The sequence below is a fragment of the Delphinus delphis genome, chromosome 10 (assembly GCF_949987515.2).
Source record: "Delphinus delphis chromosome 10, mDelDel1.2, whole genome shotgun sequence".
NCBI lineage: Eukaryota > Metazoa > Chordata > Mammalia > Artiodactyla > Delphinidae > Delphinus > Delphinus delphis.
The window spans coordinates 100,984,250-101,127,095 of NC_082692.2; the positions used below are offsets into that span (position 1 = coordinate 100,984,250).

The following is a 142,846-nucleotide window of genomic DNA, read 5'->3' on the forward strand; positions in this document are numbered from 1 at the left end:
GTCGTGGCTGGGTCCGGCTCGGCTCTCTTCGGCCCCCCTCGGGTTGTGTCCTGCACAGCCGCTTCCACCCGCAGCCTCGCCCCCTTCTCCAGTCACCTGAGAAGACCCCCGGCACCTTCCCACCAGTCACCGACCCGGCCGCTCTGGGGGAGCCTGTCGCACACGACCCGCAGGGTTCCCCCGGGTTTCCATCGTTTCCATCGCTGAGGCCGCGCGGGCTGAGGGGTGGCCCTGGGTTCTGGACCATCGCGGACTCGACCCACATGGCAACTGGATGACCCTGGGGCCTCTGAATCTCCGTCTCTCCTTATGCAAACTGAAGCTGCTGATAACCCCCGCTCTCCTGGGGCTCGTGGCGGGGCTCGTGGCGGGGCTTGTGGCAGAGCTGGGGAGCAGTGAATGCGTGTTGCGTGCTGTCGGTGCGCCAGGCCGAGGGTGGACGCAGGGGAGAGCCTGGGACAAGAGAGCGAGAGGCCTGGCCCTGAATGCGGAGAGGCGCACGGACACCTGGCCCTCTCTGCCTGTCCATAGCTGTGTGGCTTCGAGCACGTTGCTCAGACGCACTGAGCCCAGTTTCTTCTCAGTAAAGGCCTAACTCCTGGGCAAGTAAAAACTATCTGTGCGCGCCCTGCCTCCAGCCCCAGACATGCAGAATGAGGCTGCACAGGTGTCAATCCCATTCGTCATCCTTCAGAAGGTTGGGTTGAGGGAAGGACAGCCTCTTACAATGACTTCATTGTGACTGAGGTTCACCCACAAACCTTTAATAGCCTGGAACTCAATATTGGGGAGACAGGGCCACAGTTGGGTACTTGAATTGCAAGCTGCAGAAGCTGACCTTAGGAATTTACATGAAAACAATTGTTGAACGGATAGTCAAGAGATAAGGAATTAAGGGAGGCCTGAAGACAAGAGTCAACAAGGCAGCAGCTGGGCTGCCCCAGGTGGTCTCAGTACCCAAAACCTCTGAACAGTCACCCCTGGACACTGGGCTGCCATTGCTCAGACTATGTGTCCAGAGAGAGGATCTGATTAATGTGGTGTCAGGAAATTCTTCACACTGGAGTAGCTTTTGAAGGATAATAGAAATTTGCCAAAGGGAGAGGGAAGGCCTTCCAGGTAGGAGAAGCAGGTCCAGGGCATGTCCATGAGAGGGCAGGGATCTTGGGGCCATCGCAGAATTCTGCTTGCCACACTACGCCAGATGCTTTCCTGGCCCTCTTGTTCAGTGCTCACAAAACCCCACAAAAATAGATGCTATTAATTTTGGGGAAAATGATTTTATTTTCTCTATAAAATTGCTAAATGCTTTCAAGCTTTACAGGAAAATACTGCAAAAATGGGGGGTGGAGAATCACTGTGAATATTAGTGCCCCAAATATCCAGTATTAATATTAGCAGCATCATTCCAGATATCTTTCTAGGCATGTATATGACAGGAGGCAAGGAGGAGAGAAGAAAGGAGGAAGGTTGTGTGGAAGGAAGGGAGGGAGGGTAAAAGGAAGCAAGGAAAAGAAAGAATTCTATAAAGTGGGATCACACTCTATTTGCTAAATTTTAAAATACATGGAGCTTATTTATACTTGAATTTAACAAAATAAAAAAATTTAAATGAACTAAAAGCAGTTGCTAATTTTACTTATTGTTACCATGACATGTTATTTCCTACAAGACTCCCCCAAGATTATGAAGAACATTAAGAGGTTGGGGGTCATTTATTTTCTTAAATTACATGTTTCACTCTTGACTCGATTTTTCCCTACTGTGGAGGATGAGAAAAGTAAGTCCCTCACACTCTCTTCCGTGCCCACGCCCAACATTCTGCCGTCGGGCTATTGTTTTCATAATGCCAAGGTCTTCAATATCTACATTTACTCTGCCACCTCCCTTCCCTGGGATGTTTAGTCCTAGTTCTGGGTTTATTTGGAAGCATTACTCACCTCTATCCCTGTTACCTTGGCTTTTCCCTCTCTGAGTTCCGTGTTTAGATTTATCTCTTGGTGGCCATAGCCTCAGTTGACAAATGTGAACATCGCGATTTGTTCAAAGACACTTTGCCCATGCAGATCAGTGCAGGAGTCAATCCAGTGCAGGATTCAAGAGTCTGAGCTAGATTTTCCTGACTCCAGAGACTGCTCAGGAGATGGGAGCTTTTGGTATGAGGTTGGCCTCTGGGGAATGAGACAGTCACTCTCTCTTCCTGAACCTTCTGGGAGGCCGGAGGAGTCTGGACAGGACACAGGGCTAACTCTGCCCAAGAGGTCAGATTTGAGGCAGGGCAGGTTTCCTAACCCAGCCCCAGGGGTCTGAGGAGGGAATTAGTGACACCGGCTGCTGATCTTCTCGTCCTATATTTATCTGGAGGCTGAGGACTGTGGACAGAAAGTAGGACAATGAGGAAGTTCAAAGCATCTGTTTTCCTTCTACTAGAAACAAAAATTCCCAACCAGGGGTCTAAACAATGACAAGTTTCTTTCACTTGGGGGGGGGGGTGAAATAAAGCCCAGAGGCGGGCAGTCTGGGCTGCTGTGGCAGCTCGGCCATGTCCCCAGATCCTCCTTGTTTCTCATTCTGGCCTCCTTCTCAAGATGGTGGCCAGAGGTCGGGGAGGAAGGGGGAACCCCAGGGACTAGGAGCCCCAAGACTTGCACCTGAGTCTCATTGGCCAGAGCAGAGGCCTGCAGAGGATGCTGGGAAATGTACGTTTTTAGGTCAAAAGACAGAAGCTTTATCTTCATGGTAACTGATATTTCATCATCACTTTTTAATATACAGTGACGACAACAGCAGCATTTATTCACTCACAGATGTTTGTTTGAAGTACCAGCCGTGGGTCAGGCACAGAGCCAGCTGTTGGGTATATAGTGGTGACTAGACAAGGGTCTGTCCTCACACGGGTCACTTGGGGGCTATGTGCCGAGCACCTGATAGTGATTCCTCCCTTTAATTCTCCCAACAGCACTGGGAAGTAAGCACTATTTTCCCCATCTTATGGACAAGTAAACGGAGTCTCTGAGAAGCTAACGATCTATTCAAGGCTTATATAAGAGAGTCAGAATTCAAACCCATGTTGGTTTACTTTAAAACTTCGACTCTTTACAATTTTTCCACTCCTTGCTGTGCCCAGTGCCTGGGACCTGCCCCTCAGAAATGCTGACTTAATTGGTTGGAGGGGTAGAGCCTGGGCATCTGTGTACTTGTATTACCTTATTTAGCCCTCACAGCAACTGGAGATGGTATTTTTCTCTCTGTTTAAAATTGGGGAAACTAAGATCCAGAGAGGTAGACTCACTTGCCCAAAGTCACACAGCAAGTTCACAGTGGAACTGGGATGTGTGTCCACATCTCTTTACCTTCTCCAAAGAGCTGTCCTTTGCTCCAGAAGAAGATCGCTTCCATAAAGTTGGGGGGTACACTGGCCAACCCCTCTGCCCCAGCCAGCCCAGAAACCTCCCTGGGAATGTGTGTGCCCGAGGGGCAGGGCACCACGTGGCAGCCGGGTGATAAAGGGCCGGGCCAGGCCAGGATGTGCAGCGGAAGCCCAGCCCGCTGAAGGCAGAGGTGTGGTTGGGCCCAGGTCGGGGCAGGACGTGGGGATGCACTTTTTCCCCAGCACAACAAGCTGTGGGTTTCCTCCTCCCCAGCTGAGCCCTGCCTGATATGTCAGGCCCAGAACGGGTCCCTAGCGAGGGACTGGAGGGCTGGCAGGCGGGCAGGGGCCCAGGGCCAGTCCCCGGAGGAAGTCACGTGGTGGGGGTCACAGGCCTGACCCAGGAACGGTGGAGGGAGGGAGATATTTCAGGCCTGAGAGGAAGGGCCCAGCCCACGAGATGAATCACCAGGGACAGATTATCCTGAGGAAGACCTTGGGGGTGGAATTGTGATAAGCACCCTCCTCCCAAGGTGACCAGAGCCCACGTCAGTGATCAGTGAGGCCACGTGTGGCTCGAGCACTCAGCTGTGTCTAAGAATAGTTCCAGGTGCTTTCCAGAAGAGGCTTTTTGGTGACCTTACGTCATGAGGATGAACACCTCCACGTTCGAGATGAGGGAAAAAAAAAAAACAGAGACTTGGGGATAAGTCACTCGTTCAAGGTCACACGGGCAGAGGTGGGATCTGAAGTGGGAGTCTGCCTATCTGTTGCCGCCAGCTCCTCCCAAAGCAGGGAGCTCCTGCCCTCCTGTTCCCGCCGCTCCCAGCCTGGATGTGAAGTCTCACAAATAAAACCACAGGCTCTCGACTCCTCATGGCAAACCAGGCCTCGAGTCTTATGCTTGCTTCTAGAAGAGGCACTAGACTTGTCCAAACCCCTTGATGTCCAAATGGGAAGGGTGGAGTCCAGAGGGGGCAAAGGGGATTTTGATGCCACTGAACTCCAAACTCCCCATTCCCCCACCCACACTATAGTTAGTGTAAAATGGCTCGTAATGACTCTAAGCCCAAAGTTCAGTGGAAAATCCCATGTGGTGGCTCATCTACGAGCTCATAAACCATGACGGTCCTTGGAAACCAACAGGGACAGTGTTTCTCGAATCTGAGAAAGCTGTCTGTGTGCTCCTCCCCTGCACCAAATGGTGGTTTGACCAATTTTTATTACAGGCATACCTCGTTTTATTATGCTTTGCAGATATTGTTTTTGTTTTGATTTTACAAATTGAAGGTCTGTGGCAACCATGCGTTGAGCAAATCTGTCAGTGCCAATTTTCCAACAACATTTGCTCACTTTGTGTCTCTGTGCTACATTTTGGTAATTCTCGAAATATTTCAACTTTATTATTATATTTGTTAAGGTAATCTGCGGTGCGTGATCATCGGTGTTATGGTTGCAAAAAGATCATGACTCACTGAAGTGTCGGTTAATGGTTAGCATTTTTCAGCAGTAAAGTATTTTTAAATTAAGGTGTGTACTTTTTTTAGACCTAATGCTATTGCACACTTAACAGACTATAGTATAGTGTAAACGTAGCTTTTATATGCGCTGGGAAACAAAAAATTTCTTGTGACTCGCTTTACTGTGATATTTGCGTTACTGTCTGGATTTTCAGTGGTCTGGAACCAAACCCACAGTAACTCAGAAGTCTACCTGTATTCCATTGTTTAATATACACTATCATAAAACTAAGTACAGGCTCTTCTAAAATCAGCAAGTTCCAGATTAAATATAGACAACTACAATCAACACAGAGACAAACTCAAGCAGGGAACTCAGCGGAGGGTGGCCCTCAGTCAGAAAGCTGTCATCCCGATAGTCCAAGGTACGTGGATGTTAGATTCCCATTGAATTGAAACGACAATTTAAAAATTCTCACTCTTGGAGCCTTGAGCCTGTCTCTGGAAAACTAAGGGTCTGCAGAAGTCCCTTTTGGGGAGATGCAGACTTAGGGCAGCCACGCCTGGCCCCATGTCTGAGCTGGAGAAATCAAGGCCCAGAGAAGGTGGGGACCCACTCTTCCCTTCTCTGATCCCTCTGACCCCCATCAGCTGCTTTCCCGTTGGTTTGACGAAGAACTGTGAACCTGCCGCTGCTGTCCTCGAATGCCAGGGCCTCACCTGAAGTAAAGTAAGCTGCGCTCCCTGCGAGAGGTCTGCGCACAGTGGCCACCACTCAGCAGGGATGGCACTGAGGGAGGATGGGCGCTGCGTTAGGACTGGGCGCAGCAGGGTTCCCCGAAGGCCTAGCTCCCCCGACGTGGCCGGCATCTGGGGAGCTGGTTATAACCAGAGAGGTGACAACCTCCTTTAGGAAGTCCAGGAGGGGGACCTGGGCATCTTTTTATTTTTGTAACTAATTTATCCTGATGCCACGGAAGCTTGAGAAATACTGACTTAGATGACCTTTAAGATTCCTGAAGGTCCTTAGGGCTGGATTCCAATATACATGTTACCACCAAAATCCTCATCACCTTCTTCACCCGCACTGTTATCACCATCATCATCATCAAGTAGCTATCATATGTCTCATGCATGGTATATAACAGACACTCTGCTAAATGCTTCACACATACGACAGCATGGAATTCATCAGGTAGCCTTATTATAATCATCCCAGTTTACGGAGGAGGAAGCCGAGGCTGAGGGAGGTTAATCACTTTGCTAAGGTCACACAGCAAGTGGCTGAGCCAGGACTCAAGGCTGGACCTGCTGCCCCAACGCCCTCAGCAGCGTTTCACATCTGACCCTGCCTCAAGCTGGCCGTGTGTCTTCGGAGCCTCCTGTAGCGGCTTCAGTATTCAGTCTCCTCAAGTATGGAATGGACAGTCTCTTGCATCCTTTGTGCTCCACGATCTCTGTCCCAAATCTGCAAACAGGCCTTTTGGGTTTTCTGCCTAGGTGGGCAGTCAACAGGACTTTGGCAGCAGGAGTGAGGCGCTGCTTTTCCAGGCCTGATGCCCACGTTCCAACTCCTCCTGGTCAGGATGCTTCTGCCCTACCGTCCTGGCCCCCTGTGTTCAGCACTGAATCACTCACCGGAGAGTGGGAGGGCTGGGATGTGGATGAAAACAGCGTGGAGGCCCCCATTCCTGGTAGGGGTGGGGAGATGGGGAGGGGGAGACAGAAAGGGAATTGACAGTTAGCTATTAAGCACTGACTGTGTGCCAGGCACCCAGCTAGGTGCTGGGCAAGGGACTTAGCCACTCAGCAGCTCAGTTTTCTCTTCTGGAAAATGAGGGTGTTATAAGGAGTAAATGAGACCCTCTCAATTACTAATTTTCCAGTGATCCTCCACTGAGGTCTGACCACGTGCCAGCCATCGTTCTGGGAAATGCAGCAGTGAAGTGACAAATATGCCTACCTCACAGGGCCAGTAGTGCAGGGGAAAACAGACACAAATAAGTCAACAGATAAACATACCATGTAAAGTTGGGGGTGGTGACAATGAATGCTAGGAAGAGAAACAAAGCCAGGATAAGAGGTGTCTAGAAAGTGCCGTGAGGGGCAGGATGGATGCTTGGGGACTAGCTGGATGGAGTGACCACTGATAAACTATCTGGGAGAAGAGTGCTTCCAGGGGGCAAAGACACAGAAAGGGTCCACTGGGAGGGCCTGGCACATAGCGGAGGCTCAGTAAACCGTGCTGGCCTAGCTCTGAGGGAGGGGCGGCTCCTTTTTGTACCAGATGGCCCATCTCTGTTGCTGCCGCTCCCAGCCCTGGGAGTGTGGCCTGCAGGCCCCCTTCTCGTCCCATGTGCTCCCGTCCTGGGAGAGAGGACCTGGGGGGGAATCCACAGCCCTGAGACAGGAGAAGAGGGAGGAAGAGCTTCCATGGGAGGGGCTGCACCACACCCACCGGTCTGACCCACAGCGGGGGCTCCCCCAGCAGAGACTGCTGTGTCAGTCCCAAGGGGGCCAGGTGCCGGGCAGCCACAAACTAATGGAGGCTCGCTTGCTTGGAAAACCCACATGGGACTGTCACTGCCCTCCCTGCTCACGTACAGGTGACATGGATGAGGAAGAAACAAAAGAGGCCCAGAATGGAAGGCAGGGCCCCTGCAGCAGCGAGCGTTGTGAAGGAGCCGGACGGGCAAAGGGATAGAAGGAGGCTGGTGAGGAGGCCACTTGAGGTTGAGTGGCCTGGGCAGGTGGCTCTGAGGAGGTGACATGTAGCGACTCCCTTGAAGCCATGCAGAACAAAGGAGTGACAAAGGAGAATGTCACTCTCTTGGCTCCCACACGAGAGCTCTGCCCCACACCCCACAGCCCTGTGCTCCTTCACGCTGGAAAGGCCCGCACTTTCACGACAGGCTGCCCCAGGCAGCAGGTCGCTGGGGGCGTGGCTCTCAGGAATCTCCATGCACTTCCCCCTGCTCCCAGCTGCTCCAAATACTGCAGCCATGCAAGCCTCCCCTCTGATTTGGGTTGCTGACCTTTTCCTATAAGCCCAAATGAAGGCAGAGACTGCCTTAAACATGATGTCCTTTCCTGATCGGTGGTGTCACCAAGAGGTGGCTGTGGCCTCCCCATTAATTGAATGTCCCAAATGCATCCACGGCCCTCACCGTGCTCCAGGCAGCCTTCTAAGCACTTTACCTTAGCTTCTCAAACCTCACAACCACCCTCGGGAGGTAGAATCTGTTACCCACAGTTTACAGACGAGGCAAGGAGACATGTAAGGAGCTCTCCCAAGGTCACAGAGATAAACGTGGACCCAGCTTACAGCCCACACTTAGAGCAGTGTCTGGCAAGCAGCCGACCCAGTGTGTTAATACCTGCTAATGCCAGTCTTGGGATCCAAGCAGCCACTCTGTGCGTCCAGCAGGGGGCACCAAAGCCCCCAGCCCCAAGCCCCGCCCCAGGCCCGCTAGGGGTGGCTGAAAGGGAAAGCCGCTGAAGAGGGGATCTTTGAACGCCAGGGAGCTGAGTGTGGCCCCTTCTCAGTCCTTGCCTCCCCTGCAGGTTCTGACCCTGCAAGCTCCTTGCTCCTCCCCTGCTTCTCTCAGGGGCTCCCAACCGGTTCCTGAAGCTCCGGCTCCCAGCTTGCTCTTTACACCACGCTCAGCCCCTGTGGCTCCCGCACAGCACTCCATCCCCGCCTCAGCTTGACGACTGCCCACTTCTAGCTGTGGAGACCCCGGGCACCCTCCGTCCTGCGTGCCCGGCACACACGTCCCCCTGTCCCTTCTGTGACCCACAGACACACCCAACTCGGCACCTCCAAAACCAAGTTCATGGGCCTCAGACCAGCTTCTCCTGGGTTGTCCTCATCAGCCACACTGGTCCTGTCCTGGGGCTTCCTCACCCTGTCTACCCTGCCTTCACACCACCTCCGGTCCACCCACTTCTCTCCTTGACTCTTGTCCAGGCTGGGCCTTTTCTCCTTGGATAACTAAGACCTTCTGCCTCTCTTCTGCCCCCTTCTACTGGTCCCATAACAGTTACCATGAGCCTTCCGAAACACAAATCAGATGCCATCACCCGCCTGCGACCCTTTCTGAGAAGGCCCAAACTTATGAATACGCTCTGAATGTATCCCCAGACCCTCTCTTGGGCCTCATCTCTGCAACCCGCCCCCACTCCGTTCCTCCATTCTCCAGGCCTGCTTCCCCTGGCTCCAAAAACTCTACCTGGTTCACACCAACACATTTCTTCCGGATCCCAGTTTAGGTATACCTCCTCCAGGAAGCCTTCCCTGATGCCCCATGCTGGATTTGGAGCCCCCTTCTCTGTGTTCCCACAGTTCTCTGTGTGTCCCCCATCTTGAGGCCCGATACCGTTTCTATTGCAATGGCCTAAGTCTCTCTTCTCCAGGAGGTGGGCAGCGTAATTGAGGGGCTAAGAGCAGACGCTAAAGCTGGAAACTCTCTAGGTTCAAATCCCAGGTGTGCCATGTACTGGCTATGGGAGTTTGGGAGTATATTCAATCCCTCCATGATTCATTTTTCCCATACTGTAAAATGATGATAATTCTGACAATCATTGTATTAGCTAGAAGACTAACACCTATCTCATAGTATTGTTAGAGGACTAAATGAGTTCATACACTGACGCTCTTAATGACAGCAGCTGGCACGTAGCACGTGCTACCTATGTGACTGATCATTAAATTGGTCCTCAAACTAGTTGCTTCTGGAGGGCGGACTCTGAATTTATTTGATCCACTGTTATGTCTCCAGCACCTGCTCCAACGTCCTGGTTCTGAACATCCCCTAACATTTGTGACATGAGCGCATCTTTGGTCTAAGAATGACAGCGCATGTAGAAAAGAAAGAGAACATGTCAGTGATGTTCTGGAGGCAGACTGCTCAGGGCTGGGAGAAAGACAGGAGGAAGAAGATGGCCAGGAAAGACCTGTGACTTTGCTCCAAATCCTGGGTGGCTCCGTCCCCGCCCCAGTCACTCACTGCCACCTCTCTCCACGCAGGCACCCCAGCCAGCATGGGGGACATTGCGGCTTCCTCGCTTCTCTCTCTCTCCCTCTGCCCCTCCCCACTGACTCCTTCCAAGTCCCATCAGAGCTGCTCATGTGCCAGCCTCCTCCCTCCTGTCTGCACCCCATGTCCACCCTAGTTGTTCCAGTTACAATTGCTATGCAACAAGGGACCCCAAGACACAGTGGCATAAAATAACCATTGCATTATACTCGCAGGTTATGGGGCTTGGAGCTTGGTCAGGGCACACTGGGATGACCACAGAAGCCACTGTCCACAGTGCCTCGGCCGAGAAGATGGGAAGACACGATGGCTGGTGGCCGGGCTCTTCTAGAGGCTCCTTCACCCACACGTCTGGCGCCTGGGCTGGGGTAATTCCAAGGCGAACCTCAACGGGGACGGTGGACTGGAACGCCCCCCAGGGCCTCTGCATGTGCCTGGGCTTCCTCCCAACATGGCAGCCTGCAGATTCTTCCCCTGGTGGCTCAGGGCTGCACAGCAGTGTTCCAGGCAACAAGACAGAAGGCGCGTTGTGGTGTCACTCTGTCATCTTACCGGTCACCTTACCAAGCCCTCACCGGCCCCCCCAGACTCAAGCAGGGAGACACGGAGGACCCGCCTCTCACTGAGAGGCCACACAAAGTGAAGCCACCCATGTCTGGAACCTGCATCACAGGGTGGCCTCCTCTCTGCTGTGTCCCACTTTGCCCAGCCCTCTCCATGCCCCCGTGGACTCTCCACAGGGCAACCTTTCAACACACAAGTCACATGAGTCCCCCTTTCTTTGATCCCTCCAACGTCTTCCCGCCAAACTCTGTGCTGAAAGCTGAGCTCCGCACGTGCCCACACAACTCTGTGGGATCCGCATGCCCCCATCTCCTCCCTGGGGCCCGCTGCCCTTCCTTCTCTTTCTGGAGCAGCCCCTGGCCCTCCTGGGGCCCCGCCCACCTCTGAGCCTTTGCACTGCCTCCTTCGTGCGCTGCCGGGCCCTTGGCTCCCGTGTCCTTTAGGCCACCTCCTCACATCTAAAACCAACCCTCCAGCCCAGTAGTGCCTCTCCCATCACTCTGCTTTATTGTCTGCAGTTGCCCCTGTGATGTCTCAAATGATACATTTGTTTACTTCTGGTCTGCCTCTTCCACCAGCTCCGAGAGCAGGACGTTGTCTTTGTTCCTCACAGTATCCACGGTGCCCACCCTGGTGCCTGGCACAGAGATCTGTGGAATGGGAATGAAGGCAAGAATAGTGGTTTTCAGGGAACGTGTATGATTTTTTTTTTTTTTTCCGGCTGTGCCATGCGGTTGTAGGATCTTAGTTCCCCAGACTGTGGGATTTTAGTTCCCGCAACCAGGGGTCGAACCCGAGCCTCCAGCAGTGGAAGCGCGGAGTCTTAATCACTGGACCGTCAGGGAAGTCCCCACGTGTGTGTAATTTAGAAAAGCAATCCAGAAGTAATAGCCCTGGGGAGGGGGCTGTCAACTAGAGTCAGGCACGCCTTGTTTCCAATCTGGCGCTGCCATTCACCAGCTGGTGACTGTGGGAAAACACCTTTGCGCCCCTGAGCCTCGATTTCTTCAGCTGAAACTTGAGTCCAACCGCCCCCTAGCTCACTGGACTAAGGTGTCTGTCACAGGAAAGGATCAAGACCTCTGGTCAGCCTGGACGCTGTCCCCGGGAGCGAGGCGGAGCTGCACCGCCCGTCGCGCCCGCCAGGTGTCGCCGCGAGAGCGCGCTGAGCAGCCGGCTGCGACCGAAGCCTTACGGCTACTCGGGCGCCCCAAGTCTGGGTTGCGTGCGGGGCATCCAGGCCTCAGCCCGACTCCGACTTCCCTCTAGGAGCGGGACTCCAGAGGAGGCTGTCTCACCTGGGCACCCACCTGCCTCCCCGCCTCGAATAGACGGGGGCGGGGAGGAATGCTCTGAGCCAGTCTTCCCCGCTCCGCCAGTAGCCCTGCGTAAGGGGGAGCCCTCCCCTGAAGCTGGGCTGGAAGCCAAGGGGAGGGAGGAACCTGGGTGCGCCCTAACACCCCACAGCTCCGAGCGCTCGGCCGGGCCGCGGGGACGGGGAGGCAGGCCAGGGCGAGAGGGTTCTCGGCTGAGCCCCGATTCCCGCCAACCCGAGGGCAGTCCCTGCGCGTCCGCTCGCCCCGCAATTTACGAGTTAGCGTCGGGTGGAGCCCCTCCGGACTCCCACTGCCCCGGACCCAGCTCGGCGCCCCGGAGCCGGGAGGGGGCGCCGCGGGAGCGCGTGGGGCAAGCGCGAGCGCGCTTGGAGCAGGCGGCCCTGTCCCGCGGGCGCGGGGGCGCGGGGCGGGCGCTCCGGGGAGGCGGGTGGGGGAGGGGCGGGGGAGGGACGGGAGAAAGGAGGGAGGGAGGGGCGGGGGCGGGCGGCTGCAGCGCCCCCGCACTCTCCGCGCCTCGCACACTTGCACCGGCCGCTCGCGCGCAGCCCGGCGTCGCCCCGTGCCGCGCTCGCTCCTCCCTCGCTCCTCCCGCTCCGTGGCTCCCGCGCTCCCGGCGAGGCTCAGGCGCCGAGCGCGCGGACGGGCGCACGACAGACGGCCCCGGGAAGCCTCGGCCCGCGCCTCCCGGGCGGGCTATGTTGATTGCCCCGCCAGGGCCGGCCCGCGGGATCAGCACAGCCCGGCCCGCGGCCCCGGCGGCCAGCGGGGACTATGAACCGGAAAGCGCGGCGCTGCCTGGGCCACCTCTTTCTCAGCCTGGGCATGGTCTACCTCCGGATCGGGTAAGGGCCGCTCGCACCTCCTGCACGCGCGTCCCGGCAAAGTTGGCGTGGCTTGGGGAGGGGTTGCGCCGCCCGCGAGCCGCCGCCGGCCGCCAACTTCCTTGGCTCCTCAGAGACGCCGGGTGGGCGCGGTGCGGGAGCGGTGGGCGCACAAAGGCCCCCCTCGGGCGGGAGCCCCAGGGGCGCGCACAGCTCCAGAGACACGGGCAGGGGGACCAGCCGTCCTGAGAACGCCTGAGGCTGGAAGACCCCCAACCCAAGGACAGCCAGTAGGGACGCTCCAGCTTGGGGGACTCTGAAGAGTGTTAGCCGCTGCAAAGGTCAGCGTCTCCCAAGGACCCTTCAGACCAGGGCATGGGAACAGCAGGTCCAGCGGGAACACCCAGCCAGGACCACAGCCGCTCGCAGGGAGCTCAGCCCCCAGAGCCCGAAAGGAGCTCTGTACACAGAGGCGAGGGCACAGCCGCTCCTAGTACAGGGCAGTCCCCGGGCGGCAGGCGGGGCCGGTCCGTGAATAGGGAACAGGTACCCGGAGGGAGGGACGTTCGCTGGCAAAAACACAAACCGCTCCTCAGAGCCTTGGCACCACCCGGTTTCCAAGGACCCTCAGACTCCCGGAGCCCCATCCCAGGCGAAGGGGACAGCGCCAACCACCCTAACAGACGCACACAAAGGTAGAACTAGAGATGGCCCGAGACACCCAGGGAGACAAGCTCGCAGAGCCAGCGCCAGAGAGAGGCGGGACACTCCGCCCCCTAAAACTGGGCACCCAAGGCGGCCGGCTCGCTCGCGGAGCAGCCCTCCCTGCCTCACGCCAGCCTTTCTAGGAGGTGGGGCCGGGGCGGCGCGCTGGCTGGAAGGTGGGAGGGGGCGGCTCGGGACGCGTCTTGGAGCTGCATTTGCGCGGCCAGTCACCCTTTGTACTTCGGGGATAATGCGCGTGAAGCACAGGAGGTGGGGGCGGGGGCTTTAGGGATGGGTAGAGGTTCTAACGCTCAAGGGCCACCTTGGCAGGTTTCACGCAACCTGCTCCCCCAGCTCCGCTCGGGGAGAGGTCGGACTGCAGGGGCTGCGGCGATGGTGTGTGTGTGTGGTGCATCCTTTGTGTTTTGTCACTACCACTCCCCCGTTTCACCACCCCGAGGCTCTGGCGTGGGGATTTCTCAAGTTGACCGGCCGTGGCGGCCAGCAGGTGCGCACAGAGCGGACCAAGCGGCTGCCAGCCCTGACCGCGGGTCGAGAGGCGGCTGCGAGGCTCGCGCGCTGCCTGCCTGCCGGTGTGTTTTAAGTGTTATTGATTCGCCCGCATCTGGGTGGCTTTCTTTTTTTTCCCCTGCTTTAATCTTCATCTTGGCCCGCGCCCCGCCGTCCCGCGCGCATCCAGCATCCAGGAAGCCGGTGGGGCTGATTGGCGCTGGCCGCGTGCGGCTTTATCTCCTTTTTAATTAGAAACGGGGCGGAGGGACTCGGGAGGGGAGAGAGAAAGGGAAAACAACAGAAAATAACTCCCCTGGCCGCCCCGCCCGCCCGACCTCCCGCCGGCGGCGCCGAGACCTCATAGTCCCCGCAGGGGCCCAGCTGCCCGGAGGGAGGGCGCCGGCCTTCCGCCCCGCTGCCGCCCTTTGGGGTGGGGAGAGGGCCAGGTCGGGAGGAGTTGCAGGGTGGTTTGGGGCCAGGCCCTGCTGCTGCTCTCTGTACCTCGGGTTATCCATCTGTAAAATGGGCATGGGAGGCCTTTCGGTTCCGCGGATGGATGGCAGGGCACCTGTGGTATTCTTATTTTACTTGGATAGTTCAAGTGACTCAAGCACTAGCCTTTTTCTAACAATCAGATGCAATAATAATAACTACCACAGCAGCTCATTTATTGAGTACTCACTGTGTGCCTGACACGTTCAGAGCACTTCCCATGTTTTGACACATTTAATTTTTCAGCAGCCCTATGAGGTGAGGTCCAGTTAATATCCTCATTTTAGCAATGGGAAAACTGAAGTACGGAGAGGGGATGTAACTTGCCCAAGGTCACACAGCTACTAGGTGAAGGAAGCTTAGATGGCGCCCTAGACCTGAGCTCTTGGCTGCGAGGCTATGGTGCCTGTGCACCAATATATAGTTTCACTCTCTGCCGGTGTAGGGATTTCCTGGTGGTCAACTAGGTGTCGACAGGTTCCTCCTGACTTGTGGCCAGAACATCTCCACTTGACCTCCTCTTTCTGTGCTGCGTCTTCCTGAAACATTTAAAATATCCTAGCTCTGTGTTAGACTCTCTTTGAGTGGCTGAGACGAATGACCGAGAGCTCTTGCTAGGGTCCTGTTTTAGATCCATCACCTGCTAGCCTCCAGGCCTCAACCTCGGTGAGCCTCGGTTCTCAGCTGCAAAGTGGATATGTGAAATGGAGATGGTGATTCCTGCCCTATAGGGCTGTTTAGAAAGGCCGACTGGTCTAGAGTTAGTGGTAGCACCTGCCATACTGCATTTGCATATAATAGGGGTGCTGCAGAAGGTCCCGGATACATTCAAGGCATAACCAGGGGCACCTGCTGTGTAATAGGCAGTGACATTTTTGAAGCTCCACAATCCATTTAGCAAGCCCAGCAGACAGCCTCCCTGTCCTCGAGGAGCTGCTGGTCTAATGAGAAAGACAGGTGATAAAACAGCAAGCACACAGGTTAAAAACAAACACATACATTAAAACATTTCAGAAGACCATGAGTAATCAAGAGTACTAAGTAAACAAAACAGAGACTGTGATGGAAAGTTAGGAGGGATGGGGTGCAGAGGCAGGTTCCCTTAGGTGGGATGGTCAGGGAGGGGACCCTTGAGGTCACTTGGATGATGGCAAGAAGCCAACCGTGTGAAGGTCAGGGGGTGAGAGAGCTTCCAGGGAGAGGGACCTGCCCGAGGCAGGAAGAGGGCTGGTGTGTGGCAGGAGCGGCAGTTATGTGCTTCGAGAGGAGTGGGGTCACCTCAGCTCTTGTGGTGCTGGTCAGGGGACCCTCGCCTTGAGAAATCCCAATTCCAGAACAACTTCCCACAGCTGAGCCTGGACTGGAAAGACGAGGCGCTTAGCCCAGCGGCTGACCATGGCCCATGTAAATGGGAGCTCATTATTATAACCAGAGTGAGGTCTTCTCTTTCAAAGGGTGCTTGATGACCTTTGAAGGATTATACAAAAGGAAGCTCCAGACAAGTGGGCCATCTTTGTGTAAAGGGAGGGCTAGCTGCATTGTCAGGGCTACCACTGGAGCCTCTTTGGGGTTATCTTGATATTAGGAAATGGGCCCACCCTCAGGCCAGATACCCACGAGCCACACTGACGCCTCTCTTTCCCTTGTACCCTTCCCCAGCCCTCCCATCGGCTCCACCTCATCCATCAGCGAGCTGGGTCGCCTCCATCTGCGGCCACCCAGGCCACGCCGCCTCTGGCCTGCCCACTCTCCCTGCTGTTCTGGAGCCCTGCAGTCCTCTCCCCGCTGGGGCTGGAGGCATGGGATCCTGTCAGTAACCTGCTTCCAGCCCTTCAGTGTTTCTTGATGTCCCGAGATAGATCAGCCCTGAGCCGTCTCCTCTCCCCAGACCCCCCCCCCCCCCACCGAGCCCTGGTTCTGCATTGGGTTCTGTGGGTTCTTTCTGTTCCTTGGCGATCCCAAGCTTGTTCCCTTCCCAGGACTTTGCATCTTCTGTTCCCTCTGCCCAGAATACTCTTCCCCAGACCTTCCCATGGCTGGTTCCTGACCATTCAGGTCTCTGCTGCACTGTTACCTCCTCAGGGAGGCCCTCCTTGACCACTCATGCTAAAGCAGCCCCTCTCCCTTCCCTCTCAGACCCACCACTACTTGTTATCACAGTATCTTCATTTATTTTCTTTGTAGTGCATGTCACTGAATGTTGTGTTGTGTTCATTTGAGACATTTGCATGGTCTCCCTCCATAGCCCCTCGAAGTTAGGGCCTTGCCTGCCTCCCAGCATGGTGCCTGGGAGCCTGGTGCCCTGATAGGTGCCTAGTACGTACCTGTGAATGAGTTGGGAAGACAGGAACCTTGCTGCGATAGTCATAAGCGTCCTCTAGGCCAGTTATACCTGGAGTGGGATACACATATTCCATTGGCGTGCAGGAAGGAAATACTACAACTTTTATTCACAGTTGCTTTTTAAAGACTTTTAAAAAATAAAACATATACATACATACATTATGTTGTCCATATATAACATGTCTGAACAGTTTTTGTTCTTTAATCAACATCTGTGCACCCATCCCCCTTTCAGAGGCAAACGCTACGTGAAACTTGGTGGTTACCTTTGCAGTTTTACCGCACACAGATGACCCCTAAACAGTGCAGTTCCATTTTGCATGATTTTAAACTTCATCTCGATTGAATTCTCCCATAGATGCAAAGGCAACTGGCTTAGTTCATTTGACAGTATGTTTGTGACACGCATCATCTTTCTTTGTGTCTAAGAGAGAAATTAAGCCTCACTAATATTGAATATACACGTGGTACAAGTACCGATGGGAATTATAAATGAGTGAGCATGGGTTGGGGGTGCAGTATCAAAAAAGTTGAGAGACCCGTGCTGGGAGCAGTAGCAGGGGGAGGGCAGGGCTGGACGCCTAGGGAGGGCCTGTAGGTGTGCCCCCCACCTTGCTGGCCTAACGCTCCATCTCTCTGTGTCCCCTGCTCCAGTGGCTTCTCCTCGGTGGTAGCTCTGGGCGCGAGCATCATCTGTAACAAGATCCCAGGCCTGGCTCCCAGACAGCGGGCGATCTGCCAGAGCCGGCCCGACGCCATCATCGTCATAGGAGAAGGCTCGCAAATGGGCCTGGACGAGTGTCAGTTTCAGTTCCGCAATGGCCGCTGGAACTGCTCGGCGCTGGGGGAGCGCACCGTCTTCGGAAAGGAGCTCAAAGTGGGTATGTGCTCACCCAGACACCCCAAGCGGGGTCTTATAAACTGTGGGGAGACCAAATTGCCTCGGGAGTGCTCTGGGACCCCCTTCTCTGCTGCAGGCCGGAACGCCCTAGCTAAGGGATCCTGCAGGTGCCACAACTTGAATTTAGGTCTGCTGAGGAGGGTCAGCTCTCCGATTGGAATCCACCACCAGCCGTTCCCAGTAGAGTTGCACACCAGCAGCCAGTGGCCTAAATGCTAACTGGCTGATACAGCACTGATACTGTTTTTTAAATTGAAGCCCAAATTTAGAAACTATCTGTTTCGCCTAAAAATATGGACTTCTGGCTTCTTTTGAAAAATTGGCAGATCTACGGATAGCTTACACCTGTGTCCACTTAGTTACTAATGGGCTGCAGCTGAGAACACAGCGCCCTTTAGGTGGAACCTGGGCAGCCCATTCACTGCCACAGTCCCCACCCTTCTGCATTGCCTTGCCTGGCCACTGTGGGCATTTGAATTTCCAACCCCTGTTTTATGGGAATGTGTAAAAGCCTGGTGGAAAGGGCACGGGAACAATGTTGGTTGCCAGGAGGCCCCGGTCGATGTGGGGAAGGCCATGTTGTATGTCTTCTCGCTTGTATGCGTCTGGACTGGGGGGCCGGAAAGCCTGCAGCCTCACTGCTGAATCGAGCAGTGAACTTCCCTGAAAGTCGGGTCAGCCTCAGGTCCCTCGGCTGCAGTGGTTCACCCAGCCTGCTCGACTGCTCACAGGGCACCCCTGGGTTCTCTGTCTCCTTCAGCCCCGACATCAGCAAATCCAGTTCATGTTGAAAAGATCCACCCCAAGTCTGGCCATTGCTCCACGCCCTCCCTCGCTCCCCCTCGGGTCACACAGGTGGCACCTCCCAGCCTCCGGCCATCCTGCAGACCCTCCTGCGGGCAGGGTTGTCCTTTGTAAGTGGAAATCAGATCCTGTCATTTCCCTGCTTAACCTCCTTGGGAGGCTCCCCTTGGCCTCAGAATGAAATCCCAACTTCTCACTGGTCCGCCGCTGCCCTCTGTCCTCATCCGCTCCCATCTTCCTGTCCCCCTTGCCCACCCAGCCTCATGCTGTTTCCCGAGCACACGGCACTGTTTGGGTCCTGCCTGGGGGCCTCGGCTCCACGCATTCCTTCTGCCTGGTATCATCTCCCACCATCCTGTGCACCTTCCCTTGTGGTTGCTATGGTTTTCCTGCCTTCTCCTGCTCACACCCATGCCCCCTGTTTCTGGGACCCAGGCCTGGGCTCTGGCGTTATTTTGAGCGGTGTCTTTGTTGACATATGAGATGTTACATATGGGGAAACTGAGGATCAGGGGGACTTGCCCAAGGTCAGCAAAAAGTGAGTGGCAGGGTCTCCTAGGACTGGGCTGATCCCAGTGTCACTCGCAGTCCTGGAGTAGCTAGCCTGTTGGTGGCATTGTGATAATGCCTGCCAGGGTGCAACAGGAGGGCTCCAGTGCAGGGAGTCCTGGGATGAAGGAGTCCCTGCTGTCCAGAAGCCCCCAGCTGCCCAGAGTTGTAGGATTGAGGGATCCGTTGCAGGCTGAGGCGGGGGAATACCGCCAGTATGCACCACCAGTTTATTTATTTATTTATTAAAAATTTTTTAAAATTTTAATTAATTAATTTATTTTTGGCTGCATTGGGTCTTTGTTGCTGTGCGTGGTCTTTTTCTAGTTGCGGCGAGTGGGGGCTACTTGTCGTTTCAGTGCGTGGGCTTCTCGTCGTGGCTTCTCTTGTTGCAGAGCATGGGCTCTAGGCACGTGGGCTTCAGTAGTTGTGGCTCGTGGGCTCAGTAGTTGTGGCTCGCAGGCTCTAGAGTGCAGGCTCAGTAGTTGTGGCACTCGGGCTTAGCTGCTCCACGGCATGTGGGATCTTCCCAGACCAGGGCTCGAACCCGTGTCCCCTGCATTGGCAGGCAGATTCTTAACCGCTGCGCCCACAGGGAAGCCCCCACCAGTTTATAATACCAGTATACACTGAGCAGGAGCAGAGGCCTGGGGCAAGGAGCATTCTTTGAGAGGAGGACTTGGGTAGGATGGCCTCAGGGGATTTAAGCAAACAGAGGCGCCAAGAAAACCCCTGGGATTGCGATGCTGGACAGCAGGCCTGCGGGACCTGGAGGGGAGTGGGAGCCAGAGCCTGGAGGTGTGTGGGGTCACGGCTCGCAGTTTCTATTTCTAGGTGGTAGGAGATAACGGGGAACTTTGAGCAGGGGCATGACTGCCAAAGTAAGGTTGCACTATATGAAATTGCCACAAGTCAGTGGTTTCAGGCCCACAAAAATAACAACATTATGTGATTCAGTCCAATGGGAATTCTGGAAGAGTCATTAAAGAGTGGGTACAGAATTCATTCATTCACTCACTCATGCGTTCACCAAAAATTTCTCTGTGGCTGGAGGCTGCCCTTTCAGCCTCTGTGGTCAGGGAAGGCCTCTGGATTTGTGAGGGAGGTGTCTGGGGGAAGGCAAAGGGGACGGCAGGTGCAAAGGCCCTGAGGCAGGAATGTGCTTGGTGGTTTGACAAACAGCACGGAGGCTGGCGTGGCTGGAGTACAGAGACTCGGAGGTCAGAGAAGGAGCCAGTAGGCAGACATCGTGGCACCTGTCAGGCCAAGTCCAGGGTTTGGATTTTCCTCTGGTGAGTGGAGGGGCAAGTGTGGGAGTGAGGAGTCTGGTCCAGTCTTCCAGGCAGGAGGTGGCAAAGTGGTAGCAGTGGAGACCCGTTTTGGCCGTGAGCTGCCAGGATAGAGCGAGACTGACAATCTGGAGGCTGGTTAGGAAGGAGTTACCCTGGTCTGGCTTTCTCAGGTGGTGGCAGTGGGAACAGAGGAAGGGGAGGTCAAGAGGAGACCCCTGCGAGTCTGAGGAGTCACTTCCCCTCCGAGCCTTGGCTTCTGCGTGTGTAAACAGGCGACCTGCTCCAGGACAGCAAGAAGCAAAGCTCAGATTTACGCTTTCCAGGCTCTTCAACACTGCTCTGCCCTCATGGGATTGCCTCTTTCTGGGATGACCAGCCAGCTGGGGCTGCCTTGTAGGGGTGAGGGATCAGGATTGTAGTCTTTGGGCACTCTGGCCATCAAGTCCACACTCTGGACACAGAACACATCACTGGCCTTTGCAGAGACTTCCCAGAAGCTCCACCCCACACTTCTGCCTACTTCCCATTGGCCAGGACCTAGTCACATGACACACCTAGCTGCAAGGGAAGCTGGGAAATGTAGTCTTTTTTTTTCTTTTAATTCTGAGCGGCTGTGAGATAAGCTAAGGGTCTGTGACGGAGCAGGAAGGAGGAGATTGACATTGGTGGGGGGCAGCAGCCCTTCACGGGTTCTGCATCCCATGCTGAGACCCAAAGGCTCACCGTTCTCCACCTCCTCACGCCCAGTCCAGTCCCCACTCTGCCTATGTTTCTGTCTCCCCTCCTGAGTGTTCTGGATTTTACTGCTTAGATCTGAGGAGAGGGCCCCAGGGCAGGACCAGGCAAGGCCCTCGGGGATGCTGGAAACCGAAACCCAATTCAAGCTGCCTCAGGCGGGAAGGGGAATTGTGCATCCTCGGGAACTGAAGGTCGGGGTGCCGACTTGGGGAGCCCTGGGATGTGAGCTGGCATCAGCTTCCTGTGGGGCAGAAAGGTGTCTGTCGGGGGGGGGTCAACCTCCAGGCTCAGGTCCTGCAGGAAAGAGCCTGACCTTTCTGTGGCAGCGCCTGCAAGAGCCCTGGAGCTCACTCTGATTGGATCTGGGGCCTGACTTCTGGGCGTGTGTCCATCCCAAACCATCACAGGGACCACTGACAATAGGGCTGTTGTTGTCCAGGCCTGGGAGCCACACCTGCACCATCTCCCAGGGAGGGGGACTGTTTGTGGGGCTTTCAGGCAGCTCGGGCGGCCGGAATGAGGACCGACCGCAGGCGGGGCGACTTCCACACACAGTCCTGGGGGCTGAAGTCCAAGATCAAGGTGCTGGCAGGGTTGGCTTCTTCTGAGGCCCCTACACTTGGTGTGTAGAGGGTCGCCTTCTTCCTGTGTCTTCATTTGGTCTTTCCTCTGTGCACGTGCCCTGATGTCTCTGTGTGTCCTAATCTCCTCTTCTACCGACACCAGTCAGGTTGGAAGAGGGCTCACCTGAATGGCCTCATTTTAACTTAATCACCTCTTGAAAGGTCATACCTCCAGATACAGACACATTCTGAGGTACTGAGGGTTAGGGCTGGGCATATGAATTCTGCAGGGGGGGACACAATTCAGCCCATAACAAGCAGTCTGAGAGCAGCCTGGTCTGCACTTTAGGGAAAAGCATATGGGCTGTGGTGTGTGCTCGGAGGTGAGATTGCCAGGTGGAAAGAGCAGATTGGACCAATGGAGATGGCCTTGGTCTGGGTCTTGAAGGGTGGGAAGAATTTCACGGGTCAGTGAATGGGATCCCAGGCAGAGGGAACATCAGGACAAAGACGACGTGTGATTGCTAAGGGGATGGCGAGCGGGGGTCTGCAGCCTCAGGTGAGGTGACAGGCCAGCTCTCAAGGGTCTTAAATGCCAGGGCTTATGTGACCCCACGACAAGTTTATCAACTGCTAACCAGGCTCAGTGTGGCCCTTGGGGACCCAAAAAGGTGTTCACCCCACTCCAGGTTTTTCATTTTCATAAATAAAACAATGAACTCCCCCTTGAATCCACCACCAGCATGACAATTAGAATAAGGACCGGTAGCTTGCACCCCTGTGAACGTCCCTTAGGCAACTCCTGCTCCCGCCTCCCAAGTCACACTTTCTCTATCCTGAATCTTGATGTCTAATTTATGCTACTGATATATTCCCCAGAAGTACATTATTTAGTTTGAGTTGTGTTTAATTTTACAGAGAAAAGGCATCACGCTATAGGCAGTCTTTTGGAATTTACTTCTTTCCCCTCAGTATTAACAAAGCTTATCTGTGTTGTTCTTCTTAGCTGTTGTTGATTCATTTCAGCTGTGGTGAATAGCCCCCATCTGTGCACCCATGCCTTGGTTGAGGGGCGTCTGGGTTGTCTCTGAGCACCTGCTGTCACAGTGCCACCGCGGGCCTCCCTGTGCGCGTCTCCCGGGGCCCACGTGTGCGCTTCTCTGGGGTGTATGCTGAGGAATGGAATTGCTGGTCACAGGGTATGAGGATGGGCCTGATTTCTGCAGTGACCGTGCCACGTGCCACTCCCCCAGCCGGCAGTGTTGACCTTCGGCCTCGCTCACACATGGGATCGCCCAGACGTCTTCATTTTTGCCTGGGGGATGGGTGTAAAATGCTTCGTCACTGTCCTCTTGATTTACATTTCCCTGAGAAGTCGTGTGGTTGAAATCCCTTCCTATGTTTACTGGCCGTGCAGGTTGACTCTTCTGTGAGTTGCCTATTCGTGCTCGTTGCCTGTTTTTCCATCCGGTTGTGTGTGCTCGTGTCACAGGTAGAAGAGTGAGGGCTGCATCAGGCAGGACCCCAGGGAGGGTGGGTCCCATGGGGCTTCACACCCCTGTCTTTCATCTTTTCGTGGAGGATCGGTGGGTGAGGGCCAGGAGCAGAGGCAGCCCTTCCTCTGGGTCCATCACCTCATGGGTCCTCTCCATCCCTGAAAGGACGCATGTCCACCTACATCTCAGCTCAGAGCCACGTGGAGGCTGACCAAGTCACGTGGGTGTTCTGTGGCAAGACTGAGTTGGCCGGCGAGTTCCCTGCTGCTGGAGGGGTTCTTGTTTGTGTGGTTCTGCCACACATGAGATTCTTGAGGCCGCCGTGTGTTGGACAACCTCGTTTTGTTGGTGGGCTTGAGGCAGCCACACGAGCACTGACATCCGAGTCACGCAGCCCACCTTGTCAGGTGGCAGCAGTATTCACAGGACGTAAGACCCTAGCGCCTGGTGGGTTAGGGCCCCAAGGGGATGTCCCTTCACCCTTCCAGGAGGCCCACGTGCCTGTCTCCTACGAAGAGGAACCCAAGGACCTGGGGATGCCCCGGATTTTATTCCTGGTACAGCAGGACAGGGAGATGTGGAGTAGAAAGGGGAGAAGCTCTTGGTCCCACTTCTAACCTGAGCTCATCATTTTGATTCTACAAAGTGTATCCGCCAGTCTGTCCACTTCTCACCACCTCCCCCATCATCTCCTTGTTCAAATCTCCATCTTCAGAGAGCTGTCACCCAACTCCATCAGCCCCCTAATGTACCCCCCCAACCACCTGGCACCCAGCAAAGAGTCTCCCCACGGTCGCTGTGACCACGGTGTCTCCCTGTGTGAAACCCTTCCTCTCGATCTGAGAATAAAATGCCAGCAGGTCCCCTGGTGCTTTGCTGACCTCCGTGACCTGCATCCCGAGCCCCTCTCCACCCCAGCTCTGCCACCCTCTCCCACCCTCTCACGTGACTACGTCCTTCCCACCTCAGGGCCTTTGGCCCAGCTGGTCTCTCTGCCTGGGTGCTCTCCCATCCTTCCACCCTCAGCTCACACGGCAGCCCCTCACCAGGACCACCTGTGTAGTGCAGACCATCCATTCTCCAGCTACCCCTCACCTTCCATGTTTTTCTCCTCATCACTTACTACTCCAGGGCACATCCTCTATTTATTTGCTCATTTGTGCCGCCCAGAATTATAGTTCAGCCCTGCAGTTACCTGCCGCTTCTCTTCCCAGCTTCCCCATTGCCTGGCTGTGGACCAGGACCAAATGGCAATGATAACATACCCATCTTGCAGGTGTGGGCAGCTGAGATTACTTACACCCCACGAGGCACCCAGGACGTGCTCCATAAATCACAGCTATGTTATTCTTGAGTCTCTCCAGCCGGAAGGGCTCAGTGGATGTGGTGCACCCCCAGGTACTGGTGCAGACCCCCGCGCCAGCTCCTTCTGGAGCAGAGGTCAGAGCAGAAGGGCCACAGGGAGAAACTGCTGAGCGATGGTGGGTAACCTGCATACCCCAGCATTATGTAGGCCCCCACCCAGACGCCGCCTTCTCCAGGAGGCCTCCTTTGACCATCTGGCCGAGACAGCCTCCCCTGTAGGTCATGCTGTGCTGTTGTCTTTATAGACTTACCACTTCCAGAAGTGACTTTGCATACTTTTGCAAGGCTGTGTGTGTCTGCCATCGGTCCCTGGCTGTGGGGAAGTCCATGGAGCCCGGGCCTGTCAGTCGTCTTCTCTCTGTGACCCCCAGCACCTGGCCCATGGCCTGGCACACAGTAGATGCTCAGGAAACACATGGAGAGATGCTCGCCCTCCTGGCAGGCCAGCTCCTCTCTACCCTACAGGCCCAGTTGCTCTGAGCCCTCCAGGGTCTTGTTAGTCTTGTGGCCCCAGGTCTGGGTGCACCACACACATGGGAAGCGCTCTGTTCTCTTTGTTGAGTGAATGCTTTCCATTTCTGACCCAAAATACAAGACTGATCGTTCATTCCTGCATGTGAGCATTTTGATCCATGTGAGGCCAGCGTTCTGTTAGCTCTCCTCCCACATTTGCGTTGGCTTCAAATGGGATCAAATGTTGGGTAGGTCAAGGCCTAGGGGAGATCTCCCCTCCATGGCGTGACTCAAGAGGACCTGTTCCCCAGTCTGTTCAGCGGACTGGTTTCTATCCCTCTCCACCCGCACCCGCTGCTCTGGGGTAAAAAGGAGGGCTCCCTGGATGATAAATTTGGGAACTCAGCATGCCATACTCCCTGCTTGAGAGAGAGATCCAGTGTATTAAAGGCTCTGAAAAGTCCTGCAGACAAGAGAGCAGCTTGAGGAGGCTTCCCTGGAGGTCCACACTCCTCTGACCTCAGACTCACTGGCCATCTGGTGGAGGTGCTCTTCCAAGGCACCCACGCCAGGAAACACTGCTCTGGAGACCCTCACAGATTGGCCATGCTCGTACTGTGGCTTTTGGACTAACCAGGAATCCACCCAAAGTATATTTACCCACCACCAAGTCCGACCTCCTTCCGCAAGGGCACAGCGGAGGCTTGTTCCAGTATCTGATATGGACGTGGACGATGAGATCTATACGAGTCAGCGTCACTCTGCAAAGTCCCTGAAATCAGCCACAAAATTCAGAATACGTAGTTTTCTATACAAGTAGGAAGACATTCACGTGTGTGTATAACGTATATACAGTAATGCACCCCATCCAAGGTATTCATACGCTATTTTTTTAGTTCAATTTTTTTTTTTTTTTTAAGATTCCACATATACATGAGATCGTACAGTATTTGTCTTTCTGTGTCTGGCTTATCTCACTTAGCATAATGCCCTCAAGTTCCATCCATGTTGTCACAAATGACAGGATTTCCTTCTTTTCTATGGGTGAATAATATTCCATTGTGTGTCTATACATATATATACACATATGCGCGCGTGTGTGTGCGTGTGTGTGTGTGTGTGTGCGTGTGTGTGTATCACATCTTCTTTCTCCATTCATCTGTCGATGGGCTCAGGTTGTTTCCATGTCCTGGCTATTGTGAATAGTGCTGTGGTGAACACGAGGATGCAAATATATTTTTGAGTTAGCATTTTCATTTTCTTTGGCTAAATACCCAGAAGTAGACTTGCTGTATGCTAATTCTATTTTTAATTTTTTGAGGACTCTCCATATTCTTTTTCCATAAAGGCTGCACCGACTTACATTCCCACACGTACAGTATGTTAAATTTACTTTTCCCCGGGTGCATTTGGTTGAATTCATGTAAGTTAAGTGCTCATGGGACACCCCCCCTGCCACCCACAGTATGTCCACCCATTCATTCACTCATTCGTTGGTCCCACAGATGTTTACTAGAATCTTCAGCGTGGTAAGTGGCTGATGAATCGGCCACAGGGTCTGCTCTCGGGGCGCTCACCGTCTGTTGGGGACAGACAGCAGAGTCGGGGCTGGTAGAAGAGCAGAGGGCACGGGTGGCACTGGACTGGAGCGTGGAAGGCTGCCTACAGGGTCACCTAAAATGGGCCGCCACAGCCCAGGAGAGGAAGGGTGTGGTGGGGATGGGCAGCCGCAGCAGGCTTGCAGGTGTGACCCAGCCAGAGCCGGGTCTCTAGAGTGATCTGGGCACTGGCTCCAGGCTGGGGGGCAGGGAGGGCAGAAAGAGGCTGGAGAGAGTAGTGGAGACAAATCCATCCCACAGGGTTTGCCTGGGAGGGGAGCTGTCCGAAGAATCTCTCTCCCTTGTCTCTGGGGAGAGACAGGATGTGGGAAGATGATCAAATTCTTAGCACATATAGAAATTTGCTATGAGTCTAGCATTATTATCAACAAAGAAATGGTGATTTCCTGATGTGTGCTCCTGGGGACGGCTGCATTCTTTTTCACATACTCACGACCTCCTGTTTGGTACTCCCCTGTGGAATTTTTCCAGGGAAGGGCACAGATGACCTAGGATTCAGGCCCTAGGGGCCACCCTCTTCTGTCTACCAACCGGGGAACTTGGATGCATTTCTGGGCTTCTGCTCCTGTCCCGTTTCACCGCTTCTCCTCCCGAGTGGTCGCTTCAGCAGCTCGCCCCTCTCCCTCGGGTGACCGGCTGGGCCCAGGATCCCAGGTCTGAGAATCCGTATGCCTCGCACAGTGGCTCCGTCTTTTTGTCTGTCTCGGGCAGGGTGGGTGGATGGAGCACATGTCTGGTGAGCTGATGACTGCTTGGAGGGATGATTTGAAGACCTTTCCGGTGAGAGACACAGAAGTGAGGGGCAGGCCAGCTCCACTTTCTCTCTGCCATTTCTTAACAATACGCCATCTTGCCGGAGCAAAAGACCTATTCTTTCCCTATTCTTGCTTAGAACGCAGCTAACAAAGGACTTTTTGTCTCGCGTGCATTTTTTTTTTCTTGCAAGCCTCAGTTCATCCTGGGTTTTAGCTCTCCTGACACCATTCTTTGAGATGAGTCTTTTGTTAGAACCTTCTCTTGCCAGCTTTCTTATGGTTGACACACACTCCCACGCCTTTACATGCACAGTCATTCATTCATTCAACTGTCGAGGCTTCGCAGATGAATAATCCGGGTCCTCACAGCCTTGTGGGGAGAGACTGATCTTTCAATTTAACACAGAGTAAGGATGGCAAAGGTGCTGAGCCGAAAGCCGAGGAGGGGATGTCAGGAAGGCCCTCGGACAGGGGACCCTGAGCAGTGTCTTGATGGAGACAGTTAACCAGTGCCACGCCTAGTAAGAGCTGCTGCGTACTGATCCCTTCCAGGTGTGGTCTTGGCTTGTTTCACCTTCCTAATAACTTTAGGAGGCAGGTGCTTTATTATTCCCATTTACAAAGGAGGAAACCGAGGCCTTGAGAGGTCAGTCAACTCCCCCCTGATCCTTCCCCCCGGGAAGTGGAGCCAGGCTGCCAACCTGGCTTGATTGGCCCCCCAGGGCCCTGCTCTGAAACCACTGAGCCACATGGCCTTTCACCAAGCCCGTGGGAGAGGAAGGGCATTTACCGACTGAGGGAGCAGCGTGTGGAAAGGCTTGGAGGCAGGACGGCTTGGAGGAAGGAAGGAATGCCCTGAGCATTTGTTTTGTAAAAATTTTTTTATTAAATCAGAAAAAGAAAGATACAGTTTACATGATATCAGTCAATCATGGCTACTTTGACTTACATTTTAATACACTCATGGTCCTATTTACTCCTCTGTACAAGTATTAAAAAAAACTCAGGTATTTGAATAATCTTCTGTACGTTGGTTGTTGACCCTTGGCGGGTGGCAGCAGTGCGGTCTGGCCTTCCTTGCTGGGAAGAGACGCTTGGATAGAACGGAGGTGGGAGAGAAGGGCGGGGGCTGGGAGACCAGAGTCCGTCTCTGTGGGCCTGTTACGTCAGCCAGGCCCCGCCCAGACACGTGCCCCCTGCAGCCCCCGTTCTTCTGTCTCTTCATCCAGAGGGCCCCTAGTTCCTCTGCTCGAAGACAGCCAGATGTGGCGTTCTGAGCCCAGAAGGGCTGTGAGTGTCATGCCATGGGGCTGGCAAAGGCAACCTTTTTCCGTCTGTGTATTTTCCAAATCATCATATATTTCAGCTGGTGTCACTGCAGATTGCTCACCCTCTGACCCATTGGCTTTAAATAGCAAAATAGAAAAAAATACAATGCACTTTGTGGTTTCCAGTAAGATACTGTAAATACACCCAGATAATATTCCGGGGCAAACCATTTGCAGTGGCTGCACAGGGCGGTGGAATGGAATCTTTCAGGCAGGCTTGGACATCAGTTTATTTCCTCTGTACCCGCCGGGGTCGTTATGGAGCTGGAATGTGGGGAGGGCGTCAGCCGGGCTCCCCGGGTTCATCTCCGTGATAACAACGGTCTTTACTAAGCACCTTCTGGGGAACGGGGCCTCTCTGTACACAGAGGTTTCGTTTCGTCTTCAGGGCAGCTTGGCCGTGTCCTCCTGGTGGATCCCATTTCACAGGTGGGGAAGCTGAGGCCGGGAAGCCAGCATCCTTGCTCAGGGTCACCCTGCCCTGAGTAAGGAGCAGGGCGGAGGGACTAATAGGCTCCATCTTACCCAAGTTCTGAGCTGAGGCTGCCTGAGCTTCTGCGTGGAAAGTTACCTGGAGATGCAGGTGGATTGAGAGTGAAAGAAGCTGTGGTGGAGGTGAGGGCAGGACTCCACGCTGGGAGCCAGGAGACCCTGGTCCTAATCCCCCAGGTCTCGCTGCTGAGTCATTGATGAGCCTGGGCACGTTTCCCGGCCTCTGTGAACCTCTCTTATTCCAGGATGAACCCACGGGCCTTATGTCTGTGGCTCTGGGAGACTTTTCTCTGGTTCCGGGCACAGAGGGCCCTGTGCTGGGGCAGGATGGTAGGGCTTGCAGGACCTGCCTCTGCCCCAACAGCCTCACTTCCTCCCACCCCCGTGGGCTTACCTGCTCCCACCACTGCCCAGGCCGGGTCGGGGCCACCGCAGGGTCTGCCCATCAGCCGGGAGCCCCTTCTCCCCTCAGACAGCCTCATGGCTGGCTCCTCCCGGCTCAAAAGTCCCCACCCCAGGTGGTCCCTGCTCCCGTCATCTCCCTGTCCTGCGTCTGCAGAGTCCTCCGCTGCCGCTGAGTGAGTGATGTGTCTTGCTTTCTGCCCCCTCAGAAGCCAAGGCCATGTCTGAATCCCTCCTCTCAGTTTCCCCAGCCCCCAGCACAGTGCCTGGCACATAGTAGGTGCTCAAGCAATATCTGTTGAGTGAAGGAACAGGGCACGTGGCTCGGTCAGGGGGTCCGAGGAGAGGCAAGGTGTGACGGAGGTTCTTCCTCTGCTCGTGCACAGGAGGGAGAGGTAGGTGGTCAAGGCAGGAGGGGGCTAGGTCTGTTCTTGGAGGGGCAATGGTCAGTGATGGGCAGTAAGCCAAGCCCAGTGTCCTCTGCTTACTGGCCCCATGTGGAAGAGTCGGGCAAGAGCCTGGGCCAGGAGTCAGTAGGACTGGGGTGGGTGTCGTAACCTTAAGGCAGGAGACAGGGTCAGACTCTGGAACCAGGCTGACCAGGGTTGAATCCTGGTCAGAGTACACGCCTCTCTGGGCCTCAGTTTCCACATCTGTAAAATGGAGATAAAAATGCTCCACACCTCATAGTGTCGCCAGAGTGAAGCGAATTGATCTGTATTGAGTGCTTAGGAAAGAGACTGGCAAATAGTAAGCATTTTATGACTTTGCTGTTCTTCTTATGAACCGTGTGCCATTGGGACCATCACCTCATTCTGTTTCTGCAGCAATAAGACACACCTTAGAACTGCCCGTGCAGACAGCCAGTAAGAGACAAATAGACAGCTTCGGGAAATTGCCCAACTGGAGGGGCTTCCCCAGGCTGAGGGTGGGGTTGTCCCGGGAGCTCTGAGCGTGGTCAGGGTCGGGGGTGTCCTCCGCAGTGGTTGGAGGCCTGTGACCCCTAGGTTTGCATCCTGGCTCTGCCTCTGTAAGTCACCTCCTCGAGCCTCAGTTGCCCACAGATACAGTAAGGAACTGCTGCTTACCTGGGATGGGCGAAGGAGGCATGGACGGATGGAGGTTAAGATGGCCTCTCACGCAAGGAATCTGCGATGGTAAGATTCTGGGATGCTCGTCTACCTTCTTTCTGCCATCAAACCCTGTTCTCAGGAGGCCGTCCTATTTGAATGCGTCCTATAAATTTATTGATGTTTTAACTGGTAACAGTTGAATGGCAGAAATAAAGGCATTTTGATCAGGGTTGCTGCCTTAAGGCAAAGGAATCTCTCTCGACCGTGGGCTTTGCCACGCAGCGAGGAGCTGGAAGGGTGGTTGGAGCAGGGGCTGAGGGAGGACACTGCCAGCTTGGGCCTGGAATCCCAATTCTGGCTGGTTTCTGGGTTGGCGGCCTCAGTGAATCAGTTTACTTCTCAGAGCCCCGGTTTCCTCATCGGTAACACTGTGGAGAATGGTGGCCACCGAACGGGGCTGTTGGGCAACACCCCCAAGGGTGGGTCTGGCAGGTGCTTAACAAAGCTTACTTTCCTTCTACCTCTCCCTGCACTGAAAAGCCCCGAAACCCCAGGCCTTGGGCAGACTCTGTCCTGACGCCCTGGGGGAGGTCATGCCGAACGGGTGGAGCCCATCGCTGCTCTGCACCTGCCTGGTCAGAGCCTCTCTGAACCTCAGTCAGCTGGTTTCCCTATAAATAGGTGACCAGAACACTTTCCCAAAGCGCCTAGCACGGAGCCTGGCCAGTAATAAGCACTAAATGAAACTCACCTGGTTTTTGGCCACTGCTTGGAGCGTTCATTCATTCATTCATTTATCTATCCATCTATTCATCTAACAGATATGTACTGAGCACCTCCTACATGTCAGGCCCTGGGGACACGAAGGGCACATGACAAAGCACTGCCTTCAAGGACATTATGCTGTAGGGGCAGCAGGAGTGGTGGCTGTGGTGTGAGAAACAGACGACAAACAAATAAGTCTAAAATGGCAGGAGGGCCGTGGAGAAAACTGAAGCGGGGGAGTTTCTCTCTGTACCTCTCAGGGGGCCTGTAATTCCATCCATTGTAATTATTATAATACTCACTACCGTTTATTCATGCACTGGTCCCAGGGCTCACAGATACCTGGGACCCCCACCCGCTGGGTGCCAGCTGGGTGAGATTCACAGATACGGAAATGGAGGATCAGAGAGGCCCAGTGACTTGCCCAGGGTCACCCAGCTTCTGGCGGGGTGGGGTTGGCAGTGAGGTCTGCTCATTCATTCATCCGTCACACACTATCGTGGGGACTGCAAACAGCGGGAGACAGACAGACACGGGCCCTGCTCCCTCGGGACCCCCCAAGTCTGGCTGGGCAGCCGGAGTCTGGGTCAGCCCCACACACTGGCCTCTGTGTGAGGCTATCGTGTCCTTCAGTGCATCCTGGAGCTCAACGAGGCAAAACGGACTTGGTGGTAATCGTGATCACAGCAGCAGCGGCCAGTGTTTATGGAACACGTACCCCATGCCGGGCGCTGTCCACTCACCAGCCCCTGATGCTGCTAAGCCCATTTCATGGAGGAAGCAACAGAGGCTTAGACAGGTTGACAGGCCTGACATTAGTTACACGGCCAGCCCACTGCCCAGGGCAGCTTTCCTGGTGGTCAGTGAGGAGGGGGAAGTATGGGGACTGGGCAGTCCTAGTCTAACACTGGTGGGCAAGGCCCAGGTCAAGGTCAATGGCAGGGGTCAGCAGTGACCCTTTAGCATCTGGAAGCGTTGGACTGCAACAGCCAGTACCTGGGTCCCGGGGAGCTCAGAAGCTAAGAATAACGGTCCCTCTGTTTCTCGGGGGCCGTGGGTGCGGAGGTGAGGGCCAGCTTGGTGGGGAGGGAAGGCCATGGCCCAGGATGGACTTCACTCTGGTCTAGGAGTGCACCTTGAACTCAAGGGAGTTGTGTGTGTGCCGGGTGCAGCCGCCCTTCTCCCACCCACCTTGGGATGTGCTGGGGGATCCTGGGCAGGAGCAGAAGCCATCTGCATTGCATGCGCTGCTCAGAGGGCTCAGAGATACCTGGGACCTCCGCCTGCTGCATGGTAGAACCTCACACACTTGTCCCCACCCCCACCCCCAGGGAAGAGCCTGGGGGAAGGGCAAGTCTCAGGTGGCGGGCCAGGCTCCGACCCTTCCTCAATTTGCTGCTCTGTTCTGAGTCTGATAAAGGGGATACAGTTTCCCTTTAGCTGCCGGAGGCTGCCAGTGGGGCCGCTGCGCTTTGCAGTCATTTGCTCCCCGGAGAAAGTTCTTGGTCTGAACAGGGTGTCCAGAGGCCACGACTGCAGCTCAGCGCTGCTGCCCACCAGTTGGGTGGCCTGGGTGAACCAGACTTTTCTCCTGGCCTCAGTTTCTTCAACAAATGAAAACTCCTACTCCATACCTCTCAGCCTTCTTATAAGGGACCGTTATTACCATCGTCAATAGCAATCGTAATAAATCTAATATTTGGGGTCACTGTCTCATGCCAGGCCCTTTGCTAAATGCTTTACCTTTGTTAATTCTTTCTAGTTCTCTCGACCTCCCTAATTAAAGTGAGTGGTTGTCATCCTATTTTGTAGAGGAGGAACTGGAGCACAGAGCAGTTAGGTGACTCACCCAAGGTCACACAGCCAGAAAGTGGTGGAACAGAGATTTCCTCCCCCATCTTATTCTCTGTATACTCTGCACCTGATGATTCTTTCTCTGATGTCTGTGAGGGTCTAATCTCGCTGTCGCCTGGTTCCTCCAGTGTATCCTTTTCTCGTGGGTTTGATTCTCAGTAGTGTGAGCTGGTGCCTGGAGACGGAGGCTCAGGCAGAGGAGGAACTGGTCCAAGTCACGGTCAGTCAGTGGCAGAGCTGGGATTGAATCTGGGCGTATGGGCTCCAGCACCCCCGTATTAACAGGGCCGCCGTGGAATGTCAGGGCCAGGCGTCGGCACAGTGAAGCCGTCGGTCCAGCAGGTGGACAGGCCTACGTGTCTGCAGGGTGCGGATGCGGTGGCCAGGGGTCGGCGTGCAGGTTACTGGCATCCTAGCAGCCTGGGTGAGGGGCTGCGAAGTGAAGGAGGGACGGGTGAGAAGGTCCACCTGAGTCGGGGTGACGGTGTCCTGAGAGACTTCTCCATCCCTGGGGCCTCTTCCTCTAGGGTGCTTCCCTGACCCGCACCCACCCTGGCTCTGAGAGCGAACGCGCTGAGTGCCTACACTAGGCACGGGGTCTGGGTTCATCTCCATCCCAGCAGGAGGTGCCGCTCTGGGACCCAGGGAGGCCGGGAGGTTGGGTGGCAGGGCGTATCTGCACCAGGCCTAAGTGACCGCCCCCCACTCTTGCACCCCAGCTACTCAGGACCCTTCCACCCCACTTAACAGCTCAGCACCGCCCTGCAGGGCCCTTGTAAATTCTTAACATGTGGCTCCCAGCCCCCCAGCAGGGCCATCTCCACCTCCACGTAGCTGGGAAGCCCTGCGGGGAAGTGACACCTCAGCAGCTCCCCAGGCCCCCATTGACCCTTTGCTATCCTGTCCCTCCTGCCTGCCTACGAGCAGTCCCTCTCCCCTCCCGCAGCCCTTGTCCCCTGTGTCAGTCGGAGTCCCGAGGATGCAGGTCCCAGCCTTCTCTGGAGATGCTCACAGTCGAGTGAGGGGGCCACGGGGGTCCAGACCTCTAGACACAGCAGCGATAGCAAGGCCACGAGCACAGGAGCTGCTGTGTCAGGCAGGTGCCACGAGCCAGGCAGGGCGCTGAGAGCTTCACATGGACAAACTCTACTCTCTTATCATCCCCATGAGAAAGGGACTATTGCTGTGTCCCCACTTTCCAGCGACGAGACTGAGACACAGGGAGGGGGTGGTGGCGGCTGAAGGTGGCAGAGCTACAGACCGATGTCCTGGGGTTTCAGCCTAGGCCTCTGGCTCCAGAGCCTGGGTGCACTGTGGCGGTCAGAGTGCTGCGTTACAGTTTGCCACCAGGTGCCACGAGTGCTGTGCGTGTGTGCAGCGGGCATGGCCACATCAGCCTGGGGGGAGTGGGTGGCCATCCACAGAGGAATCCCTCTTCTGGTCTCCAGCCTCTCTCCTCCGCTGCCCCGTCGGCTCCCCAAGGGCGTTCAGTGACTGGGGATTCAACGGGGATGTGCGTGATGGGGGTACCTGGGACGGAGCTTTCTCGGAGTGAGGAACGGGCGCTCAGTCAGTCTCTGTGGTGCCCCGACAGTGAGCTCAGCCTCCCTTCCCATCCCAGGACGCCCTGGACCTGAGCCCAGCCTTTCCACTCTTGTCCCCGCAGGGAGCCGGGAGGCCGCCTTCACCTACGCCATCATCGCAGCCGGCGTGGCCCACGCCATCACTGCTGCCTGCACCCAGGGCAACCTGAGCGACTGCGGCTGCGACAAGGAGAAGCAAGGCCAGTACCACCGGGACGAGGGCTGGAAGTGGGGTGGCTGCTCTGCCGACATCCGCTACGGCATCGGCTTCGCCAAGGTCTTTGTGGATGCCCGGGAGATCAAGCAGAATGCCCGGACTCTCATGAACTTACACAATAACGAGGCAGGCCGAAAGGTAGGCAGCTAGGGAGGGGAGCCGGGCGGCTCTTGCAGAGATGCTGCAAAATGGCTTATTCATAACAACTGGTGTTGGGTGTCTGGCGATGGGCCACAGGGCTCTGCCCGTAGCCTCATTCTGCTTGCATCTGTTGTCGATTTGCTGCTGGTCAGGATTTCTGTGTGGCATGACACTTGTCAGTTACTGACAAGGTTGAATAATCGAATCTCTGTTTAAACATTGGATGTAACTCAGCAAGATGGAAAGAGGGACGGATGTGAACTGTCATCCTCGGGCCCACAAAATCAGCTGTACAAAACTCTGATTGTGGGGAGGAGTTGAGGTGAGTGCAGTAGGAGTCATTGCTGTAGGGCAGATGCCAGGGTTGGTGACGTATCCTTGGTCACCTTAACCAAGATCTGGAGCTCAAAATAATGGAGGTGACCATTCCCTCTTCACCGCCTCCTCAGATCCTCCTAGATTCTGGGCTCAGCTTGGAAGAGAGTCCAGGCTGTGCCAGGATGTTTCTAATGGAGGTGGCTGGCTTACAAAGGGGATGGGCACCCTATCCCGTGAGGCAAGGGAGCAGACAGGTTTGCCGGCAGAGTACAGTGAGGGCCTATGGGGTGGGGCTGTCACAGGAGGGTGGATCCTGCCTGTGTGAAGACCCGCAGGCCCCGGAGGTACTGGGCAAGGAGGGGTTCTGATGGGCCAGGCCAGACAGGGAGGGAGGGCTCCATGCCGCCGGGGTGGAGGACGGACCACTGCAGTGACAGGGTGTGTGTGGGCACCACTGGGGGGGCCAGGCAGGAGCAGCGGTGAAGAGAATGGGGGAAACCGTGCCCAGGGCTGTAGAGACCAAGGAACACAGGCCCCATCCGTGGGGCCCCCAGCTTGGCTCCAGCCCGTGGAGGCTGTGCGGGAATGCCGGCCCAGGGTGGCCTCATCCTCTGGTTTTAGACCCAGATTTTCATGCACAAGCACTTATTTTTTTAGGCGTTGGCATTTAAAATTGGTCGTCACCAGTGACTCTTAAAAAATGTAGAAAAAGGAAAAAAGAAAGAGGATTGCTATAGGAGCTCAAACACACACATGCTGGCTAAGGGTGGGCCTCGAGCTGCCCATTTGGGTGCCAGCTGACCTGGTTTGGCTAGAACATGTCCGTGGGCCAGCAGTCCTCTCGCTCAGTCCTGTGCATGAAACAGGACAAGCTGAGCTCCCTGTGCTTCTCACAGCGTCCCTGTGAACGGTGGCCTCATTATCCCATTTTGCAGGTGAAGAGATGGAGGAACAGGGGGATTGTCACGTGCTAATCGGGAGCAAAGCCAGGATGTGAAGCCTGGCGTCTGGTTCTCGGGTTGGTGTCCTTTGCACAGTGCGGGCTGGCGGTGGGCTGCCTGGGTTCAGATCCGAGCTCTGTTGCTCGCTTCTTCCTGGGAAGGAAGCAGAGATGGCAGGAGTGTCCTCGCGGGGAGAAGGCAGGAGAGCCCTTCCCCAGGGCTGGCACACAGCTGGTCCTCAGCACGGGGTGGGTGTGACCCCAGACCGAGGGAGGGAGCTGTCTGGTAAGTGGTGTTGGGGGGTGGCTTGCCCACCCGTGTACAGACGAATGGGAGGCACCAGGAGCCCTTCCTCCTGCCTTGGGATTCCCTCCCTCCCTCCCTCCCTCCTCTGCAGTCTCCGGGCACATCTGGTGTGTCAGAGCCTCCCAGGCGGCCACGGTGAGTCACGCAGCAGGCTGCTCACCTGGTCTGTCCTAGGATGATGGCCGGGGTAGATTGCAAGGCCCTGCCGGCCCTGCCCTGTGCTGGAAGCTCCTGCTCAGGGCGGCACATTCCTCCAGGGTTCTCAGCTCTTCATCCCTCCCGATTTCTACGGTCAGATCACTTCCTAGGGCTGAGGTCATAGGTCATGGGGTCCCTCCTGGCCTTGAAGCTCTCATCCCTGGGAGTGGACAGGAGAGGGACAAGTGGCTTCCGTCTCCCCCTGTTTCCTCCTGTGTGGCTACCTGGTCCAGCCACAGTGAGAATGAGGGGAGAGAGCGCTCAGCTGGGGGAAGGAAGGTCCCACGCACATCAGGCGGAAGAGGGTTTCTTTTTTGGATTTCCTTCCCATTTAGGTCACCTCAGAGCACTGAGTAGAGTTCCCTGTGCTATACAGCAGGTTCTCATTAGTTATCTGTTTTATACATAGTAGTGTATATATGTCAATCCTAATCTCCCAGTTCATCCCACCCCCCTTCCCCCCTTGGAGTCCATACATTTGTTCTCTACATCTGTGTGTCTATTTCCACTTTGTGAATAAGTTCATCTGTACCATTTTTCTAGATTCCGCGTATAAGCGATATTATATGATATTTGTTTTTCTCTTTCTGACTTACTTCACTCTGTATGACAGTCTCTAGGTCCATCCACGTCTCTGCAGATGACCCAATTTCATTCCTTTTTATGGCTGAGTAATATTCCATTGTATATATGTACCACATCTTCTTTATCCATTCGTCTCTTGATGGACATTTAGGTTGCTTCCATGTCCTGGCTATTGTAAATAGTGCTGCAGTGAACATTGGGGTGCATGTGTCTTTTTGAATTATGGTTTTCTCCGGGTATATGCCCAAGAGTGGCCTTGCTGGGTCATATGGTAGTTCTATTTATTTATTTTATTTTATTTTATTTTTGGCTGTGTTGGGTCTTCGTTGCTGCGCGCGGGCTTTCTCTAGTTGCGGTGACCAGGGGCTACTCTTTGTTGCAGTGCACGGGCTTCTCACTGTGGTGGCTTCTCTTGTTGTGGAACATGGGCTCTAGCTATCTGGGCTTCAGTAGCTGTGGCCCTCAGGCTCAGTAGCTGTGGCTGGTGGGCTCTAAAGCGCAGGCTCAGTAGTTGTGGTGCATGGGCTTCGTTGCTCCGTGGCATGTGGGCTCTTCCTGGACCAGGGCTTGAACCCGTGTCCCCTGCATTGGCAGGCGGATCCTCAACAGCTGCACCACCAAGGAAGCCCTGGTAGTTCTTTTTTTTTTTTTTTTTTTTAAGGACCTTCCATACTGTTCTCCATAGTCGCTGTACCGATTTACATTCCCACCAACAGTAGGAGGGTTCCCTTCTCTCCACATGGGAGAGGGTTTCCTGAGCCACCAGCGCCAGCAGGCTTGAGGCTGTGCTTGCTGTTCAGGGCAGCTCTGGGGTGATGCAGATGATGGGACCATCATATGTTGTAAGGTCAACCTCAGGGGCCTTTTTGGAGTAGGTGGACCCCACCTACTCCAAGGTTTGGCTTGGCAGAGAAGAGAGGTAGGGGCAACCCAGGTAGTGGCCAAAGGCCCAGAGGAGGGGCTTGGGGCCAGTCCAGGGGCCCAGACTGGCTGGTCTGTGAGCCCCTGAAGGGGTGGCTGCAGCCAGAGGGCTGCAAGGTCACCTTCCAGGCCAGGGAGTGAGAGCCGTGAGTTTTCCCCTCAGGGCTGCCCTGTCCTTACGGCTTGAGTTCCAGCTCCGATATCCCCTCTTCAGAGAGACTTCCTTCTCAACCCCTTCCTAGCCTTTCCCCTCCCCAGATCATAAGCTTGTTAAGGACAGAGACCTCATGCATCACATTCACAGCTGCACCCCAGGGCCTGGTGTATAGAGGCGCTCTATGTACGTGCGGAGTGAATGGTTGAGTCCCCTACGGTCACTGGGGAGCCACTGATGGTTCTGGAGCAGCGGGTCAGAAGTCTCAGAGACTGACTCCAGGGCAGCAGAGCGAGGCCTTGGGCGGTGTCAGGAACGGGGTGTGGGCATCCTTGGTGGGGTGCGCAGGTTGGGCCTCACTTGACACTTCTGAGCAGGAATGGTTTTCCCAGCTCAGGGTGCCCCCTGCACTCCCACCATCCCCTGCTGCCTAGCTCCACTCTGGTTCAGGAGGACGCTTGAGGGTCACCTCCTGGAAGGGCAGTTCAGCCAGGCACTATATGTTTTCCAGAGCCAAGAGGTAGAATTTGGGACTCCCCAGTGGACACAGGAAAGGCCTGATTAACCACCAGTCCAGCCCCTTTGTGGTTTGGGGGTGCAAACAGAGGCCCAGAAAGGATCCCGACTGGCCCTCAGCTATGCAAGGCAGTGGCCACACCCCTTGGCCAGGGCACGGCAGGAAGGTGGTCTCCCAGCCTAGCCCCTCGCTTCCAGACGTGGGGCACCCCCAGGGCCCAGACACAGATCCGAGCGGCCAGGAGCAGGGCAGCCGCCTAGCCTGGGGAAGGTAAGGCTCAGTGTGTATCATCTCTGGGTTCCATCCCTTCTGGGGGCCTCAGTTTCCTCATCTGTCAAATGGCACTATGATCCTTGGTCTGTTCTGGATCCCAGGTGCTAGTCAGGGCCAGGCGAGGGCACACACTGGAGACCCCCAGGATCCTGCGGCCTGCCATTTATTCAAAGGCACGGGACCCCATTCCAGAAACTCTGCCCACAACAGGCTTCCGTGGGCCCCATGCACAGTGGAGCTGGAACCGGCAGGAGAGGGGCCAGCCCGCAGCCGCCCCTGGCTGAGCGTCTCGGGAAGGATCACAGATGTGTTTATCACCGGCTCCCTCCTCCTGCTGTGAGAAGACAAGACTCAACCTGACCACAGGCTCTGGGGCTTGTTGGCAGCTGGTGCGAGAGAAAAGGGGGAGGGGGAGGTGGGGAAGGGGTGCGTGTCCCAGAGCCGAGGTGGTGGCCTGCTGAGTGAGCCGAGGTGGTGGCCCGCTGAGTGAGCGGAGATTCAGGGCTTGTCCTCCGGGCGGCCCTTGGGGTGGCAGGGTGCCCCCGACTCAGCTGGCAGATCAAGAGGAATAATGCCGCGGGGGGGCACCTGCCCTCACAGGTCTCCGGTTTGGGTCCGGCCCAGGCAGAGCCAGGGTTTCACCTGCAGATGTGGCCGCAGGGCTGGGGGTGTCTGTGCCCTGCCTCCCCCCGGCACTGTCTTGTGCAGTTGTGTGGTCTGCAGGGTTGAATCAGAGGGGTCACAGTAGAAGACAGGAATGGGGGAAGCCAACAGGTCCTTTGGGGACGTGATTTTTGAATCAGAGTCTATCTCTATTGGAATTTTAGGGCCATGGTATTTTGGCATTGAAATCACAGACGGTTCAGGTTGGGACTGTAGAATGTTAGGTTTACACCCTCACATGGGGGGCTTGGAATCAGGATCTTTGGTTGGGAGGGAGAGAGGCGTCAGAAGCGGTGGGTTGAAATCTTTTTGTTTTTTTTTTTAAGTATAGGTACATTTTAATGAAGTCATTTTTTTTTAGATTAACTTGAGTTAACCTAAATTTTAAATTTGCAATTTAAGAAACAAACAAAAAATGATTCACAAGAAATTTGCACTGGAGTAACTTTGAATTGTATTTCTTATTAACGGTTGAAGGTATAGCTCATAGTTGGTGGTAGTGCGAAGGAGCCAATAAGAAAACTTTAAATTGCTGTTTGAAATCTTTGTTTTTTTAAAAAATTGTATTTATTTTTGGCTGCATTGGGTCTTGGTTGCTGCGTGCGGGCTTTCTCTAGTTGCTGTGAGCGGGGGCTACTCTTCGTTGCGGTGCGTGGGCTTCTCATTGTGGTGGCTTCTCTTGTTGTGGAGCACAGGCTCTAGATGCGTGGGCTTCAGTAATTGCAGTACGCGGGCTCAGTAGTTGTGGCTCGTGGGCTCTAGAGTGCAGGCTCAGTAGTTGTGGCGCACGGGCTTAGTTGCTCCGTGGCATGTGGGATCTTCCTGGACCAGGGCTTGAACCTGTGTCCCCTGCATTGGTGGGAGGATTCCTAACCACTGCGCCACCAGGGAAGCCCCGGGTTGAAATCTTTGGATGGTGGAATCTTTGTGGCTTTGAATCGTTTCTTTCCCACCTTTGGGGCAGTGAGGATATGAACTCACCGTGCTTCTTGCCCTCAAGGTGCTCTGTCTGGTGACAGAGGCATTTAAGAGGAGCAAAAATGATGATTCAGGGCTAAACACCGCAGGAGAAATGCAACACAGAAGGTGCGTAAGAGCTCATAGGAGGGTACGGTTTCTTCTCGGAGGAGTCTGGACACTTTTGGGGCAAGAAGAAGGGACCCTTTAGTAGGGCTTTGAAGGATAAGTAGGAGTCCACCAGGTGGACAAGGCAGGTGGGGGGGAGGGCAGTTCAGGGAGAAGTAACGGCATCTATAAAAGCATGAAGTCCTGAAAAGGCATGATTAGGTGGGGGCGGACTGCGTGCATCTGGGGAGAGGGGATGATGGGTGATGAGACTGCAGAGGTGGTTGGGGTCAAGTGCAGGGCCTTGCCTGCCAGGGTGGCAGCTGGTGCCCCACCCAGCAGGGACCACGGGTAGGCAGGAGGGATAGCTGTTTTGGAGCAGAAGAGGCAGGACCCGCCTTGGGTTGCACTTGGGGTGGATAGGTGGGCGCTCTACCTCACTGGGGTCAGGCACTGGGGCGTGTGGAGTCTGGACTTGAGGGGAGATGATTATTAGGGTGCTTTTGGGCATGTGAGTGGGAGAGCCTGTGGGCATCACATGGAGATGCCCAGGGGCCACTGGTGCCTGGAGAGAGGTCTTGGTTGGAGCCACTTCCTGGCAGCCACCAACGCGAGGCAGTTGCCACAGCCCTGGCATTTGGCAGGATTGGCCAGCAGGAAGATTCTAGTGGGAAAGCCCAGAGCCGGCCACAGCCCTGAGGAAATGGGCACTGGGGCAGGAGGGCTATGGGACACAGAAGAGCAGACAGGGAGGTGGGTCCTTGTAGATGCATCCCTGAGCACTGAGCTCAGAGCCCCCTTCTGCTGCATCCTGGCTCTGGAAGCTGGGCTGCGGGGCCGGGGGTCCGGGCTCTCCGCGCCTCGCTGATGCTACTGCACCGGGCCGGGGGTGCCGTCGAGGCCTTGCCGGCCACTGAGGGCAAAGTGTGCTGGGAGCTCTGGGGGCCCCAGGGAGGGAGGGGGCCTCCACAACCCCTTCCTGGGAGCGTGGTGACTGAGCCCAAGAGAGGCAGCCCTGGGGATGGGGGCCCAGCTGGGACGGGGCTGGCCCCTGCTGGAATGTGCTCCAAGGGAGGTGAGCTCAGGGGGATGGAATTCCACCCAAACGAGAGTCACCTCCCAGTCCCTGCCCAGCCTCTGCGCGCGGAGGGTGCTGGTCTTGTCCCTTCCTGCCCTGCCCTGTCTGGTCTGGGTGCTCCTGGGAGCTGGATTTCCACCCTGCCCTGGCTGCAGGCAGGCCTGTGAGTCAGGGGACACCAGGGACCTGGCCTCTGGCAGCTGGGGCGGGGCCCCGATAAGGCTTGCTCAGCTATGCTCTCCTCTGCTGTCCCGAGGGCCACTTGCATATTTGACCGGATAGAATGGTCAGTGGTGGCACGTTGAGGGCCCGAGGAGCCAGGCCCTGCCTGGCCTGAAGCCAGCTGACCAGGCCGGGCTGTGAGGAGGCCTCCGCAGGCCGCCGTGCCCTCCCTTCCTGCTCCAGCTCTGGTGCAGGTGTGGGTTCTTCCCTTCCCAGATGCAAAGGCTTCCAGCTGGAACTTGAGGGACTTGGACCAGGGGTGGCCTTGGGCAGATCCCGGCCCTCCAGGGCCTCAGTTTCTCCCATGGTGGGACCTCGTGTCTCAGAAGGGTCTTCTAGTTCTGACATGTGGGGGTAGGGAATACAGGGTTCTTAGGACCACTGGACACCAACTATGTCTCCAGCCACACGCTCCTGGAGTCCGCCAAGCTTGTTGCTGCCTCAGGGCCTTTGCACATGCTGTTTCCCCTGTCTGGAAGGCCCTTCCCTCAGTTGTTTGCATAACTAGTTCCTGCTGTTCCTTCAGGTCTCTGCTCAGACGTTGCCCTCCCGGGGAAGCCCTCTCTCACTTTCTGACTTTCCTCCCCTTTCTCCACCTCGGCTCTGTCTGTACACTGTCTTGCTTTATTTTCTCTATAACACTTAACACCATATGAAACGATTTTATTTGCACAGTTCTTTACGTCTTTATTCCCTCTGTCCTCCCACTACAATGTCAGTACCACGAGGGTAGGGGTGGCCTGAGTTTACAGCTGTATCCCCTGTGCCTAGAACAGTGCCTGGCACATAGTAAGTATTCAAGAAATATTTGTTGAGTGAATGAATGACGTGACAGGTGTCTCCTCTTACCTGGGGCAATTTCCCAGGAGTAGGGTTGCCAGATAAAAAACAGGACTCCCAGTTAAACTTGAGATAACAAATATTTTTTAGTACAAGTATGTCCCAAATATTGTGTGGAGCATACTTATAGCAAAACTTTACTCATTATTTATCTCAAATTAAAACTTAAATGGGTTTCTGGCACTTTTTTTTTTTTTTTTTTTTTTTTTGGTGATATGTGGGCCTCTCACTGTTGTGGCCTCTCCCGTGGTGGAGCACAGGCTCCGGACGCACAGGCTCAGCGGCCATGGCTCACGGGCCCAGCCGCTCTGCGGCATGTGGGATCTTCGTGGACTGGGGCACGAACCCATGTCCCCTGCATCAGCAGGCGGACTCTCAACCACTGCGCCACCAGGGAAGCCCCGGTTTCTTGCACTTTTAAATTCAAATTTTTATGTTGAGATATTGTCAACTCATGTGCAGTTGCAAGAATTCAGAAAGATCCTATGTGCCCTTGGCCCGGTTTTCCCCAACAGCTCGTAAAATTATATAGTATCCCAACCGGGTATTGATATCAGTATAGTCACGACACAGAACATTCCACTGTGAGGATTCCTGTGCTACCCTTTTGGAGCCAGATCTCCTTCCCTCCCTCCTTTATCCCCTCCTAATCCCTGGCAGCCACTAATCTGTTCTCTATTTCTACAGTTTTATCATTTCAAGATTGTTATATAGATGGAATGGTACGGTGTGTAATCTGTTGGGATTGGCTTTTTTCACTCAGCATAAGCCCCTCAAGATTCATTCAACTTGTTGCATTTATGAATAGTTTGTTCCTTTTTATTGCCGAGTGGTGTTTCACAGCATGGAACCGTTCATCTGTTAAAAGGCCGCCTGGGTTGTTTCCAGTTTGGGGCTATGACAGATAGGCTGCTGTGAACAGTTTTGGTGTGAACGCAGGGTTCCATTTCTCTGGGCTAGATGCCCAAGAGTGTAACTGCTGGATCATACGGTAGTTGTACGTTTAGCCTTGTAAGAAAGGGCTAAACTTTTCCAGAGTGGTTGTGCCGTCTTACATTACCACCAGAAATGTGCAAGGGGTCCTGTTTTGCTGCATCCCCTCCAGCGTTGACGGTCACCACTGTTTTTTGGTTTTGCCGTTCTGAGAGGTGTGTGCAACATCTCACTGTGATTTTAATGACTGTTTCCCTAACAGCTAGTGATGTGGACCGTCTTTCCACGTGCGTATTTGCCGTCTGTACGTCCTCTTCAGTGGAATGTCTGTTCGTGTCTTTTGCCCATTTTCTAATTAGATTAGGTTTTTACTGTTGAGTTTTGAGATTTCTTTGTATGTTCTGGATCCTAGTCTTCTGTCAGACACGTGGTTTGCAGTTTTTTCCTCCCAATTTATAACTTGTCTTTTCCTCCTCTTCATAGGCTCTTTTGCAGAGCAAAACTTTTTAACTTTGATAAGGTCCAATTTATCAGTTCTTCCTTTTACGGATAGTGCTTTTGTGCTAAGAGCTGTTTGCTGAGCCCTGGGTCCTGAAGATTTTGCCCTGTGTTTTTTTCTAAAAGCCTTGTAGCTTTACATTTAAGTCTTTTGTTTTTTAAAATTAATTAATTTTAAATCGACCAACTAAGGTTTGTTTCTTTTTTAAATTGAAATTTTTAGTTCGCAAATTTGATTTTTTTTTTTTTTCTTATTTTCCTTGGCCGCACCTCATAGCATGCAGAACTTTCCTCACCAGGGATCGAACCCATGCTCCCTGCAGTGGAAGTGCAGAGTCATAACCACTGGACCACCAGGGAAGCCCCTTGAAATTGATTTTTAAAATGTATTTATTTTTTATTATAGTAAAATACCCATAACATAAAACTTACCATGCCACCCATTTTTAAGTGTCTGGTTCAGTGGCCTTAAGGACATTCACACTGTTGTGCAGCCGTCACCACCATCCATCCCCAGAACTTTCTCATCTTCCCAAACTGAAACTGTCGCCATTAACCACTAACTCTCCTCCGCCCTCCTCAGGCCCTGGCAGCCACCGTCCACTTTCTGTGTCTATGAATCTGACTGCTCTAGGGGCCTCATGTGAGTAGGATCAGACAGTGTCTGTCCTTTTGTGGCTGGTTTATTTCACTGAGCAGAATGTCTTCAAGGTTCCATGATCCATTTTGAATTAACTTTTATATAAGGTGCATATATTAGGTCAGGGTTATCGTTTTGTCTGTTTATGTTCTCAGCCTGGCAACCCCTGCCCAGCCCCTGCTGCCCCGTGGAGGAGGCTGGTCTCCAGACAGTACTGAGAAAAATCGTTTCAGAACCAGACTCCCTTCCTTGGGCCCATTTAATAGATGAGAGACTGACACCACCACGGAGGCCCTGCCAAGGCCACACACAGCAAGGGGGGCGGGGCAGGATTCACACACAGCAAGGGGGGCGGGGCAGGATTCACACCCAGGGCCTGGCTCCCAGGTCCTCCTGCCCCCTCCTCCCCACATGACTGGCCGGGGCAGGTGGGGCTGGGCGGGGCTGACGTGTCCACTGGGGAATGCCCACTGGGATGACCAGGCCGGGATGTGCAGGCCTGGAGGAAAAAGTCAGACAGGTCCGGAGCGGAAGCCACTGAGGAGGGGCTGGAGGGGAACCAACTCGGGCCCGGGTGGAGGACGCCCACGAGGCCTGAGGGTTTTTTTCCAGTTTTCTCCGATGACACAGTGAGGGCAGGGCCCAGCCAGGTCCGGTGGGTGATGCTGCCATGATAGCAGTGGATGGTGCCGGGGAAGGGAGGGGATGAGATGGGAGGGGATGAGATGGGGGGGCCGGGGCGGGGTAGGAGCAGCCCTTCTCACAGAGAAGGGAAACGTCTGTGGGTCCCCAGCCTCGTGAGGCCTGGTCCTCAGCACCCCACTTTGCTCTGGGCTACTGAGACCCCCTCCCCACCCCAGTCTGGGTGGGCGTGGGCGGCCTGGGGCAGGCCCAGAGGGGGTGGCTGGACACACCAGCCTGGGAGGGGCTCGGGAACTCAGCCCGGAGAGGGCCACCTCGGGGGGCTGTCACTGTCCTGCAGTCAGTGAAGGGCTGGGGGCGGGGGCGGTGGGAGGGCGGCAGGCAGGACCAGGGCCATGGAGTAGAGGAATGTGGGAAGATGCAGGTTGCAGCTGTGATGAGAAAAATGGGATAAGCCGGAGGGCAGGTGCCTGTTTGATGGGAGAATGTAGACGATGGGGTACATACTGACTTAACCTCCACGAGTCCTGTGAGGCTGACGTTCTCCGTTGTTCTCTCCATTTTACAAATGGGAAAACGGAGGCCCAGAGAGGTAAAGAAATTTGCCCAAGGCCACACAGCTGGCAGGTGCTGCCCTACGGTCTGAATCCAAGTAGTCTGGCTCCAGACCCAGTTCTTAACCTCTGAACTGTTTCACCAGCCCTGGGGCTTCTTGGACTCAGATATGTTTATCCTCAGACCCAGTTCTCACATCCTGCCATTCCAAAATGTTGTCCTAAGATTCTCCAATCCCCTGTTTGGGGCAACTTGGAGACTCTGGGGTCCCCAGCCCCCAAAAGGCCCCAGTGTCTGGTGGTTTGGGGACTGTAGATTATTCTGGCACTGTTCGTGCTCCCCCCTCCTGGTCGCTGCGGCCCTGGGACGGTCCTTGGGCCACTGTCGTCTGCCTGAGAGAGGCCTCTTGCAGGCCAGGAGGGAGCTTGGCCACGTGGAGAAGAAGATTCTGCTCATTGCCCCTCCCCAGCAGGAGAGGGGGCCTGGACCGCCATGGGGGGCGCAGGGGCTGGGCAAGGAGGTGCCCAGGAGTGCCCACACTGTGCAGAGACCTGGCACACCTCCTGCTGTCACGGGTTTTCTGGGCTGGCTCAGCCTAGGGAAGGCAGTGGGGGACCCACATCCTGTCCCCCTGCTGGATCCTCTCATCCTTCCGGGCAGGCGTGAGAGACACCTCGCCATCTCCCAGAGCCCAGCCTGGAGCCTGGCACCCAGTGGGTGCTCTCAGCGACGTGGCGTGACGTGAGTGCGAGGCTGGCGTCCAGAAGGGGACTTAGAGGATTGGCAGGCCTGGGGGTTGGGAGTGCGTGTCCTCTGCCTTCCTGAGCACGGCTGTGCAGTGGATGGGGATGGACTGAGGATGGCTTGTCCCGGTGTGGGAGGCGGCCTCCGGAGACCATTCCCGGCTTCCCTGCTTCTCAGCTGTGTGGCCTTGGGCATGTTCACTTGCCTCTCTGTGCCACAGTTTCTCCATCTGTAAAGCAGGGACAGTGATCGCTTTGTAGAGTGTTGTGAGGGTTAAAAGATTAAATGCATTTAAAGTGCTTGCAGCTCTGCTGTCCTGTGTGGTGGCCACAGGCCACGTGGGGCTATTTAGATTAAATTAATCACAGATGAATAAGATGGAGCATTCACCCCCTCAGTCCTCACGTCCAGTGCTAGGTAGCCACGTGGCTCGTGACTTGCTGCAGGAAGGTCCGGTGGACAGACCAGCTTGGAGCGGCAGGTGCTGGGCTCGGGCTTTGGTGTCACCACTAAAGGGACCCGGAAAAGTCTCAGCAGCGCGGGGGAGCAATCCTTTCACCTCCCTGGGCCCCTGCCAGCCCAAGGCAGGGTCTCCGGTAGCGGCCATGTCACTTCTCTTGGAAGGAATCCCCACCATGGCTGTTGGCCCTTCAGAGGGGGCACATTTGAAACCGGCTGAGGTGGGAGGGGGCGGCGTGGCGAGGCCCCGGGAGGCCTCCCAGGTGAGGTGCAGCCGAGGGGGCTCGGTTACACCACGGTGAGACCAAGTCAAAAGGCGCCCACCAGGGACAATTACCGCCTTTGTCCTCTGCAGGGGGAGTGGGACTCTCGGGTGTTATCAAATCTGCCCAGACAGGGGACGGGGAGCCAAGTGGTGGAGGGTGGGCAGGGGCGGGGCGGGGGGTGAGGAGGAATTGGCACCCAGGCGCAGCGTCACTTGCCCTAATCTTGCACACTTGTGTGTCCTTTGAGGAGAAGTCCAGGTACTATTATGTCCCGAAAAAGGACCCCTTACCTGACACAGGGCCTTCTTCAAGTCTTCACCCTGCGGTGTGCCTTCCAGACACTAATCCCGTGCTCTGTCTACACGAGTGAATCCGTTTCACTGGCCCGACCACCTTGGGGGTCCTTCTGAACTCCATGTCACAGATGGGCAGCTGAGGTCCAGCCAGTGACTTGAGCAGCGTCCCAGGGCAGCCCCCGCTGCAGCAGATGAAGGGCTCACCTGATCTCAGGATCTCCCCAGAATGTCGTGTGGAGGGGGCAGGCCCAGGGCCGGCTGGGGGTGGGCAGGGTCAGGCCAGCCCTCAGCTGCTCTGCGCGCCTCTCCCAAGGCCTGATGCACCATGTGCTGCCCCACACCTAGTGCTCTCCATAAATGATCCCCCAGGGAAGGTGTGGTTAGTCCCATTTTACAGATGAGGAGAGTGGAGGTAGAGTGGGTTTACTGAGGTGCCCCAAGTAGAAAACATCGAGCCAGGATTCCCTCCCAGCCATCCTGCTTCTGTAGCCCACGCGCTGCCCGTCCTCTCTGGGTCTCTTCTTAGCCCTCAGTTGTGTGTGTGTGTCTAGTTTAGACCTGGAAGGATTGGTCGTATTTTGAAATAATGATTCTCACAACGTTTGTAAAAACACTTTATAATTTGCGAAACCTTTTCTAACACTTTTCTTTGGCCGAGCCTCACAGCTTTCCTCCAAGCAAGCGGTGTAAATGTGCCCATTTTTCAGGCGACATACCTGAGGCTCAGGCCGGGCACCGCTCAGCCTGCAGGGTGGGGGGCTCTGCGGGGCATAGAGTCCTGGGTTGGGGGGAGGCTGGGGGCTCCTAGCAGGAACGACACGGCTGAGAAAAGTGGCCAGAAAAACCCTGACTCTGCCATTTGTTTGCTGCGTGCCCTTGGGTAGTCTCCCCCAGCCTTGGTTCCCTCAGTGGCAGAAAGGCCGTGATAACCTGCACTTCTCAGAGCCATCATGCTGAGTGAATGAGATGATGCCCGGGGAGTACCGAGGCCCACACTCTCGGGTGGTGAGTGCTCAGAAGACGGTAGCTATTGGTATGAATATTGTTATTACTGTTATTAGTGGTGGTAGCAGCCGTAGTCATTTTAAAGCCACAGTTGGGTTTTAATTCCCATATTCCATTCCGTAGGATCTTTCTAGCTCTGAAGCTCCATGTTTCCCATGTACCATTCGTGTAGCCTGCTAGGAGGACTTGGGGAGGAGAGGTCTGGGAATCCATGGGGATTTGTCACTTCACTGAAAAGAGGGTTCGCTGGGGAGAACGCTGTTGCAATACCACATTGGCCCTCCTCACTTTGTGACAGGTGAGGTCCATCTGGGTCTCTCGGGGGTATCTGAGCTGCTCCCTGTGGAGAGAGCCCACCCAAGCCCGTGCCACACTCTGGGACCTGCACAGTTGTCCGCAAAGTCCAGTCTCCAGCCCAGACCTCCTTCCAAACTCAAACCTCGTGCATCCAGCTGCCCCCCCCTCCTGGACGTCTGCTGGCCCGGAACCCACCTGTTCCAAACCTCGCTGCAGGTCCTTCTCCCACAGCCATGCTCCTGCCTTCCATCCCCTGCCAGCTCAGGAAACAGCAGCCCCGTCCTCCCGGTTGTCTGGGCCCAAAACCTTGGCTTCATCCTGACTCCTTTCACACCCCACATCCAGCATGTTGGCTCTGCCTAAAACATCTGTCCAGGACCTTCCCCGTCTCACAGCCCACACCCCTGCCCCCATCATCTCCCACCTGGAGTAGCACAACAGCCTCCTAACCCGTCTCCCTGCTTCCACCTTGGCCCCGGCAGCCTCTTCAAATGTAAGTTAAATCGTCTCCTCTCCGCTCATAACCTCACAGCGGCTCCCAACTCAATCAGAGGAGAAGCCGAAGTCTTCACAAAGGCCAGCAAGGCTCTTCATGACCTGGACCCCTGGGCCCCTTTGACCTCATCTCCTATTTCCCCTTCACTCACTCTGTTCCACCTACATTGTTCCTTAAACACACCGGGTGTGTCCCTACCTCAGGGCCTTTGCACTTGCTGTTCCCCCTGCCTGGAGCGTTTGCTATCTGGACATCCACCCCCTCCCCTCCTCAAGTCTTTGCTCAAATATCACCTTCTTAAGGAGGCCTTTCCTGACCACCCTATTTGAAATTGCCCCCCATCTGCCTCACCACTTCCTGTCCGCTGTCATGTTTTCTTTTTCTACATGGCACTTATGACCACCTGACATAATATTGGTAAGTCACCAAATGATCCCAGCGTGGCTGGGGAAGAAGTGCTGTAGGAGGCTTCTATGGGAACTGTACAGGCTCGGACAGAAGCTTTCCTCTCACCTATGTCTTCAGTATTTGTTCCAGAGGGTCGGTAGTAAATAGAGATTTTATTTTTAAATTCCTATGTCCCCTTATCTTACTCCAGGCACTATTCTAAGTACTTCATATATATTAACTCATAAAATTCTGATAAGAACCTAGTGAAGTAAGTACTATTTCAAAAAAAATTTTTTTGAAGTATGGTTGATTTACAATGTTGTGGTAATTTCTGCCATACAGCAAAGTGACTCAGTTATAAATATATATATATATATATATATTCTATTTCATGTTCTTTTCTATCATGGTTTATCACAGGACATTGAATATAGTTCCCTGTGCTATACAGTAGGACCTTGTTGTTTATCCATCCTATATATAATAGCTTGTATCTGCTAATCCCAAACTCCCAATCCTTCCCTCCCCCACCCCCCCTTCTCTTGGCAACCACAAGTCTGTTTTCTATGTTTGTGAGTCTGTTTCTGTTTCGTAGATAGGTTCATTTGTGTTGTATTTTAGATTCCACATATAAGTGATATCATACGGTCTTTGTCTTTCTCCTTCTGACTTATGATGTAAGTAGTATTATCTCACTTTTACAAACGAGGACACTGAGGCACAGAGAGGTTCACTAACTCACCCAAGGTCACACAGCTAAAAAAAATAGCCAGGCTCTGAATCCAGGCAGTCTGGCTCCAGAGTCTCTACTCTTGCTATAGTTCTTCTCTTGTGTGCATTCATTCACTCAATCATTCACTAAATATTTATAACATATCTACTTTGTGTCAGGCACAAGATTTTAGAGACCAGCAGATGACTAAAAAATGGTCTCTGCCATCTCACACCAGTTAGAATGGGCATCATCAGAAAATCTACAAACAACAAATGCTGGAGAGGGTGTGGAGAAAAGGGAACCCTCTTGCACTGTTGGTGGGAATGTAAATTGATACAGCCACTATGGAGAACAGTATGGAGGTTCCTTAAAAAACTAAAAATAGAATTACCATATGACCCAGCAACCCCACTACTGGGCATATACCCAGAGAAAACCATAATTCAAAAAGACACATGCACCCCAGTGTTCATTGCAGTACTGTTTACAATAGCCAGGTCATGGAAGCAACCAAAATGCCCATCAACAGATGAATGGATAAAGAAGATGTGTTACAGATATACAATGGAATATTACTCAGCCATAAAAAGGACTGAAATTGGGTTATTTGTAGAGACGTGGATGGATCTAGAGACTGTCATACAGAGTGCAGTAAGTCAGAAAGAGAAAAACAAATATCGTATATTAACGCATATATGCGGAACCTAGAAAAATGGTACAGATGAACCAGTTTGCAGGGCAGAAATAGAGACACAGATGTAGAGAACAAATGCATGGACAACAAGAGGGGAAAGTGGCGGAAGGTGGTGGTGGGATGAATTGGGAGATTGGGATTGACATATATACACTAATATGTATAAAATGGATAACTAATAAGAACCTGCTGTATAAAAAAAATAAAATTCAAAAAAAAAAGGTCTCTGCTATCAGGGAGCTCACAGTCTAGTAGGAAATGCAAAACAAGTAAATAAGGGGAAGGGAAAAATATATTCATTCAGCAAATATTCACTTACATCTACTAAATGTCAGCCCTCTGTTAGGCACTGGAAATCAGAGATAAGACACAGTTTCTGCTTCAAGGTGCTTACATTCTAATAACAGAGGGAAAGTGTGAATTACTGCATGTAATCATGGCAGCATGAGCTGAATAGGGTAAAGGAGAAGGTAGGGGACTCTGGGACCCCGGGATAGGAGGTCTAACCATCTGGGGGTTGGTTTGGATGGGTCGATGGCTGAGTGGTTGGGCAGATGGATATGTGGATGGTTGGATGGATAAATAGATGATAGACAGTATTTTGAAGGATGGTTAGATGAATGGTTATATGGATGGATGAACAAATTTATGATTAGGTGGATAGATATTAGAAAATGGTTGGATGAATGGATGTACGGATGGATGTATAGATAGGTATTTGGAAGGGTAGGTGGATAGATAGAAAGAAAGTGTTTGGAAGGATGGTTGGATGAATGGTTATATGGATGGACAGATAGATGGATGAATGGATAGTTATTTGGAAGCATGCTTGGGTGAATGGATGGGTAAAAAGCTGAGCTCATTGCTGGCAAGTTGGACATTATCCCAGTGAGATCACCAGAACAGCTGAATGGAAATCCATTCATTCTTTCAGCAAATGTTTATTAAGCACCTATTTATGTGTCTGGTACCATTTTAGGCTCTGGTATTAGATGGTACTTGCCTTTATGGAACTGACATTCCAGAGAGAAAGCAGAGGACAAACAAATAATCAAATATATATAGAATCTGCTGCCAGAGACTAATAAATACTATGATGACAAAGTAAAGCAGGTCGAGAGGGCAAAGGTGATGGAGGGGGCATTTTATCTTAGGGAGTCAGGAGAGACCTCTTTGAGAAGGCGAGTTCTGAACAGGAAGTGAGGAAGTGTGCCGTCTGGGGAATAGCATTTGAGACAGAGGGAACAGCAAATGTAAGAGCCCAAGGCAAGGAGGCCAGTGTCACTGAGTGAGGGAGAGAGGAGATGAGGTCCCACATGGTGTGTTTGGAGTCTGGGGTCCGGTTGGGAGATATGGGCAGATCACCTTCTGGGCCCTATAAGGAGGGTGTGTGGGTTTGGTTATGTCCCGGAAAACCAGTGGCAGACTTTGAACCTGGGCTGATTTGTGTTTGGAAAGCCCCCCCACCCCCACCCCGCTTCCCTGCTCCCCTCGGTGGGGGTCCCAGCCCTGCATCCTCCTGGCCTCTTCACAGCTGGGAGGCTGTCAGCATTTTGATTACAGCTCCCAGCTCTCAATGGTTTACAGCTCAGCGGTGAAACAGGCCCTGGGCCACGGGTGGCACCTCGGAGAGATTTACTTGCTCACCATTTCTATATTTAGTGCTGTTTAATGCCTCTAGGCCAAGTTTTCAGAAAGAAAAAGGAGGAGGAATTTAGGGGGAGTTGGTTACTTTTTTTTTTTTTTTTTTAACACGTAGATCCATTTTTCAGTTGTTTTCTGAGATTATTACCCAGACTTTAAAAAAGTTGCAGGATGCCAACTAATGGTGTATTCTGGGACATCGTTCGTTTCTAAGAGAGCCTAGTCTCCGCTAAGCTGCCCTTTTCTCTTGAAAGTTTGTGTCTGCTTTCTGGTGAGCGCGAGCTGGACCGAGTGTGTGACTCAGGGGGCGAAGGTATCCATTACTTAATATTTCACAGAATACGGCTGTGAAATTTCACAGAATACGGCTGTGAAACGGACTTCAGGCCGTTTGCTCTCACTGACCCCTAAAGCGGGGTCCCTCAGACCCCCAGCCAAGGCATCTGCAGGGCATCTCAGATTTTAATTTGCACACGAATCACCTGAGGAGTGTGAAGACGCAGCTTCTGATTCTGCAGGTCTGGGATGAGGCCTGAGAGTCTGCATTTCCAACAAGCTCCCGGGTGATGCCCTGGGACCAGTCTTTGAGCTCAAGGATTTTCATCAGTGCTGTCCAATAGAAATTAATACGAGCCACACAGGTAACTTAAATTTTCTAGTAGCCACATCAAAAAGGTAAAAAGGATGACAGTAAACTTAGTAATATCTTTTATTTAATCTAATATGTCCAAAATATTGTCACTTCCCTATGTAATCGATATGAAAATACTGAGATGGTTTGCGTTCTTTTTTTTTTCCATAAGTCTTTGAAATCTGGTAGTTGCTTTACACTTAGAGCACATCTCCGTTCAGACTAGCCACAGTTCAGGCGCTCGTGTGGCTGGTGGCTCCCCTCTTGGATGGCACAGATCTCAATGTGGCTTGAATACCTCTGGTGACAGGGAGCTCCCTCCCTCCTGGGACGTTCACTCCATCCCCACAGGCTCTTAGTTGCGATTTGCCCCCAGGCCAACTGGGAAGAGCCAGCTTCACTCCCTGGGTCCCCGAGCTGGTTGGCATCCTCTGCAGAGAACCGTCTTGCAAAAATGCGGAGGGCCCCTCGAAGCCCTCCCCTCCGGCTCCCTCCTGTGAGCAGGCCCCTCACGCGCTCTGCCTCAGCGATGGTCTCTGTTGTTGTTGTTGTTCTTTCTTGTTGAAGAACCGGGGTCAGGGAGTTTCAATGCTGTTCCCCTGATCACCCAGCCAAGAGGTGGCAGAGCTAGGGCTCCAAGTAAGGACATTGAGACCTCTCCTCCCTCTGCTGTCAGAGGCTCCAGGTCCTTCCTGGCCCACTCGAGCTCCTCCAGGCACACAGGGCCGGCCCACCTGGACTGACGGAGCCGCAGCGCTGGCCGGGAGGGTGGGCATCGGAAGCCACACGGTCCCGGGGCTCAGATCCTGTGTCAGCTCCTTGTTGCCACGGAGCAGTAAGAAGCAGCTCGTCCCCCCACCATGCCCACCCCTGCCCGGGGGAGAGCCCCCGCCATCTCGGCTGGAAACTGCCCTGGGATAGAGATAACCCAGGGTGTTTTTCCCAGTCGCTGGCCTGGAAAAAAACCTGACTCCACTGGGGGCAGGAAAGAGGCTATCTCAGGGGAGGTGTCCCTGTGCCCGTGTCCTCAGGCCTGGCTGCAGGGCAGCAGGAACTGCGGCCCAGACCAGCCACCCTCCTGGACACCCACACAAAAGGAGCTCCTGCTCTGGGATGGGGGCTTCAGAGGGCTTCAGTGGTACCTGGTCACCGGGCAGGGCCTTGCTGAGGTCAGGGCAATTCATCTGGGCGTGGCCAGGGGCACAGAGGGTGGTCAGCCGGAGGGCGGATGCCTCTGTGCTCTGGGGTGTCCGCTCCTATGTCCTCTGTCCCACAGCCCCTCCCTGGGGGCTCCAGCTTGATCTTCTATGGACTGAGCCAGGGCCTCTTGTACCAGACCCCACCGTGAAGGAAATGGCCGTCCAGGCTCTCGAGCCAGGGTGGATTCATTCATTCGCTCATTCGTTCATTCAGCAAATGCTTGCTGAACATCTCAGCCTCGTCTTGGTGCCTCCTGAACGAGAAAGATGAGGAACCGGAAGAAGGGTGTCACAGGCAGAAGGGACAGCAGGTGCAGAAGCCCTGGGGGCTTGGAGTGGTTCAGAAGGGCCTGGCATTAAGTGTGCACAGAGGGATTCACAGAGCTGCACAGCCATCAACACAAGCAATTCTAGAACTTTTCATCCCCCCAAAAGGAACCCCCGTACCTGTTGGCAGTGACTCCCCATCCCCCTTTCCCCCAGCGCTGGGCAGCCAGTAATCTGCTGTGTCTGTGGGTTTACCCGTTCTGGACATTGTGTGTAAACGGAATTGTACAATATATGACTTCAGCCGTCTGGCTTCTTTAACTGAGCATCATGTTTTCAAGGTCCATCCGTGGTGTAGCAGGTGTCGGCACTTCACCCCTTTTTAGGGCTGAATAATACTCCCCTGTATGGATAGAACACATTTAGTTTCTCTGTTCATCCGTTGACGGACATTTGGGTTGTTTCGCCTTTTGGCTGTTTGAACAGTGCTGCTGTGAACACGCATGGACAAGTTTTGTGTGTTTCTGGACGCGTGTTTCTGGTCTGATGGTTGTGCCGCGCCGTGGTCAGTGCCACACATCCTTGAAGTCCATCCTCTTCAGGGCTGTCCCTGAAAAAGCCATGTCTCTGGGTCAAGAGAGGAGGAGGGTCTGGACAGACGCAGGCGGGACCTGCGCCCTGAGCACTCTGGCTCTGCATCCCCGTGGGGCTGGCCAGAGCCCTGCAGCCCAGCAGGTGCCGTGGACACTGGCTCGGCCTCCGTCAGCTGGTTCGCGGGGGCTGCCCCTGGAAAGCGGCGAGCGGGCCTCCGGCTTCTGTGCTTCCTTGCTCCCCATCTGTGGTCCTGCCTGGCTGAGCCACTGTCCTACTTCTTCCCGCACCTGCTCGGGCCTCTGGTCTGTCCCCCACGTGGCTGCCTGAGGGAGCCTCTGCAGTGCCAAGTACCCCGTCCTGTCTGGCAGCGGGTCGGCCCTCCCCCGACGGCTGGCTTCCTTCCCGTTTCTGGCCTCCCCCTGCTCCCTTCCGCACTGCCCTTCTCCCGTGCCGTTCCCTCTGCCCGGCTTGCCCTTTCCTGCTTTCTGTCCAGCCTGGCCCTCCTCAGGCCCTGTCTCAGCTCAGGGCTTATTTCCTCACCTCCTCATTCCAGTCGGGCTCCTTTGTTCCTGCTCTCAGCCATTCACCCAGCAAGTATTCGCTGAGCACTGGCTGTGCTCTGGACACGAGTCAGAGTGCTGGGGCCACGGCAGGAGCAGACAAACCGAGTCCCTGCCCTTGGGCAGTTGGCATTCTGGTAGGAGACAAGAGAAACCGAAGACAGAAATGTGTGCTATGTCAGATACCGATGCCCGTGGGGAGCAAAACGAACCAGGGCGGGGGTCAGGGAGAGTCCCTGCAAAGGTGAGATTTGAGAAAAGGCCCCTAGGAAAGGAGGGCGGGAGCCATGGAGAGGGTGGGGAAGAGTTCCAGGCAGAGGGAGAGCTGTGCAAAGGCCCTGAGGCAGGAGCATGCCTGGTGTGTTGGAGGAGCAGCAAGGAGCCCATGGCGATTAGGGTGGAGTGAACGAAGGTGTAGGGGATGAGGCCAAAGAGGTAGCAGGGACCAGGGGGTGCAGGTGGAGAGAGAACAGTGTAAGGGACCGTGGAGTGTAGGTGGAGAGAGAACAGTGTGAGGGAACATGAGGTGTAGGTGGAGAGAGGACGGTGTGAGGGACCATGGGGTGTAGGTGGAGAGAGAACGGTGTGAGGGACCATGAGGTGTAGGTTGAGAGAGAACAGTGTGAGGGACCATGGGGTGTAGGTGGAGAGAGAACAGTGTGAGGGACCACGGGGTAGGTGGAGAGAGGACGGTGTACGGGACCACGGGGTGTAGGTGGAGAGAGAACGGTGTACGGGACCATGGGGTGTAGGTGGAGAGAGGACCGTGTACGGGACCACGGGGTGTAGGTGGAGAGAGGACGGTGTACGGGACCACGGGGTGTAGGTGGAGAGAGGACGGTGTACGGGACCACGGGGTGTAGGTGGAGAGAGGACGGTGTACGGGAACACGGGGTGTAGGTGGAGAGAGGACGGTGTACGGGACCACGGGGTGTAGGTGGAGAGAGAACGGTTTACGGGACCACGGCGTGTAGTGGGAGAGAGGACACTGTACAGGACCACGGGGTGTAGGTGGAGAGAGAATGGTGTAAGGGACCACGGGGTGTAGGCGGAGAGAGAACGGTTTATGGGACCACGGGGTGTAGGTGGAGAGAGAACGGCGTAAGGGACCATGGGGTGTAGGTGGAGAGAGGACGGTGTACGGGACCGTGGGGTGTAGGTGGAGAGGACGGTGTATGGTAACACGGGGTGTAGGTGGAGAGAGGACGGTGTATGGGAACATGGGGTGTAGGTGGAGAGGGATACGGGACCCCTCGGACCCAGCACAGAACCCCAGCATTGGCCAGCAGCCATCAGCATTGTTCTAGTCTCCACCCCCAAGCTCCCACAAACTGGAACGGTATGGGGCGAATCCAACAAGATGTTATTTCACCTACTGCGTATTTCTAATCAATAAGGATTTTAAGAACATGACAGTGGCAGCGTTAGTACTTGGAGCAACGTGAACAGTCCCTCGGGGCTTTGTAACACCCCACCTGACTCAGACTCTTCCATTGTCTTAGAAACATTTTCCAGTTGGGCTGTGGAGCGGGGGACCGCTGGGGGACTGTGACCACAGGAGGGGCAGGTACGCGCTTTCCTTCAGAGCCGCTGATGGTGGAGGCTGGCATTGGCCTCGTGCCCATGGGACATTTGGATGCATGGTTGCCTTATCCCCCAAGAGCGTAAGCTTCCAGAGAGCAGAGGCCTGGCCTCTTTCTGCCACCTGGCCACCAACCTCAGGCCCACCCAGGCCAGGGATTAAATTAACATGTGGTAGAAAAATGAATTAGTGAGTCAATGAATGAATGAATGAGTGCCAAGGCCAACCCGCTGATGCGTCAGAGGTTGGGAGGGGCGTGTGTTTGATAGCTCCACCTACGCCCGCTGGCCTACCTGCCCCTCAGGCGATAGTTGGGGTCCCTGACTGCCTCACTCAGTCCGCAGTCCACACTCCAGGGCGGCAGACCCCGTCAGAGGCCACCCCCAGGTGAGAGAGCCGCAGCCAGAGCGCTGGCAGGGCTGGGCTGGGGCAGGGTTGCCCGTGGGGCTTGTCTGTTCCACGTTGACAGTGGGCCGCGCTGGCCCCGGGTACAGGCGAGCACAGCAGAGGCTGCCCAGGCCCTGGTGGGCCGCACGGGGACCCCCCCTGCCGGCTTCCACCATCCAAGAATCTGTGTGTGAGCTTGTGTCGGGGGTGGTGACTGTGAGAGTCGCGTCAAGAAAGACACAAGTCTGGGGGTGAGGGGTGTCGGTCCCCGAGAAACGGTTCCTCCGAGACCCCGGGGGTGGCAGAGGCCAGTTCGTGGAGGCCTCGAGCCAGGCCACGGACTCCGGGCTTCAAGCCCCGGATGACTGGGAGCCAGAGACAGTGTTCGAGCAGCCGTAGTCTGGCGAACACTCCTTACAGGAGGTCCCAGTCTAAACCAGGAAGCTTGTCCCTCGGGATGGGGTTGACACCCCTTTTTTTCCTGAGGCCCTGGCCGGAGTCCACGCCTCCCGTGCCGTCGGGCTAACCCAGCTGCATTCCAGCGGCCTTGTTCTGTGGAACGCAGCTTCCCCTGCCATCCCCACCCGAGGCAGACAGGAATACTTGCTTGAAGTCGGTGCATCCAGTGTGACTCAAAGAATGTGACCAAGAAGAAAATACTCCAAATGTTTACTAAAAAAAAAAAAAGCTGTCTTTTCCCCTCTTTCATCTGAGTTGCCCAGAGGAATACAGCTGCAGCTGAAAGAAAGGTAGCTTTCTGCTCACGATGGATGGACGTGCAGGAGGCGGGCAGGTGGAGGAGGAAGAGGGGCGGGGGCGGCGGGAGAGCAGGGGCGGTGCTGTCAGCTCTGGGCCCCCAGCCTGCAGCCCCCTCCCAGGGCGGCGCTCACACCTCGCGTCTCCTGTGTATGTTCTGTGAGGGCAGTGTCCACGGCTGCCTGCCCGCTGGCTTCCACGTTGTCTTAGGTCAACGTCCTTGGAAAGGCCCGCTGCATGCAGGGCATTTCCCAGGAAGTGGGAGCAAAGCTGGGCTGTGATGCAGCAGCTACAGAGGCTTCAGCTGGTCCGATGAGTGGCTCTGGGCTGGAATGGCCCTTTAGAGTTGTCCCCAGCATCAGCCAGTGGATTGGCCTGGCCCAGGGCACACCGGCTGAATGCAGCCGTGCACCTTCCAGGTGGGTCTGGCCAGTGGAAGGCACTGGAGGGAGCCCTGAGGGCAGAGCAAAGTGGCCTGCGCCAGGCCACTCACTCCCGGGGCTGCCCTGATGAGGGGCCATGACCGCGGGTGAGGCTGCTCCCGTGATGGGAGGACGGTTCCAGGAGGGATGCGGCTGAGGGTGTCAGCGGCTAACACTCCGGGCAGCCAGGCAGCGAGTGCGTGGTCCTGGAGGAGGACCTGGGGGGGCACCGTGGCGTCCACAGCACTCTCCAGTCCTGTGACCGTGGCCTGGGGGAGCAACGCCATCCCGGCACACCTGCCTTCCTTCTGTTCAGCTGCATTCCGTAGTGCTACAGCCAGACTGCCTGGGTTCACATGCCAGCCCAGCACTTCCCATCTGTGGCCCCTGGTGCCTCAGCTTCCTCACCTGTAAAATGGGGATGATGGGGATAAATCTGCCTCATAGGGTTACTGTGCGGATTCAGCGAGTTGCTGTCTGTTAAGAGCTTGGAATGCCAGCTGATGCTGTCAGTGGCTTTTATTGGAGTTGGGCACGGTTCCTGCCCTCGTGGGGCTCACGGCCTGGCGGGAGGGATGGGTGTGCAGACAGGAAGTTATGACACAGGGCAGTTTGGCGTGGAGCAGGCATGGGCCTCTGTGTGAGCAGCTGTCTCTACTCTTATCCAAGAACACAGGGAGTTCATGCAGTGCCGTCAGTAATCTAACCACCATAATGACACAGCTGCCCTTCCTGAGGGCTCCTCCGGCCGGGCACCATGCCTTTGGTCACTGGGTCCTGATGCTGCCACCACTGGATGTGTTCTGTTGAACAAGGAGACACAACCGAGGCCAGTGGAGGGGTGGCACTCACCCAGTGTCCCAGCCGGGGTCTGGTCAGTGGCACAGTTGGGATCACGGAAGGAACTTGAACGAAGGGGTTACTTACAGGGCATACGTAGCATCCAGGCTGTCCTCCGAGGGGTGCTGCAGCACCTGGGGCTGGCAGCCGTGGGGAGCTCGTACTGCCTGGGGCCTGTGGGGCAGAGAGGGGAGCTGTGGACTGGAGGGCGAGCAGCTGGAGGAGAGGGGCCACCTGGCGGGAGCCGTGGCCCCAGGTAGAGGAACGGGGTAACGGCCACCACGTGGCCCTACAGAGAGGGGATCCAGGGAAGAGATGTCCCTGCCCCTCTCTCCTCCTGCCGTCCAGTCTCTTGCAGGACTCCCTGCTCCCCACTGCCGGCTGGGCCTGACCAGACGCTGGAGCACGGGAAGCCTGTGGGCGCAGGGTACACAGGTGAGCCTCCAGGGCCGGAGAAGGGGGCACAGAGGTGCCCAGCACATCCAGGCCCTCAGCCTTGACTCCAGCATGGCCCCCACCTTGTGGGGCTCCTTAGGCAGATGGCACGAGGGGCCCAGCACAGGGCATGGCCATAGCACGTGCACAGCGAGGGACACCTTGTGTCACACACAGAGGACGAAGGACCAGTGCTGGCCTCTGTTGTTGCAGGTGGTTTGGGTCACGGGCAGCTGGGGCCTGGAGCCCTGGAAGAGGAAAGTAGCGGGACGCGGGGACCATCCTCCTGCCCGCGTCCCCTGAGTCTAGCCCAGGCAGGGCCTTCTGTGGAAACCACACAGCCCCGGAGGAGGCGGCCTCGGCACCCAGCAGATCTGCCTCCTGCTCTCTGTGTTCTCCCTGCTGGTGCCGCCTCTCCCAGGTGGCCTGGCTGCCTCGGGTCAGGTGGGGAGTGGGTTTGGAGAAGGTTCGGGAGCCAGGTCTCCTGCTGGGGGAGGGTGGCTGGGAGCTGAGAGCGGGAGAAGGCACAGCGGCAACACGGACGGGCAAGGATGCTGCCGGGAGTGGGGCAGATGGGGTGAGGGAGGAGGAGGTGACCGTGGAGGCTCTCCTGTGCAGGTGGCAGCAGCGCAGACGCGCCGCAGGAGCTGCGGGTGCGGGTCACAACAGGACAGGCATCTGCGTGTGGGAGGAGGCAGGAGGCAGGGCGACGGGCCGAGCTGCTTCAGGGGGCCCACTGGCCACTCACGGTGGCCCCGGGGGGACGGTCACTTCCTCGTGTCTCTGCACTACTGCACTACCCAGAGGTCGACTCCTACCCGGCAACGTCTGGGAGAATGTGCCCTCCTTGTTCTTCTGTGTCACTGTCTTCTCTCTTGGAAATCCCCCTCCGGCGCCTTCATTGTACAGGCAGGGGAAACTGGGGCCCAGAGAAGGAAAGGGCCTTGCCCGCAGCCACACAGCAATGTGGAGGCAGAAGCAGAACCAGCGCCTGCCAGCTCCTTCCACCCCATAACCCTGCCCCCAGCCCCTCCAGCACCACGCCACGCTCACCCCGGCACCCCCAGCATTCGTTGTGTGGAAACGGGAAGAACTCACGGGTTAGGGGCCTATAGTGTGAGATGCGCCACACCAGGCCCTGATAGCCCTTCTCTCCTTAATCCCCACCATTTCTTCTGAGGAAAGAATTGCTCCTACTTTACAACAAGGAGCAGATCACTGAAGAGTCTTGGGTGCCAAGTAACAGAATGCTTAACCAGATGTGGCTTCATTGACAGGAGCTGGCTTTTTCTCACAAAATGAAAATCTGGATGTAGTTTCTTTCAGACGTTCAACAAATCTCTTTGAGGCCCAAGCTGGTTCTCATCCTCCCGTCTGCAGATTGTCACCTTGTTGGCCTCTGGTTCTCTTGCCTCGGCATCACAATATGGCTGCCTAAGCTCCCAGAATCACGCTTTCACACCACAGCATACAAAGACGGAAAACAAGAAGTTGCTCTCTCAGGTCTCTCTTTTTATCAGGTAGTTCCCTGTGTTTTCAGCCTCTGTGGTCAGCAGCAGGCAAGCTGTGGTTAGGCCGTGGAGGGCCAGACAGGAGGTGTGCCCTGTTCCCTCTGCCTAGTTCTGCTATCACCAGCGTGTGGTGGCCAGAGGTGGGATTCGAAGCAGGTTCTTGGGCTGCCTGGCTCTGACACTGGTGCCTTCTCTGCTGCTTCAGGCTGCCTTTTGTCACAGTCTGCTGCCATGTTGAGACTGATTCTGACTGCCTGGGTCACTGCTCACCAGCTGGGGTGCACATGGCCCAGAACTGACCTCTCCCTGCAGAAGAGTCAGGCTGGCCAACAGTGGGGGGGTCAGACGGACAGAGCAGCAGATGCCCAGCTAACCCGCAGCCTCCACCTTCAGGGCCTGGTCTCCCCAAGGCCCTCAGATCTGCTTCCTGCTGTGACTTCAAACCCATGAAGTAAGGACTGGTTCGTGGGTCTATGTAAAACATCTTACTGCACAGACGAAAGCACCTCTGGGACAGTTAGGACATTTTAATCCATAAAGGACAAACCCAACTCAAGCCAGCTTAAAAACAAAGGAAATTCGTTAGTTCATGGAACCAAATGGTCCTGAGTTAATGGATTCAGGGCCAGCTTGATCCAGGGTACAAATGATACTCCCAGGAACCAAGTCCACACACCCCTCATTCTCTGTTTCTCAGCTCTGCTTTCTTAGTTAGACCCACATCGTTGCGAGATGCCTGTCCATAGCTGTCCACAGCTCTGCCCTCGGTATCCCATCCTGTTCCTCTGGCGGGAAATTACCAATAGTTCTTGACTTCTCTTCACACCAAATCCCCAGGACTCACTCTGATTGGTCCTGACTTGCCTGAGTCACCAGCTCATACCTAGCGATGACCGGTGGGAACTGGCAGTGATGACCGGTGGGACTAGGGGTGATGACCTGTGGGATCTGGGAGTGATGACCGGTGGAAACTGGGGGTGATGACCTGTGGGATCTGGGAGTGATGACCCGTGGGAACTGGGGGTGATGACCCATGGGGACTGGGGGTGATGACCCGTGGGAACTGGGGGTGATGACCCATGGGATCTAGGGGTGATGACCGGTGGGAACTGCGGGTGATGACTGGGGGGAACTGGTGGTGATGACGAGTGAGATCTGGGAGTGATGACCCGTGGGAACTGGGGGTGATGACCCGTGGGAACTGGGAGTGATGACCGGAGGGATCTGGGAGTGGTGACCCGTGGGAACTGGGGGTGATGACCTGTGGGAACAGGGGGTGGTGACCTGTGGGAACTGGGGGTGATGACCCGTGGGATCTGGGAGTGATGACCCGTAGGAACTGGGGGTGGTGACCCGTAGGATCTGGGAGTGATGACCCGTGGGAACTGGGGTGATGACCCGTGAGAACTGGGGGTGATGACCAGTGGGAACTGGGGGCGGTGACCCGTGGGAACTGGGGTGATGACCCGTGGGATCTGGGGGTGATGACCGGGGAGATCTAGGAGTGATGACCGGTGGGAACTGGGAGTTGTGACCCGTGGAAACTGGGGGTGATGACCCGTGGGATCTGAGTGATGAGCCGTATGAACTGGGGGTGATGACCCATGGGAACTGAGGGTGATGACTGGTGGGAACTGGGGGTGATGACCGGAGGGAACTGGGAGTGGTGACCTGTGGGAACTGGGGGTGGTGACCCGTGGGAACTGGGGGTGATGACCCGTGGGAACTGGGGGTGGTGACCCGTGGGAACTGAGGGTGATGACTGGTGGGAACTGGGGGTGATGACCAGTGGCAACTGGGAGTGGTGACCCATGGGAACTGGGGGTGGTGACCCGTGGGAACTGGGGGTGATGACCGATGGGAACTGGGGGTGGTGACCTGTGGGATCTGGGGGTGATGACCAGGGAGATCTAGGTGTGATGACCGGTGGGAGCTGGGAGTGGTGACCCGTGGGAACTGGGAGTGGTGACCCGTGGGAACTGGGGGTGATGACCTGTGGGACTGCTTTAGCATCTGCGGCTGGGGAAAGGCTCACCGAGGAATCAGAGTTTGCAGAACTCGGAGGCCCAGCTGCGCTCGCTGTAAAACAAAGCACAAAGAGAAGGGCGTCAGGAGTGGGAGAGGTCGGGAGAGGTCCGTGCTGGAGGAGTCCTCCTGGGGCTAGGCGGGGCGCGGGCAGGGCACTCTGAGGAAGAGGTGGCATTTGCCGAGGCCCTGGAAAGGCTGGGATGGACTGGGCCATGCCGGGATGAATGGAGGTGCATTCCTGGAGGAGGGCAGGTAGGAGGACCGGTTGCCCTGAGGTGGAAATCCTGCTGGGCTGTTTTTTTCCTGGGGACTGCAGTTTGGCGGAGAGGTGAAGGGAGGCGGTGGAATTCAACACTGGCAAACAGCTTTTGGCTTTAATACTCAGATGCCTCTCAGAATGCTGTGGCAGGTGACAGAGGCTCCCGGTCCCAGGAGCACCATGTGGCGGGGACGTGTGGGAGCCAGAGGTCGCTGTCTGACCTCCCTCCCCTGAGAACCCCTCCTCCTCCAGTAAGTTCACCCCTAGATCATCTGGGCAGCCCCGAGAGTTTGGACAGCCCAGGAGGCCAACCTTGATGGTATCTGTTGGGTGTAATGAATCAGGAATCTTTCTGGAGCCAAGTTTCTCTGGAGGCCTCTCCCAGGCGTGGGAGCCCCGCCCTGGTAATTCTGGGCTCTGGGCAGCACCTGGTACATTGTTGGCACTTCCTGGGGGACCTGTCAGAAGGAGATTGATTTTCTTCCCTCCAGCGATGCAGAAAATCCTTCCTACTGCTCCAGACAGGTTTGGGGCTGGGCTGGGGGACAGAGAAGCAGGGTGAGAGCAGCCCTGCCCCACCTGGTTCAGGAATCCCCACTGCAGACCCCACACCCTCCCAGGACAGGTGCTCACCAGCACCCCCCCCGCCCCCTGGCGGCCCCTCCAGTGCTGGTCAGCCTAGTGGGGACGGCTGGCATCTCACTGAGCTGGGACCTGTTGCCTTATGACTCCCCTCCAGCTGGGGTCCCAGTCCTGTCCTCGAAACAGACACGGTCCCTCCTATTCACCCTGCCCCAGGACAGGCCTGCAGAATGTATGGGGCGGTGACCAGGACCCCAGACACTGCCTTCTCTAGGCGGGACAGCTCCAGCTCCTTTAGCCTGGGCTCTCCAGTCCCTTCCCCTCCACGTGTGCTCTGGTTCTGTCCATCTGCTGGGGCGTAGCCCAGTTCTGGAAACGATAGAGCAAGACCATCTCCTCTGGTGTTGTGAGCGCTAGACCTCTGTTAATACGGCTTCAGATGGTTGGCTTTTCCGCAGCCTCTGAGTTCATAGTGCTCTGGTGGTCAGCTAAAGCTTTCCGTCTTTCTCAGTCTCTCCTATCTTGTGCTTCCGCAATCTTTTTTTTTTTAATACCCAAAATTATAGGTGTTCGTCCTACTTCTGGCTGTTTTCAACCACACGTTTCATTTAGTCTTTGGAAGTGACTGAATCCTGACTGGGATTATCCACTGTGGACACCCAAGCTGGCTGGGGCCAGATTTCAGTGGCACCAAAAGGCCCTTCTGCTCCCTGAGAGGCCCCTTTTCCTGGCCACTCACTGTGCCCCAAATTTTCTCATCACACCCTCAACACAAGCCCTTCCCCAAGCCTGGCCCCTCCTCCGGTCCCTCGTCTCAGTGCACGGCCTCCGTATCCATCAGAGGCCCATGAGTCACCCCTGGGCCCCGCAATCCTCCCCCACCGAGTATTGCCTTCTCTTCCCTCCACTGCACCCTCTTCATCGGAGCTGCCGTCATCTCTGGCCTGGGTGATGGGAACATTCCCTCTGGATCTCCATCCTGCCACTCTGACTCTCTGACCTAATTTCCACTCTCTTTGGCACGATCTTTCAGAGTGTCAGTCAGACCTCATCACTCCCTGCACGAAAGCCCCTTGGCTCACAGGTACTCCAGGTGCATCCCTGCCCTGAGCGTCCAGCCCTGCCGCCTCCCCGCTCCATCTCTTCTCACACGGCCCCAGCCGTGTCTGCTCCGTTCCTCTCGGGGTCGGGCTGCATCCCTCCCACCTCTGGGCCTTGGCATGTGCTCTTCCCTGGTTTGAACTGCCATTGCCCCATCCTCCTAAGTCTGGCTGATTTTTTTTTTTTAATTTTTATTTTATACTGGAGTATAGTTGATTAATAATGTTGCATTAGTTTCAGCAAAGTGGTTCAGTTATACGTATACATGTGCATGTATCCTTTTTCAAATTCTTTTCCCACTTAGGTTATTACAGAATATTGAGCAGAGTTCCCTGTGCTATACAGTAGGTCCTTGTTGGTTATCGATTTTATTTTATTTTTTTAATGTCAGGTATTTATTTAGAAAGATTTTAGTTTCTTTTCCTTTACATTTTTACGTTTCTTCACTTTTCTCAGGTTCCATAGAAATTTTTTAAAAAATATTATTCCAAGTTTGAATAAAAAAAAAATTTTATTTTATATTGGAGTATAGTTGATTAACAATGTTGTGTTAGTTTCAGGTGTACAGCAAAGTGATTCAGTTATACATATGCATGTATCTGTTCTTTTTCAAATTCTTCTCCCATTTACGTTATTACAGAATATTGAGCAGAGTTCCCTGTGCTGTATAGTAGGTCCTTGTTGATTATCTGTTTTAAATATAGCAGTGTGTACATGTCAGTCCCAAACTCCCAATCTGTCCTTCTCCCCGGTAACCATAAATTCGTTCTCTAATCTGTGAATCTGTTTCTGTTTTGTAAGTTCATTTGTATCATCTTAGATTCCAGATATACGTGATATCTTATGGTATTTGTCTTTGACTTATTTCACTTAGTATGATAATCTCCAGGTCCATCCATGTTGCTGCAAATGGCATTATTTCATTCATTTTTATGGCTAATATTCCATCGTATATACGTACCACATCTTCTTTATCTATTCCTCTGTCGATGGACATTTAGGTTGCTTCCAGGTCTTGGCTATTGTAAATAGTGCTGCTGTGAACTTTGGGGTGCATGTATCCTTTTGAACCATGTTTTTCTACGGATATATGCCCAGGAGTGGAACTGCTGGATCATGTGGTAGGTCTATTTTTAGTTTTTTAAGGAACCTCCATATTGTTCTCCATAGTGGCTACGCCAGTTTACATTCCCACCAACAGTGTAGGAGGGTTCCCTTTTCTCCACACCCTCTCCAGCATTTGTTTGTAGACTTTTTAATGATGCCCATTCTGACTGGTGTGAGGTGATACCTCACTGGAGTTCTGATTTGCATTTCTCTAATAATTAGTGACACTGAGCATCTTTTCATGTGCCTCTTGGCCATCTGTATGTCTTCTTTGGTGAAATGTCTGTTTAGGTCTTCTGCCCATTTTTTGATTAGGTTGTTTGTTTTTTTGATATTGAGCCACATAAGCTGTTTGTAAATTTTGGAAATTAATCCATTGTCGGCCGCATCATTTGCAAATATTTTCTTCCATTCTGTGGGTTGTCTTTTCGTTTTGTTTATGGTTTCCTTTGCTGTGCAAGAGCTTTTGAGTTTCATTAGGTCCCATTTGTTTATTTTTGTTTTTATTTCCATTTCTCTAGGAGGTGGGTCAAAAAGGATCTTGCTGTGATTTATGTCCTAGAATGTTCTGCCTGTGTTTTCCTCTAAGAGTTTGATAGTATCCAGTCTTACATTTACATCTTTAATCCATCGTGAGTTTGCTTCTGTGTATGGTGTTAGGGAGTGTTCTAATTTCATTCTTTTACATGGAGCTGTCCAGTTTTCCCAGCACCGTTTATTGAAGAGCCTGTCTTTTCTCCATTGTATGGTCTTGAGTTTAGCTCATTCTAATATGTCCTTCCTGGTATCTGGCCCTTGCTGCAAACAGAGCAGCTCCTCCTGGGTCAAGTTTTCTTCGCTCTCTGTGTCACTCCTTCACAGCACTCACCAACTTGTAATTAGATTTGGGGGGAGTATTAATTCCATGGCTGCTTCTGGTGTGGGTCTGCAGGCTCAGAGAAGGCAGGGGCAGCATCTGTTTGTATCATGGTCCTCCCAGGGCCTCCACAGCAGGAGTGATGCCAGCAGCACACAGTAGGTGCTCAGTGCAAAATGAGTGAGCAAGTGAATGAATGCACATCAGAGCAGACACACAGTAGGTCCTTCTTTCCCCTCGCAGTTGGCTGGCACCTGTTCTACGCCAGGCTCTCTGCCTGGGGCTAGGAGGTGGAGGGGAATGTCCCCAGCCCCCCAGGAGTGTCACAGGTAGGGTTCTCCAGGAGGAGAGGCTGAGATGAAGTTCGGTCTAAGCTGTTTATTAGGGGTCAGTGAAGAGGGTGGGAGGAGCAGGACAGGGCAGAAGTGCAGTCGTGATGCTGGCCTGCAAAGCCACGGTGGGTGCTCTGGAGCTGCGGTGGGAGTGGCCGGACCTTGGCACCCCTGCCTCTCTCTGTCCCCAGAGAGGGCTGAAGGGATCTGGAGCTGGGACAGACCCTGCAGGATCTGACAGCTGGAGCCTTCCCTGTCCCATGGTGTGCTGGTGCCAGGGCTTATCACTCGTAAGATGCAGTATTAAATAAATATTAGAGATTGCAAGCTGATTGGGAAACCACCGGTAGCTTAAAAGTGGCCATGGTGGGAGGATTTATCCCACAGGAATTGGCAAACACTACAAAACAGGGCATTTTTTTTTTTTTGAGAGTCTGTTCACCAGCACATCTCTACATGTAGCTGTGAAGCAAGACCTCCCTTGAAGGGGGTTTGGGTGGTATATCTCCATGTCCACCACAGAGGGCTGCTGGCCTGATGGGGGAAGCTAACAGGTAGACAGTCACCACAGGGACAAAGTGAAAATTACCCAACAGCCCAGGACAGTTATGGAAACCATGAGGGAGTGAACGACTGCCCTGGCAATCAGGGAAGGCTTTGGGGAGGAGGTGACTTTTTTTCTGACAGTGTAGAATATTCAAATGGTACAAAGAACAATCCTATGAAAAGTAAGGCCCCTGATACCTGGTATCCTCCCCGGAGGCAGCTACTCCTACCAGTGTCTCACGTATTCCTCCAGGGATGTTATTCTGTGTTCTTAGGAACACGCACGCACAGGTCTTTTCTGTCTCGTACAAACAGCTCCTGCTCTGCATACTTTCCTGCACCTCTGTTCTCTCCACTGTGTACCTCACTAGAAAGTGCAGGGCTGCCTCATTCTCTCCGGCAGCTGCAGGACATTCCAGTCTACCCGTGCACCATGATTTGTAGAACCAGTCCCCATTGGTGATCTTTAGATCCTTTCGGCCTTCTGATATTTCAGATAATGCCTCTCTGAGGCTGTCATTTTACACATGCATGAGCCTCCCCAGAGGGTACATATTCTGTGGTGGAATTGTTGGTTTGAGCCTCTATAATGGCAGTAAAGATTGGCCTTCCAGATAAGGGCCGGCAGGTGCAGAGCCCAGAGGTGGACGAAGGGGAAAGAGGACAGGCTGGGAGTCCCGGGGTGGGCTCGTGCTTGGCTCTGCCACGAGGAATGGTGTGCAGCGCCGGGGTCAGGGCCCATGCAACAGGCACATTCAGACTAGGAAATTCGGGAGAGTTTTAAACAGAGACTGCAGGCCAACAACGGATGAATGGGTGGATAGAGTGCGGCATACCCCTACAATGGAATATTATTCAGCCATAAAAAGGAAGGAAGTGCTGACACCTGCTACACCATGGATGAACTTTGAAAGCATTATGCTGAGTGAAGGAAACTGGGCACACAACAGGCCACATACTGTATGAGTCCATTTATATGTCCGGAACAGGCAAAGCTATAAAGACAGAAAGTAGATCAGTGGTTGCCAGGGACTGAGAGGAAGGGAGGAACAGGAGCGACTACGGATGGGCATGGGGTTTCTTCTGGGGTGATGAAAATGTTCTAAACTTAGTGGTGATGGTTGCACAGCTCTGCATATACTAAAAACCACTGAATCGTGTACTTTAGTACAGTGAATCGTATGGTATGTGAATTATATTGCAACAGAGCTGTTTTGTAAAGGAGAGGTTGCTAATAAAACAAAGGACAAAGTTAAAGGAACCAAGGGGGATGGTGCAGCACCCTGGGGCTGGTGCCAGGGGTCCCATTACTCCTTAGGGTGGTCGGGCTGCTAGAACCCAGGGGGACTCACAGAGAGGATGTGGGAGCCATGACCTCTGCTAGAGGAACACAGCCACCCTGTGGGCCAGCAGGGGGGAGCGGGAGGACTACTAACCAGGACTTTGCTCTGCCCTCAGGGCTCCCTCCAGTGCCTTCCACTGGCCAGACCCACCTGGAAGGGGCGCGGCTGCATTCGGCCGGTGTGCCCTGGGCCAGGCCACTCACCGATAGCCATCAGGGAACTAGATCAAGCTCAGGGGTGCCACCCTCTGGTCCAGCCTCCTGGGGAAGGGTGGGGAGTGCTCTGGAGAGACGTATGGAGGAGATCCAGCCTGCTCTGTGGTCTTAAGTCCCTTCCTTTCTCTGAGACTCAGTTTCCTCACCTGTGAAATGGGATGGATATGCCCATCTCTCAGCAGGTGTCAGACTACCAGATGCCATCAGAGCTCTGAAAACGCTTGGTCTGGGTTAAAAAGCAGTGTGGATATGAGGTCAGGATTCTCAGAGTCAGAAGCAGCCTCGTAAATCATTTACTTCAAACCCTTGAGTTCAAAATGGGGAAACCCAGGCCCAGTGAGGACATCCACCCGGTCAGCTGCAGAAACAACCAAATCTTGACTCCAGAAAAACTCCCTCCTTCTCTCCTGGGATTTTTTTTTTTTAAATAGATTATTTTTTCAGAAAAGTTTTAGGTTCACAGCAAAACTGAGGAGAAGGTACAGAGCTTTCCCATATTACCCTCCACCCCCAAAGACACACACACACAGTCCCCCAGCACCAGCGTGAGTGCTGGGTTTGTTCCAGACAACGTGAGGTCTTTCTAAAATCGTAAATCCTGCTCCTGGCAGCACTGGCTGCCCTGTCCACACGCAATAAGACCCCACCTCCCGGCCCAAGGAGACAGGATGACTCAATGCCGTGTGGTGGCCTGGATGGGATCCTGGAACAGAAAGGGACATACCATATCAACCAAGGGAATCTGAATAAAGTATGGACTTCAGTTCATAATAGTAAATTAATATCAGCTAATTAATTAATTTACCACACTAATAAGTTTACGTTTACCACACTAATGTCAGATGTTAGTCATAGGCAAAACCGGATACAGGACGTATGGGAATCCTCTGTACTATTTTCACAATTTTTCCGTAAATATAAAACTTAAAAGTTCAACAAAAAAACACTGAATAATAAAAAAAATCGCACCTCCTTAACATGGTTGGTAGAGCCTCTGGGATGGGCCCCCCTACCTGTGCCACCTGGACACCTGCACTGTAGCCCGGTCAGCGCAAGGCCTTGGCCCTACTGTGCAGAAGCCTCGGGCCCTTTGCCCTGCCTCAGTCCGTCTTTCAAGTGGAGATGAAACGAGAGGACAGGTCTGTGCTGCCCTCTGCTCGGGTGTCCCCCTACCGTCAGTGTCACGTAGCCGCCCCTGCCTCCTCCCGCGATCCTCTCCAGCCCCGATCCTCTCCCACCTTCTCCGTCTCACTTATTCTATTATCTGAAGTGGGTGCCTGCTCCCCTCTCCCCACAGCATGTCTTCTTTACAAGGGCGGCAGCTTCGTGGCCTTAACTTTACTGAGACCCCAGTCCTTGCATGGTGCCGGCACACAGCAGGTGCTCGGCGTGTCCCAAGGTCTTCAGGTTTAAGGGGGGTGCCCCGGAAGTCCCCCTGGGCAGCTTGGAAGCTGGGAGCCAGCTGGCCTCACGGTGGGAGCACAGCGTGGCTCTGTCCCACCCACTTCCTCTGCTGTTGTCCCCTGCTTTGGGCAAAGGGCTCGGTGCCCATCTGGGTGACCAGCCCTGGCCAGGGCGGCTGTGATTATGCCCAGCTTAATGCGGACATAATGTGATCACTGAGGCTCTCAAGATGCAGAGTTTGCGGCATGAAGGGGCTGCGTGTCATCTGATTAGGGGCCCACACAAATGCCGCCACGGCCTCAGGTCATGGTGGCCACAGAAGGAGAGGAAGGCAGCTGCCTGCCCAGCCTGGGCGCCTGGCCCTGGCTCTGGGGCTCGTTGCTCAGGGGCCACCACCGAGGACACATTCAGTGTCACAGACGCACAAATACAACCCAATGCTTCTTCACGACATCCTACCAGGGACTTTTTCTTAAAAAGCCAACTTAATTAGTCTAATTCATATACTGTACCATGCCCTCACTCAAAGCGTACAGGTCAACACTAACATATTCACAGATACGCGCAACCATCACCACGATCAATTTACCTCAAAAAGAGACCTACACCCTCTTCAGCCGTCTCTCCCCATTTCCCGAACCTCCTCCCAGCCCACTAGTCTACCGTCTGTCTCCACAGAGTTGCCTCTTCTGGACATTTCCTATAAACGCAGCTATACGGTATGTGGTCTTGTGTGTCTGGCTTCTTTCACTGAGCAGCATGTTTTCAAGGTCCATCCATGGTGTAGCAGGTGTCGGCACTTCATCCCTTTTTCTGGCTGAATAATATTCTGCTGAACGGATGGACTTCACTTACCTTTCATCAGTTGGGTTCATTTATCTGTTCATCAGTGGTCATATGGGTTGTTTCCACTTTGGGGCTATTTTAAAGAATGCTGCTATAAACTTTGTTTTATCAGTTTTTTATGTGGATGTGTGTTTTCATTTCCCCTGGGTATATGCCCAGGAATGGAACTGCTGGGTGTCTTAGTGTGCCTGAGTGGCTACAACAAAATGCCCCAGACTGGGCGGCAGAGAAACAACAGAAATTGATCTCTCCCAGTCCTGGAGGCTGGGAGCCCGAGATGAGGGTTGAGTCCTGATGAGGACCCACTTCCTGGCTCATAACTGGGGCCTTCTCACTGGGTCCTCACGAGTTGGAAGGGGCTGGGGTCTCTCTGGAGCCTCTTTTATGAGGTACTAATCCCATTCACGAGGGCTTCACCCTCATGATTTAAGAACCTCCCTAAGGCCCCACCAAATACCATCACTTTGGGGGTTAGGATTTCAACGTATGAGTTGAGGGGTGGCGAGGGCGAGACCCAGACATTGCGACCATAACCCTGGGTCACTTGGTAACTGTATGTTCAACACTTTGAGGAACTGCCGGGCCATTGCCACAGGGGCTGCACCATTTCACATTCCCACCAGCAGTGTTTGAGGGTTCGTTCCCTTTTCTCCGCATCCTCGCCAGCAACTGTTCTACCTGTGTTTCCCCTTGTAGCCATCCCAGTGGGTGCGAACTGGTGTCTCACTGTGCTGCTGACGTGCATTTCCCTGGAGCGAATGATGCTGAGCGTATTTTCTTGTGCTTGTGGGCTACTGTGCCCACTGCATTTTTATAAATTGCACGTACAGCTTACACGCAGAAAAGCGCTCAGATCATCCACGTGGATTTAAAAGAATAATTTTAAAGCACTCATATCAAGGAACAGAATATTGCCAGGACCCCAGGCGCCCCCTGGGTGATCCTCACCCGCCACAGCCCCTCACCTCCTACCCGACGGACAACCACTGCCTTGATATTTATGGCCCTCATTTCTTTCCTCTCCATTGCACTCACCGCCTCTGTATGTGCCCCTAAACAACACAGTCCAGTTATGCCGCCTTTGAACTTGATACACATGAAATCATTCTGTGGAAGTCATCCACGATTGCCTCTTTCCCTCCCCACTGTACTTCTGAGGTTGACCTCTGCTGCCGTAGCTGGTCATGGTCACTGCCCTCGAGTGTCCCGCTGAGCCCACACGCCTCCGCTTATCCATTTAACCGTGGATGGACATCAGGTCCCGCCCAGTTTGGAGCCACAATGAACGCTGATGCTCTGAACATTCTTGAACCTCTTTCCTGTGCGCACAAGCATATGATTCTCTAGGGCACACATCCTGGAAGGGACACTTCTGATTCACAGCTCTGTGCATCTCAGCTTTCCAGGTGCTCTGTGGCCTCACCCACACTCAGTGTCAGAATCTGTTCCCAATGCCCCCTGCCCTCAGGCATCCGTGTTGGAGTCTCTGACACACTAAGATCCACCAGCCAGGCCGTGCGGCCTCAGACACGCCTGCCCAACTCTGCCCCCGGCACACATCACACCTCTGCCCCTCGCTCTTCCCCACGCTTTTTAGACCAACACGGAATGGTCACATTTGGGAACTATCTCCTCACTGATGACCAAAAGGGACATCTGTGTGATCTGGGGGGCTGCTCACCCACCACCAGCTGCACGTGTGTGGAGGCTGCAGGACAGTATGTGCTCTGTCGCTCTAGGTGTCCTGGAACCAGGCATTCAGCTGACCGCAGTCCATCCCTGTCCCCAAACACTCGGGATGCCCCGGCCTCGCTGGCTTGTTTAAGTGCAGACACCGTGGTCTCCCCTTCTGTTGAGTATACTGACCAGCACGGGTCACCTCCTCCTGGAAGCTGAGCATCCAGGGTTGGGAGGACCCTGGACATGGGCCCATCCTTGGAGACGGGAATCTTATCTTGTCACCTCTGTGTCCCCAGCACCAGCACAGGCCCAGACCCAGAGGCAGAACTAATGGCTATTTTGGGATATCTGATTTCGTGCCAGCCCTCTAACTTTTGTCAGAAAAGATGGAATTGCCTTCACTCCATGTTCACTGAAGGCAACTGAGGCCCGCAGAAGGGGATGTGACAATCCCAAGGTCACAGAGCAAGTGTGCAGCCACCAAGCACTCGATTCGCACCCCTTGGCAGTAAGACCCTCGTTCCCGAACACCTCACAGACCCGCTCCGGGAGTCAGCCGAGCCTCGGTTTTTGCCTTGTTCAATGGAGTCACGCTAACTCCATGGAGTTAAATAAGACGCCACGTAGAAAAGCACGGACCCAGTGTGTGGTGTGCACAGGTGACAGATAGATGTCTAGTCACTTACTCATTCATTCACTTACTCTTTCACTATATAACAGGCAAAGGCAATTTGGCAGTCTGGATGAAGAAGCAGGAAAGTGACCCAGAAACCACGTTCACTAATACATCCCCGTCCCACTGCCTGGCACACAACAGCAAGTGTCCGTTAGGATGAAATCAGGCTGAAGATGAGGGGAAGTAGGAGAAGCTTTAGTTCCAAAAACACCTCCTTACACATTACATATAGTTTGTAAAAAAACAGAAAGAAAGGAGGGAGGAGAAAAATTGGAAAACAAACAAACAAACCCTGAAAGCAATATAAATATCTTATACGATGGGGGGTTTGGTAAATGGTGTCTTCTTTTATTGCTGGGATATTCCAAAGCAGGGGTCAGCAAAATCCAGCACGTGGACCATCTCTGGCCCACTGCCTATACATGTAAATAAAGATTAAGTGAAAACCAGTCGTTAGCTTTGCCTGCCCTTGAACTTCCTATCAGCGGAATCACACAGTATATTCTCTTTTGCATCCAACTTCTTTCATGCAACATTACATCTTAGAGACCTGAGCTTCTTGTGTGTGTTAGAAGTTCCTCCTCATTTCTGTCCAGCATCTCATTGTACGATTATAATGAAGTACTATCATCCTCCCCGTTCTGCACGTGGGGAAACTGCAGCTGCGCTGAAGCAAGTTGCCTGAGGGCACACAGCAGGTTCATGTTAGATCTGGGATTTAAACCCAGGGTCCAAATCTCTGCTTTTCACTCCCTGTACAATGCTGCCCCTCATGCTGTGATGATGCCTGAGAGGTGCTGGGAACTCAGAAGAAGGAAAACATCATCCAGGCTGGGAGTCAGGGAAGGTGAAATCAGAGTCAGGGTTACCAGACTCAGATGTCCATAGCAGTGTGGACATCTCTCTACACTGGGTCCAACTACATCCAGTGCCTCTCAATCTGGAAAGCTCTCCTCCAGAAGGGTATGGTGTCCTAATGTGTGTCCATTTGCATTTCCCTGTGTGGGGTGTGTGTGTGTGTGTGTGTGTGTGTGTGTGTGTGTGTGAGAGAGAGAGAGAGAGAGAGAGAGAGAGAGAGAGAGAGAGGGAGAGAGGGAGAGAGGGAGAGAGGGAGGGAGAGAGAGAGAGAGACTTTAAGGATGCTCGGGGTTGCCATGTGACGGCACCCTCGAGCACCTCCCGGGTGCTGATGTGTGTACGTCTTGTGTGCTCCTGCATGTACACAGCTATCTGTGTATCTCTCTCCATGTGCCTGGGAGATTCAGGTTGCTGCCACAAGTGATCAAAGCAGATGACCTCTGAAAAAGCATAGCCTGTGGTCAGGGAAGCAACAGGGAGTGTTAAGGACTGTGGCGAGTTGAGGGATGCCGACCCGTGAGGGAGGCAGGTGCTGATAGAACTCCAGGTATCATGCCATGCGATGATGCTGGCTGAGGGGAGCCAGATGCAGCGGGACTGCCGTGCTGGCCTCTGTGGCCAGCAGGTCAGTGCCCAGCTGCACTGGTTATGAAATAATTTGAGTATCACTCCAGAGTTGCCAGATGCCCTTTCTGTTTGCCAACAAACCTGGCAGTCTGTCTTTGAAAGTCTCCTGGTTTTTAAATGTTGGTTCAAGAATGATTTTAAGCCTGTGCAGCCCCGAGAGAACCTATGTGTGGTCTGGACTGGCCTGAACTTATCTAAGCGCCGGCATGAGGATCACTCAGGGTGGGCTGGCTGGGAGGGGAGGCGAGTCCTGGGGAAGGCACAGCACAAAGGCTGCAGGTGAGAGTGGTTCGAATCCAGGTCTCAGTTTCCTGCGCCAGAAAGAAAAACACACGCCAAGCCCAGCCAGGTGGGGCAGGGGGCGGGCGGGGCTGGGGCCCCACTCGGCCGGCCACGCAGTGACGCGCTGTGCTCTCCCTGCCACCCCCGCAGATCCTGGAGGAGAACATGAAGCTGGAGTGTAAGTGCCACGGCGTGTCGGGCTCATGCACCACCAAGACCTGCTGGACCACGCTGCCGCAGTTCCGCGAGCTGGGCTACGTGCTCAAGGACAAGTACAACGAGGCTGTTCACGTGGAGCCCGTGCGCGCCAGCCGCAACAAGCGGCCCACCTTCCTGAAGATCAAGAAGCCACTCTCCTACCGCAAGCCCATGGACACCGACCTGGTGTACATTGAGAAGTCGCCCAACTACTGCGAGGAGGACCCGGTGACGGGCAGCGTGGGCACGCAGGGCCGTGCCTGCAACAAGACGGCCCCCCAGGCCAGCGGCTGTGACCTCATGTGCTGCGGCCGCGGCTACAACACCCACCAGTACGCCCGCGTGTGGCAGTGCAACTGCAAGTTCCACTGGTGCTGCTACGTCAAGTGCAACACGTGCAGCGAGCGCACCGAGGTCTACACGTGCAAGTGAGCAGCGGGGCGGCGGCCCCACTGGCCGCATGTGGGGCGGCGAGGACCGCACGCTCTCCACGCTGCGGGCACGGCCCAGACCTCTGCAGCCGCGCTGAGCTTGTCTTGTCTGCTGTGGGGTCCCCTGCGGGGGACCCCTCCAGGGCCCCGAGTTGTCCACGCCACACCCAGCGCCGCTCCCTCGGCCCCAGACGCTGCCTGGGGCCTCCTTGGCCGGAGCAGAGCCTTCGCACCAGAAACTCTGGACTCCGGGGCCTCAAGAGAGCAATATTTAACAATTTATTCTGATAAAAAATAATATTAATTTATTTAATTAAAAAGAACCCTTCCACCTCGTCGGGATCCGTTTTCTGCAATCAAAGTGGACCGCTTGCTTTCCTGTGGGATAATTCTGTCGCTAGGACAAGGAGCTGAGTAGAACTGTACATAATGATTCTTTCTGCAGATACTTCTACTAGTTGATTTCGCAAGTACCCCCTTGCCGCACTAGATGTTTAAGTGCAAGGGCAGACGTCCTGTATACCTATGTAGACATATACACACACACTTATATTTTTTTGCTGTTTGCTGCTAATTCTCCAGAGATTTAAGCTGGTCCAGAAATGGAGACGTTTTCCAGGATACGTTTCCCATCCTGTAGTCCTCCCCAGCTCAAACGTCACCATTAGAAAAGTCCAGTTTGGAATATATAGAGAGAGGAAAGGTAATACTAAAACTCCCAGCAGTTTCCATCTTTTGGAAAGTGAGCCACTGGATAAGAGAGAATATTTTGTAAGAGACTATTTTTATATGAATATTTTATTTATATTGAGTCTGCCTGTATCATTCCATGGCTTGTGCTTCTTCTTAATTCCAGTACTGCCTTTGGGGTGAGGAGGGGCGAGGCCTGGGTATGGGGTCAGCCCCACGGGGACCTTCACATGGCTGGGTTCTCAAGTTCTGTGGGCAGAAGTGGCCCCAGATGCCTGGGCTGCAGTGTCATTGGTATCCCTAGGAAGGAAGCAGGTCTCTGGCCACAGCCTGTTGAGCTCAGGCCTTTTGAGCAGGGTCCCTGAGCAGTGACCTCGAGTTGAGCCATGTAGTGGGCAGGCTCCTGCCCTCGGCATCACATGACCATCACAGGGACAGGTCATCGTCATTCAGCAGAAGCCAGCTAAGGGAGCCCGCTCCTCACCAGGATGCCCTGCCGTTGCCGTGTATCCTCAGTTATGGGGCAGCAGAGCTGGGGTGAGGGGTCCCACGAGCAGCAGTGAGTTAGTGGATGGCTGGTTGGTGTCACAGACCCAGGGCAGAGAGAGGTGTGGATGAGGTCTCTCTACACTGGGTCCAACTACATCGAGTGCCTCTCAATCTGGAAAGCTCTCCTCCAGAAGTGTGTGGTGTCCTAATGTGTGTCCATTTGCATTTCCCTGTGAGTGTGTGTGTGTGTGTGTGTGTGTGTGTGAGAGAGAGAGAGAGAGAGAGAGAGAGAGAGAGAGAGAGAGAGAGAGAGACTTTACGGATGCTCGGGGTTGCCATGTGACGGCACCCTCGAGCACCTCCCAGGTGCTGATGTGTGTACGTCTTGTGTGCTTCTGCATGTACACAGCTATCTGTGTATCTCTCTCCATGTGCCTGGGAGATTCAGGTTGCTGTGTGCCCGTGCATCTGCTGGTCCCGGGTTGTCTCTGCTTGCGGTTGACAGCTCGTGGTGTGAAGCAGACAGCGAGGACCTTTGGTGATTGTGTTGAGCCACCAAGAGATGGCACCTCTGAACTACGTGCCCATAGACACTGAAGAAACTCAGATACCTCTGAGACCACAGCCCCATGGCCCCACACACTGGGAGCCCCTCAGTGTCTAAGCTGTGTTGGACTCCCCAATGTTAGCACTGGGCCTGGATCACAGCATGGACAAATAAAATGGCTGGACAGTTGGTTGACTTCTTCCCTTGGACCATTTTTTTCTTCTTTACATGGGTGTCAGGATGGGTAGGCATGTAAAGGGATGAGTGGATGGATGAATGAGTGAGTGGATGGATGGATGGATAATGATGGGTGGGTCGGTGGATGGATGAATGGATGAGTGGACGGATGAGTGGATGGATAATGGATGGGTGGGTAGGTGTGTGGGTCAGTGGATGGATGGATGGATAATGGATGGGTGGGTAAGTGGATGCGTAGATGGATGGGTGCGTGGGTAGATGGATGGATGGATGAGTGAGTAGATGGTGGATGGATAATGGATGGGTAGGTAGGTGTGTGGGTCAGTGGATGGATGGGTGGATGGATGAATGGGTGGGTGGATGGATGGATGGATAATGAATGGGTGGGCAAGTGAACGGGTTGATGGATGAATGGATAGGTAGATGGATGGATGAGTTAGTGGATGGGTGGTTGGATAGATGGATGGATAATGCATGAGGGGGTAAATGCGTGGGTCAGTGGATGGTAGATGGTTGGATGGATGGATGGATACATGGATGAGAGTGTGGAGGGATAAGCGGATAGATAGATGGTTGGATAATGGATGGATGGGTAAGTGGGTGGGTTGGTAGATGGGTAGATGGATGTGTGGATGGATGAATGGGTAGGTGGATAGATGGGTGAGTTGATGGGTGGATGGATAATTTGATGGATAAAGGATGGGTGGGTAGGTGGGTGGGTTGGTGGTTGGGTAGATGGATGGATAGGTGAATGGGTGGGTGAATGGATGGATAGATAATGAATGGGTGGGTAAGTGGATGGGTAGATGGATGGGTGGATGGATGGATAATGGATGGGTGGGTAGGTGGGTGGGTCAGTGGATGGATGGATGGATAATGAATGGGTGGGTAAGTGGATGGGTAGATGGATGGATGGATGGGTACGTGGGTAGATGGATGGATGGATGAGTGAGTAGATGGTGGATGGATAATGGATGGGTAGGTAGGTGTGTGGGTCAGTGGATGGATGGGTGGATGGATGAATGGGTGGGTGGATGGATGGATGGATAATGAATGGGTGCGCAAGTGGATGGGTTGATGGATGAATGGATAGGTGGATGGATGAGTTAGTGGATGGGTGGTTGGATAGATGGATGGATAATGCATGAGGGGGTAAATGCGTGGGTCAGTGGATGGTAGATGGATGGATGGATGGATGGATACATGGATGAGAGTGTGGAGGGGTAAGTGGATAGATAGATGGTTGGATAATGGATGGATGGGTAAGTGGGTGGGTTGGCAGATGGGTAGATGGATGTGTGGATGGATGAATGGGTAGGTGGATGGATGGATGAGTTGATGGGTGGATGGATAATTTGATGGATAAAGGATGGGTGGGTAGGTGGGTAGGTTGGTGGTTGGGTAGATGGATGGATGGGTGAATGGGTGGGTGAATGGATGGATAGATAATGAATGGGTGGGTAAGTGGATGGGTTGCTGGATGGGTAGATGGATGGGTGGATGGATAATGGATGGGTGGGTAGGTGGGTGGGTTGGTGGATGGGTAGATGGATGGATGGATGAATGGGTGGGTAGATGGATGGATGGATGAATGGGTGGGTAGATGGATGGATAGATGGATAGATGGATGGATGGATGAGTGAGTGGATGAGTGGATAGATAAGTGGATGGGTGGATAGATAAGTGGATGGATAGATGGATGGATAGATGGATGGGTAAGTGGGTAGGTTGGTGGATGGGTAGATGGATGTGTGGATGGATGAAAGGGTAGGTGGATGGATGGATGAGTTGATGGGTGGATGGATAATTTGATGGATAAAGGATGGGTGGGTAGGTGGGTGGGTCAGTGGATGAGTGGATGGATGGATAATAGGTGGGTGGGTCGGTGGTTGGGTAGATGGATGGATGGATGGAAGAATGGGTGGGTAAGTGGATGGGTCAGTGGATGGGTGGATGGATGGATAATCGGTGGGTGGGTCAGTGGATGGGTAGATGGATGGATAATGGATGGGTGGGTAGGTGGGTGGGTCAGTGGATGGGTAGATGGATGGATGAATGGGTGGGTAGATGGATGGATAATGGATGGGTGGGTAAGTGGGTGGGTCAGTGGATGGGTGGATGGATGGATGGATGGATGGATGGATGGATAAGTGAGTGGATGGGTGGACAGCTAAGTGGATGGATAGATGGAGGGATCATGGATGGGTGGGTAAGTGGGTGGGTAGGTGGGTGGGTAGATGGATAGATGGATGGATGGATGGATGGATGGATGAATGGGTGGGTGGATGGATGGACGGATGGATGAATGGGTGGGTAGAGGGATGAATGGATGGATGGATGGATGGATGGATGGATGGATGGATGGACGGATGGATGAATGGGTGGGTAGAGGGATGAATGGATGGATGGATGGATGGATGGATGGATGGATGGATGGATGGATGAATAATGGATGGATGGGTAAGTGGGTGGGTTGGTGGATGGGTAGATGGATGGATGGATGAATGGGTGGGTGGGTGGGTGGATGGATGGACGGATGGACGAATGGGTGGGTAGAGGGATGGATGGGTGGATGGATGGATGGATGGATGGATGGATGGATGGATGGATAATGGGTGGGTAAGTGGGTGGGTTGGTGGATGGGTAGATGGATGGATGAATGGGTGGGTGGATGGATGGGTGAGTGGATGGATGGATGGATAATGGATGGGTGGGTAAGTGGGTGGGTTGGTGGATGGGTAGATGGATGGATGGATGAATGTGTGGGTGGATGGATGGATGGGTGGGTGGGTGGATGGATGGATGGATAGATAAGTGGATGGATGGATAATGGATGGGTGGGTAGGTGGGTGGGTTGGTGGATAAGTGGATGGATGGGTGGATGGATGAATGGGTAGGTGGATGGATGGATGAGTTGATGGGTGGATGGACAAGTTGATGGATAGATGGATGGATAAAGGATGGGTGTGTAGGTGGGTGGGTCAGTAGATGGGTAGATGGATGGGTGGACTGATAAGGGAGGAGAAAATATACAGAAGTTTCTTGACGCCCCCCACCCCATGTCTCAGTTTATCTCTGCCTTGGAAAACCTACAGTGTCTACCATGAGCAGAGACTTCCCAATCCTGTGGTCCCTCTGCTCCTGGTCTCATGGCCCCTGAGAATGGGGGCGTTTCTGACCAGACTCCCCAGATGACCATTTAATGCTAATCACATAACATGATATCAGAAATCACCCCATGATTCCCCTTCAATCCAGGTGAGGAGCGGGCGTGGCATGAGGGCAACCAGGCCTTTGAGAAGAATGACCAGGTCGGCTGCCAGGCTTCCCGTGACCCCTTAGAATACTGTTAGTTCCCAAGCCTGGGGCCTGCCTTTTCTCTCGAGGTGCCCAGCTCAGCTGTGCTCTGAGACTCAGCTTCTCCATCTGTAAAGGGGGAGAATAATCCCTCCCTCACAGGGCTGTTGTGAACGTCCTCCCTCCCGGTAATGACTGCACGGCCCTTTGAGTGGCAGAGCAATGGATCAATGCTAAATATTAGTATTATTAATTATCACTACTACTATTACTATATTCTTCCCGTAATGATGAGATTCTTCAAACATGGCTTATGGTAATAAATATTTGGCTCTGTGGTGGGCAAAGGTGTTTTCCCCCTCTTTGGTTTATTCCTAAAGTGGCCTTTCCAGAAAACTGACTTTAAAAAGGCCCAAATCATAAGAGGCTGAATCAAAAATTAGAAAGCCCCAGGACTGTGTGCTGAACACTCAGATGCCGGGGCCCAGGTGTAACAAAACTGTGGGAAGTGAGCCGCTCAGCACAGGCCCGTTGCGGCCACATAGGAACGTGGGCCACCCGGTGGCCAGATCTTCTGGTTTTTCAAGAAGGGCTGAACATTTAGGTTTTTAAAGTAAAATCTACTTTTTCTGTATGTTGACAAACACCACGAGGATGGCGCAAAACATGACTGCAAGCTGAACTTGGCATTTGTGTCGGCGGCGTGCAGCCTCGAACTCGGACCAAATCTCTTGTTTCAGAGACAGAGAAACTGAGGCCCAGAGAGAGGCAGGATTCTACCCCAGACCACACAGCAAGCACAGTAGAGGGATGACCAAGGCTAATGTGTTGTTCAGACATACATATGTGAGTACACGTGCGTGTGCACACTCTCACGTGCCCCCTGGACTAAAGTTTAAAATCAGCTCAAGGCTCCCCAGGGAGGGAGCTGAGCCTTTCCACGGCCCCGCAGGGATGGGCTGTGCCCTGCACCACTCTGCAGGGGGTGCCCCGGCAGAAGGCCTGGGACCACCCCCCAATCTTCCCACGCTCCCTGCCCCATGCCCCTCCACTCAAGGGACTCCCTCAGCAAGACCCGGGTCAGAAGAGTCCTGGGACAAAGTTTTCTCCACCTGAGGTACAGCCGTCCCCTGCCAGCTTCGAGCCAGTCCGTGACATGTTTCCCGAGCCCCTAGGAGGCTGATCACTCCCACATACAGGTGAGAATCTGTATTTCAGACTTGGCGGCTATAGGCTGATCTAGAACAACTTTAGCTAGGATGGCTGGGTCTTTTCCCACATGATCTCATCCTCCAGCAGGCCTCATTCACACCAGAGAAGAAGGATTCCAGAAATAGGAGCAGAAGGGGCCAGGCTCCTTGAGGCCAGGCCCAGCACCGGCACTACGTTAATTCCGCTACATGCTAAGCGCCAAAGCAAGCCACAGGGCCAGCCCAGGTTCCAGGAATTGGGAAGGAGACTGTCTCTTAATGGGAGCTGCTGCCCAGCCACACAACAATGGGTGTGGCACCAGGAGGGGACTTGAGACAGGACCCCTGTGAAGACACTGGCACATGCTGTCCTGAGCAGAAGACAGTGTTAGCACTGACCATGTGGCAGGGACACAGCCACTCTGTTTGATGGACCCCCACTCCCACCCCAGAGCCTCAGCCACCTCCACCAGCTGCTTGGTCCTAGAGTCAGTCTTGGGTTTTGTCTTCCTCCGCTCCCCCAGCCATCAGCAAATCCCACGGGACTACTCTCTGTCTGCAAACCCACCATCCACTGGTGTGGCTGGATCTGGCTGAATTCCCGCCACACAGGTTCTCTTCCTCCAGGTGACACTGCTGGACCACGCTTCCCATCTCCCTTGCACTTGGAAGTGGTCATGGGACTAGGTTCTGGACCGTGAAGTAGGGGTGGTGTGCTCCACTTCTGAGCCCATCAGCACCCCTCACACTCTTTCCCTTCCACTAGCTTGACACAACGGGCCATGAGGTGTGGGCAGTGGCGCCCCAGAAGGAAGAGCCCTGCGTCCCTGAATGGCCACCTGGAGGAGAGCCACCTGCTGATCAGGAACACCCAAGGGCAAGAAAAACACGTCTGTTGTGGGGAGCCACTGAGATTCTGGAGTTCATCTGTGACAGCACAGAGCCCCTCCCTCACTAGGCTCCAGCCTCAGAGGCCTTCCTCCTGTTCTTCCAACATGCCATGTTCCACCCTGCCCCTGGGCCTTTGCATGTGCTATCCCCTCTGACCTCTGCATGGATGGCTCTTTCTGGCTGATGAGACTCAGCTCAAATGCCAACACTTCAAGTATATACCTCTAGCACCCTGGCTTCCAGCACCCCTCATCCACTATTTTTGTCTCTCTGTGGCATTTACCACTATCTGAAATGTTATCTCTCATTTACTAAAGGTTGTGCAGTATAGGTGGTTAAGAGCATGCACTCTGGAGCCAGATACTCTTATGTTCAAGTCTGCCTCTGCTATTTATTGCTGTGTGGTTTTAGGGCAAGTAACATAACCTCTCTGTGTCAGCATGTCCCTATTTGTAAAATGGGAGCAGTAATAGAATTGTCACAGTGATTAAATGAACTAACACATGTAAATGGCAAAACACAGTGCCTAGTACACCACAAGAACTGAGGAAGTGTGAGGTTTAATTAACATGTTTACTAAATTTCCTGGGGGCAGGACTTTGTTTCTCTTTGCAGCCACTGGGTCTCCAGTGCCCAGCACACAGCTGGGGTTTAATATTGGTTGACTAAGAATGAATGACAATAAAAGAGACAACCTAGAAGAAATGGATAAATGTCTAGAAATGTACAATCTCCCAAGACTGAACCAGGAAGCAATAGAAACTATGAGCAGACAAATTACCAGTAATGAAACTGAATCAGTAATTTTAACACTCCTGACAAACAAAATTACAGGACCAGACAGCTTCAAGGTGAATTCTACCAAACATTCAGAGAAGAGTAACACCTATCCATCTCAAACTATTCCCAAAAATTGCAGAGGAAGGAACACTTCCAAACTCATTCTAGGAGGCCAGCATCACCCTGATACCAAAACCAGACAAAGATATTGCAAAAAAGAAAATTACAGGCCAAAATCACTGATGAACATAGACGCAAAAATCCTCAACAAAATATTGACCAAATCCAACAATACATTAAAAGGATCATACACCATTATTAAGTAGGATTTATCCTAGGAATGCAAGGCTTTTTCAATAGCTGTAAACCAATCAATGCGTTCATCACATTAACAAATTGAAGAATAAAAATCATATGATCATCTGAATAGATGTGGAAAAAGCTTTTGACAAAATTCAACATCCATTTATGATAAAAACTCTTCAGAGGGAGCATACCTCAACATAGTAAAGGCCATATATGACAAATCCACAGCCAACGTCATACTCAATGGTGAAAAACTAAAAGCATTTCCTCTAAGACCAGGGACAAGACAAGGATGCCCACTCTTGCCACTTTTATTTAACATAGTTTTGGAAGTCCTAGACACAGTAATCAGAGAAGAAAATAAATAAATTAATTAAAAGGCTCCATTAAGAAGTAAAGCTGGGCTTCCCTGGTGGCGCAGTGGTTGGGAGTCCACCTGCCGATGCAGGGGACGCGGGTTCGTGGCCCGGTCCGGGAGGGTCCCGCATGCCATGGAGCGGCTGGGCCCGTGGGCCATGGCCACTGGGCCTGCGCGTCTGGAGCCTGTGCTCCACAATGGGAGAGGCCGTGGCAGTGAGAGGCCCGTGTACCTCAAAAACCAAACAAACAAACAAACAAAAAAAAAGCTTTTGTACAGCAAAGGAAACAAAATGAAAAAACAACCTACTGAATAGGAGAAAACATTTGCAAATGATATGACCAATAAGGGGTTAATATCCAAAATATATAAACAGCTCATACAACTCAACATCAAAAAACCCAAACAACCCAATTAAAAAAATAGGCAGAAGACCTGAAGAGACATTTTTCCAATGAAGACGTACAGATAGCCAACAGGCACATAAAAAGATGCTCAACATCATTAATCATCAGAGAAATGCAAAAATCACAATGAGCTATTTACCTCAGAGAGAATGGAACCCTTGTACACTATTGGTGGGAATGTAAGCTTGTGCAGCCACCGTGGAAAACAGTATGGTGTTTTCTCAAAACACTAAATACAGAACTACCCTATGACCTAGCAATCACTCCTGGGTGTATATCTAAAAAAATGAAAACACTAATTTGAAAAGATACATGCACTCCCATGTTCATAGCAGCACTATTTACAATTGCCAAGATATGGAAGCAACCTAAGTGTCCATCAATAGATGAATGGATAAAGAAGGTACGGTGTACACACACACACACACACACACACACACACACACACACACACACACACACACACACAAAACGGAATACTACTCAGCCATAAAAAGGAATGAAATTTTGCCATTTGCAACAACATGGATGGAATTGGAGGGCATTATGCTAAGTGAAGTAAGTCAGAGAAAAACAAATACTGTATGATATCACTTAACATGTGGAATCTAAAAAATAAAACAAACTAGTGAATATAACAAAAAGGAAACAGACTCACAGATATAGAGAACAAACTAGTGGTTACTAGTGGGGAGAGGGAAGTGGGGAGGGGCAAGACAGCAGTTGCAGATTAAGAGGTACAGACTATGGTGTAGAAAATAAATGAGCTACAAGGCGATACTATAAACACAAGGAATATAGCCAGTATTTTATAATAACTGTAAGTGGACTACAACCTTTAAAAATTGTGAATCACCACGTTGTACATCTGTAACTTATATAATATTGTACATTAGCTTTATCTCGATAAAAAATTTTTTTTTAATAAAAATAAAAACAGGGAAATAAAAGAAAGAATGAAGACCTGGATCTGTTCCCAGACTAGCCCAGCCCCTGCCCCGATCCAGGCTGGGGGACAGTGGGCTTAGGCAGGCTTCTGGAGCCCAGGAGCTGGGGGACAAGAGGTGGCCTGTCCTGAGGGTTGTCTGCCTGCTCAGGGAGTGGCTAGGAGTGTAGAGACAGCTCAAGCCCCCTGGATGTGGTCACAGGCACATCTGTTCCATTGACAAGGTGGCCACTGGTTGCCATGACGACGCTCCTGGCCCCAGAAGAATGTGTTGAAGACAACGGGAGAACTCTGCAGCCACCCCCGGCTTAGCCTCCAAGACGGCAAGCCACCTCTGACCCAGAGTAAGTGTCACATCACATGCTCATGTGCAAGCACACACGGACCCACGGTCACAGGCGGACTGAACAAGACACCCGGAGGGCCTGCACACACCCGGAGGGCCTCACGCCCACGGAGAGGCCAGACACCCACGAGAAGGGCAGACACACATCCGCCCTGACCAGAGCCCCGGACAGACCCCCGCAAGAGGCCCTGAGACGTGCACAGGCCTCCCCAAGGCGCACAGGGTCACTCACAAGATGCACGCCCACCCAGAGGCGAGACACGGACTAAGCAACCTGAATCACCTGCGAGGCCACGGCCTGACCTCGCCATTCACCTGTGGTCCCTGGGACCTGCTCTGCGGCAGGCCCGCAGCGAGCGTGTGAACGTGTGTGTGTAAAGACAGACAAGCCCTGAGGCTGAGCCCTGCCCCCACAGAGCAGTGTGCCCCCCACCAAGCCCCTGCTCTCAGCCCCAGACGCAGGGTTCCAACCACAGCTCGCTCCCTCTTACCTGGAGAGATGGGGTACACGGATGATGCCAGGCGGGGCTCCCTGTTGCTAGCAGCGCAGTCAGCAGCAGCGCCCGGACCACCTCGACACCGCAGGTCCGGGTCAGCCCCACTGCCATTGTGGCCGGGTGGGTTCACGGGCCGTGCGGGCCGGCGGCGGGCGGGGGGGGGGCGGGAGGGTGGCTTTGCCCCAAACGAGCCTCAGACAATGATTCTCAAAGCGAGGTCCTGGCGCCTCTCTCAGAGGATCAGGAGATCAAAAGGTCAAACTATTTTCATGGTAATAACTGGGATACTTGCATTTTTCACACACGCTCACAGGCGTTCTGTGGAGTTTTCTAGAGGCTACGTGAGGTGTGATATCGCGAGAGGTGGAAAGTGGTGGCTGGTGTGAGAATCCAGCTGACTTCTATTAACCACACGTTCAAGAGATTTGCAAAAGTGAAAAACAGTGCCACGCTTTTCGCTAAGTTTCATTGTATTTCATTGGTTTTAAAAGAGCTATTTTTCATTAAAAATGTATTATTTCTGTAAACACAGTGGGTTCGTTGTCATTTAAAATGAATGCATAAGTGTTTAGATTTTTCTCAGCTTTAATTTCTATCACTGTAAATACTGATAGATATACACATACACAACAGCTCTGGGTCTGCAATAATTTTTTTAAAAGCTAAGGGGTCCTGAGACCCCCAGTGTTTGAGACCTGCTGCCTTAGACACATGGCTAACGGTTGATTATAGTTCCTCTGTGCACCCCAATTTAGTGAATGATAGGGAGCATGTATTGAGTCCTTACTGTGCCCAGGCCCCATCTGAGGGCTTTAGAAGGGTCATCTCAGGGAATCCTCACTCCAGTCCTATGAAGAAGGTGATCTGAAGACGAGGAGGAAACCCAGGGTGAGCTTCCAGTAACCTGAGGAGACTGACCATGGGCCCAGTAAGTGGCAGAGTCAGGACTGAAACTCAGGCGGTCTGGCTTGAGAGTCTCCCGCCCGAAACCCCACCTTCTTCTATATATTAAGCATTACATGGGACATACTTATACTAATGCACTGTTTATCTGAAATTCAAATTTAACTGGTGTCCTCTATTTTTATTTGCTAAATCTGGTGACCCCAGCTGTGCCAGGCCTGCTCTGGGTGCTCAGGGCCCCTGCCTTCTGGACATCTGTCCTCAGCAGCATGACCTGACCACTTTCTGGCTGTGCACCCCAGGGGCAGTCCCTCCACCTCTCTGATCTGCATTATAGTCCCTCTCCCCAGAGCAGAGATGAGCGGGTGGCAGGAGCAGAGTTGTGGTGATTGTGGGCACATTTCATTCTAGTAACATTTTCCCTAAAATTCAGTGTCCACAACATCCACTCACCCACCCTACACACCCGCCCCTGTACCCCACACGCTATAGCCACTCAGGTCTACTTGGAGAGGTTGTCCCACAGCCGCTGCAATCTGCTCTCCCACCCTCTCCCCAGCCCTGGATGACTGGGAAGGACTGCGTCCTCTGCAGCCTTGCTTTGACTCTCTCTGGCCTCCAGCAGGGCACGGCTGGGGAGGTGCCACCCAGCAATAGGCTCTTGAACGTCCACAGGTCCTGGGGCTTCCCCATCACAGTGACACCCATTTTACAGACAAGGAAACTGAGGCTCGGCTCCCAGGGCCTGTGATTTAGCACTTAATTAGGGGCCAGGCCGCTGCATCCTGAAACGCCACGCCCTCCTCTCCACGGGAACGTCTTCTGCCCAGAGCAGCCTCCAGCCCACCTTCCAGCCCCCACAAGCCGGCAGACCTGGATGGTGGCAGAGAGGTGACTTACAGCAGACACTCTGACACAGCTCTAGCCACTGGAAGGCAGCCAGGGCTGCACATCTGACAAGGATGTGGCAGTGCTGAATCACTGAACACACTGGTGAGCTTTTCCACTTAATATATAATTACTTCCTTGAGTAAGATCCTTCTTCTGCCAGCCTGGCCCCCTTCTCTGCTGTTTCAGTTTTTTCCTTTGACCTCTGAAAGCATGATCGATTGATGTGGTTAAGCACCAACTACAGGCAAAGAAGGCCCAGGGTGGCAGGAACCCCACAAAGCGCACTTGGAGAGAACTTAGATTGGAGTTCAGTAGGGTGATCAAGAGATCAGGAGCACAGGAGCTGTGTGATCCTGGGCAAGTTGCTTAACCTCTCTGGGCCTAAGCTGCCTCATCAATTATTGTGTGTTGGTGTGGGCCAGGCCCTTTTCTAAGCACTTTCACACATCTGCTCTCGTGTAATCCTCTCCATGTGAGACAGGTACTGTTATCAGCCTTGACATATGGGTTTACCAAGGCTGCTGTAACATAGTACCAGAGACTGGGTGGCTTAAACAACAGAAACTTCTTTCCTCACAGTTCTGGAGGCTGGAAATCCAAAATCAAGGCATCAGCAGGCTGGTTCCTTGTGAGGGCTGTGAGGGAGCATCTGTTCCAGGCCTCTCTCCTTGGCTGGTACGTGACACTCTTCAACCCGAGTATCTGCACACTGTCTGCCTTCAATGCGTGCCTCTACGCCCAAATGTCCTCTTTTTATAAGGACTCCAGTCATACTGGATTAGGGCCCGCCCTAATGGCTTCATCCCAGTTTAATTACATCTTCATTGATCCTCATTCCAAATAAGGTCACATTCTGAAGTTCTGGGGGCTAGGACTCCAACATATGAATTTGGGGGGAAAATTCAACCTCTAACACTTAGTTATAGGTGAGACAACTGAGGCTGAGTTTAAGTGACTGGTCCAAGAGCACACATGCTTTAAAAGCTAGAAGCAGGATTCAAACTCAGGGTCCAGAGGCGCTCGCTCTCTCGAACCCTCAGCAGCAGTGCTGGTTCAACCACTCCTGCCTGACAGGGCTGTGCTGCGGATTAAACATCATGAGCTACAGACGATCGGTGCCTGGCACAGAGTAAGAACTGAACACGTGTTAGCTATTAACACTACGGTCCGCCAGGCCTGGGTTCAGATCCTGCCCTGACTTCTCATGCTGTGTGACCGTGGGGGGGCTCCACCTGTCTGGGCCTCAGCTTTCTCACCTGTGAACGGTGGGGTGGGTGACACGTGTTGCCAGGTGCCTGGACCGTGCTGACTGTGACCCCTCCTTCTCCCCAGGCGCTGGGACCTCTCCAGGCCCAAGGCTCTCTGGGCCTCCACGTGGCCTCCCTCAGGCGTGGCAGGAGGCCTGACCCAGGGTGCACATCAGCCTTGGCTGGCAGAGGGAGGAGAGAGAAGAAACAAGTTTAATTCAGGTGCAGAGGCCCAGAATCACTGGGGGTTGTCTGCTCTGGCCAAGATGGAGTCACAGGGACCGATTTAGTACCTGAAACAAACTAACCAAACAGATAAAATACATGACTCAGCGATTATCAAGACACTGGCTTCAGGCCACAAAGGACCATGATCACTGCAACACAGGAAATGAACACAGTGAGTTGTTTTTTTTTTTTTTTGCGGTACGTGGGCCTCCCACTGCTGTGGCCTCTCCCGTTGTGGAGCACAGGCTCTGGACGCGCAGGCTCAGCGGCCATGGCTCACGGGCCCAGCCACTCCGCGGCACGCGGGATCTTCCCGGACCGGGGCACGAACCCATGTCCCCCGCATCGGCAGGCGGACTCTCAACCACTGCACCACCAGGGAAGCCCCCATAGTGAGCTCGTATGATTACCCACCTTGTTGCCTTGAGAGCTTTCAGGCTGGGTCGTGGGGAAGGGGAGCTCACAGGGCTCAGAGAACTCCTGGGGTACACGGAGACTACAGCAGCCATGGTTCAAGGGCAGAGCACAGGAGGAGAGAGTGCCCAGAGGGAGAACCTGCTGATCCAAGGAGGGGCCCCCTTGAGCACCAGCAGGTAACCTGTGCAGGTGTGCGAGGATGCTATCTGAGGCCGGGGAAGAGCCAGCTGAAAGGATCAGAGAGACGGTGGCCTGGTATCACACAGGACAGGGAATGGTGCCTGTGTCCGCCAGCCAGACCAAAAGCCTCCCATTTCACAGGGCGGTGAGCAGTGCACTCAGGAAGGCCTGGCCTCAGGAGCCGGGGATGACTAGCCATAGACTGAGCCTTGCCCCAGACCCCCCGACCAGGTCATAAAAGCAACACCTGAAAGAACCAAACCATTTCCAAGTGACTTGACTGCGTCTCTGAATAAAGTTCAAGAAGATTCATAGGACACAAAAATACTAGCACCCAACCAGGTCAAATTCACAATGTCTGGCATCCAAAGATCACCAGGGGGCAAAGAAGCAGGAAAACACAACCATGATGAAGAGAAAAAAAATCCACTAAATCGAAACCAAACCAGAGCGGACGTAGACACCAGAATTAGCAGAGAAGGATGTTAAAATAGTTCCTGTGACTGGCTGCCACGAGCTCAAGAATTTTAAATGTGGAAGAGTAAAAACACCTTCTCAAGATAAGAACTATGAGATGAAGAAATATACTAGACAGGGATAAAGGCAGATGAGACGCTGCAGAAGAAAATAGTAGCAACTTGAAGACACAGCAACAGAAACTATCTGATACGAGAGACACAGAGAAAAAATTCAAAAAAACTGAAAAGTGCATCTGTGAGCTGTGAGACCACTTTCAGCCCCCTAACATACAAGTCATTGGAGTCTGGGAAGGAGAAGGCGGGGAGGGAGGCAGAAAAAATACTTGAAGAAGTAATGGTTGAAAACTTTCCAAATGTCATGAAAATTTATAAACCAATAGGTCTAAGAACGCAACCAACCCCAAGCATAGGAAACACGAGGACAATCACAGTAAAGGCACATCGTATCAAATTGCTCAAAAGCAGCGATAAAGAGAAAATCTTAAAAGAAGCCAGAGGGAAAAAAAATGTTACTTTTTCAAACACACAAAAACTAAACTATTTCATCACCAGCAAACAAACACTACAAGAAATGCTAAGGAATTAGCATTTAGTCTTTTCGGAGGAAGGAAAATGACACCAGATGGAAACTTGGATTTACACAAAGGAACAGATTGCACTGGAAATGGCGACTCCATGGGGAAATGTAAAAGACGATATTCTGCAGTATTTAAATGTCTTTCAAAATAACCGACTGTCTAAACACAAGCAGCGACGCATCTATTGTGGGAGTTATCATTTAGACGAGGAGCACGTGGCAGAGAAAGGTTAAGTTACCTGCCTAACAGGTGAAGGCAGGTGTGAATCCAGGTCTGCTTGAAGCTTAAGGGTTTGGTTTTATTTTTGGTGGAAATAAAAGTATTATAGTTACGAATACTTGTATATACATACATATATATGAATCTGTAAGTGTATAATTAATATATTTACCTGAGATTTGCCTGTAAGGTTATTCACAGTGATTTTCCCCCAGGTGGTGGACTTAGGCATTTTGTGTTCTTTTTCCTTACCTGTGTTTTGTAATTGTCCTTTATTCCGATTTGGTGTAAAAACTTTCAATTACTTTGAGAGGAATAAAGCTCCCGGTTACACTGACGGGTGGGAACTGTTTTCACAATCTGCTTCCTTTCTTATCCATTTTTTGAAGTCGATCCCCACAGGGTTCCCTTTTCAGGAAGGCCCAAGGCAGCGACTCCCACTGGGAAGTGTTCTGACCCACGTGGCCGGAGACCAGGGTCTGCAGCACCAGGTAGGACCTCCGTCCAGAGTTAGCTCTCCAGCTGCCTTCTCGATATTGCCACCTAAATAGTGGTACAGAAAATAACAGCATCGAACCTGAAAACGAAAAGCTCCCCAGTGTGCCAGGCAGAGCAGGTGGCGCAGTGGTCCCCAACTTTGGCTGCACTTGGCCTCATCCGCCAAGCTCTGGAAGGACAATGCCTCACCCCCGCCCTGCGATTGAGTGGGGCTGGGGAGCCGCTGGGGCGTGGGGTTCTCTCAGAGCTCCCTGGTATTCTTGTGAGCAGCTGAGGCTGAGGGCCACCGATGCGGCACATAGGTGACATCAGTTAACCGCCCCCCAACCATGCCAGAACTTTGCAAAGTACATAATATTCATTCCCAGGTTACAAGTGACAAAATAAGGCTCAGAGAAGGACTGGCTTCTGACTTGTCCCAGACCGTGCAGCCAGGCAAGGGCAGATCCAGGTTCGAACCCACAGGCCTCCAATGAAGCAGCACAACGTCCCACCAGACACCATGTGGTTAAGCCTATACTCATCATTTTGTGCCAAGATGTTTCTGCATCCCAACTTCTTTTCTTTTTTTCTTTTCCATTGTGGTCTATCACAGGATATTGAACACAGTTCCCTGCGCTGTCTGGTAGGACTGTGTTGTTCATCTTGCCTCCCACGTTCTTAATCTTCCCTTCTCAAGCTTCCCAGTTACCCCAGGTGGGACCCCCAAAGTCACCCTGGGTTATCCCTTCTCCCAGCCTCCAAATCCAATCAGTCACCAGGTCCTGCTGATCCCACCTCCTAAATCCCTCCCCTCCAGCCCCACTGTTACAGTCAGCCTTCGTCATCTTTCCCTGGGACTGTGGCCCAGGTCTCAGAGCTCTCCAAGCCCCGGGCCCCTCTCTGGGCAGCTCTGACCTCTGTGCTTCTCTCTCACACTGGATGGCAACTGCCTTCCCCACCAGGCTGGCACAGACACCTGTGCCAAAGCCCCCGTACCCCACGCAGAGCAGGGTACTCTGTGGGCACGAAATAAATGCTTAGTGGATGGATGGATGATTAATTCATTAATGACCAGGCCTTTCCTTTCTTCCCCACTGGGCTCTGAAGTCTTCAGAGTTAGGGATTATTTCATCTGGCTCTGTGTGCCGTGCTCTCAGCACTTGCCCAGCCCGAGTAGGGCCTAATAAGTGCTTGTCGACTGAGTGACAGAACGGGCCTTTGCACGTACTGCTCCCAGCGTCTGGAATGCTCTTCCCAGACATCCCCATGGTTCACCCCCGCACCTTCTTCAGTCTTTGCTCAAATGTCACCTTCTCAATGAGGCCTGACCACCCTCCTTAAAACGGAAGGGCCTCCTTCCATCCTCCTTAAAACGGAAGGGCCAACCTCCCCTCCCTGACTCTTGTTTCCACCTTCTCACTGAGGCTATCCCTCACTCATTTATTATGTTGACTGCTTATGTCTCTGTTCCCGTGACCACCAGAAAAAAATAAAGTTTGTTTTAAACACAGAGCTTTTTGGCTCCGTTCTGTGTGATTTCTCCAATGCCTAAGACAGGGTCTAGCACATAGTAGCTGTTCAATAAACAATCGTCAACCAAGGGAATGGCTCTTGTTCTGCCGGTGACTGCCCTGTGGTCTGGGGCCATCTCCTTGGTCCCTCTGAGCCCAGTGTTTAGAATAATGAATAGTGATGATGGTGATGAAGGAGGCTGGCTGGGCAGGCAGTCACTGGCGCGGCTCATACATAAGGTGCCTCTCCATCTTCCAGGTGCAGCCAGGGCCGTGCTCCTCCCTTGGGACTGGCCACGTGACCTGCACTGGTCAGTTTCAAGGAGAAGTGATGCGTCTCACGTCCAGGCAGACACTCCAAGAGCCAGTAGCAACCCCTGCTCCCTCCTCTCTGCCACAGCAATTGGCAGTGTTCCTGACGCTGGCTGCCCCATCAGCCTGACTCGATGACAGCGCAAAGCCACAGCTGAGCCATTTGGGGCGTGCTGAATGAGTGAAAAATAAACTTTTGTTGTGTTAAGCCCCCGGGATTTGGGCTTTTGTTACCGTAGCATAACTTCGCCTCTCCTGACTGACAGTCCTGATGAATGGGATGCCGTGGCCCACGTGTGCCCCAGAGGCCTTGGTGCACGTGCAAGAATCACAACGACAGTGGCTCACCTGTGTCGTGTGCCTAACGTAACAACTGCCCTGCTGCGTGGTCACAGCAACCCCGTGACTAGGCCCCGCTGCTGTCCCTGTGGTGGCACAGGCAGGCGACACACTTGCCCAGGGAGCCGTGGGAGATGGGCGGGCGGCGAACCAGGCCGTCTGGCCCCAGTGCCTGGACTCTTCACCGTGAGCCACCCTCCGCTGGTTCCTGTTTCTTCCCTGACCGTCTGAAGGTTCCAGCCACCCCAGCCCGGTGGCCAGCTTGTCCCCCGAGGAAGGCCGGCAGCTCAGTGTCTGGCCTCTCTGTTCTGTTCGGGCCCAGGTGGAGTGCAATGGGTGTCAGGTCCAAGGGTCTTTGCTAAGGCAGTTATGTGGGTGAGGCTCTGCTGGTGAGAAAAGGGCTGGGGCCTCTGGCTGCTGTGAACCCCTCCACGTGCCCCCACGTTGGTGTGCAGGTTAGTCCACACTCCCTTGGGGAGTCTCCCTTCCCCCGCCCCCCCACCCCGGGCTCTTTCATCAAGAGCACCCAGAGCTCCTGGCCCCCAACAGAAAGCATTGCTTGGGTCAGAGTGTCAGCTCCCCTGGACCATCTGGCCTAACACTGGTGGGGACGGAGGCCCGAGAGTGAAGGCCTCACAACTGAGTCAGCCTGGATTCAACTTCTGCAAAACCAGTTTCTATGATTCCCCGGCTGAGAAGCCTTTCTTATTGAAATTTGGGGTGGTGATGGGAGAGTTCCCCCGTGTGCATGGGGAGTTGGGGAGAAGGGGAAGACACATCAGTTGTGTCAGGGGCTGGATATAAGAAACCCACTAAGGGGACTTCCCTGGTGGCACAGTGGTTAAGAATCCATCTGCCAATGCAGGGAACACGGGTTCGGTTCAACTCCTGGTCCGGGAAGATCCCACATGTGGCGGAGCACTAAGCCCACGGGCCACAACTACTGAGCCTGTGCTCTAGAACCCATGCACCACAACTACTGAGCCCGCGCGCCTAGAGCCTGTGCTCCGCAACAAGAGAAGCCACCACAGTGAGAAGAGTAGCCCCCGCTCCCCACAACTACAGAAAGCCCGTGCGCAGCAACGAAGACCCAACACAGCCAAAACAAAATAAGTCAAAATAAATATGTTTAAAAAAAAAAAAAAAAAACCCACTAAGGCCTCTGAGGTGGGTCCCCCTGTGCCCACCTCACAGGTGGGAAGCCTGAGGATGCCCAGCAAAGGGACAACTTTTCTGAAGTTGTGGGGCTGCTGAGTAGCAGGGCCACGACTCACACCAGGTTCCTGACGATGGCCAGGGCGCAAGACCACCTCCTGCCGCCTCACAGCCACCATCCCTGCAGAAGCTGCCCCTGTGACGGGGAGTGGGGTCAGGAGCTGAAGCCACCAGGACAGCTGACCCTGAGTCAGACCTTAGCTCTGGACACTCAGCCTTGGGCCAGGGGTCCCACCTGCTGAGCCTCAGCCTCCTTGGCAGTACAATGGGCACAATAGAGATTCTTTCTGCAGTGGAATCATGAGGTCAAGTGCATGGCACAGTGCCTGCAAGTCACAAGTGATGGGCACCCAGGTGCCTGCAATGCCCGCTGCCCCAGACAGCACCCCAGGGCGCCATAGGGACCTGTGAGGGAGTCTTGGGACAAGTGTCCAGAGCAGAATTGCTGAGTCCCAGGACGGGGGCACTTCATTTGCATGAGCCCCAGAGGTGGCTCTCGTGATTGGCTCCAGCAGCTGCTGTTCCCGCGCAGGGCACCAGGGGTCCTCCACGCCCACACCCATGCCCGCACCTGACAGCACCCAGCCCTGTCCTTCCCAGTCTAGTGGATGAAAGTGAGACTGGTGAGTTTGCCCATCTCTGCACGTGCTTTGGGGCCTTTTCTGTCTCCTCTGCTGTGAATGGCTTTGCTTACAACCCTGGGCCTCGTTTCCCACCAGGGCCACTACCTGAGAAAACCTTCCCGAGCTCCCTGGCTGGCCGAGCTCCCTGCTCCCCGGCGTCGTCTCCTTATGTCTGGGGGGCTTCTGGACTCGGGGGGTGCCCTGCGCTTGGCCTCTCCCTGCCGGGGACAGACCACGCTGCATTCTCACCCCTGTCTGCTCTTTTGCCTCGTTCATTCATCCACTGGTTTCCCGTCACAACTGGAATAAATTCAAACTCCTTACCGTGGCCGAAGGGGCCCCGGGACCTGGCTCCTGCGGCAGCCCACCTCTCCTGAACGGCCTGCTGGCGGCCTAAGCCGGCGATTCCAGGCTGGGTTTGACCTGCCACGCTCATCCCCACTCTGGGGACTCTGCCCGTCCTCCCCTCCAGGCAGGCCCCTGTTCCCAGAGGCGACCCCCACCCACCCCAACATGTGCCCTCTGCAGACTTAGGAAAAGCAAGGGGCTGGCCTGGACTGCATGAAGCCACCAAGATGCCGAGGTTTCGCTATTAGAGCAGCAGGAATGACCAGCTGGAACAGCGGGACTGGGGCCGTGTCCACCTCATCAGCTTGGCCCGGCCCTAAGTCTGGTGACAGCGCTGACAGACGGGATGAATCGAGCAGCGCTTCCTTCTCCTGTGCTCGCTCCAGGCACAGGAGGGACGCCCTCTTTCTTTATATCTTCAATAACAAAAGTTAATACTTGTTCCCTGGTTTAAAAACACACAGAAGTGTCTAAAGTAAAAGGTAGAAATACGCATGTCTCCTCCAAAATCCTACTCCCGGGAGGGAAGCCCCAGGACCGCACTGTGTCTCTGTGAACAGGGACATGCACATTCTCATCTCCACCCCGCCCCGGGCCTGTTTCCCAGGCTGTTCCGCTAACTTCACCATCCATGTACGTAGACTTACCTCCTTCTTTTTACCAGCCGTAGAGTATCTCATGGCATGGAGGGACCCAAATGATTTCATCAGCCTCCTGATGACGGACACAGGAAAGGGCTCTGTGCACTTTTCCACCATCACAGACAACACGGTAACAGAGACCCCTGAACATTTACCTTTCTACGCTGGCGTGAGCCTTGCCGTAGGCTGCCTCCTAGCAGTGGGGTTTCTGGCTCAAATGGTGGTGGCTTTTACATTTTCATGGACCTCCCAGGAAGGGGGTCGATCATCCCCTAGGATGACCCTGGATCAGCCCTGAGGTAGTGAGCTTTCCTTTGCTGGAGGAATTCAAGGGATTTTTAAACCACCACTCGACAGGGTGCCGCAGACAGGGGCTCCTCCACCAACGTCTGAGTTGCCCTGGACAACCTTTCATTTGTCGCCACTCGCAGCTTTTATTTTTGTACAAACCTACTGCAGGCTGATCCTGGCTGAGACCTGCGTGAGGTTCCTTCACAGCCATGATCTGAAGGGGGGGTGGGGTCTGCTGAGGGAACTAGAGCAGCCTCGGGATGACACTGCCCCATCCTCCCCCGGGAATACCCTGTGAAACACACACGAGAAATGCAGTGGCACTTGTAGAATCAGTGCCACTGTTTGTCACCAGATGTTCAGAGGCAGGAGTGCTAATTTATGCAGGCAAGGAGGAAGGGGAGGTGGGAGGGAGGCTGCTAGGAGGACATGCGGGCTGGGGAGGTGGGAGAGCCTCACAGTGGGGCAGTGCGAGAAAATGCGTCCTAGGAGGGACAGAGCAGGAGGGGGACCGCAGGACATTCAGGGGCTCCCGGTAGTGAGATGTAAGGAGGCTTTCGATTTTACTACAAGGTCTTGCAATACCATTGCGAATTCCCATCGTCGGATTCCTGTATCTTACGACTCTGCTTTAAAATGCCCTGATAACGTCATTCTGAGCCTCTGATTCTATGTTAAAGCTCCAGGGCGGGCCACACAGAGCAGGCGGCTTTGGAGATCACATCCAGCTCCCAAGAGTGCTGAGAACTTGGGTGCTCTGCCTGGTGGCTCTGTGCCTCGGCTTCCTGGCTTGTCGATGGGGACAGAAGGTACCAGCTCAAAGTGTCCCAGGGAGGGTTCAAGGAGCTCACCTACGTGGACTGCCGCAAAGGGGGCCTGGCACACAGTGGGTGCTCAGCAACGCTGGCTTCAGCTGCTTTAAAACTCAGCTCAATGGCCAGGAATCCAGCCGAGTCTGGGAGCTGAGACCGGGGGCTGAGCTGTTCTGAGCGGCCTCTGCAGCTCTGGAAGCATCAGGGGCTCCAGGGCCCGGCTCCACTGGGTGGCCAGCCCTCCACAGCAGACAGCTGCTGGGAAGTAAAGCAAACACGCAGAGGGAAGGAAGCTCCCGGGGCTGCAGGAAAGCAAACAAGGGCCACTTCCTCCAGCCGTGCACTGTGGACAGCCAGCCTTTCCCAGGGCTGCTCCTTGGGAGTCCTCCTCGGGCGCCCGGCCCGTGTTTGGACAGCTTGAGGGGCGCGGGGCAGAGCAAGCAAGAGAATGCAGACAGCCAGGCCCGGCCAGACCCTCATCCTGCCCGTCCCCTGGGCAGGGCACTGCCCAGCAGCCTTCCTGGCCACACGCTCAGCTACGTCCACGGGGCCCCCAGGATGGGGTGCTGGGGCTGGGAATACAATAACATCAATAATAATAATTAGCATCGATTTAATGCTTACCAGGGGCCAGGCACTATTCTTAGTGAGGTATGCAGTATATTTCATTTAATCTTTTTTTTTTTAGTTTATTTATTTTTATTTATTTACTTTTGGCTGCATTGGGTCTTCGTTGCTGTGCGCGGGCTTTCTCTAGTTGCGGCGAGTGGGCGCTCCTCTTCATTGTGGTGTGCGGGCTTCTCATTGCGGTGGCTTCTCTTGTTGCGGAGCATGGGCTCTAGGCGCATGGGCTTCAGTAGTTGTGGCACGTCGGCTCAGTAGTTGTGGCGCACGGGCTTAGTTGCTCTGCAGCATCTGGGATCTTCCCAGACCATGGATCGGACCCGTGTCCCCCACGTTGGCAGGTGGATTCCTAACCACTGTGCCACCAGGGAAGTCCCTCATTTAATCTTAATAACATCCCATCACCACTGCAATTTTACAGATAAAGAAATCCTTACGAGTAATTTTACAGCCCAGATGCTCCAGTTCTGGGCACTACACGCTCAGGAAACCACATATTGCCTTTCAAGAGATAATAAGAATGATGCCAACAGGGGACATTTTCTGAATAGTCTGCTTGCACGGTACCCTATTAGGTGGGTATCATTATGAGACCCATTTTCCAGCTACAGTAAACTGAGGCACAGGGAAATGGAGCCACTTGCCCAAGAGTATCCACTTAGAAAAAGTAGTAGGTGGGGGACTTCCCTGGAGGTCCAGCGGTTAAGATTCCATGCTCCCAATGCAGGGGGCTGGGGTTCGATCCCTGGTCAGGGAACTAGATCCCACGTACTGCAACTAAAGATCTCACATGCCGCAACGAAGATCCCGCGTGCCGCAACTAAGACCCAGTGCAGCCAAATAAATATTTTAAAAAAAGCAAAAAGGAGAGGTAGTAGCTGTATTTCAAACCTGTTTCCAGTGCCAAAACCCACGATGCTGACCACTATGCCAGTGTATTAGTTTCCTCTTGCTGTTAACAAATGACCACAAACGTAGTGGTTTAAAGCAACACAGACTTACCCCCTTACAGCTCTGGAGGTCAGAAGTCTGGAATCACTTTTGCTGGGCTGAAGGCAAGGTGTCAGCTGGACTGGTTCCTTCTGGAGGTTCTAAGAAGAGAATCCGTTCCCTTGCTTTTCCAGCTTCTAGTGGTCGCTTGCATTTCGTGGCTCCTGGCTCCTTCCTCTGTCTTCAGAGCACATCACTCCCTGCTTTCCTCAGAAAGCCATTAAGATAACATCAGGCCCACCTGTGCAATTGAGGATCAACCCCCCCCCCCTCAAGACCCTTAATCTGTTCACATATTCAAAGTCCTTTTGCCATACAAAGTAACATATTCAGGTTCCAGGTATTGGGACACAGGCATTTTTGGGGGACTGTTATCCTGTCTCCCACAGCTAGGTTGGGCTGTGTCTTGGCAAAGTAAAGGTAGTGATCTCCCCGTCCCCGGAGGTATGGAAGCACATCTTAGGCCCACTCAGAACCCTGGTGGTGGGAGTCATGGATGCTTAGCTCAGACCTGAAACCTCGGAACTCACTCTCAGCCCATCCTGCTCATTTTGGGATAGAGAAACTGAAGCATCCCTTGCCCCAGTGGGGGTGACTCCTCCTCACCAGGTCCCCAGCCCTCGGCCGGCACCTCCCTCAGGGATCATCACACCCCAGGGCCATGTTACCCCACATGCATCCGCTGCCTGCTGCGAGCCTGCCCAGGGCCCAGCTGGCATCCCCTCCCTCCGGTGCTAGCGCAGTGCGTGCCCCACACACGCGCGTGGGAAGAGCAGCAGTGAGGCTGGAGGGCGCCTGTAACCGGCCAGCTCACGGACAGCCTGGCTGGGGCCTGGCACACGGCAGGTGCCCAGCCACTGTGTGCTGGCTCACTCTCCGCAGGCTCTAAAGCAGCGCCACCGCAGAGAACGTTCCGCAGTGCCCAGGGTACCAGCGGCAACCATGCCTGGCTACTGAGCTCTTGCAAGGCGGCCAGTGCGAGTGAGCAACTAGTTTTTATTTTATCTTTCTTAAATGTGAGTAGCCGCACGTGACAAGCAGCTCCTGCATTGGATGGTCTGGCTCTCCCAGGACCTGGCGCTCCCACAGACTCAGAACCTGTTTCGGGGACAGGCCACCGCTTAGGCTGAATTCTCTCAAGAAACGCCAGTCCTGGCCTGAAACTGGGCCTCTTCAGGCCGCCCTCCCCACTGCCCTGAAAGGTGCGGCTTTGAAGGTCTCAAGCCCAGTGCTTGGAGCTGAGCTTGGCCTTCTCGCTGCCCTGTGTGAACTCCCTCACGCCTGACTGTGCGGCTGCCAGGCCTGTCGCCACCGCTGCCAGTGTGAGCTGAGGGCCTACTGTGCGCTGGCGTGAACAGGCAGGCCTGCAGCAATGAGGCAGGCAGCCGTCATCATCACCGACCTGCAGGTGAAGAAGAGAAGGTTCAACGAGGGCCGGAGGATTCCCCCATTCATCCAGGAGAGCTTGGCCCCGCTGGACCACAAATCCCAGTCTCCCAGGTGCTGCTGTGGAGAAATTCCTCGAGCAAAGGAGCCCAGCATCTTGGGGGCAGGAAAGAGACAAAATCAGGGCCACCTGAGGCGACCGCAGCACCCTGCCTCACCACCCCCACCCCCCGACCTGCCTCCTGGGACTGGGACTGCTGTCCCACCGAGCCGGTCACAGCCCGAGGGCCGCGGGGGGCAGGAGGCTCCATGGGCAGAGGCAGGGCGGGCCCTCGCCGGGCCGGGCCCTGTTTCGTCCAGGGCCGGGAACAAAGGGCTTTCACGGGGTGTAATCCAGGCTGAGGGGAGAAGAATGGTCAGGTGTGTGGAGAGGCAGGTTCACATGGAGGGGAAGAGGCCGCCGTGCGGGCCCGGCTGGCACGGGGGCCCGGGTTCCGGCCGCTCCCCGGGCGCTGGCAGCCGGTGAAGGCCCCGTTTGTGCACCGTGTCAGCAGGGAGGGCTGGCCTTCTAAGGGGCGAGATCGTGTGGCCCGATAGCTCGCAGGGGCCTCTCCCTGGGGGGGCCGGGCCCCCCGTGAGGACTGTCAGCCATTGTTAGCTGCCCTCGTGTGAAGGAAAACGGGACACAGGTGGTCAGCTGATACCTGTGCGATCCGGCGCGGGACTGGCTCCCCGGGCTGCGGCTCCGGTTACACGGCCGGGACAGGGGAGGGGGGCGCCCGCCCCAGGAGGGGCCACGATGCTGCTGGCCCTGTGGGAGGCCCCGCCCATCCACGCGAGGGAGGGAAGGGGGAGAGCCCAGAGGCCACAGAGCCCTCACCCAAGACCCCTCACCCAGAGAGGAGAGGACATGAACACACCCTCCAGGACTGTGTGGCCACATCCACCCGACCATCAGCGTGGAACAGGAAGCCGAGGAGAATCTGGGGAAATGGAAGAGGCCCCATGTGCCGTGTTTGTCAGCGTCTACGGTGTAAATGAAGGCGGGCGCCCACTGCACCCCACAGCCCACGGGCACTTAGCCTCTCACCAGCACACATGGGCGTCCATGGCCACTAGGGAATGGCAGTCACAGCCCAGCTGGGAAGTGTGCTTAGTCCCCATGTGACAGGTGTTCTAATACTTACCACCCCCATTTTACAGGTGAGGCACAGAGAAGCTGAGTCACTGGCCCAAGGTCACACGGCCGTGACGTGGCCGCGATGGAATTTGAGTCCAGACCGTCTGGCTCCAGAGTCCATGCCATTGACCACTGCTGTACCCTCCCCACCCCCATGGCCCAGTTAAATAACAGTCATTTACCGTGCACGCCGCTGGTTGAATTCTCTCACTTAACCTGTTCAACCAGGTGTAGCTCCTGTGATCACTCCCATTTTACGGAAAGCAAGACTCAGCTACAGGAAGGGGTGTGCCTGGTGCATCAGGCAGGGTCCTGGCAGGAAACAGTCAAGTGGGTAATTAACACAGGGGACAGTCAGAGGCGTGGGCAGTGGCTAGAGAAATCAGTAGGGATGGTGAGGCACCTGGGGGCTAGCAGCAGTGGGGAGCTGTTCTCTCGAGGCCTGCGGCACAGAAAAGCCGTCCCTGGGACCAGCGGCAGCAGAGGAGTGGGCTGCCGGGCAGGAGTCACAGGCCTTGGTGGACGCAGCCACCTGCCGCCCTGCAGGAGGGCCAGGGAGCCCCACTCACACGCTGTGGACAGCCCCGGGGTCAGCCCCAGGATGCGAGGGGGTCTGGAGGGGCTGATGGACAATAGCCAGCCCAGCTGTCTCCACAGAGCTGGCGAAGGCCAGAGCTTGGGCTCCCGCAGGGCGCACGCACCTGCCCGCACACACGCTTGCCATTGGTCCCCAGCTCGCCTCACAAGTGCTCAGCCCTGGCACTGGCCACAGAGACGATGCAAAGTCCCAGGAATACGGTGCCTCCATTTCTTCCTGTCCAGGGGACTGGAGGCGCCGAGCCAGACGCTGGCTGGACACAGAGTGAGCCAGGTGAGCTGTGGAGGCTGCAGGAAGCATTCCATCCTCCATCCAGCGACGGAAGCCGGCTTACCCGGGCATCCAACTGGCATCCGCAGGGCACAGTCTGGACACTTACGTGGCATTTTTTAATGGTTTTTACAATTTTTATATACGTACATACATACATGTGTATACACATGTATACATGTATTATGTGAATGTGTACATGCGTGTATATGTATACAGTGCACATATACACCATATATGTGGGGGGGATTGTATGTGCATGTGCACACGCACTGGATCTATGTATGTGTACATGTGTGTGTGTACACGTGTGCATATACACAAGCTTGCATATACCAAGCTTACTCACGGACGAGGGTATCACACAAGCTGCTACAAAGCTGGACAGAACAGCAGGTGCGGGGCCAGGACAGAACAGCAGGTGGGACCTGGGTGTTAGATCCAACCGGAGGAGGTGGTGATGCCAGAGTTTCAGGGCGATGAGGTTAAGGAGGGGCTCCAGGCTTGGTGAGGACCCCCTTGGGGCTTACCACGACCTGACATCCTGGACACGGGGGTGGCCACTGGCATTGCTACCAACCTGAACGCCCTGAAGCTGCAACCCAGCTCTGAAGCCTCCACCCAGCTCTGAAGGCTCCTGGTCTCTGCCTTAAACCCCTGCATCTGGGGGCTTTGTTTTCTAGAGCCCCCGCACCGAGATGGGGTCCCAGCACAACCACCCAGCAGGGCACCTTCAGCAAGCCCCTCCCTTCGCCCTGTCAGTCAGACTAACGGTATGGACACCACGTCACGGTGTTTTGTCAGCTGAAACGAGTCCCCACGCTCTGTCCACGGCAGCTGTTACTGTCCTTGCTACTCTGTGGTCACACATGTTAGTTTAATGTCATTTCCAGTAGAAATACAAGGTAAGCCACATAGATCGCTTAAAATTTTCTAAAAAGTGAAAAGAGGGAAAGGATACAGGGACATATGTATACATATAGCTGATTCACTTTGTTAAACAACAGAAACTAACATGACATTGTAAAGCAATTACGCTCCAATAAAGATGTTTAAAAAGATAAATAAAATAAAATAAAAAGTGAAAAGAAACCGATGCAAGTAACTCTAATAATGTATGTTATTTAACTCAATATTATTTCAAAACATGGTACCAGCCACATTTTAAGGACTCAGTAGCCACATGTGGCCTGTGGCTACTGCACTGGACAGTGCAGGGTACTGAATGCCTGCGAACATGAATGAGTGAGTGAACGGGTGTTCGCTTCAGGCTAGGACACTCAAGAGACTTCCTGTAGGAGGAAGTATGGGTGCTGGATATGCAGGGTGAGCTGATTTGGACATGTGAGGACGGGGAGGGTCGCCCAGGCTCATGCCCTTCCCATTCTAAAGATGGAGAAACTGAGGCCCAGAGAATCTGAGAGCAAGAAGCCTTGGCATGAATTGCAGACAGAAGGCACAGTATTTAGAAGGTGAGTAGGGAACAGGTATGATCCCTACTGCCAAGCAGAGGGTTGGTGAGAGGGAGGGAGAGAGGGAAGGAGGGAGGGAGGGAGGGAGCAAACAGCGTTAAGGAGACAGGGTGGTACAAGGGGAAGGGGAGGCTGTGAAGTGAAGGAGGCGTAGAACCCTGAAGAGAAATCATCTATGGCTTTAAAAGATCCCGCTGCTGCTTAAGATGCTCAGCCTGCTGTCGCCCTGGTAACGGGAGAAAAATCACAGAGCAATTTGTAATCAGCGGTGGTTCCTGCTGCTTCCTGGGAACATTGTTCCCCGCTGGAGGCCGCATCTTTGAGCAGAAGGGGCCCTGCGGATCGCGGAGTCCAGCCCCCACCCAATGCCGGAGACCACTTGCATCACCCTCCAGGTGAGGCTCCCTGAACAGGGAACTGCCCCCTTACTGGTCAGCCAGCCCCATCCCTGCTGAGTCTGCCTGGGATGACGCTATCCTTCACACCAAGCTGGAGCCTGACTCTCTGTGCTCTGGCCGCTGGAGCCCAGCTTGGCCCTCTGGGCCCACGGCCCACCTCCTCCCCTGCCTGGGGCAGCCGGCAGAGACTCCAGACGGAGCTCGGCATCTCCCCAGCCCCACTTATAGAATGGTGTCTGCAGACTCCGCCCAAAGCTGGTTGGTACCTCTCAACCAGCCCCAGGCACCGGATCCAGGAGGGGTCTGAGCAGCCTAAAGCACAACTACACCTCCCTCATTCTAGGTATAGACCTTGATTAATGGGACCCGAGTTCAAGTTGGCCCGGCTAAGAGCCCATCCTCCCTGCTCTCTCCGTGTTTGTTTCCAAGTGATCTCATCATTGCTGTGAGACACCCACCCCAGTGAGATCAGGCCTCCCACTGCCTGCGTGTCCTGTCCATTTGAAGGTCTCACAGGCAACCTGATGAGGCCAGTGTGGAAACGCTGATTACCCCCCCAGACCTTCCTGCTCAGACCAACTTCAGCAGTGCTCCTCATTTTTCCCTCAGCTCCCGTGTCTGACCCTTGAGGCTGCCCTTCCCTTCTCCTAACAGATCTGGAATCCATCTACTTCTCCCTCCCCGTCTCCTGCCACGTGGATGCACCACCACCATCTCTCGTCCAGGTTATCGCCGGGCTTAAAACAGCCCAGGACTCCCCACCCCACCGGGAACAAAGTTACTCCTCGCCGTGGCCTGTCTCTGCCATTGACTCCTGCCCCTCCCCGCTGCTCCCAGCCACACAGGCCCTTTCTGTTCCTGGGCTCTGCTCCCACTCAGGCCCCTGGCACGTGTGGTCCCTCTGCCCAGGATGCCCTTCTCCCAACTCTGCTGTCCAGCCTCAGCTCCAGTCTCCTCTCAGAGGGCGCTCCTTAAGCCCCTGTTCCCCACCGATAACTTTCTCATTTCCTCCAACACCGGTACAGGTTTTCACCGGCATTTGCTCCCTTCTCCCTACTCAGTTGATGGGGTCCCCAGTGGGCTGGGAGCTCCTGGGGGCTGGGACTGGTCTACAACACCTGGTGCTCAGTACACAGCAAGTGCTCAATAATAAGTGCTCCAGGAATAAGTGCTCAATAAAGTGCTCCAGGAATGAGTGCGTGGCCCCCACGTGCCCACCTTGCGCTGCAGGCAGGTGACGGACGACAAGCTTCAGGGCCTAGGGACGCGTTCACGCTCCGCCTGGGCTGCTCAGCCTCTCGGTGACCCTGAGCAGGCTTCCCTGGGACCCCGGATCACTCTGCAGCACCCCACCTAGGGGCCTTTCGCCCAGACTGTGTCTGGGCATCCTCTCCTCCCTTCAGGCATCAGCAGAGCCCAGGCCGCCTCTGTGGTCGGGGGGCAACTCCAGGGTCTGGGCCCCAGAAGCTCCAGGGGGTCAGGGGGACAGAGGTCCACCCTCCTCGGGGCTATGCCAGGGCTGTCAGGACCCCCGCTTGAATCTGGGCTCCAGGATCCAGCATGCCAAGCGTCAGGGCTCAGGCAAGCGTGCCCCGAAGGGCAGAGGCCCTAAGAGGCTTTCTCACATTGTCCCCAATTGCTCTGTGACCAGGTGTAAAAATCATTCTCCATTTTACACCTGAGGAAAGACTCATGTGAGAAGTGATTTGGTTAACGTCACACAGCACGTAAAGGTGAAGCCATGGGCCCAGCACCCTCCAGCAGCAGACCCAATCCAAGGCCAGGGAGACAGCAGACTTGGGAGCCTCAGGGCTGGACCCCGCAGCACTGGAGCAGGTAGGGGGAGGGCTCATGGCTCAGGCTGCTAGGAGGGTCCCCAGGCACCTCTGCGCCAGGACAAAGGACCTCAGACTCTATAGGTCACTTATTCTGTGACCTTGGACATGCCCCTCCCCTCTTCCAGGCCTCAGTCTCCAATTCTGGATAATGGAGCCGCCCGGCCCACCTGGGGTAGAAGGGGGAGAGGACTGGAGGGAGGCTCTGAGGAGACTGGGGCATCGGGGAGGGGCCAGGCAGGGAGGCGAAGGGCGGAGGCATTTCACACCTGAGTGCCCCCAGCCCCCATCACCTCCTCCGAGGTGGCCCCCCCCGCCGTGGCTGCATAACTCACTCTGTGGTCCATTACTGTCTGCCCCACTCCGGCCCTGGAACTTGTCCAGTCGCAAATGGAAGGGAGCTGAGAGCAGGCGAGCCTGTGGTTCTGAGGACAGGAGCCTCCTGCGATCAATGGGGTCTGGCGAGGGTGGTGGGGAGGAGAGAGAGGTGCTGTGTCCACACCTGCTCCCTTTGCCCTCCCACCCCTGGCCTGGGAACTGCTCTTCACAGGTTGCAAATGTCGCCCTCCCTGCCCTGGATGCCAAGACCCTGGACTTGCCCGTCGGAAACCGGGTGGGGAGGGCAATGACTTACCTACAGTCGTAGATCACACACACGGAGGCCGCATGATTCCTGATCGCAGGCCCCTCCCAGTTGCCCCACCCTGGGTTTTCACCCTAGAAAGTAGTGGCATTTGCATCTGTAAGTGAAGGAGCTTCCCCAATCATTGAAGAAACTGGAGTGGGGACGACTGTCCTAGCTAAACCTCTGCAAGAGGCAGGTCAAAGAGTGGCTCAGCCACGCCCTCCCCCTGTGTCTCTGTGTGAATGGGCCTCTGTTTCCACATCTGCAAAATGGGTTCAGCAAGGGGAGGTTTAGCAAAGGGAAACCATCTTGCGACTGCCGCCGGGCTTAGGAGATACCCATCTAGTTCACCCCGACCTGCATTACCCCAGCGCTCCCACCCCAGCCCCCAAGAGGAGTGGGACAGAAGCTGCGTGGGCTCTGCTGGTGCCTGGAGAGAGGAGGGTCTGGGGGGAAGGCCCGTGGTGGGGGGCGTGGCTGCAGAATGATCAGGGGGCCCAGAGAGGGCCTGGCAGAGGGCCTACGCATGAGGTGCCACGAGCCAGGGCCCTGGGGATCGCCTTTCTCCTCTCTGTCACCGGCTGTGAAGGCAGCTCCAGAGGGGGAACTGATCCCGAGAGAGGCGGAGCGCCCTTTCCGGGGTCACAGCGTAGGTGAGCAGCCCTGGCAGAGTGTGGGCGTGCCCGCTGGTCCCCTTTAGAGCTCAGCCGTCCAGCACGACAGCCAGCAGCCACGTGTGAACCCTGGGCCCTTGCAAGGCGATTGAGATGTGCAGTGTGGGTCCGATACCCACCAGATTTCAAGGGCTTGGTATGAAAAAAGTCACGTGAAATGTCTTGTTAACGGTATTTTCAATATAGATTACGTGCTGAGATGCTTTTTTGGGTGGACTTCCATAAACTATCCTATTAAAATTCATCTTACCTGTTTCTTTTTACTTTCTTTTAACGTGACTACCCGAAAGTCTGAGATGACATGTGGTCTGCGCCCCTTTTCTGCTGGACAGCGCTGCCCCCGCTTTGCACCCAGCAGTCTGGGGGCCCCCAGCCATGCCTCCCGCGCCCCTCCATGCCACTCAGAAACGCCGGCTGTTGGGTGGTGATCGTTATTGTCGCTGAGGCCCAGAGAGGGGAGCGCCTGTCCTGCCGTCGTGCAGCAGGGCAGGGGCAGCAGCAGCCTCTCCCGGGTGGCGGTCTGGAAGCCCCTCCACCGCACGCACACGGCCAGGCCTCGTGGCGGGAGGAGGGAGGGAGGGAGGGGCTAGCTGGGGCACCCTTTGAATTGCTCAGGTCCAAGCTCCTGACACAATGGAAGTACTGACCAGGCCAAGGCCGGGTGGCCCAAGGCGGGCCGGCCCCTGTCTGCTTAGCATACGAGGCGGAGGCCCCCGCCCTTCCCGGAGAGGGTTCCAGGAGCAACTATAATGTCCTGATTGTCGGACAATGCCATGATGGAGGGCCCTGTCACATTTTTGTCCCGGTTACTGGGGTCCCCATTCACGGCCACTGTCACCGAGCTCAGAACAAGCCAGGCCTGGCAGCCTCCTTTGCATTAAAATGGGATGAGAAATAAGCCTTCTCCGCTGTTCAGCTGGGCAGAAAACGGGATTAGGCCGGGGCACAGGGCTGCAGGGCCCCGATGGGGGCCGCTCCGGCAAAGGGCCCCTAACCCCCCCGCCCCAGGCCCGAGCAGGGCCTCAGCCTCCATGCCCCCCTCCCTGGGCCTCAGTTTCCCTGGGTCTAAAACACGGAGAGAGAAGAGCCTTTGGACATGGTTCCGTAGCTGAGAAACTCCACATTTATAGTAAAAAAAAAATCCACGTAAAACAGGGCAAAGCAGAGTTGCCCCAGTTGGCTGGTGGTGATAGCGGACGGAGATGGCAGAGATGTACCTGTCTGTCCATTGTCTCACCCTCGAGGGTGTTTCCCGTCAGAACCTCGGAGCTCCTGAACGGCGGAGGGAACCACAGGAATAAGGCCCTTTCTAAAGCAGTGCAGAACGAGCACTAAGCGGCTAAAAGACCCGCGAAACAGCAAAGGACTGAAAGCAACGGAAAGGCCCAGCAGTGGGGGGCAGGCCGGGCCACTCAGGAGACCTCACCGCCGTCCACTGCTTCACCACCTGCAGATACGCACGCCGACGGGTATGTACAGAGATGCTTGTGCAGCCTGGCTTGGGGGAGCAAAAATCAGAAACAGCCCAATGTCTATGAATAGGGGGCCAGCTAAATAAATCAAGAGGCATCGGTACCTTGGAACTCCACGCACCACTGAAACAAATGGGGGTGGTCTGTGAAATCTGAAATTGAAGGATGGTCAAGAAATAGTAGCAACTGAAAACAGGAGATGCAGACACGTGTGTTTTGAGGGTCCATTTGTAGAGAAATATATACTGCATGTAGATGTATAGAAAATGTCTGCGGTGAAATACTAGAAACTATAAACACTGGCTGTCTCTAGAGAATTCGAGAGGTTGAGAAGGAAAAGTTTACTTTTACCCTATATAATTAGTTACTGTTAATACATACATTTTTCCTTACAAACATGTTTCCTTTAAAAGAAAAAATGAATTAAAAAGCATCTACCCTGGCACTGAGTCCTCTGAGGGGCCTCCTTGCTTGCTAATTCAATAGGACCAGTTCAACCAATGTTTAGCAAGTTCTCCTGGGTGCCGCGTCCAGGGTGGTTATGATGCCAGCCACCAAAACGCTCCCGAACACTTCCACTCGGAGACAGAGACAAGCCAATGGCCCCCTGAACTGGATGCCACCAGAGCAGCCAGCATCCAACAGATATTACCCCAGAGGAGGAGGGGAGTAGCCAAGACTGGAAAGAAGAGGGAAAAACCAGCTGGGTGTTGAGGGATGAATACAAGTTCTCCAGGTAGATCAGCCAGGGAAAGTTTTCAAGGAGAGGGAGAGGAGACTCATGCGCCTGTGCGGGAACTTGAGCTATCCTGTCTTCCACTTTACCCACAGCTCCCCGCACACGGTAGGTATTCACAGCTAAGAGTGCCTACGGTGTGCCAGGCACTATTTTAAGCCCTTCCTATTCATGAACTCATTCCATAAACCCTCTGAGCTAGGCAGCACTCTTTACAACCATCCCCATTTTACAGATAGAGAAATGAGGGTGTCCAAGGGTATGCAAGTTTGGAAAGCTCACAGATGCCAGTGCTGGGATGGGAACCCGCGTAGCTGGCACCAGAGCCCATGCTCTCATCCACGACGCGAGACTGCCTCTTGCAGCTGGAGAACGTGTCGGCTGACCCTGAAAGCTGGGCATTTTATACATGCGCATAATCTCTCTCACACACGGAGAGGCTCAGGGATCCCTTTCCTTGCCTAGGGCCACTCAGCCGGCAAGGGGCAGAGTGTGGGTTTCAATCGTTGGGTGTCCAGCCCCAAAGCCCATGTTCCTCTTACCAGAGTCTCTGCCTCTGGAAGCGTGTGGGCGATTCAGTGCCGCCAGGGCCCGGGCAGTACAGGTGCAAGTGAGGGTGAAAGACAGTGGGCTGCAGGGTGACCACAGGAGACAAGATGGGATGTGGTTACAAGAAAGCGGGCGCCCCGTCCAAGGCTCTCAGATCCGCTCCTTCAGAACGCTGTGCAGCCCAAATAAAATACCTCCATGGCCACTGGTTTCCAACTTCTAACTGGTCCACCCGCTGCGAGTACAAACAAAGCCAAGCCAGCCAAGCAACGATCTCCTGGCTCCCACCTGCCCAAACCAACCAGCAGGCCGACCCTCCTCCTCTTCCAAGCCCTTCCGGATCAGCCTGGGTTTGACCTAAGTCTCTCTTGCTGCAGTTTAAACTGGGGCCTATGTACAGGCCACTCTTCATGCATGGGGGGGGAGGGGGAATGCACGGCAGCTGGCACTTGCAGCCCAGCATCGTGCTAGCCACCTCCTTGGCTGTGACATTACAAGCCAAATGGAGGACGACCCGAGCAGCCTGCCCTTGTCTGCGCCCCACGTTAGATTAAATGGCATTTACAGCAACTGTAAGCACGTCTGAGTTGATTACCCTATAATTTGTATGCAGTTGCAGGTCATTACCAAAATTACAATTAAACCCCGGCATCCTGTAATTAGATGTTTTCATGAATTAGGTCCTGCGGTATTAATGTTAAATTTCCATGTTCTGCTCCTCCCCCGACTCCGATGTCCTTCCCCTGCCAGCCAGGGGCCCAGCACCCGCTTCAGCTCTTCTGAGCCCTGGGCTGGCTTCAGCCAGAGGCTCTGCCGCCTCCCAGATGGCAGTCACCAGTTCCTGCATCTGTTGTCACCACAAGAATGTCAGCTCCTTGAGGACAGAGACAGCTTCCCACATCCCTACTCTAAGCACACAGCATGTGTTCCTTCCGTAAGTCTTTATTGAGAAACTTCTACGTGCAAAGCAGTCACCAGCTGCTGAAGTTATGGCAGTGGATGTATTGGATAAAAAACAAACAAAAATAACCCTGTCCTTGTGGACAAACGGTAACCATGAAGATGAGTAACGTAATTGGGGTGTCTGGTGTGTTAGAGCACACCAGAAAGGCCATTAGCCTTTCAAAAAAAGGCTAAAGAGTGACAATGAACCTGGGAAGGAAGATGCAACATGTCCTGGAAGATGGTGAGAAGTTTCAGACGTGGTGCCCGGAGGAAGCGTTCCTGAGGCCTGGGCTTCAGGCCCTGTGTGTGCGCATCTTGGAGGAGTGTCACCCACCGAGATGTCATGCCACACGGGCCTGAAGCTGTCTCCTGGGAACTGGCTTCCCCACACCCCAAGGCTGCTGAGGGACCCCCCGAGTTGCCACCACCCCGCAAGGTAGTGAAAGGGCGCTTTATGAACCCACCGCGGCCTGCACTGCTCGTGCCCTGGCCCGAACCCCACAGTGCATCCTTCCCCATCCCCGAGAGACAGAGCATCTCCGGCGGCCCTGCCAGGCTGCCCTCCCCACACTCCAAGCCCAGAATTGGCCCGGCTTCCTGGGTGGCAGACAGCAGGGCTCAGGGGCAGGGCAAGACAAAAGAGGCCTAAGCGAGTCTCCAGAGACCCCAGGTCACCCCCTGAAGCGCCTGGAGCAGCTGGGCTCAAACCTCGCATGGGGTGGGGGGTAGCCGGGCTGCTGTCTGGCACCCATCAGGACATGCCCCGTCTTCTGCTCCCCACTGGACCCCTTCCTAGTCGGGCTGCTCCCTGTCACGGGGCTCATCAGGGGAGCAGCCTGGCACTCCTAAAGCGGAGGTTTCTGGGGTGCTGGCAGCAGAATGACAGGGCAGGCCTCTGGACGCAGGGCCACCTCTAGGTACACCCGTGCCCTGTGGTTATTAGGAAACTACAGCAGCCCAGTCAGTACAGGCAGAAGCACGAGTGGCACAGTTCACTCAGGAACACAGCCATGAGGCCAGGAGCCACGCTCAGATGAGAGTCAACGGGACATGGGACGGCGAGGGCGAAAGGAAGCTCCAGACGCAGCTGAGGCCACAGGGCTGACGGCAGAAATGATGACTAGGATTTATGTGCATTTTTCTTGCTTTCACGTGAATATCCTTGTATATATTAACCCATTAGTTTTCTCCTCCCCGACCCCCCAACTCCATCCTGTCGTGATACAAGGCACGCGAATCTCAGCATTCAAGTCGCAGTGTCAAAGGGCTCGCGGCTCGGCTGGAAGAGACCCAATGACAGACGCCACGCTTCCTCTTCGGGGGTGGGGGGCGCTTTGCCTTCCGCTGGTGGGAGGGTAGGTATACGCATGGTGCTGTCACATCGCTAAACAGAAGGGAACACGTTACGCACGTCTGCGGAAGCCGACGGGATGAAACATGGCTGTTGCCCAGCCTCACACCCCACACAGCCTGGGAACAGCGTTTCCCAGGGTCCCTTCCCTGTCCCGTTGGGGGAAGAGTTTCCTGGGAGCGGAATTCCCATGAGACGGGGTGGCAGAGTGGACGTGGCTCTGGCGTGGCCTGGGCTCATGTGGCAGCTTCCACAGACATCCACACAAGCTCCCGGTCGTGCGTGGTTGACTCTGGGAAAACAGACCTCAGAGCTCCCCAGACTTCTCTGCTTTTCCTGATTGGAATTTCTATACCAGCCGAGGCGTGATAAACGTCTCTGCAGGGTGCTGAGGGGGCAGTGTGGGAGTCTCACACTGGCCAAGGTTTCTCAGGGTCAAGAAATGTGCAGTTTGGGGCTTCCCTGGTGGCGCAGCGGTTGAGAGTCCGCCTGCCGATGCAGGGGACACGGGTTCGTGCCCCGGTCCGGGAAGATCCCACATGCCGCGGAGCGGCTGGGCCCGTGAGCCATGGCCGCTGAGCCTGCGCGTCCGGAGCCTGTACTCCACAATGGGAGAGGCCACAACAGTGAGAGGCCCACGTACCGCAAAAAAAAAAAAGAAATGTGCAGTTTGAACAAGCTACACCCCTCCAGGCAACTGGGAAGCTGAGGAGGCCGGGTAGGAGCAGAGACGGAGGACTCGGGCCTGAACTCCTAAAAGTTCTCAACATACTGAATCTAAGAGGGATCAAGGAGGCAAACAGTTCTGACAGCTATGAGGACTCTTTGAAAACAATAATAATAAAATAAACCAGAGCAACATTGCGCAGTTCCAAAGGTCCTACACAATCTAAAGCAATATTTGTCAAAAGTGGTGCACATCGCCCTGGAGGGCATCGAGTTGATTTTACGTGGAACAGGAAAAAAGCATTTCCATTTCAACAGCTATCGCATATCAAACCCATCATAATTCAGGGGACAGTGTTTCTTATGGTTAGATTAAGTCAGGCAGTGAATTTAAAAAGGGGATCCATTTCAATAAAAATACCAATGACAGCAGAGGTGGAGACCCCTGATAAGACGCTCCAGGAAGCGTGTCTGCAGCATCTTTACCAATAATGCGTCACCTCCTTCTAATCATGAGAAAACACCAGACAGATTCATGCGGAAGGTCTGTCAACAAAATAACTGACAGGCGTTCTTTCACAACATAAAACAAAATATAAATGACCAAAGTCCAAAGAACAATACCAAATTGGTGGAGACAAAGGAGACATTTGAAAAACCCTGCTCTAAGGCATCTGAACACTCTAGGATACGAACGGTTCTTCAAAAATCAAGACACTTAGAAGTTGTTTGGAGTCTAAGCATTCTCCCCTCCCCCTGAGATCCCCCTAAACGAGGAGACGTTTCTCCCAGCCATGGGCCACCCTGGAGGGAGTGGAGGTGTGCGAGCTGTGGCTGGCCAGGCATCTGGGTACGCAGAGACGAACTGCGGGCTGGCCGACCTCCTGGCATCCTCTTAGCAGGGATGCCTGGGCCCTCTGGTCAGCTCTCAGCAGACCCCGAGCGGCAGCTGCCACGGAGCCCCGGGGCAGGCCAGGGTCCCCTCGAGGGCACCCGGGCCCCTGACAACCCCTCTGGCTGGGCTCCCACCACCACCAGGGGCCTCGGCTTCAGCGTCACCACCTCCTTGCCCACGGCACACCCCTCCATGCCTTTGCTCAGCTGCCCTCAGGTGCCACCCAGCCTTCCCCACCCAGGGGAAACGTCACTTCCTCTGGGAATTCTGCTCAAGCCAGGCAGAGGCCACACTCGCCAATGGAATCCTGCAGCCGCTCTCTGCGGACCCCCTGCCCTTGCCTCACTTGGTCTTGGAATTCTCGAGACCCCTGTCAAGGAGGAGGACCAGGCCATGTCCACCTGTGTGTGTCCCCAGGCCCCTCTGTCTGGCCCCTGTCCCCATACCCCAGAAGGTGCGGGGACCTCCTACCCAAATCGCCGGCTCCTCCATTCCCACTGCCCGCCGCGGGGCCACGGTAAAGGCGGCGGTTCCCCGGGGCACTGGTCGCTCAACCATGCTGCCCGGTTCAGGTGTGAATCAGCGGAGACGGCAGCTTCCCCAGCCTCTCCCGCCCTCCAGAGCTCACGGCACAACCCCAGGGAGCCCATCAGAACCTCTGCGCAGAACGAGGGCCTCAGAGGACAGACAGTAAAATGCAGAGGGACAAAGCGAGCCAGGGACATTGCTTGGACCCCGAGCCCCGTCGTGCCCTGTCCCCCCACCCCTGTGGACCCCAGCCCTCCTCCCCTGACTCTCCACCCCTACCCCAAGTTCAGATGCTCAGGCACAAAGCCCAGAGCCATGCCAGACACAGAGCAGGCACCTCATTCAACAGCAGCTACTGCCCTGTGTGCTGGGCTACAGCCGAGGGAACAGGAGTGGATCTGTCCTCCTCCTGGGAGGCCCAGATCGTAGACAGACAGGCAGGGGCGCCTGTGACAGGCAGGCGGGTGAGCGCTGGGAGAAAAGAGGTCGGAGTGAAGGTAGCGCCACGTCATTCCCAATTTTCTCACAGCCACTTGGAAAAAAGTGAAAAGAAAGACAAAATTAATCCTAATGATATATTTAATTTAATCCAATAGATCCAAAATATTATCATGGCAACATGTAATCAATACAAACAATTATTAGTGATTTGTTTTACATTTGTTTTAAACACCAGGTCTTGGCAATCGGGTGCCTATTTGACACTCATGACATGCCTGGATTCTGAGTCGCATATTTTAAGTAACTGGTGGCTGCTGTCTGAGAGCAGGTCACATCACGGCGGCCAAGGAAGGCCGCTTGGAGGAGGTGATTTCTGAGCAGGGACCTGGAGGAGAGGGAGTGAGCCAAGCAGGTAACAGGAGAGGAGCATCCCGGGCAGTGGGGCCAGCGAGTGCAAAGGCCCTGAGGCAGCACATGGGCGCTGTGGCCACTGTGAGGGCTTTGGCTTCTCCTCTGAGCAGATGGGAGCCATGTAGGCAGTTGAGCAGACAGCAGGCCCCGCCTGGCTTGGGTTCCAGCGGAGCGCTCTCCATCAATGTGTGAGCTCTGGGTGTGAGTCCTGGCTCTGCCAGGCCCCAAGGTGTGACCTTCGGGGCTCGTGGCAGCACTTAGTGCCACAAGGGTCACGACAGTGCCTGGCATGCGGTGGGCACCCCCGAAAAGCCAGCGTCCCCCACTGCTCTGTGAGTCTGAGTCTTCGGGCGAGACTTGCCTTCTCCAGATGCCAAGGGTCTGGGTTCTCTGCTTCTTGGAGAAAGGCGGGGCATCCCCGCTCCCCCAGCCTCCCTCTCTCCTCTGGCTCCGCATACTTGGAATTGCTGCTGGTGATAAATGGCTCCAAAGCCAGGCTGCCCTCAGGCATTCTGACTTGGTAGCCTCCACTTCCTCTTGGATGATGGCTGGGTGGCTGCCAGGAAGCCCCTCCACTCTACCCTGGCCCCCGACCCTGCAGGGACAGCCCAGCCCCTGATGTCCAAGCCTTAGATGGTGGGTGAGGTCTCCTCCTCCCTGGTCTGGTCCATCTCCCCGCCTCTCCACATGGCACTCCTTGCCTCTTTCAGGAACCCTGCTGCAGGCCACGGGGATACGGAGCGGACAGGATAGGCAGAGGCACTGCCCCCCTGGAGCTGGTCTTCCAGGTTGCCAAGGTTACTTAGTGACCCTCCATCCCTCATTTTATGGGGCTCCTGGAGCCCCTGACCCTCTGACCAGATTCCAGTGAAGACCCTCTTTCTTGCCCACCACTGCAACCCAGGACGGCAGCTTCTCGGGGGTCCACTGCTTTGGAGAGCAGGACCCGCGGTGAACCCCATAAGAGGGATGTAGGTTAGACGCAGGAGGACTTACTCATCCCCTGCGGATAGGTCCTGAAATAAGAAAGGAAAAGGTGGGACTTCCCATTGCCCGCAGAAGTTTAAGGAAACGTTTTGAAACCACACGAGTAGAAAAAAGAGAGGAGGCCTGCTGGCCAGACCCCAGGTACAGTAACAGCGGCCATCTCCTGGGGAGGGGTGCAGTTTAAGAGCCCTTCTCTGCCTTCTGCTTCTCTATTTTCCTGACTTTATATGATACTTACGTATCTACGGTACCCTCTGCTTCTCTATTTTCCTGACTTTATATGATACTTACCTTCTGCTTCTCTATTTTCCTGACTTTATATGATACTTACGTATCTACGGTACCCTCTGCTTCTCTATTTTCCTGACTTTATATGATACTTACCTTCTGCTTCTCTATTTTCCTGACTTTATATGATACTTACGTATCTACGGTACCCTCAAAGGTTTAAAATGAAGAAAGAAAAATGTGATAAAGCAATCACAGTACTAAACCTGGCACGTCTGCGAACCTCCTGCAGCGACTGTGTCTCGCTGGCAGGACCAGGAAGCCACCAGCCAAGGAGGGATGGGGGGCAACAGGGACCCGGGAGCCCAGGCAGCCAGGGAGCTGGGCCTGTGGAAAGGGAGAGAGGGGCTGGGCAGAGAGAGCAGTGTCGGTGGAGCAACGGGGTCGGCGAGACCAGGCTGGACAACGAGTGGCCAGCAGGTGACGTGGGTGGTGGAGGGTGAGGCGGACATAGGGGTCAGGGCACCCAGGGCCCTGCACTGGTCCCATAGGCACTGGGGAGCCCCTGATGGGGCGTGAGCAGGAGAAGCTGTAGTTTGCGAAGAACAACGGGCATCTCCCAGATTCCGCTTCCCTCTGCTTTACGACGTTGATCCTATACTTCTCTGCTGTATAGAGATCCTGAGCATTTGTTCTCTGGAAGGCAGAGTGATCCCATGGGTAGAAGTAGTGGCTTCACAGCCTGACAGGTTCGGATCCTAGGGCTGCACTCTGCAGCTGCGTGTGGCATCCTCAGGCCACGACCCAACCTCCCTGGGCTTCAGGCCCTCACCCCAGGGTTGAGAACGGCCATAAAATACCAGCCTCCTGGGTGGTGTGGTGGAGGCGTTAGATGACTCAGAACAGGTGAAGCATTTAAAACGGGGGCTGGCACAGAGCGAGCGCCCCATCGCCGTCATCCTTGCTTCCAGGCTTCCTTGGGGCCAAAGACGGGCTCAGAGTCTGTCAGCAGGCAGACGCCAACAACAGCCCTCGGGTCGCCTGCCCTCAGGACGTGGCGTCCCTCTGCTCACTCTCTCTCCATCCCCTGTGCCTGCACAAGCTGGGCCAGTGCCGGGGAGCCCCTGATTCAGCCGCTTCTCATCTCACTTCATCTTCTCAGTGACGCTGTTGTGGGGCCGGGGGACGTTCGTTCTTACCCCCATTTTGCAGAAGAGGACGCTGAGGCTGAGCGAGGTGAGGGACCTGCTCTAGACCATGCCCGCCAGCAGCGCATCCTGTCCAGGAGCCCCTGAAGCACCCTGTGCAGGCCTGCACCCACCAGGCACCTGTGATGCCCCTTCCAAGGCAGAAGGGACCCAGCTGGAGAGGCGGGCCCCCGTGGGGCACAGAAGGGCGAAGCAAGCACCTTGGTTTCCCAGAATGCTCTTGCGTCCTGAGCTCCAGGTGGGGAGGGGTGGAGATGGCGGGGGGGCACCTCTGGCCTTTCATCTGGAGCCCGAGGCCCCTCCTCCCCAGTTCTCAGTGGGGGGCCCCCCATCACTCACCTGGAACCATAAATGAGCTGATTCTGAGGCCCACCTGTTGCCTGACAGGTATGCCAGCACCCGAGAAGGGGAGGGGTCCCCAAGAAGGAAGCGTCACCCACCTTGAGCTGAACCGTGCCAAACTTCTGAAGCCCCATAGGGAGGGTGGGAGGGAGGGAGACGCAAGAGGGAAGAGACATGGGAACATATGTATACGTATAACTGATTCACTTTGTTACAAAGCAGAACCTAACACACCATTGTGAAGCAATTATACTCCAATAAAGATGTAAAAAAAAAAAAGCTCACAGAGCTTCCCTCTGCCAAACCTCACCTGCCTCCTGTCGGCCACCCCTGCCCCAGCCCAGCTGGGGTGTGAAGCCGGGAAGCCCAGCTGGGGATACATTCACCACAGACTGGACCTCTCTGAGCCTCTGCTTCCAATTCAGGAAAGGGCAGAGGGAATATTCCAGGGTATCTCAAGGAGATGACTCTGGTCATCCAAGAGTCCACTATGTCGCCTGCCTGTGGCCCGGCGAGGCCTTTCCTACTGTGTGGAGGAAGCTGGCATCCTGGCAGCGGGCAGCTGGCTCTGCAGTTCAGAGCTGGAGTCCGCCCTGTAGCGGGCAGGCTGGCTGGGTGGCCTGTGGGGAACCAAGCCCAGACTCCAGGCCCAGCCTGTACCTGCGGGCTGCGCGGACTCCGTCTGCTCTGTCCCGACAGGAGAGGCCGGGAGCTCGGTGTACTGAGTACTTGTCATACCCTGGTTCCAAGGGACGCATCACCACCCTCATTTTGCTGCAATCCGGAGGCTCAAATAGGCGAGGCCCGGCCAGGGTCGCTGGCCTTGGAATCCCAAATCCTATGTGAAGCCCAGCATCGCAGCGGCAACTGGGAACCGGTTTTCAGCAGCTGGGGCCCCACCTAGAGGGAACCCAAATGTGCCTCTCCTTGCTCTGTGCACCGAAGTGCCTGGATTTCAGAAGTTGGATTTTCTAGAAAAACAGGTATGTAATGGAATGGGGACACAGCCTGCCCTAGCAGAGGGGAGAGGTAAGCCTCCAGGTAGTAACTGTCCCGATAAGGGACTGCCACGTGAATTTCCTTTCTTTCTCTTCTTTTGTCTTTAAAGTGCTTTGCGGAACCCAGGGTAATTTATTTTCCCCAGAGCAGCAAGGACTGTCACCTGCCTCCTCTCCAGTGTCCCACTCCACCCCCCAAGCACACCCGAAGGAAGCGGGGGCTGCTCTCGGAATCCCAGAGATGGCAGAGAGTATAACTCAGCTGGCAGAGGCCTGGGGAAGAACTAGGGTGGAACTGGCCCCTGGGAAGCTGCCCACCCGCGATGCAGGGACAGAGCGGAGATTAGAGAAAGCAGGAGGTCTGGGAGCAGGCAGGCCTCCACCTGCCCCGCCTTCCTGGGGCATCACCTCCAGATCATCAGAACAACCACGGTGCCAGCACCACCTCTGCGCTGTGCTCTGCAGAGGACAGGCCAACCCAGCCTCTGCCCTCAGTCTGGCAGCTGAGAACATTCATTCACTTGCTCACTCCCTCACCAACAAAAACCATTAGCTTCTGGTCTGAGCCCTCTGGTCCTTGAATTAGGAACAGGGACCACAGGTAGAAATGAAAGCCAGTCCCTGGAAGGCCCTCAACTGGAGAGACCATCCACCGATGGGAGGGAGTGGCAGGGCAGTGCAAAAGAGACACTGGAGCAGAGGTCTGGAGAAGTTTCACACAAGAGGCAACACTGAATCTCAAATTGGGCTTTGAAGGGTGAGTAGGAGTTTGCCAGAAAGGGCTGAGCAAATAGGGAATTCAGGAGGAGAGAACAGCAAGTGCAAAAGCATGGAGCTAGACAGGGCCTGGGGTTGTCTCGGGAACCATGAGTAATTCCAAACAACTGGAGCAGAGGGCGATCACTGAAGATGGGCATGGTTGACAACAGTAGGATGGTGGACTTGCTGGGCCTCAAGCAGGGCTTCCCAACCTCTGCCCCATCCCTCCAGGGTGTGCAGAGGGATGATATTGTAGGTTGGCTACTGGGGGAAATAGAAGGCACTTTTGAGGTCAGAAGCTACCAGCCTGGGACTCCAGCCACTCACCCTGCTCTACTGCCTGAGGCCTGCGGGAAGCCATAATTCAGCACACCTATAACCAGTAACACCCGCTAATAAAAAAGTGTTATCTAAAACATTAGTGTTGACTGAATAGGGGCCCTGCTCTTGTTCAGGGGTTCAGTGATGTCACTGAGGTCACAAGTTTTTCTACTTTGCCACTTTGCCACTCTTTGCATGCCATGCTATCTCTACTCATGGTCACAAGATGGCTGCCACAGTCCCCAGTATCACATCCTCTCATGATAGCAGCTCAAGCAAAAAGTAAGGGAAGCTATGGCCAAAAGGCTTTCTCCATGCATATCTCTTTCTAGTAAAATTGTTCCCAGAAGCCCCTGGCAGTCCTTCCATTAAATACTATTGGCCAAAATGGACCTGTGCCCATCCCTGAACAAATCCCTGGCCAAGGGGAGTGGGACAGCCAAGATCAACCAAGTCCAGTCAGAATTCATCCTCAGAATTAGACAAAACTTTCACAGGAACAAAATATGGATTTTTAAAAAAACCACGAATGACAAAATGGTATCTGAGCAACCCTTAACATTTAAAATATACATTTTTTTTAATTTTAATTTTTTTTTTTTTTTGCGGTACGCGGGCCTCTCACTGTTGTGGCCTCTCCCGTTGCGGAGCACAGGCTCCGGATGCGCAGGCTCAGTGGCCATGGCTCATGTGGGATCTTCCCGGACCGGGGCACGAACCCGTGTCCCCTGCATCGGCAGGCAGACTCTCAACCGCTGCGCCACCAGGGAAGGCCCGTAAAATATACATATTTAAGAAAACTCCTTCCTTGCTCTCTGTCTCCTGACCCTGCTGTATTTTTCTTACCTGCTCTTAACTCCATCATCTTATATTTTTGTGTTTTCTTTATTGTCTGTTTCCCTACCGAAGTGTCAATCCCATCAGGTCAGGAACCTCTGTGTTGGGCTTTTACTAATTGTCTGGCCTCTAGAGCAGGATCTGGCACGTAGTAGGTGCTCAGTATGTACTGAATGAAGAAACAAATAAACTAAAGGGTATGAAGAAGCATGGAGGTGGGTCCAAGTCACCACGGAGCTGAACACCCTGTGCGAGATGGGAGCCATGGAGGGTCTGAGCAGGGCTGGACGAGGTTAACAGCAAACTGGGGAAGCTTGCTCTTAGCAGAGGATCAGAGGAGGACTGGAGGAGCGCGCTGGAAGCCAGGACACCAGGGAGGCACAGGCCAGAGCACAGCAGACCTGAACTCGGCCCCTGACAAACTGAGTGACTTTCGGACCACCTCCCATGTCCCGGCCTCTCAGCCACTGACCCCAACACTTCCTCTACCCACGATGCTCTTGTCCTCAGAGCTCCATGTCCAAACCTTCCCCACCTGCTGGGCCCTGCTCAGGTACCCCCTCCTCCAGGAAGCCCTCTGTGCTGCCTTCGGACAGCACAGGGCTTCGGCTGTGCCTTAAATCTGAGCCCCAGTCTGTGCTCCTTTCATACCCTTCCCGGGCTTTCCCATGCGCACAGCAAGCAGGTGCTCTAGCAACATTTGAGTGAAGGAATCAGAGGGCTAGAGAGGTTCAGGCTTCTGGCCGGCAGAGGCTTTAGGAGGGCAAGGGATCTCAGATGCAATGCAAGGCCAACCCACAGAAGCTTCTGGAAGCACACAGGGCTAGGTGGGCCTGAAGCCCAGCTTCCTGGAGTGGGAGGAAGAGTGAGGGCTTCGAGGCCTGGCCGAGGACTACAGGGGAGGGAAGAGAGAGCTCCTACCTGTTGGGTACCTGTCATGTGCCAACTCACCATCTTACCTCACATCAAAAAGCCCCATTCAACAGAGGACAAAACCGAGGCTCAGGGAGCCCTTTACCCGAGGCTGTACAGAGTCAACCCTGGCCCCTGCAGCTGCCAGACTTCTTTCTAAACTAGGATTTCTCAAAGGGAGTTTTATCTCCCAGGGGCATGTGGACTTTTATGGGGTGTTTATGTTCATCCCGGTAGTTGCGGGGTGGAGCTACTCCCACTTAGCAGACAGGATCCCAGAAGCTGGACATCTCAACACACAGGACTGTCCCACCAGGAAGAGCTGTCGGCACCCCTCTCTGTGATTCCCAGAGTCTAGAATCTCACTCTATTTTGCATTTGAACACAAAGCAGTTTTATTATTTTTTGCAAGGTTTTTGTTTTTGATACGTATGACCTTGCCAGGGGTGGAACCACTGTGTAAATCGAGGGAAGGCGATGCTTTCTATCTCCCAGGACTTTGCCAAGAGTTGCTCGCTGCTTCATAACATCACTTGCCTTCCCCAGTTACTATAAACCACACCTGTGTCCGTCTGCATCTGCAGCTGTTGTATACATGGTACATTCTACGCATATGTGTAAATACATGTGTTAGCCCTTGTTTGAAAGTATTACATTTTTCAGTTAAAGGGTGTCCTATTTCTCTTAAATCTAAACATGTTCATTACAAATTGGCACAATCACCTGACAACTTTATCCTCTGTTCTGAGTCCTGCCCGAGCACTCGCGTGATGAAATATGTATAATTTTGTTACAATGATTTTCCTTTTACTTCTCTTTAATATTACAACTGGGGCATTATATTGATTTGTTTAGATTATGGGTTGCAAGTAGTGAATAATATCTATGAATTCGATTTCAGGAGAGAAGAGGAACCACTGCAATATACATATAAGTGGAGGGGGGAGGGCAGCGGGTCTCAGCTCCAAGCCACAGGGCCTTGGCCCAGAGGAAGGCTCACTGTATATGCCTCAGGTAGAGCCTTGCAGTGTGTTCCCTCAACAAACACTTTTAGGGTCTCCTCTGGATCGGGCCTTCTGCCCGTGAGGGAGGGGGTACGCAGATGGTTAATCACAGACTGGGGGAGGTGTGGTGAGCTCCTAAAAGAAATCACATCTCTGCCAACATCACTAGCACCTTCGAGGCTCCCTGGTCATAATGAGGAAAGTAGAGCATCTCTGGGGTGAGGGGAGACACACAAGTGGCTAGAGAAACAGAGGGACAGATCAAGGGTTTGGGGGTGTGATTTCCAGAAGGGATTCGACAAGGAGAAGGGCAGCGTGTGGGTCAAAAGGAAACTGCCTGAGTTGGGCTGAATTGATTATTAATAAGAAACGATACAAGGGGAGAGGTGATAATTCCTTCCTGGGACAGGAAAAAGGTATAGGAAACACTGAGTCCCACACTGCGTGGCCATAGGGTGCAGTGTTGGCACAAGACAGCTTGGCACAAGACGGCAGCTCAGGATGCGTGCAGCGTGTGGAGGGAAGCAGGTACCCCAGCGGTTTTCAGAAGCGGGGGAGGTGCGGAGACAGGCATTCAAAAGCTCGTCAAAGGCCGAGTGTCTTGTGATTTCAGCACTGGCTGCACCGTATTTTACATTTGCGGAACAAATTCTTTTTAAAAACGCAAGTAGCAATACACGTAAATTTGTACGTCACAGAGACTTGGAATAACTGTGGTTTAGGAAATGTTCAGGTGCCTATCCCAAGCTGCCTTAAGCATAAGGGGGATTTTTTTCTCACCAATTGAAAAGGCAAAGAGTAGATCTGCCTTCAGGTGAGGCTTAATGCAGGGGTCAAGGTATGTCACTGCTACTGATTTCTCTCGCCTCCTCTATGCGGTCACCCACTCTGCACTGGCTCTTTGCCCAGGCAGGTCCCCTGTTGTGGTGAGGAGAGGGATGCAGAGGTGTCAACACCCCACCCCTTCCAGCTTTAGGTCCTTGGGGGCAAGAGAACTCAAAAGACCTAGAGTAGAGCCTGGTTATTTCTGATTGGCCAGGCCTCGGTCATGTGATAACCCGGGACCCAATCGCTGTGGCTGGGACAGTGACGCACAGACTGACATGTGTCAGGGTTGGAGCTAGGGTGGCCCCACCAGGACCATGGGGCTGACCCCTGGAGAGGCGTGAATTCACAGGTGAAGACTGGCACTTAGCAGAGAAGGGGTAAGGGGGGGCTACAGAGAGGTTTGTCCACTATTCAGACACAGATCCACTGAATCCACAGTCATCTGTTTCACACTGTGGAGAAGGTTGGAGGTGGCGATGCGGAGGAGGATGGCAACTCCAACCGAACAGTGACTGAGACCTTGCCACCGGCCAGGTACTCCTCCAGGCATTCTCACATTCCTTATGTCACGCAATCCCCTCGGCCACAGATGGGGGTCGGCACTATTATTATCATCTCCATTTTACAGAGAGGGGAAACTGAGGCACGGATACCGTACATAACTTTCCCGATATCCCCCAGCTGTATAAGTTCAAAGTCAACCTCCCCGCTCCAGCAGATCATGTGGCCACTCTAAGTCTTTACCGAAGCTTCTTATGTAGTCAGGAAGATAAATCCTGGTACCAGTAACTGATACAGGAGAAGGGGCAATCCACAAACAGACGGGCAAGGGTCTAGTATTCAGAACTTATAAAGAACTCTTACAATAAAAAAGACAACCCAATTAAAAACGTGCAAAGGATCTAAACAGACATTGCTCCAGAGACGACGTACAAAGGGTCAACAGCACTTGAAAGATCTCAGCATCCTTGGTCATAAGGCAAAGTAAACCAAAATCACAAGAAGATTCCACTCCACACCCACCAGGACAGCTCTCATAAAAAAGACAGACAATGAGGAGTGCTGGCGAGGATGTGGAGGAACTGAAGACCTCAGACACTGCTAATGGGAATGCAACATGGTGCAGCTACCGTGGTAAAAAGTTTGGAGGGGCCTCACAAAATGAAGCATAAGTTATCGTATGTCCCAGCAATTCCACTCCTGGGTATATACTGAAAACATATGTTCACACAAAAGTTTGTACATGGATGTCATTACAGCACTATTCACAGTAGTCATATGGTGGTAACAACCCAAATGTCCATCAACTGATGAACAGATAAACAAGATGCAGTCTATCCATGCAGTGGAATATTATTCAGCCATAAAAAAGGAATGAAGTACTGGCACCTGCTACAACAGGAATGAACCCGGAAAACTCTATGCTCAGCGAAAGAGATCAGACACCAAGGCCAGGTATTGTGTGATTCCTTTTATATGAAATGTCCAGAACAGGTAAATCCACAGGGACAGAAAGTGGCTTTGCAGTTGCCTGGGGAGAGGGGCAATAGGCAGTGACTGCTAAAGGGCTCAGGGTTTATTTTGGGGGTGACGACATTCTGGAAGTAGATAACGGTGATGGAAGCATAACCCTGTGAATATAATATAAAACCCTGAATTGAACACTTTAAGATGATGGATTTTTATTATATGTGAATTATATATCAATTTAAAACACGAAAAAATAACACACACAAAAATTACGTAGAATGCAAGAAGAATCAGGACATGCCTGAAGAAGAGGGTCAAGGACCTGCCTTATCAGATACCAGGATGTGTTAAGAACTCCAGTGATCAAGACAGGGATGCCTGGGGTTTCAGTGAAATCTGGCGCCAGCGTTACCACGTTAGTGATGAGCCTCCGTGAAAATACCACCGATGACATTCCACAAATGTCTGTGTGCCTCTCATTCCAGTGACCCACCAGGTAATAAATCACGCTGTCAGTGGCGCACCTAGCACCGAAGGAAAAACAGACAAGCACTGTAAATAGCTGTTTCTCAAAGTGGGGTCCGTGGCCTCCTGCACTGGGAGTCCCCTGTGGGGTGAGGTTTCAGGACCGCGCTGTGACGGTTACGACGGCGGATGCTGCACTGATCAAGTTCATCCTACTCAAGCTAGGGCTCCAGCTCCTCTGAAGATCATTCGAGAGGAAAGTAGCCCGCCTGCATTTCTTTAAGATGCAAATAGTTGGGATGTGTATTTCTCCAGCATACTGAAGGCCTAAAGGATTTAGAACGCTTTTAAAATACTGGAAAAGACAAACTGATCCACAGATGTTGAGAGCCAATAGACAAGACATTTTGCTAAAGGGATGGACAGGACTTGGTGAAATCATGGACGCCTGAAGAACGAAAGCATTGCCTTTCTAAGAAACATGTGGAAAATAGCTTTTAAATTTGCGTTTCCCATATCCCAAATTCTCTTGGTCAAAATTTTGATAAACTCTCATGATGTCACAGGAATTTTTTTTTTCTTTTTTTGTTTTTGGTTAGTCTTTAAGGCCGGAATTTATTTCTATTTTTAAATGTTCAAGTCAATTTAAAAGGGCCCAAAGATGTTAGGGTCTAATAAAAGGTCATACTGCGGTGGTTTCTGTTGGTCCCTCTGTTGCTAAAGGCTCAATTTAATCCTGGTTAATCATCACCCTGATAATTCTTCTAGTTGGTGGTGGTGATTTCCTATGAATCCCAGCATCTTTCATAAATGACCGTCAGTCCATGAACGATGAAAAATGCAGTACCAGAAATAATCACGAAATGTCTGCAGATTCTACTCGACCATCCTTCCTGCATTGTTCTTTAAAACCAGGTTCTCTGATTATCAGTTTGGGTAGCTGAGATCATGATGAGTCTCATCTGGTGTTAAATGCAGCTCTTTCACTACAGAAACCAGCAAACACCCTTCAAGATAAAATGCCCACAGAAATGTCTTGCATCAGCTAATTCTGCGCACTAACCCGGGGAAAGCCCAGATGCCAAATCCCTGGTCTTAGGCTAAGTTTTCAAGGCATTTTTCACTGAACATTTGATTTTGTAAATACACTCATTTGAACAAGATTTCAAGGGCTAAGTATTCTTTTTGCAATTTCACTCCAATTGTATTAGCTTTGAAAGGACAAGAAAATTTTCAAATGAACTATCCGGGTAATTACAAAGGCAATGACCGCTTTGCATGAAACATTTAAAAAATCACATAGAGAAACTTCAAACCACCCTTGAGTCTGCTTAGAGAGTTCTTGTGATAGTGAGTCGTACGTTTCAATTTTTCTTAAGTGTGTTCTTATTTTATCAGTAACAGCCGCCATCACAGTACCCACAATAAGATGCCCTTTTATCTAATTAAAAATTATAACACACCAACGAGGACAAAGAAAAGGTTTACAAGGCCAGAGTCCTCCGCTGAGAGACTCTAGCCAATCAAAGACCTAAACATGTAAGAGTTCCTATTATATGTGTCAATCGATGACTTTGCTGATGTCAAATGATGCCGAAGTCTATTGGGCGTTTGAAGTACGACTGAAGCTGAGTGTCTTGAATCACCTCTTCTAATACACGCAAGATTTAGTAAACAGATAAAGGCTGGATAAGATGCAGTTTTAAATGCCTACATTCTTGTTTGATATCTTCTCCACCTACCCTCCAAATATTACTGTTACTGCAAAAGGCATCATCGCTACCCTTCAGTAAATTTATTTTCATTAAATACTTATTAGAGGGCTTTTTAACTGCTTTTTTAAAAAATACTATGTGAACTACAGAGCACTGCTGTCTTTTAAAGTAATTAAAGAAAACGATTTTAATGTGAAACATTTTGAGTGTATTTGCATTGAAAAGTGTCTGTTTTAGTAATTTGCTGTATCATTTTTTCAGCTTCAGCTGTTGGGAATGCAGTCATTCCCTTATTGAACAGAAAGACAGAATGGTTAACCTACGCACAGTACGTTACACACTTAGAGGTGCCTGAAGACAGAGGAGGGGTCGATTCTGCTGTATTAATTATAGCAACTAATTTATTATTAATTATAGCAATTATATACAATTATGTTATAATTTAAAAATTATATTTTATATATATTTACATCAAATAACAATTTTTTATTATTATTATAGCAATAAGCATACTTACTACTTGGTGAGCACTTACCAGGCAGGCCTCTGCTAGAGGCTTTAGGAAAACAGGTGCTCTTACTACCCCTGTTTACAGACGAGAAAACCGAGGCTCAGCCATAAAGCAAATGATCCGAAGTCACTCTGCTGGTACATTTCCACCCTAGCCCTGTCTGATCCTGCCTACTGGTCTACAGCCCCTCACAGAGAGAAATTCTCAGCCCCTTAAACATTATAAAGCAGGCAATGTGGATTACGTAATACAACCACTTCCAAGTCGGCTGTGCTGTACAGTCCTGAGGAGCTTGTTATAAATTCAGAGTTCTGAGTCTACCCTCTGTAATAAGGCCAGGGTTGCTGGTTTTATACGTGTATAGCCTTCCAGGTGATTCTGATGTACTCTGTCCACAGCCGGGCTGAGGAAAAATTATCCCTGTAAACCAGGAAGTGAGGATGCCAATTTGGGCAGAAGAACGAGTTATGACCCCGTCAAGCAACCCAGAGCCCGGCGCATTCTCCTCCGACTGGCAGAGCACATTCACGCCATTAAGTCATCCAGCCGCTGTGCACTGCTCTCCATCCCACCGTGCAGACGAGAGCCCGATCTGTCCACACACAAGTTAGAGACGGGGCTGAGTCTTCCCCAATCTCCACACTCTCCCCTCACATGCTGTTTGCAAAGAGGGGTTTCAGCTCCAGCCCATGTCAGTGTAGACAAACAGCAGAGGGGACTTGATGACGAGCTTTCTCCCCAGTGTTCTCAGTCTTTGACTTTCTGACCCTGGCCACTTTTTCAGCCTTATTTCCGGGAAGAACTACTTTCCCAAGAGCAACAGCTAACGAGGTACCAGGCCCTGTTCTAAGTACTTTATATAGACCGTCTCATCTAGTCCTCACCACAGCCCTGTGAAGCCAAGACTATTTCCATCTCCGCTTTATAGATAAGAAAACTGTGGCTCAGAGAGGTTAAGTAACTTGCCCAAGGACACACAGTTAATAAGTGAAGAAGGCAACCAAACAATCTGAGCCCAGAGCCTCAGCTCTTGAACACCATGGCTCATGGGCATTCACTCATTCCCTCGTTCATTGCATCACGCATCTGTGGCATATTTGGCTCCAAAATGGGATGTGCAGACCCAGAGGTTGTGCAAGATCCGTTGTGGAAAGGAAGAACACATAAAACCGTCTCTTCATCAACATCCATCTCTTTAATATTTCTATTTTTGTGCATGCGTATGTATAAATATTAATATATATATAATTTATAGATGAAAAAGGGCAAAAATAGAGATCTAGACTCATTTTTTTTTTAACCAATAAGTGTGTGCTACCAAAACCGTTTGGACCTCACCTGTTAAAATAACCTCTGTTCTTGGTAAAATGGGCAAGATGCTAACCATAGCTGCTTCACGGGGCTATTTTGAGGAGCGAGCAGGTGCAGGCAGGGCGCACAGCGCAGCGCCTGGCCATGGGACGTTCTTGATTAATTTCAGTGGTCATTACTGTTTGTTCTCCCTGGTCACCCACCTCCCCAGCCACTCACCCCCTTCATGCCCACATTTTGTCAGAAATATCTATTTAGCACCTGCTAGGATCCAGGGCCATGGCCAGTCCCTAGAGACCCAGAGGACATCAGCCTTGGCCCAGCCCCGGCCCTGGGGAGTCCATGGCGACCGATTCAGGAAAAGATGGTGACTGAGTGCGGGGAGGTCAAGTGTCTTCGACAAGCCTGGGCAGGGAGGGTGTGCCTTCCTAGAGGAGATTCCAGGGAGCCTTCCTAGAGGAGGGGACCTGTGGGTGCATCCTCGGTGATGATCAGAACTTCAGGTGAAGCAGAGAACACGTGGGCCGAGAGCCAAACCAGCTGTGAGCCACTTATTGGGCACCCACTGTGTGACAGGCACTGTTTCAGCCACTTGGGGCACAGCAGTGAGCTGGCCAGACAAAACCCCTTGGCCTCCTGGAGCTGAGAGGCTTGTGGGGAAACAAAGAGTAAGGAGAAACATAGAGGACGAAAAATAAAGGAGGTGGGCTTCCCTGGTGGCACAGTGGTTGAGTCCGCCTGCCGATGCAGGGGACACGGGTTCGTGCCCCGGTCCGGGAAGATCCCACGTGCCGTGGAGCGGCTGGGCCCGTGAGCCATGGCTGCTGAGCCTGTGCGTCCAGAGCATGTGCTCCGCAGTGGGAGAGGCCACAGCAGTGAGAGGCCCGCGTACCGCAAAAAATAAAAAATAAATAAATATAAAGGAGGTGCTGTAGGCCCTGGAGTGGATGATCCTGAGACGGGAGCATCCAGGCCGGGATCTGAAGGAGGCGAGGGAGCACGTCTCTAGAGGAAAAGCATTCCAGGAGGAGGGAACAGCATGTGCAAAGGCCCTGAGGCAGGACTGTGTAGGCACGAGCCCAGGAAGCAGGCCAGTGGCCCTGGGCAGAGTGAGCTAGCGGAAGGTAGGAGACAGAGAGGGCCAGGCCAGATGATGCAGGCCTGCAGACCACCGGAGGGCTTTGTGGCTGCCTGTGAGGGAGGGTGCGGGGCAGAGGAGGGACGTGGTGTGACTCCCAGTGTAGCTGCAGCCTTCTGGCTGCTTGTGGAGGGTGGGTAGTGGGAGGGTGGGGGACAGAGAACCCAGACTAGGAGGCCGGGGCCAGGATCCAGACAGTGGCTTCGGGGCCCTGAGCTCAGCTCAGAGGGAGGCTCCTCCCCCAACCCTCCTTCACCCCAGCCCAGGCAGCGTTCGCTCAGAAAGCCCTGCCAGCTCCCCCCACCCCCACCGGGAAAGGCCCGGCCTAGCGGAAAGAGACGTTCAGAAACCGCCAACCCTACAATTACCGATAAGATGGATTCTTCTCCCTGACAGGGTGCAGGAGATACCGAGCCTGTTATTACCAGGTCCTAATTACAGCGTCTCGGGCTGCAGTGCTCGTTGCAAGAGAAATACCGGCGGCCTGCAACGTGGGGCTGAGTGTTCCCTCCTCCCTCCTTCTTTCTGTCAGAAGCATTCAATCTGCCCGAAATAATTGCACATCTTCTCCCCCAAGAGGCTGGAGACAGGCTCGCTCTTCTCTGGGGTCTGGAAATTCAGAACCTGCCTCTGCAATCGCTGGCAGGCAGCTTGGATGTTTGAATCAAGGCCGCGGGCGGGTCTGGTCTCCCTGGGCCTGTGTCAGGGTCCGAGTCCCAGCGCTGCTCTGTGCCAGGCGGAACCTCCACTTCCTCGTCAGTTAAATGGTTACGTGATACCTGTTGAGTGGAGCATGGGTGATGCCCCAAGGCAGGTGCTGGCGTGGAGTAGGTGCTGGTACTTGGTGTTTATTACGCCACAAAGTCACTTTTTAGAAGTGAAGGGGTTCTGTGTATTGAGCACCTACTAGGTGCCAGACACAGGATGCTGAGTCAGTATCTGCTGAATGAATGGGTTCCTCTTAACATCTCACAACCAACCTGGAAAAGGGAGGGTTCTTGTTCCTACTGGACAGAAGAGAAAACCGAGGCCCAGAGAGGGCGGGCAGTCCTCCCAGGGTCACGGCCACACAGCAGTCACTACAGCCCGGCTGGTCGCAGGGAAGCAGAGGGAACTTCCTGGACACGAGACTCTTGGCAGCAGCACTGTGGCTGTGTGGCCTTGAGTGGGGTCCTCGCCGACCTTGGAGCTTCCCGTCCGGACCATGGCATTGGGTGGCACCTGGCTATTAGGTGTCGCTGGCATTGTGCATGGCGAGCAGGTTGTCCCCGTGGCTGGCTTTTCCTTCCCCCGAGGGCTCCGTGGGGAGCCTGCTGCCTGCCTGTCATCGGCACCCTCCACGCCGCCCTCTGCTGTCAGAACCGAGAGGAGACCTCAGGCCAGGCGTCCTGAGACCGACCTGCTGGCTCAGCACCACTGTCGCTTAAGAGTCACTGAGTTTATTTCTGCCCTTACCTTTCATTTTTAGTAGGTGAGGCTGGGGTGGTGGTTTGTGTGGGTTTTTAAGATAGTCTATCAAGTTTCCACTTGTTTAAATTTAAAAAAAAATTGAATGTGCTTAAAGAAAGGTCAGTCCAAGGACAAGTGCTCCATAATATGGCAAAAATGGGGAGGGGCCGTGCAGCTCAGGGACCGCTCAGGAGAGCCTTGAACAACTAGGCACTAGAAACCCTCCCACATGGGTCCCGAGTCACAGACAGAATCATCCCTCCGGGTCCCTCGAGTTGAACCCTGGCCCATCGGGCTCTGCAGTACCTTCTGCTGGGGTCTCAGCCTCAGTTTCCCCCAAGGGGAAAGGACTGGCCATCGGAGCCCTACCTCCCCAGCCTCTTCAAAGCCCAGGCCTGGGTCCCAGGCTGGACCCGGGTCCCCGCCGGGTGCCACGGCTGAGTGAGATGTCAGTGCTCCGTGGCTCCGTTCAGGCTGATGGGCTAATGAGGGGGCACCTGACAGCCCCAAAGACCTGACATGTCTATTTTCAGGAAATGTAACATCTGGTTCCGGGCCCCGTCCCTCTCCTCTGCACCACCTGCCCAGCCGCAGTGATCCCTGCCACCGACTGCGCCTGACAGATTGCCCTTTTGATATCTCTATTATCGCTCTGAAAAGACGCCATGGGGGCTCCTGACCCACCATCCTTTCCTTGGAGAAATGCTCCCTCCAGGGCGTTCCGATGTCAGCAGGTTAAGGATGTGACACCACGGGCAGTCCCTGGCCAGAAGTTCCCCCTGTCACTCGGACATCTCCATAAATAACGCCCAGCCCCTCAGAGGATCCCTGCTCAGTCCAGGGAGCTGCAGATGGTCTGGGAGACGCTGCCGTTTCCACATTTCCTGCCAGAGGTCAGCTGCTTAGACAAGTTTCGGGAAATAAGGATTTCCGGAAAAAACAACCAATAAGTAAATTCAAGCCCCATGGGCTGTACACACCCTCCAAAGCCTGAGTTTGAATTCAGTACTCTCCCACTTGTCCTGAAAAAGTGCCTGAGAGGATGTGAGTGATCATTTGTTCACTAACTCATTCATTCATTCTAAAGCACGTACTGGTCTAAAGGACAGATAACCTGGTTTGCTTAAGAAATAAATGGCATGAAAATAAAAAGGGAGAATACATTATGGATTCAAAGACACACAGGAGACATAAACCAAATGGAATACGTGAGTCTTGCTTGGATCCTGATTTGATTAAATCAGGTGTGGGGAAAAAAAAACACTTAACATGAACAGGAAGGACTGAATACATTCCAAGGTAGAAAATATTAAGGAATTATTGTCATTCTTTCAGACGCAATGATGGTTTTGTGGTTACTTCTTAAAAATCCGTATCTTTAAAGTCTGGGATTCCCTTTTCTTGAAATTATGCCAGGTAACCTCTCGCCCCTCCCACCCACTCCCAACACACACACACACACACACACACACACAGATACAGACATTACGATAAAATAAGATCACAGAGTTTGATGCTGGTTGACTTTGAGGAGGTGTGAGAGGGGGTACTACTGTGCCATGATTATGCCATCTCTCTAATTCCGAGTACTCTTTACACACAATACCCTACATTGTTATATGTGATAATCACGTATGTGCAATCATCATATAATTTATCATATGATATAATTTTATAGTATGATTACATACCTGGTATCGTATACTAGATACAACACTATAACGTATATAGATACTACATAATATACTTCATATAACATTAGATACAATGAATGCGAAATTCTATGATTATATATTACCATATTTGTATGTAATAAGCTCAGGGAGGTATATGCGTTAAGTTATGGTTTTTAATGGAGATATAATCAACATAAACCCTGTGTAAGTCTGAGGTGTACCAGTGTTGATTTGGTACATTTCCACTTTGCAATAGGATCACAACAGCAGTAGTCTTAGCCAACACCTCTATCATGTCACATAATTATCATTTCTTTTTTGTACTGAGAACTACTAAGACCTAGTCCCTTAGCAACTCTGAAGTTTATAGTAGAGTATTGTTGACTGAACTCATCACTCTACTGTGCGTTAGCTCTCGGGTCTTATTTATCCACTGGTTGCAAGTTTGTACCTTAAACAACGTCTCCCGTTTCCCCCACCCCCAGCCCCTGGTAACCGCCCTTCTACTCTCTGCTTTTATGAGTTAGGCTTTTTTAGATTCCATGTATAAGTGATATCACAGTAGCTGTCTTTCTCTGTCTGGCTTCTCTCACTTAGCATGACGCCTTCCAGGTCCACCCACGCCATCACAAGTGGCAGGGTTTCCTTCTTTCCCTTGGCTGGAGATCATGCCATTGTATACATGTTGCCTTAAATTGCAGCTGGTCCCTCCAACTCTTTCTCCATCTCCCTGTTTTATTTCTAACAGCTGTTATCATATCAGATATCAAATGATATTATATGATGGAGCTATTTATCCTGTGTGTATAGAATGGCAGGAAATGTTATTGGTTGTATTCACTCCTAGCATATTATAGGCCCCCAGTAAGTAGAGCTTCGCTGGGTAATTAAATGGCCTGGGATTATACAGACACAGAGCCACCTCCCTATTCTCAGCAGGGTACGGCCCCGCCACTGTCCTCCTGCCACACAGGGCTGACCCCTCACAGAGGAGTTTCACACTAAGGGCCCGGGGATCATGGCATTAACTCACTCATCCCCCTTTGAGCCTTCACCCCACATCCGTTGGTGTGACTGTTGTCTCCTCACCAGCCCCGGTACCGGGTTCCTGAGCTTAGGGAACTTCCTTCCATAAAGAGCGAAGCAAACCAGAAACAAATATGTAAATGATTTCAGTAACTGCAGATGGGGATTAGAGACTGAAAAAGAAGAAAACTCAGATTCGTGATGGAGAACCAGGGAGACGCACTTTATGCTGGGTGGTCAGGAGAGCTTCTCAGGAGGATGACATGGGAGGTGAGGCCTGTGGGGAACTGGGCAGAAGCACCCCAGGCCGAGAAAAGCAGGGGCAGAGGCCTTGGCGTTGGACAAGCCCATCATGTGCGGGGGTCAGAGAGAGAAGTGAGAGGAGCTGGGTGGGGGCAGTGTCATCTATGCTGCAGGGGATGCCAGGGTAGGAGGGGCATCTGCTCTTCTCATGGATCAGACACTTCAAGGGTCACAGAAGTTTCCACTGAGGTGGTTTGTGGCCTGGGGGAACAGCCAGCATCCTACTTCTGCACCCCACTCAGAATCCCCTTCTCCACCCTGGGCCTCAGTTTCCACGGCTATGGTTTCAGTCCTGTGGGTACACAAATGGCATCTGTGGTCCTGAGGGGCAGCTTGAGACACCTTCTGGACAAATCACCTCGAATTCTTTCTGCCAGGACAGCGGGATCACGTAGGTCTTTAAGGAAACCTACTTCCCTGCCTCTCCTACACCCATTCACTGCTCCAAACCCAAGAAGCTCTTATGCTTGAAAAACTGCTGAGATTCAGATAAGAACAGTGGAAAGCTGTGTGGCCTTTGTGTTTGGGCCATTTCCTGTTTCCTCAAATCAGGGGACCAGGAGTCTGTGAAGAGCTTGGACCTTCTCCATTCTTTGCTTCACATGCGCAGCCTCAGTCAGGGATATCTTTACCCCACCAACAACCACAACTCAGGATAATAGACTCATTGGCTCTCCCTGTTTTTCCAATTCTGAGATCATCACTTCCATCACCGGCGCCCGTTGGCACGGGCATCACCCACAGCTCCAGACTGAGGGAGCCTCCTTAACCTTGGCCCACCCTGGAAGACCCGCTGTGCCAAATGATGTTGGATTTAGCAAAAAAAGTCCTTGAAAGAAACTATTACAAAAATGTTCAAATAACTAAAGAAACCATATTTAAAGAACTAAAAGAAAGTATGACAACAATGAATCAACAAAAAGATTATTGATTAGGAGATACAAAGTATAGGAAAAGATCAAAATCAAATTGTGGAGTTGAAGAGCACAATATTTGAAATGAAAAAAATCCCTGTAAGAGTTCAACAGCAGATTTCAGGGGGCAGAAAAATCTGTGAACTTAAAGATGTATCAAAAGAAATTATCCAGTCTGAAGAACTGAGAGTAAAAAAGATTGAAGAAAAATAAAGAGAACCTCAGAAACCCATAAGGCCAGTGGTCCACAACCTCTTTGGCACCAGGGACCAGTTTTGTGGAAGACAATTTTTCCATGGACCGGGGGGGGCGGGGATGGTTCAGGCGGTAATGCGAATGATGGGGAGCGGCAGACGAAGCTTTGCTTGCTCGCCCACCGCTCACCTCCTGCTGTGCTGCCCAGTTCCCAACAGGCCACACACCAGAACCAGTCCACAGCCCAGGGGTTGGGGACCCCTGCATAAGGCAATATGAAGCATACCAACATATGTGTAATGGGAGCACCAAAAGAAGCAAAGAAAGAGAAGGAGGTAGGAAAAATTTTTTTGAAATAATAGTGGCCAAAACTTCCCAAATTTAATGAAAAACATTAACTACACATCCAGGAAGCTCAACAAATTCCAAGTTGGAAAACACAAAAATATTCACACATGGACACATCACATTAAAGCTGTTGAAAGCCAAGGAGAAAGCAAACATCTTGAAAGAGAAAATTGACTCATTATGTACAGAGGAGCAACTATAGGATTAATGGCTGACTTCTCATCAGAAAATGATGGAAACCATGAGGCAGTCGTATGCCCTATTCCAAGTGATAAAAGGAAAATGGTGTCAACCAAAATTACTATGTCCAGCAAACCTACCCTTCAAAAATTAAGGCAAAATTAAAACATTCCCAGATAAACAAAAACTGACAGAATTCACTGCTGACTGGTCTACCTTAAAAGAAATTCTGAAAGAAGTCTTCCAGGCTGAAAGGAAATGACTGCAGAGAGTAACTCAAATCACAGGAAGAAATGAAAAACACTTGGAATAGTAAATACTTAATTTAATAAAAGACTCTATTAATATATATTTCTCATGTCTTCTTTTAATGTCTTAGAAATACAAAATAATGCATAAAGTAATAATTATAATGCTGTATTCTTGGCTTTACAACATATCTAGATGTAATATATATGGAAATACCAGCATAAAGTAGGGGGAGGAGAACAGAGCTACACTGGAGCAAATCTTTTATATTTTACTAGCATTAAATTAGTATTAATTTGAAGGAGACTGTTACAAGTTAAGATGCATATTAAAATCCCTAGAACAAGCATTAAAAAAATAACTCAGAAATGTAGGGGGAAAATCTACAGAAAAATTAAGATGGTACATTAAAAAATATTTACTTAACGCAACTGACAGCAGTCAAGGAAAACAGAGAAACAGGAAAGACAAGAGACATGGAAAACAAATAGCAAAATGGCAAATGTAAATCCAACTATATTGATAATTATATTAAATGTGAATGGTTTAAACATCCCAATCTAAAGACAGAGATCATCATACTGGATAAAAAGGTGAGATCCAATTATAAACTGCTGACAAGAGACAAACCTTAGATGCAAAGAGACAAGTTGAAAAGAAAAAGGATGGAAATATATATCCTCTACAAACTGCAACCATAGAAAGCTAGAGTGGCTATGTTAAAATCAGACTAAATAGACTTAAAGCCAAAAAATGTTACTAAAGGAACAAAGAGGAACATGTCAGAATAATAAAATGATCAACTAAAGATATACCAATTATAAATATATAGATACCTAACAAGAGCCTCAAAACAGTATTGCTTCAAAATACATGAAGCAAAAACTGAAATAATTGGAAGAAAAATGGGCAATTCAACAATAATAGCTGGAGACAAAACTTCTTACTAGAGAAAAACAAGAACATTTTAATGATGGTAGAAGGGCCAATCCATCAGGAAGACACTACAATTAAAAACATGTTTGCAGGGACTTTCTGGCCGTCCAGTGGTTAAGACTTTGCTTTCCAATGCAGGGGGTGCGGGTTCGATCCCTGGTTGGGGAGTTAAGATCCCACATGCCTCAGGGACAAAAAATCAAAAACATAAAAAGCAGAAGCAATATTGTAACAAATGCAATAAAGCCTTTAAAAAAGGTCCAGATCAAAAACAAGCAAACGAACATGTTTGCATCTAAGAGTAGACCCCTAAAATACACAAAGTTAAAAGACATGAATGGAGAAACAGAAATTCAGCAACAGTGGGTGGACTTCAATACCCTCTTCCAATAATAGAACAACTAGGAAGATGAGCTAAAAGGAAATAGAACACTAAACACTATAAACCAACTAGCCCTAACAGACATCTACAGACTACTCCACCCACAAGAAGACAATACTCATTCTTCTCAAGTGCACATGGCATAGTCTTCAGGATAGAACACATGTTAAGACACAAAACAAGTCTCAATACATTTTTTAAAATGAAAATCATATGAAATATGCTCTCCAACCACAAAACTAAATTAGAAAGAAATATGGGAAATCCCTAACTATTTAGTAATTAAATGACACACTTCTAAATAACCTATGAGCCAAAGAAGAAGCAACAAAGGAAGTTCGAAAATATTTGACCTGAATTAAACAAAAACAAAACATATCAAAATTTATGGGATGCAGTTAAACTAGTGCTTACAGGGATGTTGAAAGTTTTAAACACCTATATCAGGAAAGCATAAAGATCTCAAATCAATAACGTAAGTTTCTGTCTTTAGAAACTAGAAAATGAAGACCATGTTAAATGCAAAGCAAGCAGAAGAAATAAAATAATAAAGATTAGAGCAGAATCAATGGACTAGAAAATAGGCAGACAACAGAGAAAAACCAATGAATCTCAAATTTTTATCTTTGGAAAGATCAACAAAACTTCAGCTAGATTGACTAAGAAAAAAAGATGGAAGATACAGATACAAATTAACAAAATCAGGAATGAAAGAAGAGATATTCTTACTCATCCTTTAATAATTAAAAGGATAATAAGGGAACATTATGAACATTTTTTGCCAACAAATTAGACAATTTAGAGTAAATTATCAAAAGACACAAATTACCAAAAACTAATTAAAGAAAAATAAAAATCTGAAAGAATTATAACAAGTAAATAAATGAGTTACTAATCAAAATTTCACACAGGACAAGATGGAGTAGATGCACTTCTGCCTATACCTCTAAGGACAACTAAAAACCCTCTTCCATATAGAGAATAAATACTCTGAAAGTTGGAGAGAAGGAAGCAGACCAGCTAGAGACCTCGAGACTCAAGAAGACGTGGCAGTGAGTTTCCCGAGTCTTCTTTGTTGTCTTCTAGATCTCAGACTGGGTGCTGGAAAAGCCAGCAGAAATACCAAGAGGTACAGAAATTTAAAAGTACTTCAAAAAGTCTGATTTTTCTAGTGAAAGAACCAAGAAAGAACAAACCTAGCCAGGCAGAAAATTGTTAGGTAACTGCCTTCCTCTAGCCAAACCAGCCTACTGCTTCGTGGAAAAAACTGTGCCCCCACCCCATTCTTATCAGCAAAGGTTGAGTGGGAGGCCAGAGCATTCACCCCCACCCCTCTGGGGAGGTGTCAGAGGTGGACAAGTAGGAGTCAGGATCTTCACCATTGCCTCGGTGTGATGAGACACCCCCTCAACGTGAAGGGGACCATGTGAGGAGCAGTAACAAAGTTTCCCTCTCCCTCACATCCACATATGTCAGCAGAGGTCTAGTGAGAAACTTCAATGCCCAGC

General features: G+C 53.2%; 1 protein-coding gene across 1 annotated transcript; it reads left to right on the forward strand.

Moving 5' to 3' along the window:
• Nucleotides 1-12,443: 12,443 nt before the first annotated feature.
• Nucleotides 12,444-79,847, forward strand: WNT7A (Wnt family member 7A). Its single transcript, XM_060021518.1, has 4 exons — nt 12,444-12,612; nt 17,299-17,525; nt 34,760-35,031; nt 77,466-79,847. Exons 1-4 carry the CDS (start codon nt 12,542-12,544, stop codon nt 77,943-77,945), a joined length of 1,050 nt encoding a protein of 349 aa, XP_059877501.1. The 5' UTR covers nt 12,444-12,541; the 3' UTR covers nt 77,946-79,847.
• The last annotated feature ends 62,999 nt before the right edge of the window (nt 79,848-142,846 follow it).

What these genes read in the sequence shown, in the direction of transcription:
- WNT7A (XM_060021518.1), top strand. Translation starts at nt 12,542, where the DNA reads ATGAACCGGAAAGCGCGGCGCTGCCTGGGCCACCTCTTTCTCAGCCTG. An exon ending in ATGGTCTACCTCCGGATCGG is followed by an intron (nt 12,613 to 17,298) that starts GTAAGGGCCGCT and finishes CCCCTGCTCCAG; the next exon opens with TGGCTTCTCCTCGGTGGTAG. An exon ending in CGGAAAGGAGCTCAAAGTGG is followed by an intron (nt 17,526 to 34,759) that starts GTATGTGCTCAC and finishes TTGTCCCCGCAG; the next exon opens with GGAGCCGGGAGGCCGCCTTC.